At 39.6% G+C, this 144,179-nt stretch overlaps 1 protein-coding gene across 1 annotated transcript; it reads right to left on the bottom strand.

Moving 5' to 3' along the window:
- Positions 1-14,593: 14,593 nt before the first annotated feature.
- On the bottom strand, positions 14,594-79,518 carry LOC122797808 (vomeronasal type-2 receptor 26-like). The gene is made up of 4 exons (XM_044066329.1): positions 79,067-79,518; positions 74,409-74,733; positions 58,414-58,537; positions 14,594-15,513 (listed from the first exon to the last, which is right to left on the bottom strand). The coding sequence occupies exons 1-4, from the start codon at positions 79,516-79,518 to the stop codon at positions 14,594-14,596; spliced, it is 1,821 nt and encodes a 606-aa protein (XP_043922264.1).
- Between the last annotated feature and the right edge of the window lie 64,661 nt (positions 79,519-144,179).

A 144,179-nucleotide genomic window follows, 5' to 3' on the forward strand; every position in this document is an offset into this window, starting at 1 on the left:
GTAAAACAACTGGTCTGAAGCCCAAGTGCTTAATCCAAAAGACTTAGAATGATAGCTACACTTTAATCAAGTGACTACCAAGCAGTAATAAATACAATTGAATACTTTAAAGAATGCCTGGATTAGTGCTCAAGTTATACAAACAAAGCTAGATTCAGCAGGCCTGGATCTAGTCTATGCTACAGCAAACAAGGTGTACCAGTTTCAGTAAGAAGCAGTTCAAATATGCAGGCACTATAAGCCTTTAACCAGAAATTCCCAGCTCAGAAGGGCAGAGTCCAGCCTCTCCTCCCACAAGAGTGCAGACCACGAACCCTCTTAATGTAAAATAACTGGCCTGAAGCCCAAGTGCTTAAACCAAAATTAATACACTTTTAGAATAACAGACACTGAGCCCTCAATCAGCAGTTCCCAACTTAGAAGGATGTAAGCTACCTGTTCTGCCACTACAGTGCAGACCACAAACCTTCTTAATGTAAAACAACTGGTCATAAGCCCAAGTGTTTAAACTAAAAGGCTTAGAATGAGTTACACCAAGCAGTAGTAAATACAATTGAGTACTTTTAAGATGACGCAAAAGCAAAATAAAGTGGGAATAAACAAATATGCAGGCACTATAAGCCTTTAACCAGAAATTCCCAGCTCAGAAGGGCAGAGTCCAGCCTCTCCTCCCACAAGAGTGCAGACCACGAACCCTCTTAATGTAAAATAACTGGCCTGAAGCCCAAGTGCTTAAACCAGAACTAATACACTTTTAGAATAACAGACACTGAGCCCTCAATCAGCAGTTCCCAACTTAGAAGGATGTAAGCTACCTGTTCTGCCACTACAGTGCAGACCACAAACCTTCTTAATGTAAAACAACTGGTCATAAGCCCAAGTGTTTAAACTAAAAGGCTTAGAATGAGTTACACCAAGCAGTAGTAAATACAATTGAGTACTTTTAAGATGACGCAAAAGCAAAATAAAGTGGGAATAAACACAAATACATAATATATATATATATATATATATATATATATATATATATATATATATATATATATGAGACATAGAGACATTTCAATCTTCTGCAGTATACTTCCATATAGAGTTGTCACTCCTCCACCACTGTAAAGTAAAGTATGTGCACCTCAGTACACTTGTACAGGGGGTGATGACAGTAATAGACAGATAAAAAAATTGCTTATACTACGTTTGTCTTTCTTTCTCTCTAACTTTCCTCTCATTGCTAATGCTAATCAGTTTGCACTGCACATCACAATGGGTGACGTCTGTGGAATCACTCATGATTCTATGAGGCTGGTGCCATATATCCACCTTGCACAAGAGGCCACTGTATTGCCCCATCAGGTGCTCTGTAAAATATATGTGCAGCAAGATCATTTGGCTTTTCTTTGCATCATGGTAGAGGCCTGCAGTTCATATTGCCCTGGTTAGCCAATTCATCCAGTTTTGGACATCACGCGACATGTGACATAGTTCCATACTACCATGCTACTACATGTCTGTAGAACTGTACCATGGTGCTGTAGGACTACACAGGCTGCATGCAATAGCATATTGGTCACATGCTTTGCAATCACCATGCTATGCAAGGCTAGCCTGAGCCTGTGTGGATAACATATTGTGTTCTAACAGTGATTCAGAGACAGCGGCACTAAATAGCCTTAATAGCATACCTCCCACACTAAGTGGCTCATATTAGTATGATATGAAGCACAAGAGACATTTTGTGTGAGAACACATACTAACAAAAATAACTGTGGATTATAGAACTTTAAATAGTAACCCTGTAGACTTGGATATAGAAATAGTGAAGGAAAAAAACTTGGGGCCACACTTTGGGCATTAGCCACTTGAGGAATGTGCCACAGTGTACATGACAAACTCGATACATAGGTCGAGGCATGGTGACAGTGTGGAGGTGTAACAAGCCATGCACAGAAGCTAGTAGGTAGGTACAGTAATGGGTCTAGGGAGCCTGTGGTCTTGGCTGCATTCTGTACATGAGATACTATTATGCAGTGTGTGTATATGAGGAGTTGTGCACAACATTACAGGGGCCTGAGACACAGTTGGACAATGGTGGGAGGGGCACATTAACACAGATAGATGACTCACACGGCATGCCATTCACACCCTCTGACTGATATATGTAACTCACAGGTGTATAGGACTTGGTATGGACCCTTAAGAGAATTAGCAACTGGAATGGTTCACCAGCCAGAAGAATGAGTTGTTATTGCATGGTCTATGTACTCATGGCATGTATCTTTTGGGCAAAGATGCTGCAGATAAGCTGTGTCATGCCAGCCTTGTGGGGAATGATGTAGGATGGGAATGATATGGGCAGCAATACTGGGGTCTCTGCAATAGCTGTGTTAAGGGGTAATCAGCATGATATTCCATAGATAGACAACCAACACAGAAGTGTGGTCATGAAGGCCAAGCTGTTCCTAGTGTTCCTATCTTAAGAAAGGATGTTAACTGTCCTACTCGGGGTAGGCGCTAGGATGTGTGAGATGGGTTGATAATAACCTCCTGTGAGCTAGTAGTGAGCACACCAAGTTAATGGTAACAGCTACACTTCTGTATGATACAGTTCAATGCATGCTTGATGGGAGTGACTTATCAAAGACCTCTTGTATTACTGTCCTTCTGGGCACCTCTTAGCTGTCACTACAACAACTTGCATGCTATGTCTGCATCCATATGCTATACAGCTATCTTGAGTAACAATATGTATGCCACAGGGTGGCGTGTAGGCATATATGAGAGTGTTGACACTGATATCTTATTTACATGCTTTCACAGTTTCTACTGGTGTGGGTTCAACACAATCGGATGGCACATGCCTGATGTCATTAGGCCACCCATAGTGGACAATGATGGCAGTCTGAATATGGCACAAGCTGATGACATACTGGCACTGTCTGCAGCACTAGTGCATGATGGTCCTACATACTGACCGTACTAAAGGCCCCTGTGGAGGTAGATGCTGACTGCATAACCTCACCTGCATGGCGACATCCTGTAACTGTGAGCACCTCCAGAGCTCCTAAGGAGTCCCCAGACCACAAAGCACTGCCAACGATGTATGCTTACCAACCACAGATGTCTGTGGTGCTGTCGTGACTCAGGGTCTATTTCTCATATGCCTTGAACACTTGGCATGAAAATGTGGATGTGTAGGTCAGTGATCCAGGCATAGACAGCTGTCACCTACAGCACTGGCAAGATGGTCAGTGTAAACTAATGCTTGTGGAATAACATCCAGCACTCGCAGAGTGACATGGTGTCGGGGGACAGGGAATAAATGATGCTTCTGAGTTCTTAGTCAGCAAATGTTGCCCCCATGGGTGCATCCATGAGCCATATGGCAACTGTCATCTGGTCTTCTTCTGTAGTCAGTAGCTATGGGAGGGTCCAGATGTGAAGTGGTCAGGCACATGTTATCCTCACTCAGACTGCACAGACCATTGCTGAGGCAGCATCACTGTTGGCTTTGGCTATATGGCCTGCTACCCCTGGCTGTGGGCTTCACCTCCTCATACCACCTTACTAATGTATGGTAACCATAACCCTGCCCATCTCTAATGCCAACACTACACCTTGCATTAGAAAACTCCATTCTGTAACATCACCACTGCACAAGACACTGAGATACATACCATATATGATAGCACCCACACACACACAACATTAAATCTATCCCCTTCCCTAGACCTTATTTATCCTAACTACAAACACTCCTGCATATGCTCCTACCTCTAATGCTGGGTATGATTAAAGTTCATGAAATTAGTATTGCAGCACCCACCAGATGTGAAGTGGTCAGGCACATGTTATCCTCACTCAGACTGCACAGACCATTGCTGAGGCAGCATCTCTGTTGGCTTTGGCTATATGGCCTGCTACCCCTGGCTGTGGGCTTCACCTCCTCATGCCACCAAGGCACCCCTAGACCGTATTAAATTCCAGGAACTTAGAAATGAAACTAAGAAAGCCAGCACAATGGACAAAAAGAACTATTTCTGTCACCTTCAAGACAAACACCAGAACAGCCCTAAGATGTTCTGGGCAGGCTTAAATAATCTCCTCCATCCTGGGAAATCAGCCACTCCTACCCCTGAGACTCTTATTGACAAAAAGCCTGAAGTCATAGCTAACACCTTCAACTCCTTCTTTACTGAGACTATTCAATCACTAGCCAATCAACTTCCTCCCCCTTCCCCACCCCAAACTAATGTTATTGAAGCCACATTCCCATCCTTTAAATTACAGCCTATACCCACCTCCTACATCAAAACCTTACTGAAAAAACTTAAACCAACCACCCTCTCGGCAGATCAGCTCCCAGCCGAATACCTGCAAATAGCAGCTGATGCTATAGCCTACCCCATCTCCATCCTGATAAACAGAACCATTACTGAGGCCACTATCCCCAATATCTGGAAAATATCCTACGTAATACCACTCCATAAAGGTGGTCCTTCTACCGAACCATCTAACTACAGACCCATAGCAATTCTATCTCCAATACCTGCAAATAGCAGCTGATGCTATAGCCTACCCCATCTCCATCCTGATAAACAGAACCATTACTGAGGCCACTATCCCCAATATCTGGAAAATATCCTACGTAATACCACTCCATAAAGGTGGTCCTTCTACCGAACCATCTAACTACAGACCCATAGCAATTCTATCTCCAATAGCTAAGATCATGGAAAGATGTGTTCATAAACAATTTCTTAATCACCTCTCTCTAAACAATCTTTTGACCAAATCTCAACACGGCTTCAGACCCTACCATAGTACGACCACTGCCCTCCTATCCTTTACTGACTCAATTAATAAAAATCGCAACAACAAAAAAATATCTTCCGCCCTATTTCTTGACTTGTCAAAAGCCTTTGATATGGTCAATCACCAACTACTTCTACAGACGCTAAAAACCTTCCACTTTGATAATTCAGCTCTCAACTGGTTCCATGCCTATCTCTCTGGAAGGCAACAGGCAGTCCAATGGCAAAATAAGCTCTCTCAACCCTTACCTAATACCATAGGAGTTCCACAAGGCTCCATTCTAGGTCCCCTTCTCTTCTCCGTGTTTATAAATGAACTTCACTCAGTTATCCCTCAAGCCACATGCATCCAATATGCAGACGACTCCACCCTTATCTGTTCAAATGTCGCTCTCCCTGACTTACAAGTAATGACCCAACAATGCTTTGGTACAATTGAAAAATGGCTATTAGAGAGGAATCTCATCCTAAATCCTAAAAAAACTAAGCTATTACTATTCTTTCCCACCTCAGTTCCTCATCCAGTGCAATACTGCCCACCAGCTAATAATAGCACCTTCTTCGTTCAATCTAATAATGGCACCATAATTAAACCTGACACTAACACTAAACTACTAGGGGTCACTATTGACAATAAACTTAAATTTAACTTGCACATCAGTCAAACCATAAAGACTGTAAATAAGAAACTCGGATCACTGTATAGAATTAAGAACTTCCTCACCCCCATTGCCAAACTAACTATAGCACGTACCCATCTTCTCTCCACACTACTGTATGCTTCCCCTGTTTTCTCTTTCCTCAACATAGGGGACATTAATAAACTCTCCATGACTTACAATCACATTGCTAGATTCATTACAGGTGCCCCTTATAGAACACATCACTGCCTTAACCTAAAGAAACTTGACTGGTTAGAACTACCAAATATTCTCAAACTTAACCAACTCTCTGAAGCATATAAAATGATTAAGGAACCTGACAAAACCCCCTCACTAAACAATCTACTGACTCCCTATTTCAACCTAAGTAGTCTTCGCTCCTCTAGCAGATTATTGGTCCAAACCATCAAATCCAACAACATGGGAGGGGATGCTCTCTATGCCAATTCTATAGGCAAGGTTTGGAACTCCCTACCTAACAACCTAAGACTCTCCAATTCACTTTCTCAATTTAAGAAAAATCTTACCCAATTCCTTAAGGCACATTGGATATGCCCCTGCGTAAATCCAGGCTAGGTTCCTGTCAACTATAACACATCCTGTACTACTTGAACAAATTGGATATCTTCTCAATTTCTTACTCTAACCGACTATTAATCTTACCTTGCTGTAATAAAGAAAGCAGTTTCTTTATCATCCCTCAGAACTCTAGAAAAGTAATGAACTGGAAACTCTACATAGTACTTTAAAGTCCCTTGAATTGCACTAGTTTTTTACTAGTTTTTTCTTTTCAGAATTGTATTTTAACTGTAATACTGCTATCATCAGTTTTTACATGAATGTATACAATATGTTAAGTAGCATATTTTTTTTTTCATCTATGTAATGTGCAAACTTATTTGTATTTTTTCAATGTGGCGCTTTTCTCCCCGGGCCTCCGCTGAAAATGGACATGTATCCAGTCGGACGATCCCAGTCAACAAATGTAAAATAAATAAATAATAAATAAATATGCCCAGAACTAACTCCTGCAATTCATACGGCACAATATGTATTGGCAGCATATCTAAATATGACTGTAAACTCTTTTTTTATGAGACCCATTGGTTCTACTACTATTGGAACTCTCTGAGTATCTTTCTTTCATATTGTTCTCATTTTTTCCTGCAAATCTTGGTATTTTATGACTTTGTGCCTCCTTGTACATGAGACACTGTAATCACTAGGTGTAGCAGTTTCGATAATCAGTACTACTTTTGTCTTTTTTTTCATGGACAATTGGGTTTTCTTGCATCTTTTTTTTTTAATTGTTGGTAATAGGTGATCTCACATAATATACACTTCATCATTCTCTGTAATGATTTGTGGTTCATGTTTCCAGTGCTTCTCAGCTATTGTAGTGTTTGCACAATCCCCAGTGTACCAGTTTTGTCATTATTATGCTTTTTGGTGTATAGACCCTCTGCCATGAGAATATCACACTCAGCAACAAGGTGTGTGACTGTTTCCAATTATTTTTTACCGAATCTACATCTGACTGTTTCTTCCATATGTTCAATGGACTTTTTAAGACAACACATACGTAGTCCACTAACCTGTGCAGCAATTATTAGCCTTTCATCCTTTAGTTTTAACTCACCTTTCCTTAACCATTCTGGCATCAAATCCTGATCAACGTGAGGTTGTTCCAGGAGATTTCTATAACTGACACTATATTTATGTTTTTTCCCTGTCTTTTATTCTTATTTGATCCTTCTTATATTTTTCTTTTGCTTTTTGGCACATTCAGTTGCTGTCTGATTTTTGTCTACTTCTGGTCCCACAATACCTATGGTGATTCCCTCTACTCTAGCAAAATATCCAGAATCTGGAATTTATTACCTCAACACATCCTAAATAACACCAATAGCCACAAATTCAAGCAACACCTAAAAGAACTGGCTATGCTCCTGCACTATCCCATGCTAAATTTCTAGCCCAGGCTAAGTACCCCTACTCAGAGTCCTCTCACCCCCTACTTGTCCAACCTTTTTTATATCAGTTATTCTCTACCCACCAATGAATTAACTATTCCCTTATTACTCTTTCAGCTTTTCCTGGTTATGGGTCACCATAGCGGATCACCGCTACGCTAATGATTGGCAGTGTTTTTTTACGGTGTTGAGTTGCCAGCCCAATGCCCAATCTTCACGGAAGGCACACCCACATGCACACACACACACCTACCTGCATGTCTTTAACGTTTTATGCAATAAACACGATTGTCCATGTTAACATGTAAATGCATTTCTTCTGTGCAACTATTCTCCATGTAAGTCACTGTACTGTATTTTGCTGTAACTTTATTTTTGCTGTAATCTCCTTTGTTTCTGTATTTCACTTTGTAACATCTACTTTTACTTTATTTACTGTTATTTGCACTGTCTTACTATCGCAAAGTTTCTGGAGCTTTTCTCTCCATATCTCTGCTGAAAACGGGCTTCTGGCCCAGTCGGACATTACCCGATAATCAAATGTAAAATAATTAAACAAATAAATAAATAAATACATTTTCATTCCCGCTTGGCACCTGATTGCTTCTGCTAAATTAAGCAGAGAGGTCAACATAGACTTTCTTTCCTCATTTTGTAAATCTTTCATTATGTATTGATCTGACAAGGTCAGCAGATATGTATGCAGTCCCAGGATTGCAGGTCTATACATATAATCAGTTTGAAGGAGCCTCATACCTCCGTCAGAGTGAGGGAAATATAATCTTAGTATACACTGATTTTTATATATCATTTGATAATCATGAATCATTTTTCTTGTTTTTCTGTCCAACTGATTCAATACCTTCTGGGGCTAGTCAATCTCACCAAAATAGTAAATTAAAACAGGAAGATTACATTGATTTATAGTCTCTGTGGATAAGACTGGAGTTTTGTGCCATGTGGAGAGATGCTCTATCCGTATGCTAATGTTTTCATGGAAGAGATTCAAAGCCAGCTGGAATTAAAAATTGACACACCATCGCTGACATAGATAACAATATGTCACTTGCCCTTTTGGTCAGGTGGCCACTCAAGGGGAAGTACCTATGTAAGTAAGTGTGTGTGTGTGTGTGTGTGTGTGTGTGTGTGTGTGTGTGTGTGTGTGTGTGTGTGTGTGTGTGCTTGTGTGTGTGTGCGTGTATGCGCATGTGTGTGTATATCAGGGAACTGTAACTGATACCTATTAACATGTCTGGTGAATTGTGGCTCTCCTGTGCCTAGTTCCCACAACCACTAATTGCATTTTGTGTGACATGAAAATTTTACCTAATGATTCTGGTCCTTAAGCTTGAAGAAATATTGTAAAAGTTTGTTCTACAAACACATTTAACAGATATGCTGCTAATGACGTATTGCCACTTGATTTAAAGACGTGGCAGGTTTTCATAAATTACCAGTCAAATAAAATACATTATTCCATGTTCAACTTTTTCAAGATAAAGTAAAACATCTGAAATTTATTTGTTTACAATAATCTCACAAAAATACTACTTTTTTTTGCATTTTATGTTAAGCAGAAAAGAAATGTACCAGCTACTTTGCGTAAAATGTATTACCATGCTAAAATGAAGGAAAAACATCCAATATAATTGTGTTAGCAAACAGTTTTAGTAGTGAGGTTTCTAATCACACAAGACCTACATTGATCTTGAATGAATACAGATACATGACATTTATGTGTGGTTAATAAGCTGTTACTGTAGTAGAAGGTGGTAAACCCATGACAGTTACCCTAATAACCCATGACTGATTAACATTCTGATGCTGGGGAAACCTGCCTAGGAGGGCAGAAGTGAGGGGTCAGTGCTAGCTTACCCATACCGAGGGGGTAGGATAAGCCTGCCTAGAAAGGCAGGAGTGAGGGGCCACTGCTGGCCCACCCATCTCAGGGGCAGGGATGAGTCTACCTAAGTAGGGAGGAGTGAGGGGTGAGTACTGGCTCCCCCATCATGGTGACTGGGATAAGCCTACCTCAGAGGGTAGAAGTGAGAGGCCCGTACTGGCACACCCAGCCTGGGGACAGGGATGCTGCTCTTTCAAATGTGCTAGTGACATCCTGAAGAAGCTAGAAAAATGTATCAAGAAAGCAAATCCTACAAATATAGTATTTGACTACATTAAAATGGATATATTAAAAAGAAAACAATGGAACCTCTTAAATTCTTCAGAAATTTAAACAACTAGTAAAAAGTAACAAACCTGGTATTAATTATCCAGAATGATGCACAAAAACACATTAACTGATGAGCTGGAAGAAAGGAAATCAATTTAGATAATCATATAAATTTAGATAATCCACAAACCGTTGTATTCTTCCAAGAAATCGACTTCATCCGATTAGTATAAATATTCAATGTTGCCTATATTGCAATTTAGAATATTTGAAACATCAATGGTAATTTGTGTAGATGAACATTGTTCCAAGAGAATATAGTGTGAAGGAAACATTGCATCCAAATAGTAGGACAATATAATAGCCAATAGGAAAATTAACCAATGAGAAGTTAGCCAAACACTTAAGGGCCAAGCATGCTCCCATATTCCAAATCTTGTAGAGTTCAAGTGTACAGATCTTGTACGAAAATAAAGCAAACATGATCAGTTCCAGTGTACTATGGCTGTTAGCAAATCTAGAAACCTTGTTATAACAAGTGTCTAGTTTTGCCAGATCAGTTTTCTTCAGGATTTGTAATGATGGCAGAGGCATACAGGAGGGGAGACAGTAAATGAATCCTGGTGATAGATTGTCTAGTGAAGTCAGTGAGATATGGTTTGAGTCTGTACAGGGTGCCTAGTGTTATCTGTACTTTCTTTATAACAATTGACAGATGCTTATCAAATTTCATGTTGTTATCAATTGTGATGCCAAGTAGCTTGCTGTGTGGTGCTGGTTCAATCTTGGTGTTTTTAGATGAATATATTTGGAAGGGTGAGTGGTGGTCATAGGGCTTTTTATTTGAGAAGATCATTAGTTTTGTCTTATTGGGACTCAGGATTAAATGAGAGTTAGCAAGCCAAGATTCCATTGCAGAGAATGCGAGTTGTTTTTTTTTTTCTTGAAGCTTGGAGAGGGAGGGGTAGCACAGATGGCTGTGGAGTTTTCAACATATTATATGATTGTGGCCACGTTTGTAGCAGAGTGGAGCTTGTTAGTAAAGATATTGAATAGAAGTGGACCTAAAATTGAGCCCTGAGGTATACATAGTGTAACAGATAGTGTAGGGGAGAATTCATTTTGCCATTTTTACCACCTTGCCATTTTACCACTTGATGTCTATTTGATAGGTAATCATGGAACCACTAAAGGGCAGAATAGCTTAGTTTAAGGGACAGGATTTCATGTAGACATTTTTGACGGGAGGTTGTATTAAAGGCTTTGGACATATCTAGGAATACTGAGGAGACTAGTTGTTCATTATTTCTGAGATAGATGATGGTGTCTGTAAAGCTTATTAGAGCTGTAGTGGCACTGTGGTTGGGTTGAAAGCTATGTTGGGTGTTAGAAGATTATTAGAGAGTAGGTGATTCATGAGTTGGGAGTGAATGCATTTTTCTAAGATTTTGGATAGGGGTGACAAAATCACAATTGGTCTGTATGTTAGAAAGGTCAGTACAGGTTCCCCCTTTGTGTAGGGGTATTATATAGGAAGTTTTCCAGATTTTGAGAATTGATGCTCAAGTGTGATTAATCAGTATAGAGATTGGATAGGCTATGATGTCAGCAGCTAGCTTAAGATAGTCGGTGGCTAGTTTGTTGGCAGCAAGGGTAGTAGGTTTAAGTTTATGGAGCATTCTTTTTATAGTACTAATATGAATGGGCTTGAAAGAAAAATTGCTAGATGTTTCATTAGGTTCAGTGGGTATTTTTAGTGGCATAGTCTTGTTTGTTTTGGTTAAGTTTAGAATGGAATTGGTGAAGTAGGTATTGAATTGAGTGGCCATACTATCCCGTGTATTTGTGGTTGAGGGAGTTGGGGTTATAGATTGGCCTGGCAGTAAAATCTAATTTACAGCTGTCCAGAATTTGTTGGTGTTGTTTTGGTACTTTTGTTGTGTTGCTTTATAGTAGGATTTTTTAAATTTTTACCTGTTTTTTATGTATTTCTTAGTTTATTTGTTTATTTTATTTAACATTTGTTATCCAGCATAGTCTGACTGGACAACAAGTGTCCGTTTTCAGTGGAGTCCTGGGGAGAAAAGCTCCATAAACATTACAGAATAAAAACATACAATTTACATGAGCATACAATTACAATATAAATGCAAGAGAGATTAAACATGACAAAGCTTAAAAATGGTTACAAGTGAATGGTAGAAGCATTGCAGTAGTTAAAATTCCAATTTGCAGCATTGCCCATACTTGGGATGAACAAACAGATAACATTTTGTACAATATATACAATGAGCATAACTAAAGGCAGTCTGTCCAGGTATTTCCTAGCATAGTCTGTATATAACAGGAGTATATAGAAGCCTTGGTAGAACATAACACTTGTGTTGTACAGATATAGCCCAATAGTTAGATGTGGCTTTATGGAGGTCCATTGCAGTTACATAAATGGTTGGTATAGAGATAAGATTTGAGGAGGTTCTTAAAAGAGGATGTACATTTTTGAAGCCTGCAGTCAAGAAGAAGGCTGTTCCATGTTTTATCAAATTCATGGGCAAAGAGAGATTCCCCAGAGTTGTTTTTACATGAGATGGTGTCAATTAAGGATTTGTTGTTGGACCATAGTTGTCTATTAGAATTGTAGAAGTTAAGAAGGCTGATCAGAGCAGTTTTTTTTTTTCTGGATAGTACAGTATTTGGTGGGCTAGGCTGAGTTGATGGTAGCTTAGTAGGTTCATAGGTTCATAGGTTGGTACTAGGCTATCGGCCCTAGGACCTATACAAGCCTTGTCATAACAATTCCCTGGATATTTCTTCCTGCAATATTTACTTACTTGGACCCCAGTCTAGCAGGGTGACTGACATGATCCCCGGGGTGAATTTCCTATCTCCCATCCAATCGTCAAGGCTCCTTTTGAAGAGTGCCAAGGAGGCACTCTGCTTGACATGTATGGGCAGTCTATTCCAGAGTATGGGGAGTCTCTGGGTCAGGAACCTATCCCTCCAGCATGTTTTATTCATTGTGATGACAAGGTTTAGATCCCTGAAGCGTGTGGCACTGAGGGATTAGGATTTCTTTAAGTGGAGCATGTCCAACAGCTCAGGGTTTGACATGGCCTTGTATGTTAAGCAGAGATCGCCTCTGAGTAGACGATATGCCACAGAGTATAGCAAGAGTTTTTTTAGATGGTCAGAATAGGGCATCTGCTTTAGGCCTGTGATTCTTTTAGTGAGGTATTTCTGCATCCTTTCCAGCTGTTGCGGATGTCTTGTGAGGTACATACCAAACTGGGCATTGTACTCTATAATGGGTCTAATGAGGGATGAGTACAGTGGAACAATGATCTCCTTTTTTCTGGATGAAAAGCCCTTAGTGATGAGGTGTGCCACATAGAAGGATTTCCTAACTGTTGTGGCGATGTGGTTATCGAAGGTGAGACCACTGTCCACCTGTGTCCCTAAGCCTCTCATCACACTTTTGGTGTTTAGTATATTGCCAGCTACGTGGTAATTCATGGGTACATGGTTTTTCCCAAAGGGGATAACTATACATTTCTTGGCATTAAGCTTGAGCCCATGGCTCTGGCACCAAGCATCTGTTTCTGTAAGGCCCTTTTGTAGAATATGTTGAGGAATTCTAGCCAATGTAAAGTGTGTAGGGCGTGGCAATGGTGGGAACATAATTTGGCAGTGGCAGCAAATCTAGTGATTTTGTTGTAGCAGGTGGAATGATTATTCAAGTCAGTTTTATTTAGGTTTGTTAGTGTGGGGGAAGCGTATAGTAGTGTGGATAGGAGGTGGGTTCTGGCTATGGTAATACAAAATTCAGAGTCATTGGAGTTGTGTTTGGATGGAAGGTAGAATTGCTGGTATTATTAGTGGAGGTTGCAGGGCCTGGTTTGGGGTGAATATCTCCTCCTAGTAATAGCTGAGTAGTTATGGATGTAATAGTTCTGAGGTACTGCATTATTAGGGAGTGGAAGCAGAAATTTGGTTGTTTTTTTGGATGGAGTGAAATAATACATAGGAGGGGTAAGATGGATGAGGGTTTGGTTGTGGGCTACTGGGAATATGCTTGTATGACTATCCCGGATAACAAGTGTTAAATAAATAAAATAATAAAATAATAAAATGTATTTCTTAGTTGCCGGTAATAGTTTAGTGTGGCCGCTCTTTTATTGGACTGACATTGTGACCAAATTTTATCTCTGGTTCTGAGAAGAAACCTTGCTTCTTTGGTTTGCCATGGAGCATAGTTCGCCTTTATTTGAGACTTTTTACATTATAGCTTGTGGGAGAGAACTATATATATATATATATATATTTAGAGAGAGAGAGTGGCATAATACCCATTAAAATACTGTTTAGTGTATTTTTCATGAAAATGTTATTTTGAAGTGATGCTTGTACTCTGTACAGTGTGTTATAAATGTACTGCAGCATATGTACAACACATGATGGCAAGCCATGTACCAGGAAGCTTATGATATATTCAGAGGAATGCCAGAATGTAGATGCGCCTGTGTTCCAAAAGAATCAGAGACCTGTAGTTGACAAACCTGACCAGCCTGTGAAAAAACAACTGAGAATTATTATAACATTTTTAGACACTTTTTTATTATTTCCACACATTGTAACTTCATTTCAGTCTTTATAATATAATTTCAGTTTGTTTGTGTCTTTCGGCTTTTCCCGGTTAGGGGTCGCCACAGCGGAACTCCGGTCCGCTAATGATTGGCAGTAGATTTTTACGTGCTGGCTTGCCAGGCCTAATGCACAACCTTCAATGAAGGAACGCCCATTCACGCATGTCGCCACACAGAAGACGCTCTAACTGAGAATCGAACGGGCAACGTCTAACTGTAAGGCGACAAAGCTACCGCAGCACCACCACCGCAGTTATAATGTAATTTCAGTGATATATTTAAATGTTTTATGAAATCTACAGATATTCAAGCAAACTTTTGTTGTCATATTTTATTCATTTTTGCTCTCATATTTCCTTTTTCCCATAAGAACCCCTCTAGTATTTAGTTCAGGTCTCAATAGGATAATGTAACATTTTGGAAGAAAAATACAGCTGAGTAAACCAGCACTGGAAGACAGAATGGCAAATATCTCCACAGCAACCATGTACTTCCCCTTTGTGCTGAGATAGGCTGGGATAAATGACAACCAGACACTAACAAACACTAGCATGCTAAAAGTTATAAATCTAGCTTCATTAAAACTGTCAGGCAGATTTCTAGCCAGGAATGCAACTACAAAACTTACACATGACAATAAACCCATATATCCTAGCATGCACCAGAAAGCAGTAATAGACCCTTCATTACATTCAATGCTAATCTTCCCAATCTGGGACTTCATGTTTTGTTCTGAGAATGGTGGCGCCACAGTTAACCAGACAGAGCAAATAATAATCTGGAACAACATGCAGATGAACACTGTTGAAATGGGTATCTGGGGTCCAACCCATTTGCTTAAGTTGCTGTTTGGTTTTGTTGCTCTAAATGCAATGATGACAATTACTGTTTTTGAGAGCACACAAGAGACACAAAAAACAAAAACTAGTCCAAAGGCGACTTGTCGAAACTTGCACACTGCCGAAGTAGGCAGCCCAATGAATATCAGAGAACAAAGGAAACACAGCGCTAGGCCCAGAAGAAAGACATAGCTAAGTCCACGATTGTTAGCCCTTACAATGGGAGTGTCATGATACCTGGCAAATACAACCAGAACCAAGACAGAGATCAGTGCACAGATGCAAGCAATGGCAGCCAGAGTCAGACCAAGAGAGTCTTGATAGGCAAGGAATTCCATGGGCTTTGGAATGCAGGCATCTCCTTTGGAATTTGGCCAATGGTCATCTTGGCATTTTGTACAGGCAGTAGAATCTAAAACAAGACAGGAATTTTAGATATTGTACATCATATCTTTAACCAGAAAACAACATAAACAATTTAAATGTAGATTTTTGCAATCACACTCATTATGGATCCTCCTCAACATCTGCTTAAAGCACAGGCTTGTTTAAACCTAAGCCTAGGCCACGTAATGTACTCTACATCCTCTATTGGAGTTATGTTTTTACAAGGTTGTGACTTAGCCTGGTTCCCTGTGGTTTGAGCCACCTATTAAAACAAACAGAGAGGCAGACAGACAGAAAGACAAATACTTTAAAAGAGCATGGACATAGTTTTAAATAAAATCTTATACGTTCCTGTAACTGATAGCTGTCCAGAGAATTTAAGCCATTGCTGTACATCTTATCCCACATAGGTATGACATTTTTACTATGTATATGAGCTTGACAAGTCAGTTGTATTCCCTGTTGTGTACCAGCACACAAAACATACATTACTGCACACCATCTCCAGTATTAATAAAAAATGATTTACTCAGCTGTGTTTGCACACTACAAATAATTCATTGATCACTCACCTTAGTCAATTGCTTTGCCGTTTATTCTACTGACATCTATACTGATTTTATAAGATAAGGTATTGCATTTCTTAATGTTTACTGCATTGGTCTCCTGCAAAATCACTGTGTGTGTGTGTGTGTGTGTGTGTGTGTGTGTGTGTGTGTGTGTGTGTGTGTGAAACAGGCACCCTAAAGATATAATTATTTCTACACCAAGTTAATGCTTTTGTGTTGAGGCATCCCAGGATAGTTACAGTTGCCAGCTATATACCAAACTAAGTACTGTACAACAAGAAAAAATAAGAGTACTTGAAAATTAAAATACGGAGGCCTAGAGAAGTGAGAGATAAAGGGCAGACAACAGGACAAAAGTCCCATGACAGGAAAAAATAAAAGACCTACGCATGTTTTTCTTGATCTGCATAGGTTAAATTATTTTAAGTCTAAATCATTTTTTTTCAGAGATGGTGATGGGAAAGAAAATGACCCAAGTCTGACATAAAAAATCTGTAAGACTGAAAAGTGTACAATAAGCTTTGACCAGAAAACATCTAAGGTAAAAAATATTTTACACCAATGTCAAAGCTAGACTGTTTTTGCTGAAGAATACAAAATGCAAAATGGACAGTATTTAAAAACACATATTAAATCTGTTTTATGGTGAAAAATATTTCTTGTTACAGCCATCAGGCTTCCCATTGCATGTTCCTGTTAAGCCATCGGGCTTCCCAATGTAGATGCATCTGCCACCATATTTAATAAACCAGTGAAAGCTGGTTGAGAAGATTTACAAGTTTACCTCATTGAAGTTTAATTTTATCCTTATTAGATTAACATTGGGATGCTATCAAACCAGTACATAAATCTACAGAACAGCAGCCTCCATCTGAAACAGAGCATCATGGTTGTAAACAGCTGTATCTGAAATAAGCAAATTCAGTAATGAGTAATATCTTGCAAGATCAAGGTAAAAAAACAAAGCCAATGGCAATTGCTACTGTTCCTCCTGAGAAGAATCTAGAATGATGGAAATAGTGGAAATGCTTAGAATGAAGGTCTATACCTTATCCAATAACTGCTGATAGATCAGTAAATTAACTCATTCATGTTTTAGGTAGTTTGCTGCCACTCTCAAAATCTTTTGTCTTTTCCCCAGTTAGGGGTCACCACGGCGGAACAATGTTCCACAGAATGATTGGCAGTGGAGTTTTATGGTGTCAAGTTGCCAGCCCGGTGCCCAACCTTCCACAGAAGGCACTATCTGCCGCTCTCAAAATAGTGATGCAAATATAAGGGTTCGTAATGATGCACTCCACAGATAACATAGGTAGTCAGATGTTTATAGTACTGATTACACATATACAGCTAAAGGGTTTTTATCATGGCAGTCACAGTTAAAAAATACCCATACTATTATGACGTGAACATCAAAGTTAAGGGTGTCTCTGTCAACCCTGACAAAGTGTTTTGTTAGTTTACAAAAAATACCCCGTCTGACTTGAAAAGGAAAATGGTATAATCCATCAAGGAGATGTTTTAACCCTTTCCCTTTTTATCAGTACTCTGTAAATTTTCTTATAGGTTCATAGGTTCATAGGTGTGTACTAGTCTAATGGCCCTGGAGCCTTTACAAGCCTAGCCCATAAGATTACCTCGGCATCATGCCACCCAACCTTAGTTCCCAGTGCCTCTGTCGAGTAGAGCCACTGGAGTGATCCCCGGGGCGAATTTTCTATTTGCCATCCACTCATCAAGATTTCTCTTGAAGAGGGCCAGTGAGGTGCTCTGCTTGATATGCATGGGAAGTCTATTCCATAGCATGGGCAGTCTCTGGGTTATGAACCTGTCCCTCCAGCATGTACTGTTGATTGTGGCAATGAGGTTGAGGTCTCTGAAGCATGTGGCATGGAGGGACTGGGATTTCTTTAGATGTAGCATTTCTAACAGAGCTGGGTGAGACATGGCTTTGTAAGTCAAGCAGAGATCACCTCTAAGTAGGCGATATGAAACAGGGAATAGTTGGAGTTTTTTGAGTCTGTCCATATAGGACAAGTGTTTAAGGCCTAGGATCCTCTTTGTGAGGTACTTTTGCGGCCTCTCCAGTTGTTGCAGGTGTCTAGTGAGGTACATGCCAAATGGGGCATTGTACTCGATGACTGGCCTAATGATGGAAGAGCAGAGGGAGACAATGAACTCTTTCTTCCTGGATGCAAAACCCTTAGTAATGAGATGTGCCACATAGAAGGACTTTCTGACCACAGTGGCAATGTGACGATCAAAAGAGAGGTTGCTGTCAACCTGTGTTCCCAGATCTCTATAACACCTTCTGTATTCAGTGGACTACCATCAATGTGGTAATTCATGGGAACTGGGTTTTTCCCATTGGGGATGACAACACATTTTTTGGCATTGAGCTTAAAGCCATGGTTCTGACACCAGACGTTGGTCTCAGTGAGGCCTTTCTGTAGGATGTTAACATCACTTGGGGAGTTAATAATAGCTCCAAACTTGCAATCGTCTGCGAACTTTGTCAGCCAGAGTCCTTTCATGCTGGCCGGGACTTCAGAGAAGTAGATACCAAACAGGACAGGACCCAGGACTGAACCCTGTGGAGCTCCACTCGTGACTGGTCAGCAGTCAGACTTGGAGTCAGCTACTTGCACACTGTGGGTTCTACCTGTGAGCCAGTTTGCAACCCACCGAGTGATATAAGGATGGATGCCTAGCTTAGTGAGTTTTTCTATGATTCCTGAGTGGGGAATAGTATCAAAGGCCTTGGCCATATCAAGGTAGGCTGTATGAACCACCTTGCCTTTATCCACAGCTCTGGCGACTGACTCAAACAAGTCAACTAAGTTGAGCAGGCATAATCTACCCTTCACAAAACCAAATTTTGTGGGATCCAGAGTTTGTAGACTCCCTATATCCTTGTTTATTAGGTCCATGATGATGTGTTCCATAGCTTTGCATATCAGATTTGTCAGGCTAATGGGGTGGTAGTTCCTAGGGTGTGTAGTCACTCCTCCTTTGTGGAGAGGAATGACTGTAGCAGTGCACCATTCGGTAGGGAGAAAGTCTGAGGTGAGGCTGTGATTGAACAGGGCAGACAGGTGAGGTGCTAGTTCACTCTATAGTTCATGTAGAACACAGCCAGGGATACTGTCAGGTCCCATAGAAGCTGTATTCTTGGCCTTGGACAGTGCTGTTTTAACCTGTGCAGCAGTAATACTGGGTGCCTGGCAATCTACTGGTATTGTGATTGGTCTTTTGGGGGGGGGTGGGTTAAGTTGTCACTGAATCTGTCGGCCAGTATATTGGCAATATCTGTTGGCTCCGTATAGGAGGTACCATTGTGTAGTAGCAGTAGCTCAGAGCAAATCTAGGTATTGCCATGGAGATTGTTTACATAACTATTAAAGGCCTTGTGGTTGTCTTTACTATCTGCTGCAATTCTCTTTTCATAGCTAGCTTTAGAGGATTTGACGAGGGATCTCAACTTTTTGTTGAGGTTGATAAGGGAGTTTTTCCAGTCTTGGGACTTCACCTTATTCCAAATCAGTTTCCGCCTTCTGTTGTAGAGTTTGTTTATGGCAGGGGACCACCAGATTGGCTTCCTTTTTTTGGAAGAGAGCATCTTGGTTCTATTGGTTATGGCGAGATCCATGCATTTGTGTACGTGTTCATACAGTGCATTGGCGTATGATTCGGTGGTCATGCAACTATTCTCCATTTGCATGGGTGCCGTAAATTTGCCACCTCTGTTTTTGGGACCCCATAGTTAGCTCTGGAGAAGTTTTTCATGGTGGTTACCTTTGCGGGGGTGGGGGTGGGGGTGGGGGTGGGAGGGATGTGGATTTCCAAGGTGATTAGTTTGTGGTCGGATCTAACCAGAGAGGAGTTGAGTATTGGTGTATAGCAATGGTCACCCATGTTACTAATGACCAGGTCAAGGATGCTGCTACCTCTAGTGGGGGTAAGAACGAGCTGGTCCAGAGCATTGGAATTAATGAATTCCAGGAATCGGACAAGTGTATTGGTATATGAGTAGTTTTCCCAGTTAATGGAGGGGTAGTGGAAGTCTCCCAGTATGAGAGTGTTAGGTTGGACCCTAATATTCTCCAGGGTGCTTAGGAACGTGGCGTGTGAGTCTTGGGACATGGTTGGGGACCTATAGCAAGCTATGACCTGAATCGCTGTCTTACTCAATGTTAGCTGCACCTGAAGTATATCAGATGCATTATGTTGGGCTACCAGTCTGGAGGTGTGCACATCCTTTATGAATATGGACACACCACCATCTTTGGAGCTTCAGTCCAAGTTCTGGGGTCAAAAGGTGTGGAATGTGTTATAGCCTGGTAGTGCAGGGGTGCTTTCTGCTGCCTTGAATCAGGTCTCTGTTACAACATAAATGTCAATGTTCATCATTTTAAGCAATGCCTCGAGCGAGTGCATTTTGAGATTTAGACTTCTAGTGCTGAGCAGCGTGACCCTCAGATTGCATTTGTTTGTAGCCTATTACAGTGGTAATCTGGTCTTTGGAACACCGCCTAAAAAAGGCACTATAGGGGTGGCAAGAGCCTTGACCAGTATCCGAAAGCCCAGGGGTGACAGATGCAGGCCATTTCTGGCAAAGCATCGAGGTCTGTCACTCATGTCATTCCAGGTAGACAGATACTGGATCCCCTTAGAATGACACTAGAAACTTAGCCAATTGTTGAAATCAATCATTTTCTGCTTGCACTGTGGTATCATTCTGGGTGATGGTAGGATGCTGCTAAGGGCTAGGGTCATACCCGCCTGGGCTACATAATCCGAGAGCTCCTCCATGTCTCTTTTCATGTAGTCCAGGGTGGTACGTCTCAGGTCATTCACACCCACATGTACAATGAGAAAGTCATATTTGTACCTGTTGTTGAGGGAACTGAGTGCATGCATTATGTGTCGGATCCTGGCACCTGATAGGCAGCTGACTGTTACTGTTTCCTTATTCAACCTAGTGAGTGGGACATCAGTGTGCCCCACTATCGAGTCACCTATGACTAGTATGTTGGGCATGCTGTTTTGCCTTAGGGGCTTTGGCTGAGTGGCACACTGTTTAGAAGAGTTATGTGTCTCTTGATTAGTGTTGTGTTTTGGTGGTTGAGTGTGTTTCTGTCTCGGAGGTCTCTGCTGTTTGGGTAAATTATTATTGAGACCCTCCACGAAGGTGGGTGTGTGGTTTCTGTTTTTATGTGAAGACAGTGCTGGTGTGTGTTCTGGAGAGCTATGTGTTCCATGTGGTATGGTGCAAGTGCTGACTTTCTCCTCTTGACCAACTATTCCGGTCTTGGCTGGAGAGTGCATAGCTTCCAATTTGGATATATAAGTGCATCTCTTGCAAGTCTGAGTGTTAGGAGGTAAGAGGAGAGGGTTGTCAATGTACATGAGGCAGTTGCTGCATTGCCTCGGGATGCCCAAATTCACCAGGTTAATAGGAGAAACACAGGGGACTGACCTTTAGGCATGCCTGGAGGGGTGGGCATTAATAATAAGTACTAGAGCTGTGTCCTTGTAGAACATTTAGTGCTGGTAGCACTTTTGTGTGCTAAAATAATTGCTCCAAGAAGTCTGGTAAAGTGCTAGACTAATAAGCTAGTAAAAGTGCAGGAGAGGAGAGAACTAGCAGATCTAAGGGAAAATCTGAAGAGCAGAGCACAGCTCAGAAGCTTACAAACAGTCCTGGATACAGCAAATCTGTATCGGGGCTAGACTAGTTACAGGAAAGGTGAGAAACAAGCGCAGATGCAGGCTTTTAAACCAGAAAGTTGAAAGAGATGGAAAAAAATGCCCAAACAGCCAATAAGCTACAATTTCTGGGCCAGAAACCACTCATCATGTGGTAGATAGGCTACCTAGTGCTTACCACTCCCACTGATAAGCTAGAAGGCTTCCCTCCAACACAGAAAGGCTTGGGGGTGCTCAGAAACTTACAAACAGTCCTGGATACAGCAAATCTGTATTGGGACTAGACTAGTTACAGGAAAGGTGGGAAACAAGTGCAAATGTGGGCTTTTAAACCAGAAAGTTGAAAGAGAAGGAAAAACTGCCCAAGCAGCCAATAAACTACAATTTCTGGGCCAGAAACCACTCCTCTTGTGGTATATAGGCTACCAAGTGCTTATCACTCCCACTGATAAGCTAGAAGGCTTATCTCCAACACAGAAAGCCTTGGGGGGGGGTACTCAGAAGCTTACAAACAGTCCTGGATACAGCAAATCTGTATCTGGACTAGACTAGTTAGGCAGGAAGCAAGCTTAGAATTTTTTTTTTACAGAAAAGCAGCTATAACAGTACCAAAAACATTTCAAGTGCAGTGGAAGCTAGCACACTTAAGTGTGTAGCAGTAGTAAAGCAAATGCAGTTTAAGTAATTTTTATTTATTTTACATTTGTTGACCGGGATAGTCCGACTGGATACATGTCCATTTTCAGCAGAGGCCCGGGGAGAAAAGCTCCACATAGCAACACAACAGAAGTGAATATAGTACAAACATATTTTACATAGACTGACAGAGCAAGCAATTTATGACAACAATTCATCTGTAATATAGTGTACATACATTCATGTGTATTAAAGCATACTTAGATAGATAAATGCAATTTATTCAAAATATATTCTGAACTGAATTCAATTGTTTTATTCAACTCTGAACAATTAAAAAGTGCCAAAAAATATACTTATCAGCTGAGAAGTACACTCAGTCAGAACACAAGAAGATTCTAGCAAAGTTTTTTTATAGTAAAGTGGAAAGGGAGAAAGGAGGAGGAGCAGAAGATAATTCAAGGTTAAGAACCTAAGTGGGTTGGCCTTCTCAAATGTTCTCTCTGTATTAGGTAGAATGAGCTAATGACACTAGACTGGGAGGAGTGTCCCAGATCAAATTTACAGTAGGAGCGGGCAACTGCAAAGCCACCAACATGACAGCAATGGGGGGGGAGGGAGAAAACCAGTTTCAGAACAGATCAGAAAACAGAAAACAATGCCAACAAATATATACATAGATCAGTCAAGTAAAAATTAAGACAGTGCAGAACTCTGAAAAGTTAAAAAGTGCCAAAAATATACTTATCAGCGCTATATTTCCAGATTGTTTGAGAAGCATTCTTCAGTCAGAACACAAGCAGATTCTAGCAATGTTATGCAGGAATTTACAAACAGGGACTGTTTTTATATCAGCAAGCCTTGAAACAATCAGATAACACAAAAGCTGTTAGACCAGTTTTACCAACTTTAAGAACACCACAGGTTTGGGGGGGGGGGCAGTTTCAGAACAGATCATAAAACAGAAAACAATGCCAGTATATATAAATAATTCAGTCAAGCAAAAATTAAGACAGTGCAGAACTCTGAAAAGATAAAATGTGCCCAAAATATACTTATCAGCACTATATTTCCAGATTGTTTGAGAAGCACTCTTCAGTCAGAACACAAGGCGATTCTAACAATGTTATTTCTAAGAAACTTTACTGAGTAAATGTTCTTATTTCTAAGAAACCATTCTATAGAAACTATCATTAGCAAAAAAGGAAAATCCAGTCCCCCAGAATGCCTATGTGGTGATATGGGCAGGAACCAGGCAAGTCTTCAAAAGCCCTGTGCTGAGTCAGCATACCCCACTGCATCACACCTTACTAAGGGAGTATTTGTCAAGAGAATTAAACAGCTGTGACAACAACCTAAGCTAAGACACTCCTCAGATTAAGGTCTAATGAGAGAAACAAAAATTTGTTTTAACAACTCATGCCTAACATGAGGTTCCAACAGCTGACGTTTGTCATATTGATCACTGCTGTAGAAGCCTTAGCTATATGGGTTATATCCTGCCAATGATATAGAGGCTGGCCAGCTTCCAAAGCTTCAGGGTACCTTCCACATAGCTGAATTGTCAAGCAGCTAAAGCAGAGCTGACTAAAAGACAAGTTTGGGAACAAAGCCCTTCTGAGCTTTACTGCCACTGAACAGTACACTCCTCTGAGGATTTTTGAGGATCAACGGTCAGCTTGTGCTTCTTTTCCTGATAAATTGCCTTTGGGGAAAGTGACTTGCAGTTTCATAAATTCATTGATGTTTTTAATTTAAAGCTAGTAGTGTTGTATTTTAATGGACTGCCTCGAGACTGTAACATACATTTAAATGGAGCACTGTGGGCTGGCAGTTTTATCAGCATTTGTTGCTTGACTTCTCCTGGGAAGGAGGCACCATTTATGATGTGACCATGGAACAGACTACTGGACCCATGGTTGGTCCTTCTTTTAGCCACAAAAATAAAAGTTTAAGTAGCCAGACTTTGCCATCACAACAGGCTAGCTATTTGCCTCAGCTGCAGGTGGGTGACTCTACTGTGGCCATTTGTTGTGGCTCAGACCACTCATCTTTTACCCCAGATCCCTCAGGCGTAGCACCTACAGCCACTATGGACCAGAGGGTTAGCCAAGTCCTCTGAGGCTGTTGGAGTCCCCTCAGTGGGTAAGGGAGAGCCACACTTGTTGGTTCTGGGAGAGGGAACAGGGAAGGATTCCCTATTGTGCTAGAATGCTGTGTCCATCCATGGGAAAGCAGCTGTTGCCATTAATAGCATGGTTAGCCCCATTTTCCTGTCAAATGAAAGAGAAATCCAAGCATGTATCTACTCTTCAAATTTCTTTAAACAGGAGTAGTTTACTGGGTCTTGCTCAGGGTTTAATTCAGGCTATTGATCCTTCTTGTAAAGTAATTTCTGGTAAAAGAAAGAGGGATTCCTCTTTTCTTGAAGAGATTCAAGATTCTGAAGCTGAACAGGAAGATGCAGGGATGGATTTAGGGTTTTCTCAAATTTCTGATTCAGACTCAGAAGTGAGCTCAGTTTCTGATTCTTCCTGTGGGGATTTATTTTTCTCTGAGACTATAGCTAGAATGTGCCAGTGTTTCCAGTGAGAGAACATTGAGGTCTCTCAGTCACTCTGAAAATACTATTACTTGATACAAAAGGATTTTACAGAACCTACACCCATTCCTCCTGTTCTGTCATCTTTAGAAGATGTGTGTGTTACTGCCTACATTTTTCCTGTTAATCAACCAGCTGCCCCTAAAAAGGCAGATATGATGTATAAAATTCCTCAGTCTTTTACATTTTATACGCTATTCCCAAACCTGACCCAGCAACTACAGCCTTAGTTGATCTCATTGCTGCTAAGCACATAGATAAATGTGACTGTTCTCTTGGAATCCCAGCTTGTATAGGAGATCCAATATAGCTAAGACTACTTAAACAGTGATTATTCAAACATCTACTGTTATAGTAAGTTCAACTTACACAACTGCTCTTTATGACAGCTAAAAAAAAAACTAAAGGACTAACAAAGGAAATAAACAGCTGTGTTAACAGCTCATACCTATCATAAGCCAACAACAGCTGTTTTCTGATAAGGATGGGAACATTATTGATAATTATGGGAAAAAGTGTATACATCTGCAACTTTGGTTTTCAGAATTTTAAATTGTCAGGTTCATATGTTAAAGCTTGTTCTGACAAATTGTGAAAGTATGAGGGATGTTTTATCTGCACTTTCTTCTTGTGAGCAAAATCTGCTTTAAATAAGTTTCTTCTTTTGCACTGGTTACTACTCATTGTTTGCAGTGTGTGTATATTACTGTTTTTATTTTATTTAACATTTGTTTCCTGGGAAAGTCCAATTTGGAATGAGCCAATTTTCAACAGAGACCCAGGGAGAAATGTTCTAAATGCATGTCTTTGTAACATAGCAGGAAACCAGAGCACACCCACACAAATGCAGGGAGGACATGCAGACTCCATACACAAGGCAACCCAGCTGAGAATCAAACTGGAGAACTTCTTGCTGTGAGGTAACAACACAAATCACTGCACTTTCCTGTTGATACTTTTTCTAGGGCTATGTCCACTGGTACTGTTTTAAGGAGGTTTGCATGGCTCCATTTTCAGAACATTCCAGATGATGATAAAATGAGATTTTAAATTCTCCCTTGGATGTAGATTTAGTGTTTGACCCCTCTGCTGCAGAGGTGATTAAAAGATGTGACAAAAGGGGCAATGTGATCAAGGGGCTCTCTAAGATTTCTCAGCACTCTTTTTCCAAATTGCCCAAGGGCTCCTCTTCCATTTTTGGCAAAAAACAGAATAAACAGTCTCAACAGAATTCAAGTAAACAGACACCTAAGAAGGAATGGCAAAGGAGTTCCAAAAAGAAGTATCTAACCTCCCAAAACCAAGGACAGCCCAATATGTCTGAAGGACTATTCAAGACACCTTGTGACTCGCTCCCACCCTGGCCCTTTTTTCTAGAAAGTCTTAATATCCATTTTCTCTTTGTCAACAGGTAGCTTTAGATAAATGGGTTCTGAATACCATTCATCAAGGTTACAGATGGCAGTGGGAGGAAATTCCTCCTTTCCATGGTGTCATTCCTCATCCTCCAGAGAAGACTCTTGTTTTCATATGTTCTTTATCACATGCTGTTCCAAGAACTGATAGAATCAGTTCTTCCATCCCAAGTGGGGAAGAGGTTTTTTTTCTCAATAATGTTCCTAGTGCCAAAGAAAGAAAATGCTTGAAGACTAGTTCTGGATCTTTCTTTCCTAAACCTGTTTATGATAGTACCCTAATTCAAAATTATGCCACTTCACAAGCTGTTACCTCTTTTTTCCATTTCAAATTTCCTGGTAACATTAGACTTATAAGATGCTTATCATCACATTCCTGTTCATCCAGACTTCAGACATTTTTTAAGGTTTTGTATGCCTAGATCACATTATCAGTTCTCTGCCTTACCATTTGGACTATCCACTGCACCAAGAGTGTTCAGAAGTGTCTAACTCTAGTTATAGCTCATTGCAGGCTACAGGGACATTTTTCCATATTTAGATGACTTGCTTAACTTCGCAGAAACGTTTTCAAAGTGTCAGGAATCTCTTTATTGGGTGAGAGATCTCCTACACAAGCTGGGATTCCATGAGAAGAGTTGAAAGTCTTTCTTGACTCCCTCCCTTGTGCTCATTGAATGTCAACTAGACACCTCAATTCAAATAGTTTTTCTTCCACAGGAAAAGTAGATCCTTATTTAGATCTGTTTTAAGGTTTTCCACTCAGACTTCACTCACTATGAGGGAATATCTCTGAATTTTGGGGTCATGATCCAGTGGTATCTGAAATCTGTTTGGTCCCAACATCAACACCCTTTATCTTTTCAAATCCCAGTGCAGGCGGTTGTCAGGAAATAAATATTGTGGTGAAGATAACAGATATCCTTAAATCAAGGTCTCTTCTTCTCCCTCCCTGCTTCAAAGCATTCCGTCACCAAAGATGCTTCAGACTTTGTTTGGAAAGTAGTTTCATGGGGGGTAAAGTGCAGGTATGTGGGACACCATGGACAGATGCAAGTACATAAATATTTAGGAGATGTTTTCCTTGATCAAGGTACTCAACTCTCTGAACCATTTTTTGCCTCTGGGATCTCTTCAAGTGGTTTCAGACAATACCACAGTTATATGGTACATTAGGAAGCAAGGGGGAACTAAGTTGTACCCCCTTTGCAGACTTGCCATGTTAGCTTGAGATATAGCTTTACAGTACAGTCTCACTGTACAGGCATCCTACATTCTGTCAGAGCAAAAGTGTGTGAAAGACAAGCTGAACAGGACTAGGGCAGACCCTTATGAATGGAAACTAGATCAGCGGCTCTTCTAACATTTGATCCATCTGTGGGAGTTCCTCAAGAAGACCATTTTGCTTCCTGTTTGAACAAGCAACTGACACGATTCTGTTCCAGGACTCTATGCAAAAAGGCCTGGAAGACACATGCATTTTATACACTCTGATTGCAATCATTTTCAATTGACTGCCTGGATGATAAGGTCTTAATTCTTTTTAGGTACCTGCTTACTGAGGGCGTACAGCAGGTACTAATGGAGGCAAGAAAGCTTGTTACTACAAAATCATATATTAGCAAATGGAAAAGGCTTTCTATTTGGTGCAAACAACATAAGCAGCACCAATTCAGTGTTAATTGTTCTCTGGTTTTACAATATGTGTGTGAGTTAATATCTTATGGCCTTTCTTATTCTTCTACCAAGGGTCATTTGTCAGCCATTTCAGCATGTCTGCCCATAAATCCTCCTTTTTCAAGGCAGTCTCATATCAATATGTTCTTGAAAGGGGTTTTGCATAAGAGGCTGCCAAGAAAACTGGTGGCCCCTCCTGGGGATCTTAATTTTATGTTAGAGAAGCTAACACTTGCTCCATTTGAACCAGCTAATCTGGCTGACTTGAGGTTATTAAAATGGAAAACAGTTTTACTGATTCCTCTGACCTCTGCAAGAAGAGTATCAGAGTTGCAAGCTCTTATGGTGAGTCAACCTATCTGTTTTCCATAGGAACATGGTTTCTTTGAGAACTAATCCTTCCTTTATGCCTTAAGTGGTATCCAAGTTTACTTTAAGTCAAGCTATCCATCTCCTCATTTTCTTTACTGAATCTTAAAATGAGGGAGAAAGGATACTCCATACCTTGGATGTCTACAGACAACTCAGGTATTATAGAACAATATCTCTCAGATCTTTGGATCAGATGTTTATTTCTTGTGAAGTTAAGAAGGACAAACTGTGTCAAAGCAAATCTAGACAGGGTCAAGGCCCTCTCTCCCTGGGACTTGACTTCATCTACGGCTGTTGTGGAAAGGGCTGGATTCTAGATATATTCTAGAAGCTATTACTTTGCCCTCTGCACATACCTTTGTGAAACGGTATAAGCTTGATTCCTTCTCTTGGTCCAGATTAGGCTTTACTAAGACCATTCTCCAGAGGCTCCTGGACCCTTCTCCTTCCACCTCCCAGGTATAGTTAACTAAGATGATCTACCCATATAGCTAAGGCTACTGCAGCAGTGATCAAAATGATGAAGATGGTACACTTGTGCAAGTAGAACTTACCATAACAGTAGGTTCACAGGTTCATAGGTTGGTACTAGGCTATCGGCCCTAAGGCCTATGCAAGCCTAGCCATAACAATTCCCTGGAAATTTTTTCCCACAATATTTACTTCTCTGGGCCCCTGTCTAGCAGGGTGACTGACATGATCCCCGGGGTGAATTTCCTATCTCCCATCCAATCATCAAGTTCCTTTTGAAGAGGGCCAATGAGGTGCTCTGCTTGACATGTATGGGCAGTCTATTCCAGAGTATGGGGAGTTTCTGGGTCAGGAACCTATCCCTCCAGCATGTTTTGTTCAATGTGATGATAAGGTTTAGACCCCTGGAGCGTGTGGCTCTGACGGACTGGGATTTCTTTAAGTGGAGCATGTCCAACAGCTCAGGGTTTGACATGGCCTTGTATGTTAAGCAGAGATTGCCTCTGAGTAGACGATATGCCACAGAGTATAGCTGGAGTTTTTTTAGACGGTCAGCATATGGCATCTGCTTTAGGCCTGTGATTCTTTTAGTGAGGTATTTCTGTGGCCTTTCCAGCTGTTGCAGATGTCTTGTGAGGTACATACCAAAGTGGGCATTATACTCTATAATGGGTCTAATGAGGGATGAGTACAGTGGGACAATGACCTCCTTTTTTCTGGATGAAAAGCCCTTAGTGATGAGGTGTGCCACATAGAAGGATTTCCTGACTGTTTTGGCGATGTGGTTATTGAAAGTGAGACCACTGTCCACTTGTGTCCCTAAGTCTCTCATCACACTTTCAATGTTTAGTGTCCTGCCACCTATGTGGTAGTTCATGGGTACATGTTTTTTTCCAAAGGGAATGACTATACATTTCTTGACATTAAGCTTGAGCCCATGGGTCTGGCACCAGGCATCTGTTTCTGTAAGGTCCTTTTGTAGAATATCCACATCATTTGCAGATTCAATAATGGCTCTCAGTTTGCAGTCATCTGCAAACTTTGTTAGCCAGAGTCCCTTAATGTTGGCCTGTACTTTAGAGAAGTAGATGCCAAACAAGAGTGGTCCCAGGACTGAACCCTGAGGTACTCCACTTGTCACTTGTCTGGAGCTGGATTTGGAGTCGGCTACTTTTACAGTCTGGGTTCTGTCAGTAAGCCAGTTGACAACCCATCGAGTGACGTAGGGATTTATGCCCAGCTTAGTAAGTTTATCTATGATTCCAGAGTGGGGGATGGTGTCGAAGGCCTTGGCAAGGTCCAGATAGGCTGTGTGGACCTCCTTATCCTCGTCCACAGCTCTGGAGACCGATTCGAGGAAGTCAATCAGATTCAGGAGACAAACTCGGCCCTTCACAAATCCAAACTGGGTGGGGTCCAGTGTCTGGAGGTTGCCAATGTCTTTGTTTATAAGTTCCGTGATAATGTGTTCCATGACCTTGCAGATCAGGCTTGTCAGACTGATGGGACGGTAGTTCCCGGGATCCAAGGTGGAGCGGGATAACTGTAGCTGTGCACCACTCAGTGGGCAAAAAGCCTGAGGTGAGGCTATGATTAAACATGACACTTAGGTGGGGTGCCAGTTCATTTTGTAGTTCATGTAGTACACAGCCTGGGATGTCATCTGATCTCATGGATGCTGTATTCTTAGCTTTGGAGAGTGCTGTTTCTACCTGTGTGGCTGTGATTATTGGAATTTGGCAATCTTTTGGTATTGAGATGGGCCCTTTAGGGCGTGAGAGGGGAGTGAAGTTGGCACTAAATCGATCTGCCAGGATATTGGCAATATCCTTGGGATCAGTATATTTAATGCCATTCTGTTGTAGTTCAGAGCAGATCTGAGCATTGCCATTTAGATTCTTGACATAACTATAGAATGCCTTGTGGTTGTCTTTGGAATCTTTGGCAATTTTATTTTCATAACTAGCTTTTGAGGATTTTATGAGGGATCTCAGCTTCTTACTGAGCTGGTGAGGGAGTTTTTTGCATCCTGGGATTTTCCTCTTTTCTGCAACAGTTTCTTCCTTCTGTTGTATAGTTTGTTTATAGCAGGGGACAACCAGATTGTCAACCAGAAGAGCATATTGGTTCTATTTGGGATGGCACGATTCATGCATGAGTAGATGTGCTCATACAGTGCCTTAGTGTAGGATTCTGCAGTCAAACTTCCAGATCCTGTCTGCATGGGTGTTGTGAAGTTTGTCACTTCTGACTTCAATAGCATGAAGTTGGCTTTGGAGAAGTTTTTTAAGGAGGTTTCCTTACTGGGGGGTGGGGGTTGGATGTGGATGTCAAGGATGATTTGCTTATGGTCAGACCTGACCAATGAGGGGTGACCACTGGTGTGGAGCATCTGTCTCCCATGTTGGTAATGACCAGGTCTAGGATATTGGAGCCCCTGGTGGGACAATGGATTAGTTGATCCAGGGCGTTGGAATTTATGAATTCCAAGAACCGTTGGGAAAAGGAGTTGGTACCCGAGTAGTTTTCCCAATTAATGGCAGGGTAGTTGAAATCACCTAGTATTAGGGTGTTTGGTTGTATCTTAATATTTTCCAGTATATTTAGGAAGGTGTAGTGAGAATCTTGGGGTATGGTGGGGGATCTGTAGCAAGCTATAATTTGGATTGCAGTCTTACCTAGTGTTAGTTGCACCTGGAGAATTTCAGATGCATTGTGTTGAGCAACTAGCCTGGAGGTGTGAATATCCTTGGTGAATATGGGCACTCCTCCACCTTTAGTGTTTCGGTCTTGGTTTTGTGGCCAAAAGGTGTGGTAAGAATTGTAGCCTGGTATTGCAGGGCTGCTCTCTTGAGCCTTGAACCAGGTCTCAGTCACCGCACAGATATTGATGTTCTCCATTTTTAGGAGTGCCTCGAGAGAGTGCATTTTGAGGTTTAGACTTCTAGCATTGAGTAGCATTACCTTCAGATTTTGCATGCTTGTATCTGTTACGGTGGTGGTTTTATCCTTTGAACCTTGCCTAAAAAAGGCGCTATAGGGCTGGCAAGATGTTATCACTGCTGCAGTAGCTACTCTCTCCCTTCATCCTCCTTGTTTTTGGTGTGTTTTTTATGCCACAGTGAAGACCTTTATTTTTTATTGTTCCTAGCATTGTCCTTTCAGGGCTCAGCCTGCCCCTGTCTGCTGGCCAGAAGGCTCAGAAGGGCTTCTCACCCAAGCTTGTCTTTTAGTCAGCTCAGATTGAACTGCTTGACAGTTTGGGCACGTGGAAGGTGTACTGAAACTTTAGAAACTGGTCAGCTGTTATATCCTTGGCAGGATATAACCCATAGAGCTAAGGCTACTTAAGCAATGGTTATTCTAACATGTACTGTTATGCTAAGTTCAACTTACACAACTGCACTTTATGACAACTAAAGAATCTAAAGGACTAACAAAGGAAACAAACAGCTGTGTTAACAGCTCATGCCTATTCTAAGGCAGCAACAGCTGTTATAACAGCTAAAGAAAGTAATGGCTGTCTAAACCTTTCTCGACCACCACACAATATTGTTAGTGCTGAAGTGGTTCCAACTCAGGAGGCTTCAGGTTGTTGGGTATTTAATCCAATTAAGTGGTGATCTAACAAGTGTATGCCCAAATTTGGGGATCAATAAAGTTATTCATTTTAAGTGAGTAAGGTCACTAGAAACAAGTTTCCTTTTTCAGGGTCAACCAAAGAGCACCATCTGGTTAAGTGACTTGCTCTGAGTCATGTAGTAAAGTGGTGGTGAAATGAATCAAACTCTGTACCTTGAACTGTCGGAAATGTCTTATTAATAGTGCAGAGTATTAATCCTTAATCCTCTGTGCTTATTGCTAGATTTTGAAGATAAGAAAACACAATTATGTTTGTTATTAACCTGAGTGTCAGGATTAGTTCAGATACATCACCCTAACTTAATTAAATGGCTCAACAGATGACCTTGGGTCCTTGAAACAATCATGTAGTAGCATGTTAATACCATCCCAAGTCCAGGAGAAAGGCTTTTATTTCAAATGTTGTACAATACCAGAAAGCAAAGAAGCAATTATCCTATCAAACTAGTGCCCTCTTCTAGATATAATGTTGACTTCAATTCCAATTCCTTCTGTGTCTCCTGGTGAGGGTTATAGTGGCAGCACACTCTGCAGGGAAAAACAGATTTTCCTTTCCACAGCCACAGGCTTCAGCTTATCCTCTTCAGTTAACAAGCATTGCCAGGCCATCCATGCTATGCAGTCTTTCTAGTATGTCCTGAATCCACCCTGGAACTTCTTTTTGGTGGTCTATACCTGGATCACCTAAATGGCAGACATGCAGGGTCAGAAGTATAACATTTCTTTAAGCACTTCATATGGCTGCCATGACTACAGATAAGTGGTGCTTTTGAACAGAGGCACTTCTGGACCACCACGCTCCTCACCAGGTTAAAAAGACATAGCCTATTTGCTGCTTGTACTCATGATCCAGTTCTTTCAGTTACTACCCACAGCTGATGGCTGAAGTGAATACGGGGACACAGAGTGACAGGTCCACTACAAGCTTTGTCTAATTCAGTGCCTACTTCCCTACCAAAGGTCTATTTAGTACTCAGACCTGCAGCCTCTGTCCCAGACCACTTGTCAGTCTTACTATAATTCTTTCGGTTACTACCCACAGCTGATAGCTGAAGTGAACATGGGGATGCAGAGTGACAGGTCCACTGCAAGCTTTGTCTAATTCAGCGCCTACTTCCCTACCAAAGGTCTGTTTAGTGCTCAGACCTGCAGCCTCTGTCCCAGACCACTTGTCAGTCTTACTATAATTCATGAACAAGACCTGGAAGGTACTTCAGCTCCCCATTAAAGGCAACTTTCCCACACCAGAATAGAGCATTATTACACTTGCTTTTGAAAATGTAGCATGGCTTCAAATCTGGATATAATGATTTTCATCCTGGTCACTTCACACTCAGGAATGAATTGGTCAAAGGCATTTCACAATGAAGCTGAAAGGACATAATATGATAACAACAGAGACATTGCCTTCCATCATGACCACAGTCTAGACATTCTCTCAACTTCAGCTGTGTCTCGATATCCTCCTCATAGGTTCATAGGTTCATAGGTGTGTACTAGGCTAATGGCCCTGGGGCCTTTACAAGCATAGCCATAGGATTACCCTGGCATAGTGCCACCTGACCTTAGTTCCCAGTGCCTCTGTCGAGTATAGCCACTGGAGTTATCCCCCGGGGTGAATTTTCTGTTACCCATCCACTCATCGAGATTTCTATTGAAGAGGGCCAGCGACGTGCTCTGCTCGACATGTATGGGAAGTCTGTTCCATAGCATGGGTAGTCTGTGGGTTATGAACCTGTCCCTCCCTCCAGCATGTTCTGTTAATTGTGGTAATGAGGTTGAGGTCTCTGGAGTATGTGGTGTGGAGGGATTGGTATTTCTTTAGATGTAGCATTTCTAACAGAGCTTGGTCAGACATGGCTTGTAAGTCAAGCAGAGATCACCTCTAAGTAGGCGATATGAGACAGAGAATAGCTGGAGTTTTTTTGAGTCTGTCCATATAGAACAAATGTTTAAGGCCTAGGATCCTCTTTGTGAGGTACTTTTGTGGCCTCTCCAGTTGTTGCAGGTGTCTAGTGAGGTACATGCCAAATGAAGCGTTGTACTCAATGATTGGCCTAATGAGGGAAGAGTAGAGGGAGACAATGACCTCTTCTTCCTGGATGCAAAACCCTTAGTAATGAGATGTGCCACATAGAAGGACTTTCTGACCACAGTGGCAATGTGGTGATCAAAAGAGAGGTTGCTGTCAACCTGTGTTCCTAGATCTCTTATAAAGCCTTCTGTGTTCAGTGGACTACCATCAATGTGGTAATTCATGAGGACCGGGTTTTTCCCATAGGGGATGACTACACATTTTTTGGCATTGAACTTAAGGCTATGGTTCTAACACTAGTCGTTGGTCAAAGTGAGGCCATTCTGTAGGATATCAACATCACTTGGGCAGTTAACAATAGCTCCCAACTTGCAATCATCTGCGAACTTTGTCAGCCAGAGTCCCTTTATGTTGGCCTGGACTTCAACGAAGTAGATACCAAACAGGAGAGGACCCAGGACGAACCCTGTGGGACTCCACTCATGACTAATCGGCAGTCTGACTTGGAGTCACCTACTTTCACACTGTGGGTTCTATCTGTGAGCCACTTTGCAACCCACCTAGTGATATAGGGGTTTATGCCAAGCTTAGTGTGTTTTTCTATGATTCCTGAGTGGGGAATGGTATCAAAAGTTTTGGCTGGATCAAGGTAGGCTGTATGAACCACCTTGCCTTCATCCACAGCTCTGGTGACTGACTCAAACAAGGTCCATGATGATGCATTACATAGCTTTACATATCAGACTTGTCAGGCTGTGGGGCGATATTTCCCAGGGTCTGTAGTCACTCTTCCTTTGTGGAGAGGGATGACTGTAGCAGTGCATCATTTGGAAGGGACAAAGCCTGAGGTGAGGCTGTGATTAAACAGGGCACACAGGAGAGGTACCAGTTCACTTTGTAGTTCATGTAGAATACAACCAGGGATATTGTTAGGTCCCATAGAACCTGTATTCTTGCTTTGGACAGTGCTGTTTTAACCTGTGCAGCAGTAATATTGGGTACCTGGCAATCTACTGGTATTGTGATTGGTCCTTTGAGGGGGGGAGAGAGGGGTAAAGTTGGCACTGAATCTGTTGGCCAGTATACTGGCTAAATCTGTTGGCTTGGTATAGGAGGTACCATTGTGCAGTAGCTCAGACAAATCTGTGTATTGCGATGGAGATTCTTTACATAACTATAGAAGGCCTTGTGGGTGTCTTTACTATCTGCTGCAATTCTGTTTTCATAGCTAGCTTTAGAGGATTTGATGAGGGATCTCAACTTTTTGTTGAGGCAGATAAGGGAGTTTTTCCAGTCTTGGGACTTCTCCTTATTCCGCATCAGTTTCCTCCTTCTGTTGTAGAGTTTGTTTATGGCAGGGGACCACCAGATTGGCTTCTGTTTTTGGAGGAGAGTGTCTTGGCTCTATTGGTTATGGTGAGATCCATGCATTTGTGTATGTGTTCGTACAGTGCATTTTTTGTATGATTCTGTGGTCACGCAACTATTCTCCATTTGTATGGGTGCCGTGAAGTTAGCCACCTCTGTTTTTAGGATCCCAAAGTTAGTTTTAGAGAAGTTTTTCATGGTGGTTACCTTTGCTGGGGGAGTGGGAGGGATGTGGATTTCCAAGGCCAGCAGTATGTAAGGTCATATTTATATAACTCTATGCACAACCCACAATCAGACTAGATAGGCAGTGGGTTCTAATCTTATACCAGTTAACTTGTGTATATGGCTTGTGTATAGAGTCAGGTAAATATGGCCTCACTGAACTAACAGTCTGGAAAAGATTTTACACTGCAGGGTGAGTGTACATCTGTGTAAGACCCTTCTTCCAACATCATCTTCTCTGCAACACAATGCTGATTCTGTCCTCTATAAAATAAACTTTCACAGTAAAGTAGTCAGACTTCTGAAGTGGCACTGCATTAAATAGTGTCTATTAGATAGGTAGGGTGTTTTACTCTCACAGTCATCAGCTTGTGATTGTGGGTTGTGCATAGAGTTATATAAATATGACCTTACATACTGCTGGCCTCACTGAACTAGCATTTTGGAGAAACTTTTATACTGCAAGGTTAGTCCACATCAATGTCAGCCCATTCTCTGAACATCATCTTCTCTGCAACACAGCACTGAGGTCATCCTGTATAAAGTACACTTTCACAATGTAGAAGTTAGACTTCTGTAGTGGTACTTGCATTAAGTACTGTGCCCTCTAGACATACCTCTAAACTGTATCAAAATTCTCGGTAAATACCATTTTTAGGGCAAAATATTGTGGCGCCACAAATTCTCGCGTGGCTCCTTTAATTTCCGAATTTCATGGGTTTTGTTTTTATTTTAAACTCCTGATGCCATCACATGCAGGGCATGCTCGATGACATCAGAGGTGGTTAGGCAGTTGTTCTCAGCTCATCTTTTTTTCCCTGGGCTCCGGCTTCTCTTCCAGTTCCGGGTAAATACTGTAAAGTAATAGGCTTAACTATATATGTGCGAGAGAAACGTTGCACACTTATTTACTTAAAGGCTGCAGGCTTCCTCTTCCAAAACATGTAAATTAAACTTGTATTACTGAATGTAGACATTGTAGAGTCGTGACACACTTATTTACTAAACGGCTGTTACTGTGCGTGCTTTCTTTTACTATGGGTGCTTTACGAAGTAGTAAGAACTTTATTAGAACTATTTCCATCAAGGTAATACCTGCTTAAAAATGATAGGATAAATAATGACATGTGGCATGCATGCCTATGGCAAGTGGTGGCCTATAAAATATAAATTCCTGGGACTTTTACGTGATTGTTAAACAAAGTGTAAGTTGCTTGCAACTCAGTCAGAGAAGAATAAGTGTCGGGTTCATTTTAACACCAAAACAACTGCATTTATCGATAACACTAAATATCACACTGACTCGTTCAATGCATACATTATTTTATGATTTTGTGTGTATCACCCGCGCCAGTATTCTTGAGAAATGGCAGCTGCAGGCTTCCTGCAGGCCTCCTCCTAAACATATAAGCGTGTGCGACTTTCTGAGAACTGCTGCAGGTGTTTACATTTAGAGAAACTTAATTTCAGCATTTGTGTAAGCATCCTGTGCTGTTATTTCTACTAAATCAGCAATAGCAGGTCAGCAGCCTCCATATACAGATTTGAGTCATGTATGTTAGACCACTATAAATTCAAAAATGAGTGACCGCTGTAAAGAAATAGCTTCCCAGAAGTTATAGTTATGATTACTTCAGATTTCCACATGCCCAGAACATATCTGAATGTTTAAGCACCTTAACATATATGTAACATAACATCATATGGGGAAATAGTGTTGTTGGCTTGTGCCTATGTATGTTACTGCTTTAACACCTTTTCTTAACAGCATATTTCCACAACATATTAGTATATTTCCTAGAACTGATGATTTTGTTGTTTAAATAATTTTTAAGCATTCTTGTTCTTTTTGAGTGATTATGAAAAAAAGAGAAGTCCAGTTGTTCTGAAGGGCAATTAGGCTTAGCAGAGGTGAAAACATAATTTTTCTAAAGCTAGCTGCAACATGAGACCTCATTCTCAGCACAATTCATGTTGAATGGCAAGCTGCAATTCAACATACTACAATTATGACTGCTTCTATTTTTGAAGTGAACTTTTCTGTCATTAAACAGACCAGCATGATCACTTGCAAGTATGTATTTCTGCAAAAACAACTATGCCTAAACTTCGTTGAATGGTATTGAGTATGAGTAACTGGCAAAAATAAAGACAGAAAGCCTTTCCTGTGATTAAATACAATCTGCAGCTATGATTAGTTAAGAGTGCTACAAAATTATATTCACACCTACTGTTTCTTATGAGGCAAAAGATATTACTTCCAAAAGTAGTTGCATTTGAAAAAAAATAGGCAATGTTTAAGTATTAGCAAATTAGAGAATTTGGGCTAATATGCCATAACTACATACTTCAGAAATTAATATCTGAACAATTTATACATAAACTAAGTGCCCTCTTTTACATTACTATGGCCAAATAAGTAGCGTGTTAGAGAAATTACATTTTAGAGAAACCTTCATAGGTGCTGCTACTGCTTCAGGCTTTTACATTTATAGAAACAGAAGGCATTTGGTGTGATGCAGAAATGGCAGGAGAATAACCAATTAACGTGCTTTGACTTAATGGCAGACATTCTGACACTACTGCTTTATCTGTGTGTGTGTGTGTGTGTGTGTGTGTGTGTGTGTGTGTGTGTGTGTGTGTGTGAGTGTGTGTGTGATTAATGTGCTTTAATGGCAGGAGAATAACTGTGATTAACATGCTTTGATTTAATGGCAGGCATTCTGGGATTACTGCTTTAACTTAATGGCAGGCATTCTGGCATTACTGCTTTAACTGTGTGCAATTAATGTGCTTTTGACTTAATGGCAGGCATTTGTCTGTGTGTGTGTGTGTGTGTGTGTGTGTGTGTGTGTGTGTGTGTGTGTGTGTGTGTGTGTGTGTGTGTGTGTGTGTGTGTGTGTGTGTGTGTGTGTGTGTGTGTGTGTATGTGTAGCAACTTTTTGAAGATTATACAAGCAATGTTTAAAATATGTCTCTGGTACTGGGCTTTTGTCCCCCCTCCCCCAATAAATTGGCTTTTTCCAGATTTCTTGTGCTGCATAGTTCTTCAAGGGGAGAGAAGTTTTGTGCTGCTTATGCCAAGTCTGTTTGTCTTGTTAGTAGCACTACAGGTAGCATACTTGCTTTTGATGCAGAGAAGGCTGTGGGTTCTACTCCCACAGTATGTAGATGGATTGTTGTCATTGATACTGTAATGTGTTGTACTTGTATAGGGGTGGATGCTTCAGTTCTGAGAATGTCCTTTTTGGCAGAGATACCAGTAACTATGAACCTGTTACTCCGTTCCCTATTGTAATATTACTAGATTATCATTTTTTTAATGTAACATAGGCAATTTATTCCTGAAGCCAACAGGCACTTTATTTGTAGATGAAATAATGAAATATTAAGTTATTTGCTAGCAGCAACCTTCATTAGTTACAGATCTTACACAGATTTCTTTAATGTGGAATTAATTGGATGATTTCTTCTGCAGAGATTGTGCATACTTACTGATACTGGTGGATTGTAGAAGTTTGAGACTGAGTAGACTTTTATGATGGAAATGTTCTGAATTGGGGAGTTTTGTCATTATTGGTTCATGCATTTTATTTCATTGCTTACTGGAAAAATGTTCAGAACAATACACTCAAAACGCGCTCTAACAAGTGTGCTGTATTATACAAGGAATATAATAAAGTCAGGAAGGTGTATCAAAGAACATGTGTATTTTTCTTGTTTTGTATGCAAAGGGCCTATGATTTGAAAATAGCCCAAACGTAATCTTTATCCGCCACTGGACAGCTGCATTTTCTTTGGATGTGGTGTGGGTTTCAATGCTGTTTCAATGAATGTGAGTTTCAAGGGCAGAGAAGTTTTAATGCTAAGTCTGTTTTCATTGTGAGAGAGTATTGCTTTGTTTAGCAGATATCTGTTAGTGTTTGTGCATTGTGCTATAAAATGTAAACATAAAATCCACATAATCATTGTAGAAGTAAAGCAGTATGCACATTAGTGTTTATGGTAAATAGGGCAAAATAGCCAGGTAATGGAACATTGGAATGGTGTAGGGGGATGCTGGTGCCATATTTTGGTTGTCTGTTCTTCAGTTTTCATTGGAAAATTGGTATCCCTCAATTCCATTGGAGTAGGCGGGGTTATGTAATTATGTATGCAAATGTTATGTTAATCAGTGCACAGATTTGTACCTATTTTTCATGGGCCTTGTCCAGATTTTTTATGTTTCCAAGTTGAGAGGTATGCCTCTAGATGGTATAATTAGGTAAGGTGTTCTAATTTCACAGCAATCAAATTTTGTGTATAGAGTTGTATGAATGTGACCTTCCATACTGCTAGCCTCACTGAACTAGCAGTCTGGAGAAACTTTTACACTGCAGGTTGAGTCCACATCAATGTCAGACCCTTCTCCCAATGTAATCTTCTCTGCAACACAATGCTGATGTCATCCTCTATAAAATACACTCTCACACTATAGAAGTTAGACCTCTGCAGTGTTGCTTGTGTTAAGTAGTGTGTTCTCTAGATTGTGTAACTAGTTAGGTAGGGAGTTCTAATTTCATAATGGTCAACTTGTCTGTGTGTGATGATGGGGTCATAGCATCAATGGAAGATTAATTCAACAACTGTTCTCATTTGACTCTCACTCATAAGAAACATTTTTGTGGTCAGATCAATCCCACATCCCTTTTTTGCTCTGCCCATAAATACATACTGTCTGCAACACACTGATGAGGTCATCTTTTAAAAGATACATTCTCACATCATTCAAGTCAGACCTCTCCTGTGGCGCATGCATATAACACCCTTGCATGTAGATAGGTAGGGAGGTCAAATACAGCAGTGAGAACCTTCTGACTGTGTGTGTGTGAATGTAGATGGATGCAGGAGTGTCTTATACCTATTAGTACTGACAAAATTTAAAATCCCACATAGTCATAGAAGTCATTTTTATACACACATCTTCTTGGCAAGACACAACTGATGTCATCCCTTCAAAGATACACTGTGGCTCAAGTGCAGCCAGACTTCTGTGGTGCATACCTATAATATTCAGTAGATACATATGGAGCTTGAATACAGGACTGACTGTCTTCAGTGAGTGTGTGTTTCTTCCACTTACTGTGCAGAACAGGCTATAAATACATATATGAGGTATATCTATTCAGTGTGCTTGTACTGTGTGACCAGTTTTTGAAGAAACATTGAAGTAATGCACAGTGGTGATGTAATCCATTGAAATGTGCAATGTCTCAGTTGTAAAATAAATCTTAAGTGGTACTTATGTTTCAGCAAACCTTTAGCAGCTTGTGATGTTAGGTATATAGTTCAAATTTGACATTGTTACACTCTGTGTAGATGTTGTTAACAATGTCATCATCCACATGTGTTATGTTCCTCTGTAGACATTGTTTCCTATTACAAGAGTTTATTTTATATTTCCTTTTGAAATGCTGCATTGAAGACTGATGCTGTAATTTGAATAAATTGCCCTTCCACACCAGTTGTAGTAAAACACCTCCTTAGGACTGAGGACATGAGATAAAGTAATTTATGTTGTTGCCTAAGTGAGGCATGTGTTTCAGTACAAGATTATATCCATACTGTATACATAATTGCTGTTTACCATCGCAATGACAGCAGCAGGAGACCACAGGTGTGTTTGGGTATAAATAGCATTGGGCAAGGTTGTCTGACATACAGGGAGATTATTTTGCAGTAATTACAGGAACAGATATTCCTTGATTCATACACATGATGTAATGCATTCACATGACAACATATATGACAACTGGTGATGCACTTATACCACAGCACAAGCATTGATCCCATTATGGTGTTGATTTTCTCAATGCTTAGTCACGTGTTCCAAACCAGCACTGAGTGACTGTAAGCATTTGTGCCTTTAACTATTCTGTAGGCATGAACCCCCCAATTCTAATGTGTACATATAGAGGGGCAGAAGCCTCCCCCATCCGTTTTATAAGATAAAAATTATGGGCAAATAAAGTTCATCTGACTTCACATAGGTGGAGTTGAACAGCTATGATAACACTTCCACTGTGGTACATGTGATTAATAGTTATATTGTTAGTTGGAGGAGTTGTATAACTTGATGATCAATTCTAGCATAGAGAATCATTTTGTGTGAATGTACTGACATTACCCAACAACCATTACATCATATCAATATTATCCCTTGATACGCACGTGACTATAGATTTGAATTTCATCGCAGTAGACATTTGTTCTGCCAATGTCATGGTTACAGTGCTACTGTGGCACATGCATTGAGTACTACTGTGTACCACTTCTTGGCTGGTATGTATACAAAAATCAGAGAAACCTTCCTTGACCAAGGACAATTGATATAGGATTGATAACAAGTGTGTGCATGTGAGCATAGTCAATTAATTGCCATCAGTCTGACATGCTGAAGATATTCATTATCAGCGATCCTTTCTTAATTCACACATTAATTTCAGTTGTTTCTGATAATATCCATTGATGCAATACACAACTCTGGAATATATATATCATCATCATAGTGTGGTGTTTGCATCTGTTCTTATTTGTTTGCACAATAACTGCAGCAAGCAGGAGTGCCTTAGGCAAGGGTATTACATACATCATACTCTGCTCCGACATTTGTAATGCCACACACACCTACATATGGGATGCATACCCATTACAGTATTAAAGTGCATACTTCCCTTCAAGGCTGATCCTCCTCTTACATGTGTTAGGCCTATTTCTATGGCATATGCTATCAATTCACAGCTCAGTGTTAACATTGATGGCATGGGTTAAATTCTTGCAAAAGGCGATTATGACTACTGAGTCATTCATATTTTCAAGCACGTTATATCGATGGAAGGCAGGCTACACAAATATTCCCTAAAGTATGTACTGTCTTTGTTAACTGTCATCTCATCTCAGCATGTTAATGACATTTATATCTCATATAATCCTACCTGTTGCAATGTTACTTTGTGTAAATTTGACATCCTATAATATTATGCCTGGTTTTATTTACCTGTATTTGCTCAGGAAGTGTGATCACCATTAATTATTATGAAATACATATTGCCATATTGCACAATGTTATTATTACAAAATAGTCTTTGTGACATAAGCACCTTTTAATCAATTGTAGTATAATTAAAACATTTACCCTGCCGTCTTATACATTTCTGTACACATACCTTTGATTTCTATACACATTGTCTTCAGTACACTTTCCCTGCATGGTAACCTGTCTATTGTAGTTGTCCTTGTTGTTTACCCTTCCCTCTTCCTTTTTTCTGTATTCATATCTTTAATTTATGTGCACATATGGATTGCATTATTTGCCTTATGTAGCTCTTCTTGCTGTCTGCTCAAGCATGCTTAACAGGTTTGCCCATAGGTAAGCCACTTTGTTTACTGTGTGCGCTCATGCTGCTCAACACATTTTTGTGGTTTGCAAACACATTTTCGTGTTTCGTGGTTTTTAAATACTGTTGCTGACCATGAAAACGTGCTTGTATTTTTGCATGCATGATAAGCAGCATTCATATGAGATTATCTCTGCTGTTTATCGCACTAACATGTAAACATTATGTGGGCTTTATGGTTGTGCCAGAAAATTAGTGACCAGATCTTTGCAATGAAACTATTCATCATGGCTGGTGAATAATGGCTCTGTGCTGACAGAAAGTGCTAGATAACATGAATCATTACAATAAAGACAAATAGGTATCACTTCTTTATGTGTTAAAATATTCAAATTATGTACAATGGTGAGTGCTACTTTATAAAATACTGGGGTGTTCAGTTTTATTCTCCTAGAAGCTGCAAGTGTAAATAGATTATTAACAAACAGTCCTTGCAATTTACTCAGGAGGCTCAATGAAAGCATATCAAATGCCAAAACTGGCAATGCAGCTAGCGAAAAGTGTAATTTTTGTTAATATATCAAAATGGCAGTTCACTTATACTCTCCCACACCCACTGTAGTCTGCACAGGTTTTATCATCTTTCATGTTGTAGTTAAATGCATTATTTATCTATTTGCCGCTGTCATTCCCATCACACAATGGAAGTATTAGACAGTATGTTAGCCAATATATCTGAGTTGTGAACAACATGACTATATGCAATCCTTTGGCTAAACACAGAAAGGGATGTACAGAGAACATTATTTAAACTTCAGGTTGTATGCATTTTATTGAGCACTTGGGCAGGAGGTAAGAGTTTCTAGGTTTAATCAGGCAGTCTTGCATAGTGCCTTTACCAGTTACATTGGTTTAATAGAGGATATTGTTTAACCAGATGCTTATTATTTGTTTCTGTTACTTGAATGGTGATAAGTTCATCCTCCCTTCTATACTAATTTGTCATTTGTCCTTCAACAGATTTACACATACATTGCCAACACATTCAGTGATGCTTTTGACAGGTATTTAGAACATGACCCAGGTTCCCTGTCTATTACAGTTTGGATATCAATGCTGACTTAACACTGGTGAAAAGTTGCTGTCTTTGATGCTTAAACCAGCTGAGTATACAAAAAATCCATGTGGTTGGCAAAATACAAACCAAGATTCACATTTGCATTGCCTTTACAGTCTGTGAGGAGACAATGATGTGAATTGCTGATGTAGAGGTTTTGCAGTCTAGCTGGAAGACGTTTTCTTTATGATCACTTCATTAACCTGTTCCAAAGGTATCCATGTTCTTATTAACTAGCATAAAGCTTAATTTGTACAAGTTGTTAAGAAATGTTGAGCTCTATTTTCAGATTGATAGCGTGTTAACCAAAGTCATTCCAAATCCCAAAGAGGGATACTGAGGCATTTATTTTACATATTTTCCATCCAAAAAGGCACTGAAACTGAAAATTAATAACAATGACTCTTTCTGTTTTAAGAGCAACAATGTAAAATCTGGAGTTTGTTCTAATCTCCCAGGAGATTTGTGATGCTTTAGGTGTGGAGATTAGTATTTTAGTTACAATTTTATCATTTGGTTTAGCAACAATTCCAGGAGTACGTCTCATATATTTTGGCTCTTGAAATAGCAGCACTAAAGATGGAGTAGATACACCTTTTTTACCTGTATGACCATTTAAGTCAAGTGAATTCCTATCAGCAGCTGATAAACAATCTCAATTTGCTGATTTAGTTTGCCATTTCACTGTGGTTACAAATCACTGCAAAGAAAATCCAAACCAATCTAAGTGCAGAGAAAGAATGTTTTAAGATTAGCTGTGGATTCTGCACTTGTGAAAGTATTTCTGATTTAGCAGATTCTAATCTGTCCGTGAGAAGAACCTTTCTAATATTATTGGTTCATATGCCACCCAACATTATGATGGTTCAGCTTGTGAGAGCTCATGTGAGGACATTCTAGAATTATCTAGAAAATCTCAGGGATAAGATAACAGATCTCATGAAAGAAGTGATTCCACTAATCCCAGTCTTAACAAAGAATGTAAAGTGGATGGTGTATGCAGTAATACCAAAACTTAAGCAGTTTGTCCTGACCCCATAATCAATCCATATCTTGACTAAACATTGTTTAGGGCTGCAAACAAAGTGCGTATATGGTGTGTTTAAAATTTAATGGAAGTATTTTTCTACTGCAAATGGAAATGCAAATCAATCTAAAATAAATATCAGCAGTTCTGCTAGCATTAAGGACATTGAAAAATGTCTCAGGTGTCATGCAATCGAACATGGGCAACTCAACAGTAATCTGGTACGCAAGCAAAATGGCACAGGGTCATATCACCTATGTTCGTTAGCCTTGCAGATGTGAAACCTGACATTGCCAATAGATCTTTAGCAATTCAACTTCTAGTCACTCACAGTCTTCTGGGCCAGTTTCAGATTAAGTGTTCATGTGGATCAAAAGTGGGATCTCTGTCCACACATCTTCCAAGAACTGATACCCACTTGGAGACAATCACAGATGGACCTTTTAGAATACTCAAAAATTGCCCAACTGCCTTCATTTTGAACCAAAGCCCATAGTACTCTGTCAAAAACTTGGGGAAACAAACTGATTGCATATTTCTTTCAATCAGTCTAGTTCAGTTCAAAATGTGCCAATATAAAGTGTCAAGATAAAATTATTGGGTAATTGTTTTTGTACTGTTTTGGTTACAGTTGGCTTTGAGTCTGCCCCCCCCCCCCCCCCAAGGGAGTGATGAGCACTTGAATTTCCTTTAAGGGAAGATCTGACTTATTCAGCAGCAAGACAGAATTCTACATCTCAGACTAGAATCATCTCCCTTAACAGAATGAATGCTGGGGTTCAGATTCCAAACAGAATTAATTGCTTCACGTGTATGATACTTTCTGCAAGATGCTAGAAAAATGAAAGACATTTTCTTATTTGTGTGATGTGTGTGGTTTAGTATCTTTTCAACTGCAGCTCCCTAATTTCCTAAATTATGTCTAATCTGTTTTCTAAGGATGTGGATTACTTGCCTAGAGTCATTGTTTAATCTTGTCAACAATCCTTCCCTTAGATCTGACCTGAGCTTTCATGCTTCTAGTTATGAATGTTGCATTTGAAGCCTACAAAGAAACATTTGATTCGCAAATGGGACCTGAATTCTGGTGAGGAAATCTTGACTAAACTTCTTTTGCCTGTTCCTTTTTTGTGTATAATTTCTCCCTTGCCTTCTCAGCAGCCCTTCTTTATTTGGGAGCTGCCATGCAGGCAGCCATCAGGGATTTTGGGTTTAGGTTGCTAATGCTCCCTGGTGGTTGATGTAGGTACCTGTGCCACTGTGTGGATATTCTATACCTTTCCCTGGTGTATGAGTGCAGCTGCATAGATGTTTTCAAGGACTATCTTCATTGTGTAGGAATGCTGTCCATATCCTCTTGTATTGTAGCCATTGTAGTCACGCAAGCAAGTTTGGTCAGCCAGGGCCACCATTTCCCTCTCCCACAATGGGTGAGTCAACACAAGACTCTGACTCTTATATACTTATGCCTGTCTGTTCCAAAACAAGAGCTGTTAGTCCATCTCAGATCATCTACATGAAGCTTCATCCCTCTACATCACATAAACAGTCAAAATCATCTTTTGAACCATTGTTTTCAGTTCTGCTAAAATTTATTTCACTGGAGATATTTCTTCATCTGTAATTAGTTTAGCCAGAAGAGTATCAGATCTTTAAGCCATTATGCGAGTGAAGGCTTATACAGTTTTATGCAAAGATAGAGTAGCTTTCTGACCATTCTTTTCTTGCATGAATACATGTTAGATATTGCTTTGAACCACAAAATTCAACTACTTTCCTTTTATTCTGATATATGGAATGCAGGGATGTGTATTCCTCATAGGAAGAAATATAAAAAGATAATTGCATAGACTATTAGAATCAAAGCTTCAAAAAGCTGAAACGACCTGCAAAAAAAAAAAAAAAAAAACTATCCTGGCTAAGCAGACTGTTTCTGATTCTTAGTGTAAAGCAATACAAAAGTCAGCCAGGGCCCATTCTATAAGTGTGATAGCAGTGCCAAAGCCTTTTATTAAGGGGGGAATCCCTTCGGTTTGAGAAGCAGCTGTGTGACCTGCAGCCCAATCCTTTTCAAATCACTATAAGATGGATCATGTTTCTTCACCTAGAAGTGTTTTTACTCCTGCAGTCATCTAATAGATACTTACTAGATCCCGTACCCAGCTTCTGGATACATAGTTTGATATTTTACTCAAATATCATGAAGACATGGACAATGACATATTATAAAACAGACAAGTGAGTAATCCTCGTAAAAGCAGATGACCAAGTTGTCTAAGTTTTTACGGTGGGTTCTCTTACTCCATCCAGCATAGTTGCCTTTTATTCTTAATTGTTTTATGTGGTTAGTTGTGGTGCTAAGTTTGGGAGAGAATGTGTTGTATTTGAGACAATCAACCATATTTGCCCTGTGTTTAGTCACAGGAAGTCAGCCTATGATAGATGAACTGGTTGTTTTGGGAATGAAATCCTTACAGTCTTGTTTACACAGTAGCCAGATACTTCAATAATATTTTGCTGTACCTTTTTGCCTAGAAATTACCCCAATGTCAAGAAAGTAGGCTGGCTGTATTTTTTTATTTATTTTAGTTTGTTTACCAGTGTAGTACACTGAGCACTATAGATTGTTTGCAGGCTGTGAAGTTATATCACTATATACCTTGATCAGTACCCAAAATGAAAACAATTCAGATGGCAATATTATTGGAACCTGGCATGACCAGCACAATAGTATGGTGACTTTCTGGTGAGAAAGGCAGTTCCTGTATGTAGTATATAGAAAAGAGGTTGGTGGTGGCAGAGGTTCCACACTTTGGATGACTGCATGCTTAATGAGATCACATATGGTTTGTGTCCTTCAGTGGAAACTTACAGGAGTACAAATTTGTGCCTGGCTTTTGAGTTTGATGTTCTTTCTGTTATTAGGGGTGAAATCAAACTGCATGTGGAGTGAGCTGTTTAACCTAACCAGATACTGTGAAAACAGTATCAATTTAATTGTTCAGTCTTGTGATGAGTACCTTACATAGCTGTACCTTCCCTAGTGAGTTTGGGTGCATGGACCTCAATCATTTTTCTGTTAAGAAAAGGGATAACAGATTAACTATACTAAATATTTTCATCAAAAACAAATTTTAGGCCACACTCTTATGACTGCACTGGCAGAGTGGAATATGTAGCTCCAGCAACTGTTCTAAAGGCAGGATGAAAATCCTTATTATTCTTTATATGTGTGGGACTTTCTGTTCACTGAACCCCTAGTCATTTTCACCCCTAAATATGGTGAGGAATAGTTAGCTTATGAAAGATCAGGAAAGCAGCCTTGGAAAGAGAGGCTTTGGCCTTAACCACCTGAACAATGGTAAATATGAAAAATAAAAACACAAGGGACATGTTGATATGATTAATATGGACCAACCAAGCATAACTCAGGAGTATTCAAAAAGAATAAAAAAGATCCAGCAATGAATACAACAGTCGTTGATTTATTATTATTATGCAAAAGGATAATAGTTGCATGACTGCCATATCATATATCAATGCACTGTATGAACCCCTACACAAATGCATGGATCTTGCCATACTCAATAGAACCCAGATGCTCTCTTCCAAAAACAGGAAGCCAATCTGGGGGTCCCCTGCCATAAACAAACTCTACAACAGAAGGAGGAAATTGATGCAGAATAAGGTGAAGTCCCAAGACTGGAAAAACTCCCTTAACAGCCTCAACAAAATGTTGAGATCCCTCATCAAATCCTCTAAAGCTATCTATGAAAATAGAATTGCAGTAGATAGTAAAGACAACCACAAGGCCTACTATAGTTATGTAAAGAATCTCCACGGCACTACCCAGATTTGCTCTGAGCTACTGCACAATGGTACCTCCTATACTGAGCCAACAGATATTGTCAATATACTGGCCGACAGATTCAGTGCCAACTTTACCCCTCTCTGCCCCCCCAAAGGACCAATCACAATACCAGTAGATTGCCAGGTACCCAGTATTACTGCTGCACAGGTTAAAATAGCACTGTCCAAGGCTACAAATACAGCTACTATGGGACCTGACACTATCCCTGGCTGTGTTCTACATGAACTACAGAGTGAACTGGCACCTTACTTGTGTGCCCTGTTCAACCACAGCCTCACCTCAGGCTTTGTCCCTACCGAATGGCACACTGCTACGGTCATCCCTTTCCACAAAGGAGGAGCGACTACAGACCCTGGGAACTATCGCCCCATTAGCCTGATGAGTCTGATATGCAAAGCTATGAAATGCATCATCATGGACCTAATAAACAAGGATATAGGGAATCTCTAAACTCTGGATCCCACACAGTTTGGTTTTGAGAAGGGTAGCTCATGCCTGTTTAACTTGGTCAACTTCTTTGAGTCAGTCACCAGAGGTGTGGATGAAGGCAAGGTGGTTCATACAGCCTACCTTGATATGGCCAAGGCCTTTGATACCATTCCCCACTCAGGAATCATAGAAAAACTCACTAAGCTAGGCATCAAACCCTATATCACTAGGTGGGTTGTAAACTGGCTCATAGATAGAACCCACAGTGTGAAAGAAGCTGACTCCAAGTCCGACTGCCAACCGGTCACAAGTGGAGTCGCACAGGGTTCGCTCCTGGGTCCTCTCCTGTTTGGTATCTACTTCTCTGAAGTCCAGGCCAACATGAAGGGACTCTGGCTGACAAAGTTCACAGATGATTGCAAAGGAGCTATTATTAACTCCCCAAGCAATGTTGACATCCTACAGAAAGGCCTCACTGAGACCAATGACTGGTGTCAGAACCATGGCCTTAAGCTCAATGCCAAAAAATGTATCATCATTTCCTTTGGAAAAAACACAGTTCCCATGAATTACCACATCGATGGTAGTCCACTGAACACAGAAGGGGTTATAAAAGATCTGGGAACACAGGTTGATAGCAACTTCTGTTTTGACCACCATATTGCCACTGTGGTCAGAAAGTTATTCTATGTGGCACATCTCATTACTAAGGGTTTTGCATCCAGGAAGAAAGAAGTCATTGTCTCCCTCTACTCTTCCCTCATTAGGCCAGTCATCGAGTACAATGCCCCATTTGGCATGTACCTCACTAAACACCTGTAACAACTGGAGAGGCTGCAAAAGTACCTCACAGAGAGGATCATAGGCCTTAAACATTTGCTCTATATGGACAGACTCAAAAAACTCCAAATATTCTCTGTCTCATATCGCCTACTTAGAGGAGATCTCTGCTTGACTTACAAAGCCATGTCTGACCCATTTCTGTTAGAAATGCTACATCTAAAGATATCCCAATCCATCCGCACCACATGCTCCAGAGACCTCAACCTCATTACCACCATCAACAAAACATGCTGGAGGGACAGGTTCATAACCCAGAGACTTCCCATGCTATGGAATAGACTTCCCATACATGTCAAGCAGAGCATCTCACTGGCCCTCTTCAAGAGAAATCTTGATGAGTGGATGGGAAATAGAAAATTCACCCCAGGAATCACTCCAGTGGCTTTAGTCGACAGAGGCACTGGGAACTAAGGTTGGGTGGCACAATGCCAGGGTAATCCTATGGGATAGGCTTGTAAAGGCTCCAGGGCCATTAGCCTAGTACACACCTATGAACCTATGTAAGAAAGAGCACATGTGGTTCCCTTCATGTGTGTTCACAGATCTGCGAGTTTGTTACAAACCCATCAGCAAATGTTCTTCTGCTGTAGCTGATGGGTTGAAAATTGTTTTCACAGGATGTTGACTGCTTTTCTCTTGGTTTGACTAGTAATAAGGTAATACAGTTGCTGAAGATTACAGAGATCATCAAACCCCCCATGCAGGTGGTTTTACAATCTCCTTACATAATATATAACATCCAAGACTGCAGCAGATATATAGTAATTCTATCAAGTGATTCAAGTAAAAAATACACAATGTTAGTTATTACAAAAAATAAATGAAGGATATTTGCTTTATTTAAAATTTGTTTACCTGATTAGGTTTAACTGAATCCAATGTTAATAATAGGATATTAAGAATAAGCTAAGTGAATTGTAGGAAAGTTTCCATTTACCCTCAAGATTGTGCAGCCTTGGAGTTAAGAGATGCACAGGTAGGGAAGTGGAGTGGGACATGAACTCCAAGAAGAGCTAAACCCAAACATAAAACTACTGTTCAATCTCAACCTTGCTACAGGATATGTACCCAAAGAGTGGCGTACAGCAACAGTGGTCCCTCTCCACAAAGGTGGTGCCTCAACGGACCCTGGAAACTATCGCCCCATAAGCCTGACTAGCTTGGTCTGCAAAGCTATGGAAAGGATCATCATGGACTTCATAAATAAAGATATTGGGGACCTACAGACACTGGATCCTACCCAGTTTGGCTTTGTTAAGGGCAGATCCTGCCTCTTAAACCTGGTTGACTTCTTTGAAACAGTCACCAAGGCCATTGACGAAGGGAAGGTGGTCCACACAGCCTACCTGGACCTCGCAAAAGCCTTGATACAATACCCCACTCGGGCATTATAGATAAGCTCACCAGCTTAAATATAAACCCTATGTCACTAGATGGGTTGCAAACTGGCTCAAGGACAGAACCCACATGGTTAGAATTGCTGGAGCCATGTCAGACTCCAAACCAGTTACAAGTGGCGTCCCACAAGGCTCAGTCCTGGGACCTCTCTTGCTTGGTATATATTTCGGAGGTCGGTACAGGCCAACACGGAAGGACTGTGGCTGACCAAGTTCGCAGATGACTGCAAACTCGACTCTCCAGCCGACACAAGCATCCTCCAACCTCATAGAAACAGACAACTGGTGCCAGAGCCATGGCCTCAAGCTAAATGCCAAAAGTGTATAGTCATCCCTTTGGCAAAAACAAAGTGCCCACAAATTACCACATAGGTGGTAATCCATTAAGTACAGAAGAAGTAATTAGGGACCTGGGGACCCAAGTTGATAGCAATCTCTCATTTGACAACCACATGGCCAAAGTGGTTAGAAAAACATTTTATATAGCCCACCTAATCATGAAGGGATTCACATCTAGATTAGGGGAGGTCATCGTGCCTCTTTACTCATCCCTCATCAGGCCCAGTACAATGCCCCTTTTGAGATGTACCTTACCAAACATTTGCAGCAACTGGAAAGACCCCAAAAGTACCTCACCAAGAGGATCAAAGGGCTCAAACAGATGCCATATGCTGCCGGTTAAAGAAACTCCAGCTCTACTCAGTGGCATACCGCCTGCTCAGAGGTGACCTGTGCCTATAAGGCCATGTCCAACCCGGAATTAAGGGACATGCTGCACCTCAAAAATCCAAATCCATCGAGCTACTGCTTCGAGAGACTTGAACCTCAGCACTGAAATAAATAGGACATGCAGGAGGGACAGATTCATAACCAGAGGCTCCCTTCACTCTGGAATAAAATCCCAGTCCAGGTTAGGCAGAGTCCCTCATTGACTCTTTTCAAGAGGAATCTTGATGAGTGGATGGGAGATCGTAGGTTTACAGGTATCACTTCTGTGTCACTGTTAGACAGAGGCACAGTATACTAACCTCGAAAAAGGGCATAGCAAAATTAATTTAAAATGGGTGGCGAAAGCCAAACATACTCTGGCTAGGCTTATAAATGCCCTAGGGCAGATAGCCTGGTATGAACCTATGAACCTATGAACCTATAAGATGGTGTAGTTAAGTATCTTGGGAAAAAGTTGTTTGAGGATGGAGGCTATGGTATTTTGTGGTAGGTTTATCATTCTGGGTAATGTATTATGTAATACCAATGTCAGTGACACAGCAGGTACTGGCAACGGCATGCCAATTAACTTACTTGCTTTATAACTAAAAGATTAGAGTTCTGTTTGTTCTATTTCCATGTCAAACACTTGGGTTCCTCCCTCCCTCCCTCCTGTAATACTGACACTCCACTGCTACACGGGGGGGCAGAGTGATGTACTTCTGTTGTGCTTCCTTTTATATGAGACTCTAAACCAAGGTTTTATTTGATTGGTCTTGCATACTAATTTTATCAATTGTGTTAGCTTGATGAAGAGTAGGAGAATATTTTTTATAGGAAAAAAATAAAATAAAATAAATGCACATCAGTACAGTAATCATTTCATTTTCCAGTAACCCATTTTATTCTCTACAGGTTCATGGACATGCCAAATCTTATCCTGGCTGACTGGAGACAAGACACTGAAACCTGTTTCAGACAAAGAGCCAGTCAATTACTGAACACACACTCTCACTTAATCATGTACTAAACACACACACACACACACACACACACACACACACACACACACACACACACACACACACACACACACACACACACACACACACCTGAGCAATTCGGAGAATGCCAATTCATCTACTGCATGGATGAAAGTGGATCACTCAGAGAAAACCCATGATGGAGCAGTGAAAGAGATGCAGGCTGTAAAGAAAACACTCCAGCTGAGCATCAGACCAGAGAATGTCTTGTTGTGTGGCAGCAGCTTCACACACTGTGTCATCTCACATCAATACAGTAAAAGAAGAACTAAGTATGGCAGTTACTCACCACAGTCACAAATTAAAATAAAAAGAGACAGAAGTTACAGAAGGATATAATTCCAACAGAAAGACTTAATAATACATGATTCAGCACAACAGTGAAAAGCAGTAAGCAGATCCCAATACTTCACTTACATTATTTATAGCCATCTTTTTTGGTGTAGAGTAACAAAGCCCTAATTACTGTCCAGATAAAGTGAGTTTGATTAGTGGCCCAGGTGTTCATTAGAGCTGGCACAGGGACAGTGGTTGCACTAATCTTGGGAGGGATAAGGTGGACCAGAGCTTTCCATTGCCACACTCTCTCTGGGGAGTGGTGGCATTGCAGCTGATGGCCCTGTAGCTGGATTTCAGTCACCAAATGGCTTTGGTGATGATTTTTATGAGTGTATGGGGCAATGCACTCACATTGTGGAGAGAATTGTGGCTGCCATGATCATATAGGTAACTTATTCCTCTTATTTGAGGGAAAGGTTAGGGAAATCTAATATGCCAGTGAAGGCACAAGCAACCCTCATGACTGCTTGTGGGACAGCCCACCAGATGTCTCTCGCCCTTATAGTCAGGATAACTCATACGGGGAAACATACAGGCAGACTCCAACTGGGAGGGCCTGAAGGTCTGGGTTGGGAGGGTGGCCTTATGGTTAAGGTGTTTGCCTTACGTACACAAGGTACAGGGTTTGAATCTCACAACGGATAATTGGCTAGGCTTAAAATGGCTCGCAAGGGCAGTTAGCCTAGTACTAACCTATGAACCTATGAGCTTATGAAGGCATAAGGACAAAAAGCATATAAAAAGTTCATTCTGTTAAGTGAATTATTTGGTTTCTGTGTTATGCTATCACTCTGCTATAGTACCCATTGCCTTCCAGATTTGCCAGTTGAAAATAATAAACTCTAAATATAAATTCACTTTTACCTGAAGTATTTTAAATAAGACTAGCAAGAGTAAGAAAGATGCACTTCTCTTCCATACATCCAGTACATGCATTTAATTTTATTTAAACGTATTTATTGTTATCTGTGGTGTTCCTGTATATAAAGAAGGAACATAAACTTTCAAACAACAATTTATAAAAAAAGATTTCATGTTATACCATCAAATGAATGCAATTTATAGATGCAGTGCACACACAGAAGAAAACTGTAGGATTAGTCATAGATTCATAGATTTGCTTGTCAAGCTTACAACATACTAGTCTTCATCAAACTTGACTGGCATTACCCCATGTTCATATTTTTAATTCCATTAGATACTTCAAGATTGCTCTTGAGTTACGTCTTCATAGTAAGGGGAAACTTATTCTGTAATTTTGGGAGACGTTTATTTCATAATTTTGTTTTATTATGCATTTGTTAAGCATTTTGTATTATTCATATTTCATTTTTAGTATTAGGATTCCCAAACCTAGTATCAACTACCTGAGCAGTGCATTCCAAACACAGATTTTCAAATAGAATGGGATCAAATATTACATTGTACAATAAGTAACCAGTAAAAAGTAATGTAAGGATAATTCCAAAGACTTTCTGAATGATCTAAATTTTCCAACTCTATAATGCTTCTAGTAAGAAATCATTGCACCTTTTCAAGTTCCTTAAATATAATGGGAGAAAATAAAATTTAGAATGATTTTATGCTATCATATCATCATTCTTGTTTATTGGTTCATAGCATCTTTACTAATCTTATGGCCAAAAAGACCATCAAGAAGCTGAGCCATATCATCCAATACTGGTGGGAAACTAGCAGTGGCCTCTGTTAAATAGATGTTCTCCACACATTCCTGGTAAAGACTTTGACTAAAAAAAGATCTTTGGACCAGGTCGCCAATCTGGTTATCAAATGATTAAATAAATGTGTGAATAAAAATTGTTAAACTCATTCAGCAGACAAAACTAAGAATCAGAGGGGGGTCTTCAAATATTTATTGACCAGGATTTTAAAACAAAGGTACAGAACAGTTAACATTAAGCTAGAATGTTTAAACGATCATTAAATTAATCTTTTAAGGTGTTGTAGCCTTTAGTATTTCAGTCTGTGTTTTGTCAACAGCTTGATGTTACTGGAGTTAATGAGGCCAGGCTGAAAGCAAGAGTAAGTCTCTGTCCGTTCCTGAGCCAGTACTTCCAATCCTTCCACTCTTATAGATAAGGGATTAAATAAAGCTTAACTGCTTGCTGGTAAGCACAACCCCAGTTCTGTCCAGCCATAATACCATCTGGTACCATTTCCTCTTATTAGTTTCATTTCACCTTGCTCTCATCTACTGTGTTGCAGCAGAGTTTGCATTTTATTTATTGCTGCTTATTTACTTATGCATAAACTGAACCTTAATACCTCGATGTTTTTATTTTTGTGTGTCTTATTTTTATGATTTCTTTTATTGTTTTTACTTATTCATTTTTATATTATTTTTTGTATTTATGTTTACTGTTTTTAATTTGTGCCTGGCGTTTTGTGATAAAACATCTTAATGAAGTAGATGCTGAAGCCAAGGTTGAAATTAACTCACTTGTGAATGTCTAATCAGTGGTCACCATGAATTTAAAGTTGTTTCTATAGCCTATATATTTGCATAAACCTTCCACTTTTATAAAGTGGTCTGAAAATGGCTTGGAGTACATGAAACTGCAGCTTTGATGTTTGAGAGTAATTCTACAATGCTGATTTTCTTCTTCTCTTTCAGCTGTTCCTGTTAGGGGTCACCACAGTGGATCATCTGTTTCCATTTCTTCCTGTCCTCTGCATCTTGCTCTGTCACACCAACTACCTGCATGTCCTCTCTCACCACATCCATAAACTTTATCTTAGGCCTTCCTCTTTTTCTCTTACCTGGCAGCTCCATCCTTAGCATCCTTTTCCCAATATACCCAGCATCCCTCTTCAGCACATGCCCAAACCAATGCAATCTCACCTCCCTGGCTTTGTCTCCAAACAGTCCAACCTGAGCTGACCCTCTAATATACTGGTTCCTAATCCTGTCCATCCTCATCACACCCATTGTAAATTGTAACATCTTTGACTCTGCCACATTCAGCTCTGCCTCCTGCCTTTTTTCAATGCCACTATCTCCAGCCCATACTATGCTGATTCTGATGATTTTAACACAAACGTGTTACTAAGAAATCAGCAAATGCTCGCCTTAAGGATAATTTTTTTCTGTATGCTTTTTATACTATACTTATTGACCAACATTCCTCCCTCTGTCACCTATAACTATTTGTTTCCCTTTCCTGGATGCCCTCAGTGACGGTGAAAGCTGGCCAGGATAGGTCATCATACAATCAGCTTCAGAGGTAGCTGTGTCCTTGCCTGCATCCTGTCAATAAGGGCATCTTTAGTATGACTCTAACCTCTCCTCCATATGGAAGACAAGCAGCCAACAGCACTCTGGGAGTCAGTATACCCCTTCAAGGGAATGCATGCTCCTGTATACCTAAGATGAGGGTTACTTTATTAATAGTTTGGTGTATGAAAGCCCACCCCTAACCACCCTTTTCTCATCACCTTTCCTTTGAGAGATTTGAGAAACGGATAGTCTGAATCCACAACCTGCTCTCAAACATAGGCATTCCCTTCCCCCTCTAGGTCCAGCAGATGCCTCGGCCACTCATTTCACTTGGGCCCCATGCACCATCCATCTATGACAATGGACCTGGCCCTTCAACCAGTTTTAAAGGCTACCATTTAACTCTAAGTGTGGAAATCACACTATTATAGGATGGGTATTCACCAACAAGTCTGAAACACTCACTAACACATTTGTTCTTCCTGTTGCATTCAGTGATCACTGTCTATTTTAACAAATTTCTTTGCTAAAAAGCCTAAATCTTCAAATGCATCACTGTGTTTTAGTATGTTTACTAATAATTTTTACTATCATCTTCTTCTTGAACTTGGCCAATTTAAGAGGAAGAAAGTCATGTATGTCATATGGCATTGAAATATTTCTTCAATGACAGTTTCTAACATTGCTTTCTATTATATTAAGATTTCTAGCTAAAATATTTAATAAATAAAAAGTAAATCATATTACAATACAATGTTAATGAAAGGTGAAAACAAAATTCATAAACAGAAACTTTGGTTGATGTAATTCACTGACCGGTATGGTTAGAGATCTCTCCCTCAGAACATGGGATGCAGTCAAAGCAACAAATTGGATGTCCTGGCCTTATAGCTTTCTGGAACCCCACAAGACAGGTTTCACTACAGAGAGACTGTGGTACCTAAGAACAAACACCAACAATGAAGACAGAAGATATTTATGGAAACTATACATTGTATGTTTCTATAAAATACTTCCACAGGTTGAAAATAAATTCAGTATGCATGATGAGTGATTTCAGGGTATTAAAATCATACATTGGCTCTTCTTTTACATGCAATATGCTTTCTCTGTTTTACCTAGCTTTCAAATGGTGCATTGAGTGTGAGGATGGTACAATGGTTTTGCTACACATGTTAAAGGTTTTTGGAATTATAGAGTAATGCAAGGTTCTTGTGCTTTACTGCTACCACAAGACAATATAGAGGATTAGGATCTGGTCTCCAGTCGTAATGTAAATATTATGTTTTCAAGAAATGGATGCCAAGAAATTCACCTCGAGGGTGAAGCTGTTTGACAAATTATTTTATAAAAGACAGCATTTGCCAGTAAAAGGGACTTTTTAATTATTATTTTGTGGTGTCTATCAAGGCACCCAGTGTGCATGTCTTCACAAGTTTAATGGTTTTGTCACTGCTAAGACTCTGCTGTTTCTTCAACATAAAATTATAATACGCATTTTTTGCAGTTCCTCTTTAGTACAGCCCTGATTTTAGTTTCACAAGTAGATTGAAATGTTTCCAAAAGATCATGCAATGGGGGGCTGAATATGCTTGGGATTTGTAATTCTGTATTTACAGAAACATTTTTAACTTACCTTGATTTAATAATGCTGCCACATTCAATTTTATAACATATATATTATCAGAGAAGTAATTATATTGCTGATGTCTTCCCATCTTGTAGGTACAAAACCCGGACCTTTATTAATATATTTTTCTCTGTATTAGTAAACAAGATGTGACATTAACACTGTTGAATGTTGACTAGATGTTTTCTTCTAAAAGCTTTGATTGAATGGTGATGGATGTAGCCGAAGACTCTTTTGAGGTCTGGGTATAGGGCATGATGGATAAGACTCCCTGACTGGTTGATTGCAGTTGCTACTAGAGGTTGCTTTACCCAGATCATCTTCTGTTGCTTTGTGAATTTCTGATTCCTTTTGCTAGTAGTTATTATCATATCCCCTTAGGAACTTCTGTTTTCATTTCATTTGTACTTCATCTTCATTTTTATAAAATGTTGTCATACAAGTCTTTAGTTAAGGAAGTCAACAGTGATTCAGTGGTACTCACTTTTATTTGATTGTAATACTTAGTTCTGGCTGACAATTCCTTCATAGTTTCCTAGTCATTTTAATCGAGGGCCTTATAATGAAGTCCCGCAGTTTATTTGATAGCTTGCCATTCGATCATTAGTTATTTAAAATTCAGTTGTAACATTAATGGCCAATTTTATCTGTACACACGTATAAAACTTTCTTTGATAGTATTGTTGTACCATTTGCAACTCCCGTTCTTAAAGACTTCTTTTTCAGTCTTCTCAGTTACCCATTTCAAATGAAATTCAGAATTCTCTGTGTTTCCAATACCATTGTATAAGAGGTACATAAAGGAAGGCTGAATAAATCCGTAATAGTAAAAGCTTTGCTATGCTTATTTTAAGAGTTGTTTTTCATAGTCGTAATGCTTAGGTGTAACAGCAATCTGCACTAATCGTGACTAAGCCCAGCCTTGGGGAAATTCATAGAGGTCAATTGCACTTACAGGCAGTATGAACTTATGCAAATGAAGTAATAATGAGATTAAAATGAGAAATGCTGTAGAACTTGTTATGCTAATTACTCCTCTTCCTGCCTGTTTGCAGTTCATAGTAATTTTTGACATATTTCTATGCCATGCACAGAGGCATTATAAAGGCAAAATTGTGTATTTTCTACCAACTTTGCAATTGGCAAAGATATTTGCTGTTACAGCCAGGCTAGCTATTTCCCAGTGTGAGGTACTTGTCTTGGCTGTGCCAAAACTGCTTGTCCTCAGTAGTGCTCGCCTCCCAGGCAAAGATGCAGTCAAAGAACTACCCATAATAACTTGGATAGCCAAGCAATTACTTGATAGATTTAAAATGAAAAGGGATATTTTAAGGGCTTTAGTGAGTCAGTATGGCTCACAGACTGTAACTTGGGGGATGCATGGCCTTCCTATACGTATGGATACTAAGGTATGTATAGCCTTCACTAAACCCGCCACAAAGACCTTCCAGAGACAGCCTGGGGACACATTGGGCATATCTCAGGCTTCTGTATTTAGGATATTTCATACTCTTGGCATGTGTGAATCAGTATATTCAGGTTATTTATATGACTACACCTTTTAGATATGCTTCAGTCTTGTGTGTCTAAGGTTGAGGCAGGGTGTATTTGCTGTCATTTTGCTGACATCATGTTTTTTGTGAAATGGACCAATAGTATTGAAAGGAGGGAATTTCAAATGGTTTTAACAGAAGGAAGTGATGTTTCTTATTGTCAGAAGAAGTTTGTCAGTGTGACAAACGAAAGCTCTTACCTTGATTATTGCTTTTTACTTATTGTACTTTGGATTAACCTAGCCACTGGGGATGCACAAGCCTGTGCATTTCTTTGTGCCGGTCCCAAGCCCGGATAAATGGGGAGGGTTGCGTCAGGAAGGGCATCCGGTGTAAAACTTCGCCAAATCATTTCACGCAATCACCAGTAAATATTTCCATACCGGATCGGTTGAGGCCCGGGTTAACAACGACCGCCACCAGTACTGTTAGCCAACAGGGTGCTGGCGGAAATTGGGCTACTGTTGGTCGAAGGAGGAGAAGAGGCGGAAGGCATGGCCAAAGGCAGGAAGAGAGGAGAAAGGCTAGGAATGTGGTAGTGAGGGTCGGAACTTTGAATGTTGGCAGTATGACTGGTATAGGGAGAGAACTAGCTGATATGATGGACAGAAGGAAGGTGGATATATTGTGTGTGCAAGAGACCAGATGGAAGGAGACTAAGGCTAGGTTGTTTTATCATGGTGTGGATGGGAGGAGAAATGGCGTAGGAGTTATTCTGAAGGAACAGTATGCAAAGAGTGTTTTGGAAGTGAAAAGAGTGTCGGGTAGAGTGATGTTTATGAAGCTGGAAATTGATGGTGTAATGATGAATGTTGTTAGTGCATATGCTCCACAAGTTAGGTGTGCAGTGGATGAGAAAGAGAAATTTTGGAGTGAATTGGATGAAGTGGTGATGACTGTACCCAAGGGTGAGAGAGTGGTGATTGGAGCAGATTTCAATGGGCACATTGATGAAGGGAACAGAGGGGATGAGGAAGTGATGGGTAGGTATGGTGTTAAACAAAGGAATGCAGAAGGTCAGATGGTAGAGGATTTTGCTAAAAGGATGGACAAGGCTGTGGTGAATACGTATTTTAACAAGAGGGAGAAGCATAGGGTGACATACAAGAGTGGAGGAAGATGCACACAGGTGGATTATATTTTATGTAGGAGGGCCAGTTTGAAGGAGATTGGAGACTGTAAAGTGGTGACCGGAGAAAGTGTAGTTAGGCAGCATAGGATGGTGGTTTGTAGGATGACGTTGGTGATCAAGAAGAGGAGGAGGAGTGTGAGGGCAGCACCAAGGATCAAATGGTGGAAATTGAAAAAGGGTAATTGTGAGATGGAGTTCAGGGATGAGTTAAGACAGGCACTGGGTGGCAGTGAAGAGTTACCAAATAGCTGGGTAACTACAGCAGATCTAGTAAGGGAGATGGCTAGAAAGGTGCTTGGTATCACATCGGGACAGAGGAAGGACGACAAGGAGACATGGTGGTGAAATGAGGAAGTACAGAAGAGTATACAGGCAAAGAGGGTGGCAAAGAAGAAGTGGGATTGTCAGAGAGATGAAGAATGTAGGCAGGAGTATAAGGAGATGAGGTGCATGGCAAAGAGAGAGGTGGCGAAGGCTAAGGATAAGGCATATGAAGAGTTGTATGAAAGGTTGGACACTAAGGAGGGAGAAAAGGACCTGTACCGATTCGCTAGACAGAGGGACCGAGCTAGGAAAGATGTGCAGCAGGTAAAGGTGATAAAGGATAATGAGGGGAAACATACTCACAAGTGAGGAGAGTGTGTTGAGGAGATGGAAAGAGTACTTTGAGGGGTTAATGAATGAAGAGAATGAGAGGGAGAGAAGGTTGGATGATGTAGGGATAGTGAATCATGAAGTACAATGGATTAGCAAGGAGGAAGTAAGGATAGCTATGAAGAGAATGAAGAATGGAAAGGCTGTTGGCCCAGATGACATACCTGTGGAAGCATGGAGGTGTTTAGGTGAAATGGCAGTGGAGTTTTTAACCAGATTGTTTAATGAAATCTTAGAAAGTGAGAGGATGCCTGAGGAATGGAGAAAAAGTGTTTTGGTACTGATTTTTAAGAATAAGGGTGATGTGCAGAGCTGTAGTAACTACAGAGGGATTAAATTGATCAGTCACAGCATGAAGTTATGGGAAAGAGTAGTGGAAGCTAGGTTAAGAAGGGACGTGATGATTAGTGAACAGCAATATGGTTTCATACCGGGAAAGAGCACTGCAGATGCGATGTTTGCTCTGAGAGTGTTGATGGAGAAGTACAGAGAATGTCAGAATGAGTTGCATTGTGTTTTTGTAGACTTAGAGAAAGCATATGACAGGGTGCCTAGAGAGGAGTTGTGGTATTGTATGAGGAAGTCAGGAGTGTCAGAGAAGTATGTAAGAGTGGTACAGGATATGTACGAGGGTAGTGTGACAGCGGTGAGGTCTGCAGTGGGAGTGATGGATGCATTTAAGGTGGAGGTGGGGTTACATCAAGGATCAGCTCTGAGCCCTTTCTTATTTGCAATGATGATGGACAGGTTGACAGACGAGATCAGACAGGAGTCCCCATGGACTATGATGTTTGCAGATGACATTGTGATCTGTAGTGAGAGTATAGAACAGGTGGGGGACACCCTGGAGAGATGGAGATATGCTCTAGAGAGAAGAGGAATGAAGGTCAGCAGGACTAAGACAGAATATATGTGTGTGAATGAGAGGGAGGATAGAGGAATGGTGAGGATGCAAGGAATAGAGGTGGCGAAGGTGGATGAGTTTAAATACTTGGGGTCAATAGTTCAGAGTAACGGTGAGTGTGGAAGAGAGGTGAAGAAGAGAGTACAGGCAGGATGGAGTGGGTGGAGAAGAGTGTCAGGAGTGATTTGTGACAGACGAGTACCTGTAAGAGTGAAAGGGAAGGTCTACAAGAGGGTAGTGAGACCAGCTATGTTATATGGATTGGAGACAGTGGCATTGGCAAAAAGGCAGGAGTTTGAGCTGGATGTGGCAGAGTTAAAGATGTTAAGATATGCACTGGGTGTGACGAGGGTGGACAGGATTAGGAATAAGTATATTAGAGGGTCAGCCCAGGTTGGAAGGTTTGGAGACAAAGCCAGAGAGGCAAGATTACGTTGGTTTCGACATGTGCTGAGGAGGGATGCTGAGTATATTGGGAAAAAGATGCTAAGGATGAAGCTACCAGGTAACAGGAAAAGAGGAAGGCCTAAGATAAGGTTTATGGATGTGGTGAGAGAGGACATGCAGGTGGTTGGTGTGACAGAGCAAGATGCAGAGGACAGGAAGAAATGGAAACAGGTGATCCGCTGTGGCGACCCCTAATGGGAACAGCCGAAAGAAGATTATGACTTATTGTACTTTGGATTATTTTAATTAAAAGGTTTTCTTTTGCTGCCAGACCGGATTCTACTTTTTCATTTTACTTGGTTTTGTGTGGCTTATTATAACTTCCTATATGTACTATTGGGACACTCACGCCTTTTTATGTTGCTATTTTTGTGCATGTGTATGTGTATATGTATGTATCTATGTATATGTGTATATATATATTTGCTCAGTCTCTCTCTCTCTCGCTCTGTCTCTGCATGTTTGTGTGTGTGTGTGTGTGTGTGTGTGTGTGTGTGTGTGTGTGTGTGTGTGTGTGTGTGTGTGTATAGGTATGTGTATATGTGGTCTACTATATTTGATTGAAAGTTCATTTAGTTGAAAATAAAATCACTAGGGCTACTTCACTGAAAGTGCACTTCACTGAAAACTCATTTAACTGAAACACATTTCTTTGAAAGTTATATATGGCCTTTTTCCCACTGTAGTGCGATCCTGGGGTTAGTATATATTTATAAATATATATATAGTAAGGGGGTTGTGGGGGGCACAGCCCCCCACATTGGGGGTTGTGGGGGCAAAGCCCGCCACATACTTTGGTTATATATTGTATTCTGCAAACAGTTATTCATTACACTTGTAAGTTTCCATGTATATAGTTTAATATGTTTATAATATGTGGGGGGCTGTGCCCCCCACACCTCCATTACTATATATACTAACTCCAGGATCACACTACAGTGGAGAAAAGGCCATATATAACTTTCAACATAGTGAGTTTCAGTCAAATGAGTTTTCAGTGAAATGAAGTTTCAGTGAAGTGGCCCAAGTGATTTCATTTTCAACTAAATTAACCTTCAGTCAAATATAGTAGACCCATATATGTATAGATATGTACACAGAAGCATAGCTGGCTCAACCAGCACCCTGGGCCAGTACTATGAAACAGTACCCCACCCCTCAGCTCTTCAAGTGAAGAGCAAAAACAAAACAAAAAAATCAGCTTATTACGGTTAGATCTAGCCCCCCCCCCCCATCCACCAGCATTCCTTCTACAAGTACACCAACCAGATGGCCAGATGCACAACATGCCCCTCCATTTCAGCCATTCAGGTTCCAACCCTTCTTTAAACTTGTGTATTTTAAACTATAGCAACCTGTTAGCAACAAATATAGCAAACAGCTGCTACAGTTTATAACTTGCCTGCATGGACCACTACAGCACTCATGCTTTAGTCTAAAAAAAATTCTCCTTTTTAAGCTGTAGCAAACTACCTACTACAAATGTAGCAAACAGTTGCTACAGTTTATACCCTACCTGCCTGCTTTAGTTTAAAAAAAAAAATCTCCTTTTTAAAATGTAGCAAACTGCGTGCTACAAATATAGCAAAGAGTTACTACGGTTTTTAACCAGCCAGCAAAAGTGCTACAGCACTCAGGTTTTTGAGTTTTTGTTAAAAAAATAAATAAATAAATAAATAAAAAAAAGATTTTTTTCTTTCTTTTCAACTGTACCAAATTACAGTTTACACCATAGAGACAACTACAGCATTCAAGTTTTACTGCAATGTAGTACTGGCTTCTAAAGGCCAGTATTGCATTAAAAAACATCCATATCAGCTGATTGCACCCCCTCCACCCTGACATAACTACACTACTGTTTGTATATATTTATGTGTGTGTGTGTGTGTGTGTGTGTGTGTGTGTGTGTGTGTATATATATATATATATATATATATATATATATATATATATATATATATATATATATATATATATATAAAAAATCAAAACTAAGTGGCCCCTAACTATATATATTATATTAACAGGGGGTCTACAGTGGGGGAAAAAGGACATATTCCAAAGCATGCATCTGGAGCATTTCTCCCCGGCCTCCGCTTGATAAATAAATAAATAAAATTTCTTTTCTTACACCTTACAGTGCTCACACCACTGCCAAAGTTAACTGTCCAGTCAATGAAGTGTCAGGGGAATGAAGTTTTCAGTCATTTGGTCCGATAAAAAAAGGTTTGTCAGAAATGAAGGTAACCTATATATATATATATATATATATATATATATATATATATATATATATATATATATATATATATATATATATATATATATATATATATATATATATATATATATATATATATATATATATATATATATATATATATATATATATATATATATATATATATATATATATATATATATATATATATATATATATATATATATATTTATATATATATATATATATATATATATATATATATATATATATAGTTTCCCTTCATATGATCGAATTTCTCTAAACTCGAAAGTCATAAACTCAAAAGCAGAATCTCGAATTTAGAGAAACTTGAACATATGAAAGGGACAAAAAAAAAAAATGAACACCTATATATATAATATGGATCTACTTCATCACATCAAATTACCAGATTATTGAGTGTTAAAACATCGCAACCACAATGTTGAAGGATCAAAACACTGAAAAGTCAGAACACTGACCCTCATAAAATTGAATCCCATAACATTGAACTTCTCAATGCATAAGTTACGTTGCACTCCCTCCAGCTAAACATAACATAAACTAAATATATACTGCAATAAATGTTTATGCAGGGGCAAGCCCCTCTGCACCCCCATGTTGGGGACTGCACCCCCCCTGCAACTTAAATATACCATCTCTGAGGTTACACTGCAGTGAATGAAAGGTAAATTTCCCGATCCCCACTGTACCTCAATCTCCATACAGCATATCCGCATAATTTATAAAATACACAACTGTGCCTTCGTAAAACACCTACACACTGCCAATACAAACACATCCACTCTTAGTCACTCTTCCCAGCACCACAAAGAACATTCACACCATCACCTTTCAAAAAATAAATCCTACCATCAAGAAATAAATCTCTCTTACCCTTCTCTTCAACACTAGAACCACACAAGCTGACAAATTCCCTGCACAATTGCAAGTAACATCTGCCATGTCTCTTTATAACAATTAACAAATACTGTACTACTCCAACGCAACCAAAAAATCCCATTTTCAATGTTACTGGACTCAGTCTTATCTTTCAGTGTTTTCATCTTTCAAAGTTGTGGTCTTGACGTTTTAGCACTCAATAATCTGGTAACTCGATGTAATGAAGTAGATCCATACACACACACACACACACACACACACACACACACACACACATACATATATATATGATTCTGTTACTAGGCATCTACACCTATATAGCTAAGCTATCTCGTCATAAAACATAGATCGACAATGATCACAAATACGAACCATATAATTTGCATTTCCAATCAACACCAAGATAATTTATTTATTTATTTTACATTTGTTGACTGGGAAAGTCCGACTGGGTATATGCCCATTTTCAGCGGAGGCCCGGGGAGAAAAGCTCTATACACTGCTATCCCAAACATACACAGGGCTCAAATTACAAAAAAAAGTACATTAGTGTTTTATATGGTAGGCTCCCCCCACACTCCCGATAATTGGGATCCACCCCCCATACCCACTTACTTTTACATAATGGCTCCACATTTGCACAGCTATGACCACTGTGAATCATTAACAGTTGTGCTATAATCGACTATCTGCAAGTAGACTATAGCATAAGATGACTAAATCAACCACTGACAAAATGTAAAGCAAGTAAAATTCTGCACTCGACCAATTCATTGTTTGACCAATTCATAGGTTCATAGGAGGTTACTAGGCTAATGGCCCTAGAGCCTAGCCATGTAATACCCATGTTCCATAACTGAGCATTGTTAGATGGTTCCCTAATTGAACATTGTCAGATGGTTAGATTGTTTGCAGAGTGAATGTATGATCAGCACTGGCTGCCCCTGTCCATGAGGGACATAGGTAATTTACTGTCTCCCTTCCAGTTGTCCAGGTTGCGCTTAAATAGGGTTATTGAGCAGCTCTGCTTAATATGAATTAGGAGTTTATTCCAGAGTAGCAGCAGTATCTTGGCGATATATCTGTCTCTACACCATGTTTTATTTAAGGCACAGGCTAGTATGTCCTTAAGGGCTTATTTGGGCCCCTTTCTTTCTCTCTTTCTCTCTCTCTCTCTGTATAAACATATATATATATATATATATATATATATATATATATATATATATATATATATATATATATATATATATATATATATATAAAATGGTAAAAGAGTCACAAACCATTCAGTAAAAACTGCAAGAAATACCCAGTCATACTAGAATCTTCACAGTGCAATACCATAAACCTCCTGTATTGAAGGCCCATGGGATATATACAAATTACCTCCTGAGAACATATCAGTGTTTCAGCCACATGGCTTCTGAATGCACATGAATTTTTACTTTTTAAACACCAAAAGGCACTAAGCAGATCTGGGGATCCCAAAAAGTACGCTATAAATCCAGGTCCGTAGAAAAGCTTTATTCAATACACTTTTTTTGTTTTAAATAAAAAAAAGTGTATTGAATAAAGCTTTTCTATGGACCTGGCTTTATAGCGTACTTTTTGGGATCCCCAGCTCTGCTTAGTGCCTTTTGGTGTTTATTGGTTGTGACTGTGTGCATTCTTATGGAATTTTTACTTTTTACATTGTTATGGGTGTCTTCAAGGCAATAAAACTAAACTCAACAAGCTGTAGATATGATTTCTTTTAGTCTTTTTCTGGCTTTGTCAACACAGCATAAGTGGATTGTTTGGATATACTTTAGAAACTCAGAGCTTAAAATCAGTCCTGATGTCCATAAACATTAAAGTGCTTGCAAAATACCCCAAACAACTTACAAACCAAAGGGTAAAAAACATCACACAGACAAGCCATTCAATAAAAACTGCAAGAAAGACCCTGTCAAGCACAAGTCCAGTAGTGGAGGCCCATTGTATGTAGGCAAATGACCTCTTAATGACATACTAGTGTTTTAGCTACATTGCTTCTGAATGACTATGCCTTTCTACTTTCTAAGTCTTTATGGGTACATTCAGGTCAGTAAAACCAAATCCTGCTAGCTGTTGACATGCCATGTTTCAGTTTTTTTTCTGACCTCATCAGTACAGCGTAAGTGGTTTGCTTGGCTATAGTTTAGAAACAGACCACTTAAAATCAAGCCTGATGTCCATAAACATTAGGATGTTTGTAAAATATCCCAAACAACATCCATGCCAAAGAACACAAAGGTCACAAAGACAAACCATTCAGTAAAAACTGCAAGAAAGACCCAGTCACAATAGAATTTTCACTGTGTAAGACATACACCCCCTGAAGTGAAGGCCCATGGGATATTGGCAAATGACTCCTTAAAGAAAAACTAGTGTTTCAGATACATGTCTTTTGAATGTCCATGACTTTTTTATCATCTTTATGGGTTCATTCATGACAGTAAAGCCAACCCGCTCTTGCTGTTGGCATGCCATGTTATTATGGTCTTTTTCTGAGCTGATCAGTATAGCATAAGTGGATTATTTGGCTATACTTTAGAAAGACAGAGCTTAAAATCAAGCCTGATGTCCATAAATATTAGGGTCTTGTGCAATTTTGCAAACAACATACAAATCAAACAGTACAAATTTCAAACAGATGAGCTATTCATTAAAAACTGCAAAAAAGGCTCAGTCAAGGTAGAGTTCACTAGTTAATGCCTTTATATAATAAATATTCTGGATCTATGCAACGCAAACTGGAGGGTGAATTACCTTAGTTAGTGTAAGGGGTTTTACTTGAAAAATGCAAATGAAAGAGGAGTAGATGGGAATTTTGTTCTGAAATTAATATAAGGGGTAGACAGCTCCATGCTATGTGAGTGGGAAAACATTCTGATGTACTCATCTGTTCTAAGCAAAGGCAGTTCAATTGATCTTTCTCAGCAAAACCTTTGAATATTTAGAAATAAAAATACTAGTTTCTAGCTCATTTGACAGTTCACGGGTAACTAATTTCTTCAAGTTCTTACAAATCACCAAGGGGCACAATCTTTGTTTTCTCTCTTAACCCAAACTTTTAGTATTGAAGGGAATAGGACTTTAAATAACATACTGCAATCAAACAAGAAAACACTATGCGCTATACAAACCAAGAAATATGATTTTCATGCTCAGTAAAGGCACTTCAGATGGGCTTTCTCAGCCACACATTGCAATGTCTATAAATAAGCACTAGTGGTAGTGGAGCAGGGGGTCAACTCTGTCTCTTTATGGATATCACAAGAGTCATGGAAGTTGAAAATACTACAATATGGGGTTCCAAGGTCATCACTTTTCACCATTTCCCTCTATATTAATTGAGCACAACTTGTGTCTATATTCTTAGCATTAAGACAAAAATATTCAGGATGGACACATGACTCCACCAAGGGTGTGGCATGTTACCCGTCCTGTTCCTGATTTTCATGGCTAGGATATCATAGTGCAGCTAAATTGTGGACAGTATTCATTTTGGGGGCATGAAGGAAGCTATATTATTGTTGGCAGAGGATGCTATTTTGTTGAGCTCAACTGAGTATGATCTCATGAATGCATTGAAGTGTGTATGTGCAGTTTATTGCTCATTGTAAATGGACCAGAATGAACATCAGCAGGTTACAAATCAAAATTCAAGTTTTTTTTCCCAGAAAAAAAAGACTGTTTGGATTCCTGCAGATGGATGGGGAGCAGCTACTCAAAGTGGAGAAGTTTAAGTACTTCGGGGGTCTTATTCATAACTGAGGGAAGAAGGAATTAGGGGACTGGCTTGATGGGTACAGCAGCAGCATTTCTGCAGGATTTATACCAGACTGTGGTGCCAGTGGTGAATTGAGAACTGTGTCTCTATCTTAACGTATGGTCATAAGTATAATGAAGTAATTGAAAGGAGATCATTGACGGAGACATGAAATTCATTAATGGGATTTTAGGTCCAATTTCTTTGTGAGATTTATGAGCTCCATAATCCATCTGGACTGAGATGAAACAAATGAGATGTTTTACGAATCTTATAAGGATGCTTCTCTGGTTACCATATTTGGGAGGTGGACCAAGCACAGCCAATGTGAAGACCCTGAGAATGACCAAAGACAGAGAGGATATATTGCTCAGGTTTGTTGTGAATCAAGCCCTCATAGAACATACTCTCAGAGATCCAGCTTCCAGCATAAAAATCAATGAGCCCTCCTTCTACACACACACACACACACACACACACACACACACACACACACACACACACACACACACACACACACACACACACACACACACACACACACACACACACACACACACACACACACACACACACACACATGAGCACACACACATGAGCACACACACACACACACACACACACACACACACACACACACACACACACACACACACACACACACACACACACACACACACACACACACACACACACACACACACACACACACACACACACACACACACACACTATAGATCTGCACAGCTCATCCAAGAGTCACAAAGAAAGCAGACCCAAGCCCATAAGTCTGCTTTTGCACAGGGAGTGTTTTAGTCACTGATGAGTATATCATTAGGCAAACAGACTTCCCACTCACCAGACTGAGCAAGAATAGGGTGACTATGAGATGTTTGCCTGGTACCAGGATTTGTGATGTCACAAGGGCCATAAAGTCTGTTAAAGCAGACTGTGACCTTGTGATAACTCATGATGAATCTTAGATTGTGAAAATTATTGGTACCTTCTTGGAGAGTAAAATTATAACTTGTGCGGTACCACAGGGATCAGTGCTGAGCCCTCTCCTGTTTGGCATTTATTTTGCAGACATCCAGTCCAATATCCTAGAAGTGTAGTTGACCAAGTTTACTGATGACTAGAAGCAGGGTACTGTTATCTTTTCATCCCTTGACAGAATATACACAAACTTGGAGTACTGAAAATGGTCTCAAGTTAAATGCAAAAAAGTACAGTGTAGTAGCATTCAGCAAAAAAAGCCGTTTCCAATTCATGTGTATAAATACTCCACTTCAGATGGATATGGTCATAAAAGACTTAGGTGCTAAATGTGGGAGATTCTCTCTCATTTAATCATCGTGTTTCCATCCTAGTCAGGAAATTCTCCTACATGGCCCAGGTCCAAGGGAATATCTTCAAGATCCAAGAAAGTCAACCTGCCACTGTACTCTTCCCTTCTCAGAGCCATCACTGAACACAGCGCCCCTATGGTGTGTATAAATTAAAGCATTTTGCTCTACTAGAAAGTCTCCAAAATGTCTCACCTAGAAAATCCTGTAGCCATCCTGATAGATTTTCATAACTCTAATTATACTCAGTAACCTATAGGCTGCTCTGAGGTGACCAGCCTGTCACTTTTTCAGCCATGAAAGACCAAGTTCTATTTGACCTCCTGCTTCTTTACAAACTAGTGATTCTACAAACACCTGCAATAATGACCAAAATCTGCATCAATAAATCAAGACTCATTGGCAAGATTGAGTTCTAATTCAGTGTTGTCCCAGTGTACAGATTATATTACCACTACAGGTCAAACAAAGTATTGTGCAGATTTGTAGTGTGTGTGTGTGTGTGTGTGTGTGTGTGTGTGTGTGTGTGTGTGTGTGTGGATGTGAGTCAGTACAAGTATGTTCATATTCTGTTCTGGCTACCTTTAAGGCTAGTCTTGATAACTGGATGAGTAGACACAAATTTACATCAAGGTTGTCATGTACTGCATGATTTGGGAGATGTGCATTACTAAGTGCTTGAAAAGGGAGGCACAAACTTTTAAGAGTGTTTACTTAAAGGTGTATATGCCAAGGAATCTTATGACCCTCCTGATAGCCTATCTAGTATTGCTCCTCTGTTACTATGATATGGGGCTGCTGCTGGTAACAAGAAGTGTGTCATGCTTAGTTTGTTATCATTGCAAATATTACCAGGGAAAGAGGTCTATAAAATGGATGGATGAATGAATGGATGGATGGATGGATGGATGGATGGATGGACAGATGGACGAATGACTGATGAATGACTAGAGGGATGAATGCGTGAATACATATCATGGAAGGATACTAAGGTAGATAGCAGTACATGGCTGTAGAGCTGAAGCACATCTAATCTTTCAGAAAATATATGTTTGATATAAAAAATATTTTTAGTTTAATTTTCCTGGCTGTAATATAATTTCTTTATTTTTGCACTCAGTCAGTCAGCTTCTATAATGATATGTGTGTTTGAGAAAAAGAGCTGAGGAAAAGAAGGGTGACTATTTTTAATAAGTCCACTGAAAAACATACTACCTCTCTTGAGATTCAGTCTGTTGAACATGCTATCTCTTCCTCCTGCAACAGTGTTATGAATGAAAATGACATTGCAGCCATTAAAAGAAAAAAAATGTTTGTTCTAAGTCAAAGTCAAAGAAAGCTTTATTATCATTCAGAACTACAGAGCAGTGTAGCTGAACAAAATTACAATGCTTCTTTCTCAATGCACATATACAGAAAGAAAAATCAATAAAATATCACAGTAGAAATGTAATAAGTAGCAATTAGTAAGTAAAGTAGGACAGCAGTGGCCCACACCCATCCCAGAACAGGAGACAAGGAAGACAAGGTACAATAAAGGTAATATTGTTACAATAAAATTGAAACAATGGCAGCATATCTATGATTAGAATGAATTATTGCACAGTTTATATATTGCACTTTACAGTCTTTCAGTGTGTAGGTGAGCTACTTTAGTATTGCACTTAGTTATTGCACATCCATAAAATAATCCCCCTGATAGGCTAGTTATGTAACAGACATCATGGTTCATTTTTTACAAGAGTTGAACAGGGTAATGGAAAGCGGAAATAAAGTGTTTTTAGTCTGGTGGTCTTACAATGCAGGCTTCTTTATCTCCTGCCTGCTGGACACACTGCAATTCGCATACAGGACAAATCACAGTACAAGGGATGCCATCCCACTAGCTCTCCATGAACCTTTTGAGACCTTTCAGTAAGGAAGCTCAGAATCCAATTGCATAAATGAGACTCTATGCTTAGTTGAAGTAGCTTCGATATCAGATTCTGGGGGATGACAGTGTTGAAGGCAGAACTGAAATCAATGAATAGCAGTTTTGCATAGCAGTTTTTGCCTTCTAAGTGGGTCAGTGTTTCATGGAGAGCTAGTGGGATGGCATCCTCTGTATTGTGGTTTGTCCTGTATGTGAACTGCAGTGTGTCCAGCATCACAGGTAATATTGAGGCTATATGATCTTTGACCAGCCTCTCCAGGAACTTCATTACCGTCGAGGTTAAAGCAACTGGTCGGTAGTCATTCAAAGTTGTTGGCTGTGGTTTCTTGGGTAGAGGAATGATCGTCATCTCCTCAAAGCATTTTGGAACACTGGCTAGATGGAGTGAAGTGTTGATGATGTCACTGAGTACTGGAGCCAGTTGGATCACACATTCCCTTAGTACCCTGCCCGTGATGTTGTCAGGGCCAGCTGCTTTCTTCAGGTTGACACATTTTAGGGTTCTAGTAGCATCGATCGTATTGAAGCTCAGCACTGCTACATCCTTGTCTTCAGGGATTCTGCATGCTGTTGTTTTGTTGTCAGCATCAAAGCCACTGAAGAATTTATACAGTTGGTTCAGAAACTTGACTGTTTCTAGCTGTTATATATGACACTGTAGCCATTAAAAGAAAAAAAATGTTTGTTTTTGCTGTTATGTGAATGCATTGTCATGGTGATTAGTGATGAGATGTTACCTGACAATGTATATTGGTATAAATTTGACATAAGAGGCAAATGTTATTATAAAATATGGGATGGATATATTTTATATTGACATGAGTAGTTGTGAGAGTTTTGCACACTTTCTTCATACCTTTCATGCTGGTTATTTTCTCTTTGTTGGGTATATACACCACAACATGTAAGAAGGTGTTGTTGAGATCTGTTGGCAATTTATGTTAGTAAACTTAACTGCTGACATGGAAAACAGACATTGTTTTTATAAAAACAGTCTTTTATCTTTTTTTTTTTCTTGACCTCCAGTTGTAGCTAAGTATTTATGGCCCTCGTGATTGTAGCTGACCATTAGTTGTCCCCAGAAGCATCTCCTTGTTCATTGGGTCTGCCTAACCTGACAAGCCTCCCCTGGACTTTGTCCAACCATGTTTTGGGATAGTGAAGAGGCTGAAGCACCTTGGGCCAGCATTATATATGCTGCTGAGGAGGTTTTTTGTTGTGTCCTAAGCTAGTTCCCTCCCCACCCACAAGTACTGATTCAGGAAATACATACAATGGGCATGTTAGATTATGTCCCTCCCCTGTGGTTACTTAGCCAACTCCCTACCTCCATGGAGACATTAACTACTTGTACATCTTTGACACCCCTAGAGATCATCTGTGATATGTGGCTGCATGTATACCCTCCCCTCCAGGATGGACACACCCTTCCTTGCCAATGTCTAAGATGCCCGAGCTGCTAACCGAACCAGAGTCACCTGGGAAATCCCACTTTTCTAATGTAACTGTTTGTTCAGTTTACTCTTACGTCAGATAATAACTGCCCTTCATAAGCAAAATGAGTCACGGTCAAGTAATATTTTTTTAGTTTCTTTCTGCACTGGGTTTTTGTGGTGCTACAGCAATTATTTGGCTGTAATGGGGCTGGGGGTGACGTAAATCAATAAAAACAGACTGCCTGTTGAAGTAGAACTTTAGAAAGCCCTTTCTTTTTAAATTATTTTAGTATAAATGAAAAAGCAGTGCCTTTCAAATTTTGCTATATGACATGTCAGGTGTTATCTCTGAATATATTGGTTGAAACATTTAGAGATGGTATATGTGAGCACATGCATCTTTTTTGATTGAGACAAGCCAGCAAGTTAAATAATACAGTAACTCACCTAATGCTTTTATTGATATTTGACCATTTGGAAATTATATGAAATTGGTGGGCATCTAATGTGATCAACACACATATAAAAGGATGGGAAATCACTAGTGAGAACAAAAACTACAATGATCCCAAAACTGCAAAACACAACTTTTTTGCAAGGAACAGGCCACCCCTGCAACCTCTCAAGGTTGGTAGTTGGTCAAGCCCTCACATTCATGAATTATCTATATCTATCTATATTTATACATGTATGGGTGTCGTACCTTTCATTGAACAGACACTACATGCACACACACACACATACAGACACACACACACACACACACACACACACACACACACACACACACACACACACACACACATACTATATATGTATATATGTGTATATATATATATATATATATATATATATATATATATATATATATATATATATGTATGTATATACATTGTATGTGTCCTCAGAGAAGTGGAAGAAAGTGATGAAAATATAACACTGACTTCATTCCTCTATGAGTCTAGCTGCAATGGCAGGGCACTATGGATCTTTTAGGTTGGATTATTTAAGCATTGATTGATTAAACACTCAATGACAAACAGCAGTGCTTCCAAAATTAGGAAAGGAAACTTATTTGCCACAAACAATGCTCCTAGATGAATATTGTATACAGGTGAACTTTAAAGCAGAAGGTTCTTTATAGCAGTCTGTATATTCAGAATCAATAATTATATGTTCAGGTATCTTCATGTGTATATGTAGTCCTTAGATATCCTTCCATCTCTTACGCTATTGTTATAGCCCTTGACAATTGTTATTTCAGAATGGCTTTTTGCAAGCACCGTTTAAACTGAATTACCACACTAGTAGTACTTTGATTTTCTTCAGGTATTAATAGCTACTGTTAAAGTTTAACACAGTGCTAAAGGAATGATTACTTTGGTTATTCAATTAGAGAAAAGTAGATGCTATTTAAATTAAACCGCTGATGATGCATTATAGTAAAATCTCAGTTAGCCGGCACCCATGGGGATTGGTAGATGCTGGATAACTCTAGTTTCTGGTTGTTTGAGTGTTACTATAAAAATAATAAAAGATGAATGGATGGTGCAAAAAATGAACTGATAAACAAAGTACAAGCACCAAATTCAATTAGGGCTGCAAGATGTATATATAATTGTAGTCAGACACAAGGAATATTCCAAATAGCAGCACTTTAATCCAACACAGCAGCAACAGTACGTAGGAACAAATACACCACACGTTTCGTCCACAACTTCTTCAGAATGACTACACAGCCTAGGAATAACATTTAAATACACTAATTAAATTCAAACTGACCTATGAGAACCATTTACTTTGAATAAATTAATTAATTACAAAGTGTATATATTAAAAACCAAAGTCATTTTAAAAATATTAAAAACTTTAGAAACATTGTTACTTTATTTATACAATACAGAATAAACTCATAAATACATGAAAAATTGATGAAAAATTATTTGATTATGTTAATGAAAATTTTATGTGCATAATAGTGAATTTTTCTGATGTTAACAAGTCATATAATGCCCTCTAGTGGTTAATGTAAATGATGGACTATTACAAATTAATGACTTTTATAAAAAGTTTTAAAACCACTTATTATAAATATTTTAAAACAATTTTGCTACTGAATGTACATTTAAAATTAAAGTTTGATCTCATTTTCAACACAGGTGCCAAAGTGATCATATCATTTATACCTGGGAATTTATTTGACTCTAAAACAATTTGCCAATATAATTCCCTGTATGCAACCAAAGTCTCCCAACAACCTCCCCTAGGATCTAATGGTACAACTTCTAAAACAAAGAAATTAAAATAAGCCCCATCACAGACCAAGGTATGCTTAAATAAAGAATTTGTGTCTCGCTTGGTCCTGATATCATACAGGTGCTCATAGATTCTCTGTTTCATTTTTCTTTCACTTTAACATAAAGCAGCATGCAGATTTTCCACATAATGCAATATATATAATACCTTTTGTGTTACAGTTAGCAAAGGAGTGTAGAGGAGTGTCTTCTACTAAAAATGTGTGTTACCAGTCTTCAAATTCTTACAGTATCTACAAGCGCCACACTTAAAAACACCATGTTTTTTCTTTTTATTTTCATCACATCCCTTTGCATAACTAGCCCTTTCAAGGATTCCTTTTATATTGCATCCTCTTTTGTAAGTGTACTTGATTTCATTGTCAAAAATATAACCTAAATCAGATACTTTTGCGAAATTGTTCCATTCACTATCTACAATTTTTCTAACCTTTTTAGTCTGTCCGTCATAGGTTAGAATAAGGCGCGAGGCATATCCATGCCTAGGGATGTTATTTTTATTGTTCTTACCATTAGTTTCACTTAAAACTTTACCTAATATAGGTGCAAATCTCCCCTCTCTTCCTTCTAGTACCTCATGCAGTGTTTGATCAATCAATTCTATAGGATAAGCCCTATCCAAAAACATAGACTTCAGATTTTCACATTCTTTTGAAAACAGAAGATCATCAGAAGTCATTCTACATATTCTCACTGCTTGTCCTTTTAAAACACTTCTTTTCTGAAAAAATGGGTGAGAACTTGAGAAATGTAAGTAGGTACTGGAAAAAGTTTTCTTCCTATACACACTTGATACAAAACACTGACCATTTTTCTCCAAAAATACATCTAAATAATTCACATTAGTATTGGAAAAATAACTAGTGAATTTTAGAAAGTTTGTGGTACTGTTTACATAATTTGCAAAAAGTTCAAACTCATCAGAAGTGCCCTTCCACAAAAAGCATAAATCATCAAGGAACCTAACATATAGTGTCCACTTGTTTTCAAACCTTGGTATCAAAATGTATTTATTCTCCCAATAAGCCATAATAATGATCGCCACCCCCTTGGTTTGCCTGTAATATTCTCCTTCAAAAAATAAAAAAATATTTTTCAATACTATTTCCATTAAGATTAAAATAGTTCTAAATTCATTTTGGGAGATTCTTTTGAGGGGTAATAACATTTCTTCAAACCAGGCTAAACCCGTGTCATGAGGTATATTGGTGAATAAGTCTACAACATCTAATGTACCAAAGCCAGTGGTCTCATCATACAAATGGGGTTTTATTTTACTAAGAAAATGCCAAGAATCCTTTAAGATGTTTTCATTCTCATCAATTATATGCTTAATTTTAAGATCTATATACTTGGCAAGAGGGGCTGTAACTGATCCATTTGCAGCGACAATAAGTCTAAGGGGAGGGTCCATTTGGTCTTTGTGCACCTTAGGGATTCCAAAAACTGTTGGAATCCTAGGCTTCTCCACATGTAAAAATTTGTAAATCTTTAGGTCTATCAAACCATCGAACAATAGATCATTCAGTACAACATATATTCTTTTGTACGCAACATTAATCTCATTAATTGAAGTAACACTATACTTTTCTACATCATGTAATAGGTTCAACATCTTTCCTGCATACATGTTACGATCCATAAAAACCACCCCACCCCCCTTATCAGGTTTCATAATACGAACTTCTTTGTCAATACTTAAGGTTAATAAAATGTCTTCTTCACTTTTAGTAAGGTTTGGACATATATATTCCTTTCTTAAACCATTTCTTAATTCTTTTTCTAATGATAATTCGAAGTTTTTAGTTGAGGATGTAGGGGTGGGTTAAAATTACTTAATTCACTTGGACCCATTGTCAAATGTTGTCCTTTAAAGAATAGTTCCAAATTTTTCTTCCTAATAAACATTTTAATATCTACAAGCAACCTAAACATATTTGTTTTACACTGTGGAATGAAGCCAAAACCTTTTGAAAATAAGTCAAAATAAACCTTATTAAGTGTAATGTGTGAATAATTGAAAATGTTAAAATTTCCATAAGTAAATTTATGTCCATCATTTAAAATATGTTCTAAAGGTCCACTTAATTGTCCCTCCAAGAGGGGTAACCCCCTTCCCCCTGTAGTTTTTTGAGTTGTAATTTACAGGGTTTTTATACATCAGTCTCTCCGACCTACATAGTGGGGGAAATTCTTCATTATCCAGCACATTTTCATTATGCACATCTATTTCCTCCATAGGTAAACCATCATTGACTCTATCTGAATGATTTACCTTCTGTTTACCCCAAGACCTAGGCTTGGGGTAATGAGTATCTGTTTTGTATTCATGTATGTCTCTGTCTATTTTAGATAGTTTTCTGTTATGAACTTCTGTACAATGTTTTTCAACATCTTTTAATAAATTTCTATAATGACCTCTCTGTTCAGATATAGAAAACATAAGATCATTAACAATAAGTTTGTTTGTTTCATCTATTATACTGTAAAGTTTTTCCATCTCATGTTCATTGTTTACTATAATAGCACGCATAATGGAGAAACCACAGTCATCAAAAATTTGAATCAAACTTTTATGAAAATCAGTCCCTTCATACACATTGTTTGGATATTTAGTAATTCTTAACCCTTTTGGTACAATCTTTAGACCAATACAGTGCTTTAAATAAGCATTATCCATCTCTAACATCTTGTACTTTTTGAGATAAAAGTACAAATCATCCAAAGCCTGTTTGTATGAACCACCAAGTTTTTTTGATGATTTCCCATTAACAAATTCAAATTTAGTATTTACAATATCTTTGAATAACTGTTCAGTACCTTGTGAAACTCTATGTGCTTGAGTGGAAACATTTAATCCAGTATCAGCACGAAGTGGTAATCTTGTGCGTCTCTCTCTACTGTCGTTGAATGAAAAATGCGGTACTTTGGTTGCATACAGGGAATTATATTGGCAAATTGTTTTAGAGTCAAATAAATTCCCAGGTATAAATGATATGATCACTTTGGCACCTGTGTTGAAAATGAGATCGGCAAAACTTTAATTTTAAATGTACATTCAGTAGCAAAATTGTTTTAAAATATTTATAATAAGTGGTTTTAAAACTTTTTATAAAAGTCATTAATTTGTAATAGTCCATCATTTATTTTACACACATTAACCACTAGAGGGCATTATATGACTTGTTAACATCAGAAAAATTCACTATTATGCACATAAAATTTTCATTAACATAATCAAATAATTTTTCATCAATTTTTCATGTATTTATGAGTTTACTCTGTATTGTATAAATAAAGTAACAATGTTTCTAAAGTTTTTAATATTTTTAAAATGACTTTGGTTTTTAATATATACACTTTGTAATTAATTAATTTATTCAAAGTAAATGGTTCTCATAGGTCAGTTTGAATTTAATTAGTGTATTTAAATGTTATTCCTAGGCTGTGTAGTCATTCTGAGTGGTGTATTTGTTCCTACGTACTGTTGCTGCTGTGTTGGATTAAAGTGCTGCTATTTGGAATATTCCTTGTGTCTGACTACAATTATATATACATCTTGCAGCCCTAATTGAGGTACTGTGCGCTGGGAATTTGGTGCTTGTACTTTGTTTACTATAAAAATAAGCCTGACTAATACTGTACCCTATACTATTTGTTTGGTTTCACTTGTTCTCAGGTTGGGGAGTGAGGGAATTTATTCCTATCTTCCTTTTTAAAACTCTAAAACTCTCAGGGGGGGGGACAGAAAGTGCAACACATAAATATTGTACTGTTGTATTGAATTGTATTGAAATACTATTGTATTTCTTTGATATTTTTTTGCCAGTTGCTTGAGTTACAGTTAACTGAGAGTTTACTGTATTATTTTCTACTGTAAACCGTAAATGTAATGATCTTAACTATATAAAACATAAGTGTAAATGAAGCAACAGCCCTCAGAATAGGTCCAGTTCAAGAAGTCATTTATTAAGGAAAGTGGCTAAACGCTAACTTGAGATTGTGCTGATTTCATGAAAATTGTTACCTTTTTCTGGTTCTATCTCTAACAATTTCACCCTAACATAGTTCAACAACTGAGGTAATCATTGCAGAATATTCATTACTACTGAACAAAGGTAAATAGTTGCATCCCCATAGCCGAAAAGCTCCTTTAAGGGGAAAAACACCTTAAAAGACACTATTAATGTATAAATTATATGGGAACTTGTGCTGTAAACATTTCTTTATAACTTCCAAAATTAAGTTTGAAATGATCAAAATCAGCCCACCATAAACTATAAGAGAAACAACATTAGGTATTTTGCATTCCCCAACAATCTTTCAGAAAACTAAAGAACAAATCCAAAAAAAGAACTAAATGCAATAAAAACTTTTTAGACCAGGCAAAATAAATAAAGCAGAACTTGTGTAGAGCACTTTCATTCTTTATTCGTACCAAGAACTTCTTCAGAAAAACAAATAGTGAGAAAAACAGCAGTGTAGGTCTCAATAAATATTGTTTTGGAACAAAAAAGCAAAAAAAAAAAAAAAAAAAATAGAAAAAAAACTGTTGCAACAAAAGAAAACACGTTGCTACAGGTAAATTAAGTTTATCTAAGGTAATAAAACATCGAAGCAAATCAAAAGGTGGTTAAAACAAATTCAAAATAACACACAGAAACTCTAAAAAGCAGAGATTAAAGGTAGGAATGCATCTCCGAGGTTATGTGTTTCATTAACCTGGGAAAGACTCTGCATTTAAAAGTAACTGCCATTTCAGTTCCCGTACTTCAATAAGAGTATCAGTGTCTCCATAAAAAACATCCACCTGCTCTAACACTAGAAACTTAAACTGGAGAAACCCTGTGCAGTACAAACTGTGTTTCCCTAATGCATTCTTCAAGTCCTTTTTTTGTATAGCCGCACAATGCTCCTTAATTCTACTCAAATGTTTCTGATAAGTTTTTCCTATGTAAAAACCATTGCAAGTGTCACAAACCCCTACATACATCATATTAGCAGTACTGAAATCAAACTATCTGGGGAAAACAACTTTAAGGTCGCAGTAGTGAAAAACTAATTCTGAGCCTGTGTAACTGTAATGGCATGCTATACATGAGCTGCAGGTTAACATGCCTGGTGTTTTGTCAGCACTGATGACTCGATCCAGTAGGAACAGAACATCAGTGTTCAAATGAAAGTCGTAAGGACTTAGTCCTTTTGTGCGAAAAGCCGGTGCATCCCCCAAAATGAAACAATGCCTTTGTTACTCCTTAAAATGTCCCCATTCCTGGTGATAATTTCACATATAGGTTTGAGATCCAAACAGATTGGGAGAGGGAAACTAAGGGTCTGGTTCAAGCAAGAACTCTGATTAGAGGAGTGAGGGGTTCAGTCCAGGGCAGTGGCTTGGTTGGACCTCTCCTGAAATCCGTGTTTAAGTATTGGCTGGAATTTAGAATTCCTTGTTTCACAAACTTCGCTGAGAATTTCATCAATCAGACTCTTGGGGTAATGTCTGTGTACGTATAAGGTGCTCAAAAAGCAGCATTCTCTAAGAAATTTGTTATAATTGCTGATAATATGGGAATACCTAATAGGTTCATAGGCTCATAGGTTGGTACTAGGCTATCGGCCCTAGGGCCTATACAAGCCTAGCCATAACAATTCCCTGGCTATTTCTTCCCACAATATCTACTTCCCTAGACCCCTGTCTAGCAGGGCAACTGACATGATCCTCATGGTGAATTTCCTATCTCCTATCCAGTCATCAAGGTTCCTTTTGAAGAAGGCCAAAGAGGTGCTCTGCTTGACATGTATGGCCAGTCTATTCCAGAGTCTGGGGAGTCCCTGGGTCAGGAACCTATCCCTCCAGCATGTTTTGTTCATTGTGATGACAAGGTTTAGATCCCTGGAGCATGTGGCTCTGAGGGATTGGAATTTCTTTAAGTGTAGCATGTCCAACAGCTCTGGGTTTGACTTGGCCTTGTATATTAAGTAGAGATCACCTCTGAGGAGACGATATGTGACAGAGTATAGCTGGAGTTTTTTTAGATGGTCAGCATAGGGCATCTGCTTTAGGCCTGTGATTCTTTTAGTGAGGTATTTCTGCGGCCTTTCCAGTTGTTGCAGATGTCTTGAGAGGTACATACCAAATGAGGTGTTGTATTTTATAATAGTTCTAATGAGGGATGAGTACAGTGGGACAATGACCTCCTTTTTTCTGGATGAAAATCCCTTAGTGATGAGGTGTGCCACATAGAAGGATTTCCTGACTGTTGTGATGATGTGGTTATCGAAGGTGAGACCACTGTCCACCTGTGTCCCTAAGTCTCTTATCACACGTTTGGTGTTTAGTGTACTGCCACCTATGTGGTAATTCATGGGTACATGTTTTTTCCCAAAGGGGATAACTATACACTTCTTGGGTCTATATTAGAACATCGAAGTTTCAGAAATTCGAATGTTCTAATATCGACCCCTAGTAACCGAAAACTGATAACATCGAAAATTCAGAACAGCAAATTTTTTCCTAGGGAAAAAATTTGCGTTCCAAAACACATACACAAAACACAAGCACACCAAACAAACAGCAATCCACACACATACACCTAAAATCTTACATCTAACCCTACACTAAACTGTATATACACCACTATCTACCCACTTACCTTAACCCAAACCCTAACCCTAAAGTCCGGCACTATCGCACACACACCTCATCCGCGCCCTACCACTAATTCACCTACCCCGCCCTAACCCTCACGTCCACACATTCGCACACTTACCTGAACCGTGCCCTAACCCTAACTCACCTAACCTGCCCTAACCCTCACGTCCACACAATTGCACACTTACCTGAACCCCACCCATAACTTTCCACCACAGTGCTGAAAATAGCAAAGCGACAGGAACGGACAACCAAATTCTTTCCCTAAGAAAGAATTCGGTTTTCTGAAACTTTGCTATTTTCAGCTTTTGCTTATTAGGGATCAATATTAGAACATTCAAAGTTCTGAAACTTTGATGTTCTAATATAGACCCCATTTCTTGGCATTGAGCTTGAATCCCATGGCTCTGGCACCAAGCATCTGTTTCTGTAAGGCCCTTTTGTAGAATATCCACATCATTTGGGAATTCAATAATGACTTCCAGTTTGCAGTCATCTGCGAACTTTGTTTGCCAGAGTCCCTTAGTGTTGGCTTGTACTTCAGAGAAGTAGATGCCAAACAAGACCGGTCCCAGGACTGAACCCTGAGATACTCCAGTTGTCACTTGTCTGGAGCTGGATTTAGAGTCGGCTACTTTTACAGTGTGGGTTCTGTCAGTAAGCCAGTTGGCAAACCATTGAGTGACCTAGGGATTAATGCCCAGCTTAGTAAGTTTATCTATGATTCCAGAGTGGGGTATGGTGTTGAAGGCCTTGGTGAGGTCCAGATAGGCTGTGTGGATTGCCTTACCCTTGTCCACAGCTCTGACAACTGATTCAAAGAAGTTAATCAGGTTCAGGAGACAAGATTGACTCTTCACAAACCCAACTGAGTGGGGTCCAGTGTTTGAAGGTTGCCAATGTCTTTATTTATATGATCCATGGCCTTGCAGATCAGGCTCATCAGACTGATGAGGCAGTAGTTCCCAGGATCCAAGGTGGATCCCCCCATGTGGAGTGGGATAAATGTAGCTGTGTACCACTCAGTGGACATGAAGCCTGAGGTGAGGCTATGATTAAACATGACACTTAGGTGAGATGCCAGTTCATTTTCTAGTTCATATAGTACACAACCCAGGATGATGTCTGGTCCCATGGATGCTGTATTCTTAGCTTTGGAGAGTGCAGTTTTTACCTGTGTGGCCGTTATTACCGGAATATGGCAATCGTTTGGTATTCAGATGGGCCCTTTAGGGGGTGAGAGGGGGTGAAATTGGCACTGAAACGATCTGCCAGGATATTGGCAATATCCTTGGGATCAGTATATTTAATGAAATTCTGTTGTAGCTGAAAGCAGATCTGAGCATTGCCATTCATATTCTTGACATAGTTATAGAATGCCTTGTGGCTGTCTTTGGAATCTTTGGCAATTTTATTTTTTGTAACTAGCTTTGGAAGATTTTATGAGGGATCTCAGCTTCTTACTGAGGCTGGTAATGGAGTTTTTTGCATCCTGGGATTTTCTTCTTTTCTGCAACAGTTTCTTCCTTTTCTTGTAAACTTTGTTTATGGCAGTGGGCAACCAGATTGGCTTCCTTTTTTTGGAGGAGTGCATCTTGGTTCTGTTTGGGATGGCACAATTCATGCATGAGTGGATGTGCTCGCACAGTGCCTTAGTGTAGGATTCAGCAATCAAAATTTCAGTTCCTGTCTGCATGGGTGTCATTAAGTTTGTCACTTCTGACTTGAGGACCATGCAGTTCTCTTTGGAGAGGTTTTGTATGGAGGTTTCCTTACTGGGGGGTGGGGGAGTGATGGGGATGTCATGGGTGATTAGCTTATGGTCAGACCTGACCAACGAGGGGTTGACCATAGGTGTTGAGCATTGATTTCCCATGTTGGGAATGACCAGGTCTAGGATATTGTAGCCCCTGGTAGGACTATGGATTAGTTGATCCAAGGCATTGGAATTTATGAATTCCAAGAACCAAATGGGCAAAGGTGTTGGTACACGAGTAGTTTTCACAGTTAATGGCAGGGTAGTTGAAATCACCCAGTATTAGGATGTTTGGTTGTAACTTAATATTTTCCAGTATGTTTAGAAATGTGTAGTGAAAATCTTGGGGCATGGTGGAGGATCTGTAGCAAGCTACAATTTGGATTGCAGTCTTACCTAGTGTTAGTTGCACCTGGAGAATTTCAGACGTATTGTGTTGGGCAAATAGCCTGGTGGTGTGAATATCCTTGGTGACTATGGACACTCCTCCACCTTTAGTGTTTTGGTCCTGGTTTGGTGGCCAAAAAGTGTGTTAAGAGTTGTAGCCTGGTATTGCAGGGGTGCTCTCTGGATCCTTCAACCAGGTCTCAGTTACTGCACAGATATCGATGTTCTGCATTTTTAGGAGTGCCTCGAGAGAGTGCATTTTGAAGTTTAGACTTCTAGCATTGAATAGCATTACCTTCAGATTTTGCATGCTTGTACCTATTATGGTGGTGGTTTTGTCCTTTGAACTTTGCCTAAAAAAGGCACTATAGGGGTGGCAAGAACCTTAGCCAGTAACCTGAATCCCAGGGGTGACAGGTGCAGACCATCTCTGGCAAAGCATCATCATCTGTCGATCATGTCGTCCTAGGCAGACAGATACTGGATCCCCTTTCAATGACAACAGAAGCTTAGCCAATTGTCGAAGTCAATCAATTTGTCCTTATACTGTGGTATCATTCTGGGCGAAGGCAGGATGCTTCTCAGAGCTAGGGTCATACCTGCCTGGGCCACATGATCTGAGAGCTCTTCCATGTCTCTTTTCATGTAGTCCAGGGAGGTAAATCTCAAGTCATTCATGCCAGCATAGACAATGACAGAGTCATATTTGTACTTGCTGTGGAGTGACTTGAGTGCATCCATTATCTGGCAGATCCTGGCACCCGACAGGCAGCTGACTATAATTTTCTCCTTGTTCAGCCTGGTGAGTGGGACATCAGTGTGCCTGACTATAGAGTCACCTATGACTAAAGTGTTTGGTACGTTGTCTTGCCTTAGGGGCTGTTGATTGGTGGCACCCACTGGTGTTGTGATCAATGTGACACTTTGGTTGTGATTGGTGTTTGTTTGCATTTCAGCTTTGGAGGTCCTTGTTGCTTGAGCAGTTTACTGTTAAGGGCCTCCGCATATGAGGGTTTAGCGTTCCTATGTGAGAGTGTTGTTGGTGTGGGTTTAGAAGGGCTATGTGTTGCTTGAGGTGCAGTGTGGGTGTTAACATTCTCCTCTTGACTATCTAGCACAATCTTGGGTGGAGAGAGCTTTGCTTCCAGTTTGGCTATGTAAGTGCATCTCTCGCAGATTGTAGTATTGCGTGGTAGGAGGAGAGGTTTGTCTGTGTACACGAGGCAATTGCTGCATTGCCCCAGTATGCCCAGATTCACCAGATCGACAGGAGAAATCACCGGAAGCTTACTCTTGGACATGCCTGGTTTGGTGCTTTTTTTGTAATACACAAGAGCTGTTTTCCCTTACCTTAGCAAGGTACTTTGCAGTTATTGGCTGTTTAGTGCATACGATTAATTTCTCCTTATTAACAAGGAGAGTTGAGTGCTTGTATCAGTTTAAGGCTTCCTAGTGCTTTCCAGCAGGTTTTAGAGCAAGTGCTATTCACAGGGATGCTTAAAGGTAAGATGAAAAAAAATGGTTTATCCTAAGCACTGCAGTGTGCACTAGAGGAGTTAGATGAGAAAGTAGGTAACTTACATTTTACCTGTCTAAAAAGATAAGTTTTAGTGGAGAGTCACTATTTTTAAAACAGCAAGATAGATTGAAAGATGGTGGTCACTTTTGTATTCTGGTACTATGGAATACAGTAGGATGGCCAATAAATTTAAATAGTTGAAGGGGAGTGATTTCACAAAATGATAATTTTGTGCTTACTCACACAAGTCAGTAAAAGCAGAGAGGAAATGAGATATATGGTCAAATTAACATAAGGGGCAGGCAACTAGAAAGACTGTGGTGTTTAAGAACACAACAGTAACTGGGTGGGAGGCTGGGTAAAAATTCTGCCTGACTCACAAGAGACAGAGCTGTGGTCTCTTTTCAAGTTTTAATATGCAGTTAAAAGCAGAATACAAGTAAAACACAAGGCAAAGAAAACAAATCACAGTATTCAAAATAGAAAAAGGAAATAAAGTAATACAAAATATAACAAATAAAAAGCAAACTGACCTTTCCCTCACAGCAAAGTGTAGCAGAGTCTGAGTGAGCTTTTCTAGTAAAGCTCTGAAATATTTTATTTTACCCCTTAAATAGAAGGTTTAGTTCCTAGCTCCACCCCTCAGTTCGCAGATGATTAACCTTAACTAACCTGTTCTATCATATGTGCAAGTCCTTAATTGATCTGTTCTGATTTCTGCCTGACTCACAAGAGATAGAGCTGTGATCTCTTTTCAAGTTTTAATATGCAGTTAAAAGCAGAATACAAGTAAAACACAAGGTAAAGAAAACAAATCACAGTATTCAAAATAGAAAAAGGCAATAAAGTAATACAAAATACAACAAATAAATAGTAAAGTAACCTTTCCCTCACAGCAAAGTGTAGCAGAGTCTGGGGTGAGCCTTTCTAGTAAAGCTAGAGCTGTCCGTGAGCAATATTCTTCTTCATGAAAAAAGGATGCTGTAAGTAGGCTTATGAAAAATAGTGGAATCCCAACAAAGCGAAGCAGTGTCAAGAGTAATTTAAATTGTACTGTAGAGCCACAGCCTGAGACCTTAAAATTAAGAAATAGAATGCTGTTAGAAAGTGAGTGTATAAAAGAGTCGCGATCCTGCTCAGAACTCTGCCACACAAAAACATAGTCAATAAAATGTCTGTATAATCTGGTATATTGAAAATCAGGCAGGTGGATGAGTGTGCTTGTTTCCCAGGCATATGCAGGGGCCATTTTAGAGCCCATCGCTACTCCCTTAATTTTCTGATAATGACACTATTGAGGTGGAAAAAGTTTCCCTGTAATACCATGGAAATAAGGGTGCATATAGTGTCAATCTTGTCATCAGAAAACACAGACTGGTTATGTAAAAATTAATGTAGGTATTGTAGTTCTTCAGTATGCAGAATGTTCATGTGAAGGGATTCAATATTCAGTGTTACAAGCATCCGATCCGATGTAGATGGTTGATGAAGAAACAGATTGTTTAAAAATGCCCAAGAGTCTTTTAAAAAATAGTGTGGACTGGACTATTGGGTTTAACTGTGGATCAATAAATTCTGAGATTTTTTTTCAGTCTTAGTTCTTTTATTAGACACTATGTATCTAAAAGGTGGATCGTAGGCATCCTTATGCATTTTAGGGATTCCAAAATATTTCCCCAGACTAGGGAAAGGTACATGCATGTCATGAAATTCTTCAAACAAAATTAAATTGCTTTTTCCAGTGTTTTAAGTAGCTTGTCAATGTTTGCAAAATTAAGCAAAACAGTTTTAAGGTCCACAACCTTATAGTAGTAATTATTCACCAGATCCGCTTCTATCTTGTTTATGTAGTGTGTCTGCTCCATTAGAACAATACCAGTACCCTTATCAGTCCTCATAATATGAAAAGTTGTGTCCCTTTCTAGCTCTCAAAGAGCTATGTGTTCTTTAGGTGTGAGGTTAAACCACTTTTCATTCTTATTACTTTGTAGTAAACCTCTCAGGTCCCGTTCACATAAAAATCTGAAGTGTGTTATTTAGGGGAGGGTTGAATGCACTTTTTCTCCTCAGGGTCAAATTATTAAGGGTATTGTTTGTTTTTGTAGGATCCTCCGCTATGTCATTTAAAAAAATTTCCAAATTGCACTTTCATAGAAACAGGCACAGGTCAAGCAAAACACTGGGTAAATTTGCACACTCTGCTGGGATAAAAGTAAAACCTTTGTTAAGAACACTTCATGATTCTATCAAAATCACTCTGCCTGTTAAATTAAACACTACTGAATCTGTAACTGTAGCAACTGCTGTTATATCAAGGACTAGTGCTGTTGAACAATTCCCTTTGGTCTTTCCCATGTCCGACCTATGTCTCTGAGTTTGTCCTGGTGCCATTTTACTTTTTACAAACTTAAGCCAGTCAAAGTTAGATGCAAATTGCACCTTTTTGCCTTATCCTTGAAGGTAACCTATATCTGTCCAATATCAAAAATTTGGTTTCTTAATTACTCAGAATTCATTCACACTTCAGCCCCCCCTGCCCACCCCCCTAAATTTTGTCTATACCAACTCAGAGATTGCACTACAGTATGGAAGATGGAAATATTTCCATTCCAGACTGTACAGAGATGCCCGTTCCGCATGGTCGATATTTGAAAATTCGATCATATGGTCTCGGCCATATGGTCTTCGGCTTTATGAAATTTCAACCATGTGTAGGGGACCCATATATATATATATATATATATATATATATATATATATATCTGTATATATATATATATATATATATATATATATATATATATATATATATAAACATACGGGTCTAGGACTCTTGCATGAACGCACTTTTTACTGAATCGTGAATGGGCGGGCATACTTACACAAAAATGCTTTTCACCGAAGCAACATTTTTAAGTATGCCTGTCGTGCCAGTTGTACTACAGTGTGGTTAAGGGAAAATTCCTTTTTCCCCACTGTAGTGCGATCTCGGAGTGAGAATATTAAATTGGGGGTGTGTGGGGGCACAGCCTCCCACATGAGGGGTGCAGGGAGGCTTGCCCCCTGTGTAAAAGTAGATTTATTTTTTTTTAATTTTTTTAACTCACTTTAGTGAAAGCGCTTATTCTGTGAAAGTGCTTTCGTTAAAGTGTGTTCTGTGATAGTGGATTTGGAATGTTAAACTTTCGTTCAACAGTCCTAGATCCAAACATACATACTGTTTATACAAATATACTATATACATATACAACTGTACTATTTCATAAGCCAGTTTTTCGTTTATAACAAGTTCCTGCAGTACAAACTAATTTGGTAGCAGTTTGCCTGTAAAATATTTTTAGATTGTGGGAATGGTCTGGCATGTTCTGTGAACTGTTCTTGTTAAAGATATCTTTCAGATGGAATCATTTGCACAGGGGTATTCAAAATGCACCAAGATTTTTGTTGTCCTGGTAAGAGATATTTTGTTCTACGGAGAGCAAACCCACTGTTATCGTGATACTGACCTTCACATTCCCCTCACTCCAGGCAATGTCAGACTCATTAACGATCAAATTTTGGCCTGATGAGGCTAATGAATCATAACGTCCAATAGTTTTGTATCTGGCAGTCCCATCTTGGGTTGTTCGGCAGTTTAAAATGTCATACTGAGCTGGTGGGTTGCCATTAACATCAAAGAACACATCATCTGTGCCACTAATTTTAAACCGCACATTTCTGACATAACTGAATACCTATGTAATTCAAAGAAAACAGTGCATTTATTTCTGAGAAAATAATCAAAGACAAGACTGATCTAGTACAGTGGTCATGAATAACAGTGAAGCAAACGAAACAACTACCAGAGATAAAATTACATTCTCTTCATTCACCTTTTTGAATGCAAATCTTTACCATCAAGCCTGCTAAATTGTGTTAAGGGCTTCTGCAAGTGGATCGTGATCCTACCTTGGAGAATGGGGTGGGGGTGGAGGCATTACTTCTGGTACATCACTGAACTGTGGAGTGGCATACAGTTCAAACCGATGTAATATCTGAACTCCCAGAACCAGGGGAAATAGTAGAAATGCATTGTTTTATAGGTATCTGTGAGAATAAACTGCTGGTTGCCGGCTTTAGAATAAAAGATGTGATTTCACAGAAACACAATTTCTCAGGTATTATGCACATTATGTTAGGCAGAGCTCTCAGACAAGGAATATTATACCTTACAAAGGAAACATTTACCAGTGGAGATAGAATCAAGGAAGAAATTGTAGACCTGTCTCTGAGATCGTTAAGATCCGATTTTGTTAGCACAATGAGATTTAGGTATGAGCAGAATTGTACAAACGTGGCAATAATTTCAGAGATGCATAATTTATATAGATGGAGAGTTGTCTCAAACATATTCTTTCAAAACAAAATCAAATTGATGAAGAGGAGCAGGTGAATAACCAAACATTGTATAAAGCTTGACATTTCTATGCTATTTACTAAAAAATTAAGCTACAGCAAACTATAATGCAAATATAGCATTTAATTGAATTGTTCCAATGCCTTTCACCTTGGCAAAAGGTGAGATTGTCTACAGATAAAATGTAATTAGAAAACAAATAGTCAACTTTACCTAAGGAAATCATTTTTCCTTATGTTATAGTCAACTTACACTACAAACTTCACTTCTCAATGTAAAAAAAAAAAAAAAGCATAACTTACAAATGTTAAATGAGTCAAAAACACCCCTTGCACCTCATGTGAAGGGTGCTTGGCTTCCATACTCTATACTTATAGATAGCACCTCCAGATACACACAGCAACAAAGAAAACTGAAAGACAGCACTGCAGTGCACTTCTTATTCACACAACATGTCAATATATTGTTTTTTTAAAAGATAGTCAAAGAAAATCTCAGAGAAAAGCAAATGTTTGTCGAGTCCTGCAACAACACTGAGACAGTCAGTACCAAGGTTATTTTTACTGCATGTTGAGTTAAGGGAACATTAGCACTGAGTTGGCCAGTCATTAAATGCTGTGTTATAATCAAAGAAGAAAGAAAATGAGTTTTGTGTTTCTTTTCAACCTTTTCTTATTCTCTCAACCAGCACAACTTCAAAGTCGGTATCTTTAAAGACTGGGGGTGTTGGAAGTTTGCCCTGATATTGGGGGACACAGGGGAACTTGCTTTCTGAAAAAGAAGAATTTTGTGTGGTTCTACTATGAAATGCCAAGAAATGCCAATCTTCCAAATACTGAGCCACTGAAATGTTAAAAAATAATACCTGAAACACTGAAGAGGCTTCAGAAGAGAGTGAAGGATGCCATCAGAATTAGTGATAGACTCATGGCAAGGAATGGATAGGACACTCTTCAGCATATGCCCTACCACAGGGCTGTAATAGTGACAAAAAGAGGACATTCAGGCAGCAGCTGCAGGACCTACTAGAAAAAGCAGGACATCATGAACTGGTACTAATAGTGGGTGACCTAAATGCACATGTCAGGACAGACAGAAAAGGATATGAGGACTGCCTAGGTCTACATGAGTTGGGCAACAGGGATAAAGGAAGAGGAGCCATTTTAGACTTCTGTCTGGCAAATGGCTTGATGGTAGCCAACACGTAGCTCAACAAGAGAGAGTAACAAGATCTCATACAAGAGTAGGCAACGTGGAACTCAGATTGATTTCCTTCTAATAAGGAAAAGACATTGAGATAGAATTAGTAAACGCAAAGTCATCACTAGGGAAACAATTGGCCCATAGCATAAACCACTGTATGCCACAATTAGCTGCAAGCAGTTGTCAGAGATGGCTCTAAGGTCAACAAGAGACTTGGCTGAAGAAGTGGAAACTGACTGGAAAAAAAGCGCAAAAGTTCACAAAAATACTCAGGACTCTAGTACCTCAGGAAGAATGCTAATTGGTGGAGTTGAATAAGAAGAATGGCAGTGCTTCAAAACAGCATGTGTGAGGACTGTGGAACAGGTATGTGGCTGAGCCAGTTATGGAAGCAAAGTACATAAGGAAAGCTGATGGTGCAACACAGAAGTCCAGGAAGTCATTAAAAGAAAGGAGTGTAGGAAAAAGTGGGAGATAGAAAAGACAGACCAGGCTAAGATGGAATACCTGTGGCTAACAAAGAGGCTAAGTGAAGAGTTGCAATAGCAAAGAACAAGGTGTCAGAGGCCCTCTACCACCTTCTGGAAAGTGACTCCATAGATGACACAAATAAACTCTTAGGTTGAAAAGCAAAGACCGAACGATAAAGGAGATAGTCAGACACCCTTCATAAGGGCTGCCAGCAACAATCTGCTCACCAGTCCACAGAAATCCAAGGCAGATGGAAGGAATATGTCTAGCAGCTTCTGAATGAAGAAAACCACACAGAAGCTGTACTGCCCCAGATACAGCCTAACATGAAAGATGAAGAAGAGCCCAGACTAGAATAAGTAAGAACAACACTAAGGAAAATGAAGTCAGGGAAAGCACTCGACTCAGTTGAGGTCACAGCAGATATGATCAAGATGTTAGGTTAGACAGGGAAGAAATGGCTTCTAAGGGTACTCATGGAAGCATGGAGAGAAAGGCATATCTGAGATGAACAGAAAATAAGCTCACTAGTGCCAGTGTACAAGAACAAAGGGGACATCCACACCTGTTGGCAGTAAAGAGATATAAAAACTCCTGTCGTATTGCATGAAAGTTCTGGAGAGGGTAATTGATAATGAATACACAAAGTAGTAGAAAGTAGGATGAGAGATGAGTAGCTCTGATTCAGATCAGGATGCAGCACAACTAACCCAATGTTTGCAATAAGACAGATAGTTGAGAAGAAGCTAGAAATGAGGAAAAATCAGTTGGGCATTTCTAGACATGGTGAAAGCATATGACAAGATCCCAAGAAAGTTGCTTTGGGCAGTTCTGTGCTGGTGCAAAGTCCCAGAAACATTGGTAGAATTAGTGCAGACTATGTGCAAAGGACCCAATGACTCAAGTATAAATAGTGTTTGTGCTCTCAGAGGGGTTCCCAGTGGGAGTGGGTGTGCATCAGGACTCAGTTCTTTTGTTGACACTGGTGATGGAATAATTAGCAAACAGGTCAGAGAGAACAGATCAAAAAAGTTGCTGCATGCAGACAATATGGTATTACAGGCAGACTCTGAGCAAGAATTCAGCAAAGGATAGGGGAATGGAATGCAAAACTGAAGGCATATGGGATGAAACTGAGTACAGATAAGACAGCTGTTATGGAAGCAAATGCAAGACAACAGAAGAAGCTAGGAATTGAGATAGAAGGGAAGACAGTGAAACAGGTTCAGAGCTTCAAGTACCTGGGAGGTTGGGTTGAAAAGAAGAGAAGTCTGAATGACGAGGTCAAAGCTAGAATTAGAAGGGCTGCAGCCAACTGGCATACAGTTTCAGGTATAGTGTATGACAGAAGAATGCCAAAGAAGATGAAAAGTAAGGTGTACAAAACAGTTGTGCAACCAGTACTTCTTTATGGTATAGAAACCTGGGCAGTGAGGGCTGATCTTTTGAGGAAATCAGAGGTGATGGAAATGAAGTACCTGAGAGGTGCAGTAAGATGCAAACTGTGGGACAGATGAAGAAATGAGGACATCAGAGCAGAAGCGAAAGTAGCTCCAATTGTAGAGGAAGTCAAAGAGAACAGATTAAGGTGGTTTGGGCACATGTGCAGAAACACAGGAGACAAGGAGGTGAAGAAGATTTGGGACGGACAGGAAGAAGACAAGAGGAAATGAGAGTATACAGCAAAGAGATGGATGAATTGTGTAACAGATGACCTGTGACAGTCAGGCATAAATATCGAAGAATGTAGGAGAGTGGAATTCAATTGTAGTCTCGATGCTACCAGCACAGTCCTATCAAATTAACACATTCCCTTCCCTAATAAAACATGCAATAAGAGCCTGCTATCATTGGTGGGCAGTTTCCCATCATCTCTCTGACCAGCCTGATAGACAAGAGCATCTTGAGGCAATTTAGCAATCATGTCATTGACCTTCACATTCCCCTAGCTCCAGGCAATGTCAGACTCATTAACGATCAAATTTTGGCCTGATGAGGCTAATGAATCATAACGTCCGATAGTCCTGTATCTGGCAGTCCCATCTTGGGTTGTTCGGCAGTTTAAAATGTCATACTGAGCTGGTGGGTTGCCATTAGCATCAAAGAACACATCATCTCTGCCACTAATTTTAAACCGCACATTTCTGACATAACTGAATACCTATGTAATTCAAAGAAAACAGTGCATTTATTTCTGAGAAAATAATCAAAGACAAGACTGATCTAGTACAGTGGTCATGAATAACAGTGAAGCAAATGAAACAACTACCAGAGATAAAATTACATTCTCTTCATTCACCTTTTTGAATGCAAATCTTTACTCTTGAAACAAACAAATACTTTATGTGAGAGATGTAGTTACACTATGAAATTGGAGGCAAGTCTCTCACATAAGGAAAAGTCAAATGCCAAACAGCTTGTCAGCACACAAACACTTTCCACACTAAGTAAGGGCATGACACATAAACCCATATATGTGGAGGTACTCACTTGTAACTTACCAAAAGATCAGAGGCCTCCAAAACGGAAACCGCTTACACACATAACAATGCAAAAAACAACCACAACACATAACACACACACACCAGTGTCTCAACAAATAAACCCAGAAGGTGTAATACCATAAAACCTAATGTACTGGTCATAGGTGACTCCATTGTGAGACACATGGATGTTCCCCTCACCAGGCTGGATAAGGAGGGTTTATGGAAAGCTGAGTTCATTTGCCAAGATCTGTCAAGTCACTCAAGCACTCAAGTCACTCAGCCACAAGTACCAGTAAGACTCCATCATAGTCCATGTGGGGGTGAATGACTTGAAATGTACCTCACTGGTCTATATGAAGAGAGACATGACTGAGCTTTTATGTGTCACAGGGAAGTATAAGCTTAGCCTTAAGCAGCATTTTACCTTCTCCAAGCATAATGCCACAATGGAAACAAAAAATGATTGGCTTTAACAATTGGCTTAGCTTCTGGTGTCAGTCCAAGGGGATCCAGTATCTGTCAGGCCTGGGAAGACATGGTTGACAGACCACGCTGCTTTGCCAGAGATGGTCTGCACCTGTCTCCTCTATGCTTTTGGATACTGACAAACACATTAGCCACACATATTGTACCTTTTTTAGGAAGTGCCAAAATAACCAACCTCCCAACATGACAAAAATCCTCTCTAGATAAACTCAAGGTGCTGCTGCCTAATGCTAGGAGTTTAAACAAGAAACTGTACTCCATGGAAGCACTCCTGACTTTTGAAGATGCTGATGTCTGTGCAGTCACTGAGACATGGTTCAAAAGCACAGAAAGCACCCGAGCCATGCAGGTCTACAATTTCTTCCATATGTTTAGACCATAAACTGAGTGTGAAAGAACCAAAGGAGGAGGTGTATCTGTCTTCATTAAGGATAAGTACACCTCAAGACAGGTCAAGCAGTATGACTCTCTTGAGCTACTGCATATCCAATTAACTATAGGCAACCCCCCCACCGCATCACAGCTAGCTATAGGTCCCCCACCATAAAACAGAAAAAGCATACCACATACCTGGACTTACTGGAGTCACTTGCTATAGAGCCCACCACCTTACTAATAGGTGATTTTAATTATCCTACCATTGACTGGGAAACATACGCAACCACAAACATGCTTGCTCAGAGGTTCTTGGACTTTGTCAATGCAAATGCTCTGGAACAGCTAGTCAGCACACCCACAAGAGGCTCAAATGTCCTGGACATAGTACTCACTAACATGGAAGAGCATTGCATCCCTCCCTCCATGGTAAGATTGGACCATAAATCAGTCTCACTTAGTGTAATTATAAGTTCAGGTACCCCATCAAGCTCAAAAATGCTTAATAATTTTTTAAAGACAACCTACCTTTAAACTAAGTGATGGTATAAGAAGTTTCAAAGCCCCCTTGAATGCAAACAACATGGACTCCACATAGACTCCTATGTAGAGGTGTATACCAATCCCCTGTATAACCACATAAGCAATTGTATAGAATTGGCTGTACCTGACTGGATTAAAACCTAACCTTGCCAAGAAAAAAAAGCCACCCTTGTGGACCCCCAGTACAAACAGGCTATACAACAAGAGAAATAAATTAATGTTCAAGAACAAGAGGGAGCTAGCTCAGGAGAGGAAGAAATTCCTCTCTAACTTAAACAAACAAATTATAGATCTTGCCAAATCCTTCAAAGCTAATTATGAAGCAAAAATAGCCTCCCTAGCTAAGAATAATTACAAGGCATTCTTTAACTACAACCAAAATCTAAAAGGGAATATCCAGCTATGCTGAACTGGTAGTGGATGGCACCAGCCATACTCAACTGGAGGTAATAGCTAACCTGCTAGCTGACAGATTTGGAGCAAACTTTACCCACCCATCCCCTCCAATCATCCCCAAAATATACCTGTCACCATTCCTTAGCCTTTTATCTCAAGATCAGGTCATCTAGTCTCTTTCGAAAGCCAAAACATGGCATCATTGGGACCAGACAGCATCCAATGTTGCCTTTTAAACAACTTAAATCATGACCTAGCATACCTACTTGGATCCCTATTTAACCACAGCCTGTGAACTGGCTATGTTCCAGCAGAATGGAGGACAGCAACAATAATCATTCTGTGCCCATCAACTGACCCTAGAAATTATAGGCCCATAAGCTTAATTAGCCTCATCTGCAAGACCATGGAAAGAATCATTATGGACCTCATTAACAAGGACATAAGTAATCTCCAAACTCTGGCAACCCATTTCAGATTCATTAAACGTAGATCATGCTTGTTAAACATGGTTGACTTCCTCAAGAAATTCACCAAGGCCCTGGACTACAGAAAGACAGTGCATACCACCTATCTTCACCTGCCTAAGGCATTTGACACAATCCCCCACTCAGGTATTATAGATAAAGTCTCCCAGTTGGGAATTAACCCATGCATGTTTTGCTAGTTTCACTGTGTGAAAGGTATTAATTGGAAATTTTCTCCATTTGTTAAGCATCTGTTTGTTCTGATTTCCTGCCAAGGAGTGTATCATATAACTGATTTGTTTGCAGTTAAAAGCATTCTCCAGAGTCTCCTTTCTCCTTTATCTGTCTAAAACTTTCATTTAGTGGCTCACTGCTGTTTTTCTGCTGTGATAAACATTTCTGTAGTGTTTTCTGCCTAAAACAGTGTAGCTAGTAGCTGTAGCACAGCCCAGTTCAGGTTTGCTGTCTCTGTGGCCTGGCTGTTTGTTTGCAGTATTTGTTTGTTCTGAGCACATGTTCCAGGACATTTTGGCTTAGAAGAAGCCTTTTTTCATTTTAGTGAAAGTTCTGTTGGTGATTGGCTGCTGGCTGTTAAAAGTTGGCTGGTCTAGGGCTTGGAGTAAGCACTCACTGGTTCTTTTGACCTTTTTTATAAGTTGTTTCAGGTTGTACCTTCTGGTATTTAAGCCTTAACATTGAGATATTTCTGTCTATACACACTGAGCTGAGTGGAGGAGGGGCACTGACCACAACTCTGATCTGTGATATATAACAATAAGTATCATGTTTTTTTTCTTATTATTTTTACTAGATGTTGCTTATTCTAGCCATTTATAGCACTTTTTATTGTCTGTTGCATACTTTTTACTGTATTTTATTGCTAAAATCTGCATGGTTGTACTAAAATTGTCTGCCTTACAGGGCCTGATAAATAAGGTTTTTACTGTCACACTGTTTGTAAAGCTTTTTAGCTAGTTTCTCTGTGTGAAAGGTATTAACTGGAAATGTTCTCCATTTGTTAAGCATCTGTTTGTTTGTTCTGATTTCCTGCCAAGGAGTGTATCATATAACTGATTTGTTTGCAGTTAAAATCATTCTCTAGAGTCTCCTTGCTCCTTTATCTGTTTAAAACTTTCATTTAATGGCTCACTGCTGTTTTTCTGCTGTGATAAACATTCCTGTAGTGTTTTCTGACTAAAATAGTGTAGCTAGAAGCTGTAGTATAGTTTCCCACTGTCCGTCCCTATTGGTGTCTTGTTCTTATACTTGGTGGCTTTGCAGTTGCCCGCCCCTACTGTAAATTTGATCTGGGACACTCCTCCCAATATAGTGTCATTAGCTCATTCTACATAATACAGAGAGAACATTTGAGAAGGCCAACCCACTTAGTTTCTTAACCTTGAATTATCTTCTGTTCCTCCTTTCTCCCTTTCCACTTTACTAAAAAACAAACAAAAAAAAAACACTTGGCTAAGATCTACCATTGCTAGAATCTCCTTGTGTTCTGACTGAGTGTGCTTCTCAAACAATCTGGACATATAGAGCTAATAAGTATATTTTTGGCACTTTTTAACTGTTTAGAGGTCTGCACTGTCTTAATTTTTGCTTGCCTGAATTATTTATATATTTGCTGGCATTGTTTTCTGATACTCTAAGTGCCTCTATCTCGATTATTTCCTAATTTACTGCTTTCTGCACTTGTTTTTAGGCATTTTTTTAATTTAATTGCATTTATTTAAGCTGTATTTAGTTTAATATTGCTACACACTCAAGTGTGCTAGCTTGCACTTCATTAGAATTGTTTTTACTGCTGTTTTAGCTACCTTTCTGTAAAAAAGAAGTTCTTAGCTAACTAGTCTAGTCCAGATACAGATTTGCTGTATCCAGGACTGTTTGTAAGCTTCTGAGCCCCCCAAGTATTTTTGTGTTAGAGGGAAGCCTTCTAACTTTTCAGTTGGAGTGGTAAGCACTGGGTAGCCTATCTACAAGAAGAAGAGTGGTTTCTGGCTAAGAAATTGTAGTTTACCGGCCTTTTGGGCAGTTTTTCCATCCCTTTCATCTTTCTGGTTTAAAAGCCCGCATTTGTGTGGGTTTATGCTTGTTTAAGCTCTGTGCAGCAGCGCTGAGCTGAGGTAAACTATTAGTGGTGCCAGAAAGTCTGCTCTTCATTTTTCCCTTATATCTTGCTAGTTCTTTCTCTCTTGCACTTCAAATAGCCTAATCGGTTTGCACTTCAACAGGTTTTTGTAGCAATTACCATCAGCACTAGTTATTGTTCATGGAAATAGCTCCAGTACTTAGTAGTTATGACCACCCCTCCTGGCATGATTAAAGGACAGTTCCATATGCTTTCTCCTATTAACCTGGTGCACATGGGCATTCTGAGGCAGTGCAGCAACTGCCTCATATACACAGACAACCCTCTCTGATTACTTCCCAACACTGAGAGATGCACTTATATCAACAAATTGGAAGCTATGCACTCTCCAGCCAAGACCAGAACTAGCTGGTCAGAAGGAGAAGGTCAACATCTGCACCCCACCACATGGAACACACAGCCCTCCAGAACACCCACTATCACAGCTCTCACATAAAAACACAAACCACATACACACCTTCATGAAGGCTCTCAATAGAAATGTACCCAAACAGCAGAGACCTCTAAGACAGAAATGCACTAAACCACCACAACACAGCACAAACCATAGGACACATCGCTCACCTCCACAGTGTGCCCCTCAACCTAAGCCCCTAAGGCTAAGCACCTTGCCCAATACACTAATCATAGGTGACTCAATAGTGAGGCTCACAGATGTCCCACTCACTAGGTTGAATAAGGAGAAGGTAACAGTCAGCTGTCTATCAGGTGCCAGAATCTGACACAGGGTCCATATCAGCATCTTGAATGCTGACAATATCGAATTTGATATTGTTGCATCGAGAATGCCAAAAGGGCAGAACGTTGAGGTTGTAAATGGAAATCTCTGTAAGGGGAGATTTCTGTTTACCTCAATGCAGTGTGGTCCCAGAGTTGGTATATTTAAGAAGGGGGGATGTGGGGGTGCAGGTGGGCTTGCCCCACTGCCTACACCCTTTACTTTTTTTTTTGTTGTTTATTTATTTTTCTTGGCATTCGAAAATTGGATAGTTTGATCATGTCAGATCAACATTTAGTGATTCGAACTATTCAGTTTTTGAAATGCTGATATAGACGCTCCGACACATAACACACACACTCAGGTCACTCCACAACAAGTACAAATATGACTCTGTCATTGTCCATGTGGGTGTGAATGACCTGAGATGCACCTCCCTGGACTACATGAAAAGAGACATGGTGGAGCTATCGGATTATGTGGCCCAGGCAGGTATGAAACTAGCCCTGAGCAGTACCCTACCATCACCCAGAATAATACTGCAGTATATATAAAAAATGACTGACTTCAACAATTGGCTAAGTTTCTGGTGTCATTCTAAGGGGATCCAATATCTGTCTGCTTGGGATGACATGATTGACAGACCTCGATGATTTGCCAGAGATGGCCTGCATCTGTCACCCCTGGGTTTCCGTGTACTGGCTAAGGCTCTTGCCACCTCTATAGTGCCTTTTTTAGGTGGTGTTTCAAAGACCAGATTACTACTTTAACAGCTATAAAGAAATGCAATCTGAGGGTCATGCTAGAAGTCTATATCTCAAGATGCATTCGCAAGAACTCCTCAAAATGGAGAACGTCGACATTTGTGCTGTAATGGAGACCAGGTTTAAAGTGGCAGAAAGTACCCCTGTGCTACCAGGCTATAACTCATCCCACACCTTTTGGCCCCAAAACATGGACCGATGCTCCAAAGGTGCACCTCCAGACTAGTAGCCCAAAATAACGCAGCTGAGATACTTCAGGTACAAGTAACATTGGGTAAGATGCCAGTCCAGGTCATAGCCTGCTATAGGTCCCCGATCATGTCCCTAGACTCTCACTCCACATTCCTAAGCACCATGGAATCTATCAAGGTCCAATCCAACACTCTCTTACTAGGAGACTTCAACTATCCCTCCATCAACTGGAAAAACTACTCAAGCACCAATACACTGGCCCAACGTTTCCTGTAATTCATCAATTCCAATGCCCAGGACCAGCTAATTCTGACTGCCACTAGAGGAAGCAACATCCTTGACATGGTTATTACTAACATGGGTGACCATTGCTCTACACCAATAGTCAATCTCTCCTTCGTCAGAAACGACCATAAACTAATCACCATGGAAATCCACATCTCACCCCCGCAAAGGTAATCACCTTGAAAAGCTTCTCCAAAGCTGACTTTGTACTCCTAAAAACAGAGGTGGCTAACTTCACAGCACCCATGCTGATGTAAAATAGCTGCATGACTGCCGAATCATACTCCAATGCACTGTACGAACATGTGCATAAATGCATGGAACTAGCCATACCCAACAGAACCAAGATGCTCTCCTCCAAAAAATGAAAGCCAATCTGGTGGTCCCCTGCTATTAATAAACTCTACAACAGAAGTAACAAACTGTTGCAGAAAAAGGTGAAGTCTCAAGACTGGAAAAACCTCTTTATTAGCCTCAACAAAAAGCTGAGATCCCTCATCAAATCTTCTAAAGCCAGCTATGAAGGCAGAATTGCGGCAAACACTAAAAACAATCACAAAGCCTTCTATAGCTACATCAAGAATCTTCATGGCAATACCCAGATTTGTTCTGAGTTACTGCACAATGGTACCTCCTATACTGAGCCAACAGATATTTCCAACATACTGGCCAACAGATTCCGTGCCAACTTTACCCCACCCCAAAAGACCAATCACAATACCGGAAGAATGCCAGGCACCCAGCATTACTGCAGCACAGGTTAAAGCTGCATTATCTAATGCCAAGAATACAGCTTCCATGGGACCCAATACTATCCCTGGCTGTTCTACACGAACTAAAAAGCAAACTGGCACCACATCTGTGTGCCCTGTTCAGTCACAGCCTTATCTCAGGCTTTGTCCCTGCTGAATGGCACACTGCTACAATCATTCCTCTCCATAAAGGGGGAGCAGCTACAGACCCTGGGAATTATCACCCCATTAGCCTGATGAGTCTGATATGTAAAGCTATGGAGTGCATCATCATGGACCTGATTAACAAAGATATAGGAAATCTCCAAACTGTAGACCACACACAATCTGGCTTTGTGAAAGGGAGGTCATGTTTGCTCAACCTGGTTGACTTCTTTGAGTCAGTCACCAGAGCTGTGGATGAAGGTAAGGCAGTTCATACAGCCTGCATACTACCTACCTCAATCTAGTCAAGGCCTTTGATACCACTCCTCACTCAGAAATTATTGATAAACTCAACAAACTAGGCATCGACACCTATATCACTAGGTGGGTTGCAAATGGGCTCACAGATAGAACACACAGTGTGAAGGTAGCAGACTCCATATCAGACTGCTGACCAGTCATGAGTGGAGTCCCTCAGGGATCGGTCCTGGGTCCTTTCCTGTTCAGCATCTACTTCTCAGAACTCCAGGCCAACACAAAAGGAATCTGGCTGACCAAGTTTGCAGAAGACTGCAAGCTGGGAGCCATTATTAACTCCCCAAGTGATGCAGACATCCTACAGAAAGGCCTCAATGAGACCGATGGTGGGTGTCAAAACCATGACCTTAAGCTTAATGCCAAAAAATGTGTTATCATCCCCTTTGGTAAAAACTGAGTTCCCACTAATTACCACATCGATGGGAGCCTGGGAGCCCACTGAACACTGAAGGTGTTATAAGAAATCTGGGGACGCAGGTTGACAGCAACATTTCCTTTGACCACCACATTGCCACTGTGGTCAGAAAGTCCTTCTATGTGGCACATCTCACTACCAAGAGTTTTGCATCCAGGAAGAAAGAGGTCATCATCTCTCTCTACTCTTCCCTCATTAGACCAATCATCGAGTATAATGCCCCATTTAGCATGTACCTCACTAGACACCTGCAACAGCTGGAGAGGCCACAGAAGTACCTCATGAAGAGGATCCTAGGCATTAAACACATGTCTTACATGGACAGATTCAAAGACGACTCCTATTCTCTGTCGCATATTGCCTACTTACAGGCAATCTCTTCTTGACTTACAAAGCTATGTCTGACTCAGCTCTGTTAGAAATGCTACATCTAAAGAAATCTCAATCCCTCTGAACCACACACTTCAGAGACCTTAACCTCATTACCACAATCAACAGAACATGCTGGAGGGACAGGTTCCTCACCCAGAGACTGCCCATGCTCTGCAATAGATTTCCCATACATGTCAAGCAGAGCACCTCACTGTCCCTCTTCAAGAGAAATCTTGATGAGTGGATGGGTAATAGAAAGTTCACCCGGGGATCACTGCAGTAGATCTACTTGATAGAGGCACTGGGAACTAACATTGGGTGGCACGATGCCAGGGCACTTCTATAGGCTAGGCTTGTAAAGGCTCCAGGTCCATTAGCTTAGTACACACCTATGAGCATTGCCATATGGATAGTCAACTGACTCATCGACATGAAAACATACTGTCAAAGTGGGTGACTTCACCTCTAGAAAAAGATCAGTCACCAGAGGTGTACCATAGGGTTCTGTGCTGAACCCCTTACTGCTTAGAATTTAGTGCTCAGAAGTTCACACAAACTTGGACGACCTGTGGATAACCAAGTTTGCTGACAATTGCAAATTGGGAGCAATTACTGAGTCCTCCAATGATGTTAATAAACTGCAGACAGGGTTAACTCAGACAAATGATTGGTGCCAAAGCCACGGATAAAAGCTAAATGCAAAAAAATGCATTATTATGCCCTTTGGGAAAGCTGACATCCCTGCTAATTACATTATAGACAGTACTCCTGTAAGTATAGACCCAATGGCATGGGAACTGGGTATTCAGGTTGATAGCAACCTGAACTTTGGCCACTACGTGTCCACAGTAGTACGAAAATCCTTCCATGTGGCACATCCATCACATCCTGATCTAAAAATTTTATAATTCTATTAAAATCAGCCCTCATCAAACTAATAATTGAGTATAATGTTCCCTTTTGCATGTTCCTCTCCAGGCACCTGCAGCAATTGGAGAGACCATAGAGGGTTCTCACCAAGAAATTACAGGGCACACAAACAAGTCTTAAGCAGAAAGACTGAAAGCCTTGTCATTGTATTCTGTCTCCTACAGGTTGCTAAGGGGTGACCTGTGCCTGGCTTACAGGGCAGTCTCTGACCTGAACCTGATGGAAATGTTACACATTCATAAATCAAACTGCACAAGGGTCATTTGCTCCAGGGATCTTAACCTAGCCTCTGACATGAACAGGTCAAGCTGTAGAGATAGATGCATCCCCCAGAGACTGCCACATCTCTGGAACAAGCTTCCAAATCATGTGAAACAGATCCCCTCACTGACCCTCTTCAAATGCAATCTAGATCAATGGATGAGTGACCACAAATTCGCTCCTGGGATAGTGTCCATGTCCCTCCTGGACAGAAGAATTCATTATTAACTACCATAGACCCTTACCTCTCTGAACTTCACTTATCTAATAACCAACAACTGGGGCAACTTGGAATAAATATGGCTAGACTTGTAAGGGCTCTAGGTCCGTTAGCATAGTAACCTTCTATGAACCTAGGAATCTATCAGATGGCAACTGTTGACACAACACCCTGACCCCATGCAGAAAATGGGAAGAAGGTGATTGATGATGATGATGATGATGATGAATGCTTGAAACACAAATGAGTAAAAAAATAATTGACTTCAAGCATTTTTCATATGGGAGGAAAGCCCCTCCTCAAGCTTACATAAAAAAACTCTGTGGCCATACCAACTTGGAAAAGGGAGAATTCTCCCAAAAGAAGTCGATCATTGATGATTGTTGTTGTTGTTGTTGTGTCTTTCGGCTTTTCCTGGTTAGGGGTTGCCACAGCGGAACTCCAAGTCGATCATTGACGATGTACAGTTAGAAATAACACTGAGATTTTTTTTTTCAGTGAAAACAATGATCTGATGCTTGAGAGATTTTACCTCAGCTGACTGTAGAAGAGCCATTTTGTGTAATTTGCAACCATTTGTGTGTTATTTGAGTTTGTATTTTCTTTTACGTTTAGTAGTTATGGAATTAGCTTTGTGTTTGTTGACACTGTGGGAGGTAATCTTTCTAACAAACCCAAATCTCTGAAAAAAAAGTGTTTTGCACAAAGTACACTCAATGACATGTAAGATAACCAAGGAAAACAAAAAGTTTCTTTGAAAATGTAGTCACTTACTATGATGCACATGCACAATCCTGTGTTATTTCACTTTAAAAACTCCAAGCTTTTAGCTAACACTAAGTAAATAGAACATGCACTCTGAATGAGAGGTGTGTCCATACACCAAAACTTTATTGGTTGATTGAATGAATGAGCTGCAGGAAGCTCTTTTTAAATGAAAGGAAGCTGCTTTTTTCTTTAAGATTTGATACAGGTTCAACAACCGAAAGCGCTTATCCAGACAGCAGCAGCAGGATTACGTTTTATTTTGTTAATAAAGGAACTGATTTTAACAATTTCAACCATTTTACTTCAGCTTGGGTGGCAGTAGCAGGTTTGCTTTCTACTATTTATTGTTGTGGTGCAACTATGCATCCTACGCCTTGACTGACCTCATAAATAAAGCATGTCTGAGTTACTAAAATGCAACTTTAGCAAATACAAGCAAAAAGAAAAAATAGTTAGTCATTTTGTTCCTATAAAAAGGAACTGCTTTAGACAGTCTATTATAAGCCAACACCTGACTGACTAGCCTGAGCTGAGAATTATCTGACTTCAACACAGAACCTGAAAGGCCAATAGAAATTATTCTAGAATATTAAATATTAATAAAAATTACACCATCTTAAAAGCACATAAATATTATTCTGTATAAAGAAATATCAATATCTTGAAGATCTAGCCTTTAAAAACATTTAATATTATAGAGGGCCTTATAACACATTTATCAGCCTGGGTATTTAGTGTGAGGTCTAATGTCGATAGCAACAGTACGCCTATTATTATTATAAATAACAGGCATTGAGAAGGGGGATCAGCCTGGACAACAAGCACTGCAGTGCATTTATTATTATCAAGGCAGGGTGGTATGAATTGGTTACTCTGGTTAATGAACATATTAGCTGTGTGTATGCGTGTGTGTTCATAGGTGATATAGGCAATGTGAACTCTGTGTATGGATATATGCGTGTGTTTTTATGGGTGATGTGAACTGTATGATTGTGTGCGTGCGCACGTGTGTGTGCATATATGTGATGTTATGTTGGGGAAGTGATTCAATACACAAACACTCTGTATGACTTATAAGGGAGTTAGGTACTGGTGATATACACTTGATACTTGAACAACACTATCAGGCAGATTCAATAAAGCCTACACAGTCCATTTATACCACACGGTAGGGCAAAGTTTTGGTTTCAGTAAGCGGCACTCACCACCGAGCAAACAAGGTAAACACTGTGACATGCTAATTATAGAGTTGGGAGGGTGGCTTAATGGCTAAGGTGTTTGCCTTACAAACACAAGGTGCAAGGTGTGAGTCTCACAAGGGATAATTGGCTAGGCTTAAAATGGCCCGCAAGGGCAGTTAGCTTAGTACTAAACTATGAACCTATGAACTATGAACCTATAGCATAAGCAGCTGAACTGTATGTTAATCAACCAATCCACAATAGAGGAGCTATTCAACAAGCTATAAAGCAGCGGTGCAGACTCAGTGCTGGTTTCCTCTGCAAATTCAAGCCTATTGGAATGCAGCCATGGAAAGGAGTCTGCACAGAAACGATGTTGGGGGCTGCTGTTGCTTAAATTCATGTGTATGTGCAACAGATTGAAGTCTATGCTGCTGCTGCTGATAGACCAAGGCCAAGAAAGAGGAGAGTTTTCAGACCCCATTTAACTTATCATAACCTACATGATGTGGAAATTCTAGAGCACTACAGGGTGGATAGAGACACACTACAGGAAGTCTGAAACCTCTGCCATCCTCAACCAGTGGAGACAAAGGTATGTGTAGCACTTAGAATCTTAACTACAGATACATACCTTTTAGAGACCAACAGGGGACATGCTGGGGGTGTCACAGGTATCATCATCCAGGATCCTTCATCAATTCCTGAATGCTATGCGCCAACATGCCAGTGACCACATACATTTTCCCCATACTCCTGAGGACAGAGCCAGAAATATGCAGGAATTCTACCCTGTAGCACAATATCATGAAGTACTGGGTGCTATAGATTGCCCACATGTAGAAATTAAGGCACCATCTGAGGAACAGGGAAGGCTTTACATAAATAGAAAGCACTGCCACTCTATTAACTGCCAAGTCATCTGTAATACCATGGAAATTATCTTGAATGTGTGTGCTGCCAACCCAGGCAGCTACCATGACTCACATATCTGACACACCTCACAACTGTATCAGATGTTTGCTAGGGGGTATCCTACAGGGTCATTTACTGGGAATGCAAGTTATACACTTGAACCGTGGCTGATGACACTCTTTAGATATGCACACACATCTGCTGAAGAGCACCATAATGAGGCACATGCTCAAACCAGACATATCATAGAACATGTGTTTGGGCTGCTGAAGTCACGGTTCCAGGGCCTAGATACATCTGTGGAGCCCTACAGTACAATACATAGACAAGTACTGAAATGTTCACTGTATGTGCCATACTACACAATATCATCTTGAGAAAACAGCTTTAGCAGGAACAACAACAGGAAGGTGCACACATCTCACCACCAATGCCAAGGTTACCACAGCCACAAACAGATGAGGTGTCAGAGGGGGAACCAGCAGCTGCTGTAGGTGTAGGCAGACTTAGGTGTTCTCAATATCCCCTTACATTGGCTAAGAGACAATGCATAGCACACTCACTCACCACATAAGGGCCTAAAACTTTCCTCCTATGCACATACTGTACATATACTAACACTGATGCCAGGCAACTCTCACAGCCTTTACCTACCCATGTATTGACTGTGTACTGCTTGCATCAGACAGAGTCATCCCTGAACTAAAACTGCTGCAACTGCTGCATTTACAAGGTAAGTATTGAATCTGGAGTGTATTATGTAATAATATGAATGACTGGCATATTCTTGGATTTCATTACTTGGTAGTGTAAGCAAGTAAATAGTGGGAGATTTCTACAGAAATGACCTTAACATGTGACAGCAGAGACTTACTTGGCTTAAATGTGTCCATTATTAAGTAGTAGGCTTCAAGCATCAAAGATTCACACAGTCATACCTCTCAAAAGTACTGATGGTCACTGCATGCCCTCAGTTTAGCACCATACATTTGTACTGGAAAATCATTAAAGAGAGAAGTTAGAAAGTAATGATACACATTGAAGTTTCAGACTTCACAACCCTCACAAGATCATTCACAATAAAGCTGGGAAATGTTGATGCTATCAACTGTCTAACTTTCTAAGACCAATATAAGTCAAATGTACAATTACCAGTTCGACATCTCAAATGTAGATATATTAAGTACTAAGTCAGTTAAGCACCCTGAGCATCAGGCACAAAGCTTATGTATCCCTGAGTCCAAAAGATACAAAACAGGGATATGGCACAGTTGTCATCACTTGCACAGGGTGTTGGGGGGGGGGGGGCAGGAAGTCCAGGCTGACACAAAAGGTTGGTGAGTGTGTGTAAGATAAAAAAGCAGGCAGACATTTAGATAAACCAACAAATGGCCAGTGAGACAAAATGAGTGTTTAAGCTGCACAGTTGAACAATGTAACTGGTGTGTGTGTGTGTGTGTGTGTGTGTGTGTGTGTGTGTGTGTGTGTGTGTGTGTCTGTATGGGTCCTCCAGGTGAAATTGGTGTGTGAGTGTCTAAGTGAACACAGCCAAGCTCTGTGCTAGCCCTACATCTAGGCATGTCAGACAGGTGTGAGCCATGGATTGTATATGTGGCAGTTCATCTTTGTCATCCCTGACCATGAGAACTGGCTCTACCAGGAGTTGCACTGGCATACCCACACTCACAGTCAGATGCACTGCTGCTACCCACATGTGACTGATATCTGCTGGACAAGCTCCCTTCACAAGGACACCCAGGAACAAAACCCATGGCCTGCCACATCTGGGTGTGGACAGATCACCCACTGACAGAGCAGTGGAAGTACTGCCACTAAGGGAGCATGATTGAGCATGGTCACATTGGCTAACAGCAGATGATGTGGCTGACCTATGCCCCCCTCCCAGCAGATGTTCCATCACAGACACCACTCGTCCCATCACAGACATCCCTTGTTCCAAAATGTCATTCATTTGATCCATTGAAGGCAGTTATGCATGTCAGCCTGTGTCACATCTACAACCTTAAGCATTTCTCTGGAACACTTATGGGACTGTGACTATGGCTCCATGATGGCCCTAAACATACGCTGAGTGACACAGGAAGAGACATCTGGATCAGGTGGAGGATGGACAGCAGGCATCCTCCAAGCACCCCAGCAGCCTTCCTGCATGGCATCTTGCCCACACTTTGGCTATGGCCAGAGTCAACAGACACTGAAGCCACAGTAACCACACCTCCCTGATCAATTGCCTCACTCTCCACCTGTCCAATATCTGAGAGATCACTGGAACGGGTAGGCATAAGCCTACTGGCTGTGTCCGACAGAATTACAGGGGATAACTATATGTCAGCCTCAGTGTCAGATTCAACCTCTGCACCCCCCAACTGTGCCTCTGTTTGGCCACCATCATTATCAGAGTCTGTTGATACACTGACATCAGGGGGTGGAAGTCCCGCACTTCCACTGTCAGGATCACCTATGATAAAAGCAACAAATACAGGAACAATTAATACCTAAATTACTATACTACAATATACACTAAAAAAAAACAGTGCTGCCACTATTAGAAAGTACAGCAATACACACAACAGTTCTGACATCAACATCACACACTAAAATATTTCTTTAAATTGCTCTTCAATACTGACATAAAAATGTTTGGCTTACCATCTGCAGATGATGGTATCCTCTGTAAGCCAGATGGTCCTGGAAGACGTTAAATAAAAGGTAAGGGCTACATCATCACAATTAACAGTAATGCAGGGGATAATAATTTTACCCTTTATATGTCTATTAACTATACTTTCAAAACAAAGTTGGATGACAACTCTAACCTAAGCTAATCAATCAGAATGTGTTGCTAACTGTAGCAATCTTCAATTCCCCCCAAAAAATAAATTCTTGTGAAACACAAATAATGTCTTGATTTCAATTGTTTTACTATACAACAGTATTCAACAACTGAGATAACAACGCCTACCTGGAAGCTCTTTCTGGGACATGCTTGCTGTCCCTAAAACTGTCACATCTATGTCAAGGACATGCTGTTATGCACTTTCTTGGGAGCTGTCTGGGTCTCTGACAGTGGACAGGAACTCTTCATTTGGTGTTAGTAGTGGCTCTATAGCAGGCCCCCCTGACACCCATCCTATCATGGCCCCCTGCAGTTGCTTTCCTCTGTGCAGATGTGGTCATGTCATTGGCCTATGGCACACTTGCTCATATGTTTTGCCATGGCCACCCACAGCATTAATATTATTAACAATCTGCCACCAAATCTGCATTCTGCGAGACATATCTCCCTGTCCCCTTTCAAGCAGGAAGGCACCATGTTGCCTAAAAGTGTCAATGATAACTTGTTTTTCAGCATCAGTGAGGGGTGGTCTTTGAAGATTGAGATGTCTGGGTGTCACAGTCCTACATGTCCTAAAAGACAACAGAAGGATAATATACATAAATATCACATATCTACAAAATAATTGTTCCCAGATAAAACAGAAATAGTAACATATCAGTATCACCCACTAGAGAAACATAAAACAGTCTAGAGATGTGAAATATGAACAAAAGACTGGATGCAAAAAAAGAGAGTAACAATAGCAACATATCCTTGTTTGTGTCATAACAGAAATGCAGCTTTGCTCCCCCCCCAAAAAAAAACAGGCAAATCACACATTTTGCTAACAAACCATCTTTGAAATGCTAACAGTGCTATCAAATGAACAGTCCCTGAAAAATGTGTATAGAGATTTATCACAGAACATTCTATTTTAAGGTATTGCCATTCATGTATACCTGTGAAATGCCTTGCAAACATGCCCATGGCATCAGTACACTTCTAACTAATGCATACAGATAAAAGTATAAAAGTCTTTGCTTCAGATTATTCTTGATTACATTCCAGCATATGCAGTATGTAGCTGCCAAAATGCAAGCATACCTTCTCAAATTCAGTAATCCTCTGTGTAGATATTTCCCAAAGTAATAGCCTCTGTTTGTGTTCTCCACATAAACAAGTACCCTCACCATCAGTGTTCCTAGCTACATGGTTGTCGCTGCTTGTTGTCTGTGCTTGTTATCTATGTTGGTTGTCTAGCTACATGGTGTAGATTCAGGGCTGTTTGCATGGAGAAGATGCAAATGAGGTGTGAACTGATTAGAATTGCTGAATCCCAAATACTTGGCTCCAGTGTAGGAGATGTGAACATAGTGTAGGAACTCCCTCAGTGTTTGTTTTTAATGGATTGCAACTGGGAATGATTACTGGTTAGGAGAAGGAAAACACAGCAGCACTGCAGGATGCCCTACATCCAGTGGGTGTGTCAGGTTAGACTTACAAAGTGTTAGATGTAAGTTTGAAAATGTAAGTAAGCATCACACAATTTACAGGTTCTGTTCCTTAACATCCAAAGTCCCCATCATTTGTTGTCAAATGCATATATTATTTCCATTTAATATCCTCACACATTTTAAGGCCAATTTTATAGAATTGCTTACAGACTGCATGTGTCAGATTACTGGTCAGATAAGAGAAGACTGACCAACAAAACAGAGAGGTAAGACAGAGCTGTATATTTGCAAACAGTAATCATAACTGGTTATGTGATCGCTTAGTGCACTATATCCAAAAATAAATAATAAATGTACAAATAACAGTTGTATGGTTTCATATTATAGTAGATGATGTTGCAGTTGGTTGTCTGCAGAATGATTTCAGTTTCTTGCTGCAAAGCTGCTTGTGTGTTCTGAAGGCTCATTGGAGTATGAGTTTAAATCCATATCTATGTAGAAATATCTCATGTGAACCAACATTTTCTAGTGTATATGTCACAGATTGATTTTCCTCATTTTGACTACTTGTCCCTTTTTCATTTTTTCTTTTCTTTCTTGTTTTTTTTTTTTTAATTTCTTTGGGGGCACAGTTTTTGCATGATGTGGCACTTAGTGCAATCATGGAAAATGGAGGAAATGAATGCCAGGTTTGGCTCATGCTTATCTCATTTGCATGAAGCGTGGCGGTGTGCAAATTGGACAACTGGATGACCCAGGAAGCAGACAGAACACCTGAAGGCAGGACCCAGACAGCCAAAAGTAGAAACCGGATGCATTCAATTAATTCTGTTGGGCACCATACAAACCTGCTAAGTGGTTAACACAGAGACCTTAAGAATGACTACTAAATTAGGGAATGTCATGTAACTAGTCCTGTGGCAGCAGGTGTAAGTGTAGGGCTGGAGTACAGATGGTTGTGGGCTCTACTACAGGGTGTGCAACCTTTTTTCTTACTGTTGTGACAGTGCAGTTTAGAGTAATCAACTGAAAAATAGACAAGTCTTATTTCAGCATTCTTGTGGCAAAAGGTGTAAGTGCAGGACTGCCATACCTGTGATCCTGGGTTCTAATACAGGATATTCCATACACTTTAATTGTTGTTCCACTTTAAATTATATTTACTCTCACTTAGAACACTTTAGATAGTGGAGCTGATGTGAATTATATGTATGAGGGATGAAACATGATTATTGTGTTTTCAGATGTATTACTGAGGGTATACTGTGTACTATCATTCTGTAAGTATAATTCTGCTATCTGGACTTGCATGGGCTTCATGTTTGCCTAAGGCACATACACAACTGGATCTATATACAATAACCCTGTCAGGTCACACACATACATAACAGCTCATACTGTCAACTGTATTTATGTATGATTCCTGCCTATGTCTGAGCAGCACTTCTTCTGTAGAAATGATGGAAAATCAGTGCTGTGGAAGACAATGTTTTGTCCCTTATGCCTAGGTTTGAATCCTACAGTGCAAAAATCATTTTCTCAGTGTATTAAAATAAAACAAATGGATTAGGTCATTACATTTATGTCCTCAGTGCATGTCTACAAACCTAACTCACCTAACAGTTACCGTCCAATTTTCAATATATATTTCCAGGCTACGTCAGTAGATACCCCTAAAACTAAGGCCAGGTTTCAGAGTAACCTTCCAATTTCAATTATTTAATTCCTCACTGCTTGGCACTGCTGCTCCCCATTTAACATTATGCAAACTCTTTGTTTGGGTTTGTGCGCTAACAGTAAATACGATAACTGGAATTGGCAGGAAAGCATCAGTCTCCATTGGTGTAGTTCAGCTGGTAGACATGGCTGGCATTTGTGGGGAAGGTGCCAGGTTTATGGAACAGAGGTGGAATGTCCAGGAGTCAATGATATTTACTGGACTCCTGGTAAAACACCACAGCCAAAGACTTCTGCAGGGCGACTATTCTGCTCCCAGTACAAGTCTGAAGTGTGGAATAGTTTGCTCCTGGTGGTGTTCAGTGCCACTGGTATCCTGCACAATGGGGAGCAATGTAACCATCATTTTAATGACTTACAGAGGAGAAAAATGGATACTGTCAACCATTGGCTCGAGGAATATGAGACTGCAGACATCCCACAGCTGTGTTAGTATGAAATAAAGAGAGTACTTGTAAGACTTAGAAAGCTTAATTTATGCAAGACTGATATGCATAATGCTCTTCTGTTCTTTTCTGTTCTTTCCCTAGTTGCCAGGGAGTGTGAGTTTAATGTCCTGGCCCATATTGCTCAATTGTGAGACTGAGGGAAGCAAGTGGTATGTATGCTGCAGAATAGAAGAGTCATTGTAACATTAAAAGTTAAAGTTACCTTTTTTGGTATTTTATAGAATTGTATCAAATTGAGCATGCATATCCCAACTGTAAAAGCAAGTATGCGTGCATTAGTCTGTAGCACAAACCGATTGTAAAAGTCCAATATTAGACTATAGTCAGAGGTTGTGGGTTCAAATACCACAATTTCAACCTGGCAGCACTGCCTCTGCTGCCCCTGCACTACCTGCACCCTCAGGTAGTCCTGCAACAGAAGCTGGAGCAGTGGTACCCTCCGGGAGCATTGGTGGAGATGGTGACATCACCCAGAGCCAGTTGCCAGGGATGGTGCATAGGTTGTGCATCACACCATTGGTGTATTCCTAAACCAGATGGAGAGGCTGCTGTCCCATATGGTTCATACCAGGAGGAGGAGACATACAGCACTCCAGCCACCAGTGGAGTAAGGTGACAGTGATGAAAGCCAGTGGGTAAGGACTTAATTTTCACTGTCTCCAAGTTTGCTGGGCATGGGTCTGATTTGTCACCTCCCTCACCCCATTCATGGTGTCCCCTAACCTTTTGTGTCCATCACTGTCAATATCTCTTGTCTTGTTTGCCTTATATGTTTGCAATTGCTTCCTCACCTACCCAACTTACCTGACTCAGACATACCTATGTCCTTTCCTCAACATTCCTGTCTTACTGAAATAAAAAAAATGGGCACCTGTGCCACAAAATAAAATTGCCCCATACAACACTCTCCATTTTGCACATGTGTCTTCCTGACACTTTTCGTGTGGTCCAATTGGCTATATAACATGATTGCATTGTGGTCACCCCTCTTTCTGGAAGTGACAGTCCAAATTCAGTTAATATTCTGCACATATTTTCAGTTTATACTGTTAAAGAAATTGATAGCTATGATTCTTTCCTAGCACCCTCATGCACATTCCTGCACTGCTTTCCCTTTTTTCTTACCCCTGCTTGCTCCCCATTTCACTAGTTTCCTATCTACTCAATTTTAACACCTTTAATCTGGTCAAAAAATAGAATCGCACACAACGCACATAAGTAGAAGAAAAAGCAATAGATCCCTTCAGTTTTTGTGTTCCAAGTTTGTGTGGAGTTTCGCATCTCGCACCAATGTGCAGAGAATATGAGTGGTGACAAAATGCTGAGGTTATCTCTGTGCAATGCTGCTTAACCTCTCTGCTCTATGCCAACAGACAGCAACACATGTACTATAAAGAATTCATCTCATTACACTATCAATGTTTATTTAAAAATGTTTAAAAGTATTAGATACACCTGGATTTGAACCCAAGATCACCTGCACTCAAAAAGAAATGTGTCAATGCATTCACACCTTCTGCCACCGTGTCAATTAAGTAGTAGATGTGTTTCATAGACTCAGTACTAACTCTCAGACTTTAGCAATGCGGCTCAAATTTGCACAGTGCTTAGCTATGTGGAAACATGAATACTATTAGAAATGTGTATTTTCCATGCAGAGACACTTTGCCAACTGTTGCTCAAACCTGCTGCTCGCTGCACTATGGAAGAGTAAATATTATTATGTATTACTGCTGTTTACTGTCCATGACGTGAAATTATATATGGAAACATAACAAACTGAAGACCATATCTAACAATATGTCAAATATTTACAATACAGCCATGTGTTGCCTCCCCCCAAGCACTGCAACACTGGCGTCTCAGTACTTTTTCCACACATATGTCACTTACACTACAGAAATTAATATCAAATGTTGTGTGATATGCAATAAACATCAATCTGGGAACATGCAGAAGTGGAACTATTGACCCATAAGCCTGAAAAGCTTTATCTGCAAGGCTAGGGAAGGAATCAGCATGGACCTTATCCATAGGGACATAGGTGACCTTCAGCACACTTGACCCAACCCATTTTGGTTTTATCAAGGATAGATCTTGCTTTTTAAACCTAGTTGGCTTCTTTGATACTGACCCCAAAGACCTGGATGAGGGATAACAGGTTATACCATCTATGATGAGTTGTCCAAGGCCTTTGACACTATCCCCCATTCATGTATCATGGAGAAAATCTCTCATCTGGGAATTAACCCATATGTTACTAGATGTATAGCCAACTGTCTATACAAGAACCTTGTTAGGTGACACACATACTTGCGTAAGACCTCAAACTGTCATTAGCTGGGGAAAGCAAAGAAAAGAACAAAAGAGCATTATGCATAAAAGTCTTGCCTATATTTAACTTTCTCTGTATTAAAAATACTCTCATATTATCATACTTACACAGCTTTGGGATGTCAGCAGTCTTAAATGCAGTCAACCACTGGTTGATGGTATCCATTTTGTGCCTCTGTAGGTCATTAAACAATGCCTACAATGTTCTCCAGTGTGTGGGATGCCATAGCATTGGATACAGCATGAGACAAACTATTCCAAACATCAGACTTGTACTGGGAGCCAGAATAGTTCCCCGGCAGAAGCCTTTGTCTGTGGTGCTTTACCTCTCTCTCATGTCCACACAGTGCTATTCAGCACATCTGGTAGTGAGTGCTTTCCAGCACTCATTGCTTCTGTAGTGGTTACGAGTTTTACTGGATCAGGTTGCTAGCCTGAAGCTCAGCCCTGCTTGGATGGTGTACTACACACTTCCATACACATTCACTCCTAGTGCCGATTTAGAGTGTCCAGTCCATCTACTGCATATCTTTGGATTGTGGGGGAAACTGGTGAACCTGAAAGAAACCCACGTGAACAGAGGGAGGACCTACAGACTCCACACAGAAGGCACCCCAGTCGAGAATTTACCAAGAGTCCAATATATTTCCTGGACTCCTGGACACCCCACCTCTGTGCCCTATACTAGACAGCTTCTCTACTAACTCCCGACATATCCAATACCTGAACTAGAGCAATGGCAAGTAATGATTTCCTGCCAATTCCTGTTATCATGTTTACTGGTAGTGTGCAAACCCGAGCAAAGATGCCAACACATTTGCATGATGTTAACAGGGAGTAGCTGTGCCAAGCAGCGAGGAAATAAATATTTTAAATTGAAAGGTTATTCTGACACTTGACCTTAGTTTGATGGGTGTTTGCTATTGTAGCTGGGAAAGGAAGGTAACTGTTAGTTGAGTTAAGTTTGCAGACATGCACTTGGGGCATAAATGTCATGACCTGGCACATTTGTTTTTGGCTTTATACATTGGTAAAATAGATTTTTAAAGTGTGGATTTCAAACCTAGGCATAAGGGACAAAACATTTTTATCCACAGTGGTGACTTTCCATCTTTGCCATAGAAGAAGTGCTACTCACACATAATCAAAAATCATTCATGAATACAGATGACGGTTTGAGGTCTTACACGTGAATGTGTGTGACCTGACAAGGTTCTTGTATATAGTTCCAGTTGTGTATGTGTCTTATTTAATTGTGAAGGCCATCCAACTCCAGATTGCAGAATCATTCTTACGGAAATATAGTAGACAGTATACCCTCAGTCAAACATCTGAAAACACAATAAGGGTGCCTTATCCCTCATACATATAATTTATATCAGCTCTACTATCTAAAATGTTATAAATGAGAGTGAATATACTGGGAAATGAAACACCAGTAAAAATGTCTAGAATATCCTGTATTAGAATATAGGACCATGTGTATGGCAGTCCTACACTTACACCTGTTGCCACAAGAATGTTGGAACAATATTTGCATATTTTTCACTTCATTGCTATAAACTGCACTGTCACAACAGTAAAAATAGGTTGAATACCCTATACCAGAACCCAGGACAATCTGTATTCCAGCCCTATACTTATACCTCCTGCCACAACACTAGTTACATGACAATTCCATAATACTCTCTGTGTTAACCGCTGCACAATGATGCTTAGTATGTTTGTGCAATGCCGAACAGGATTAATCAAATGTATCCATTTTCATTTATTGACTATCTTCATCCTGTCTCTAGATACTCGATGGCTGCAGGTGTTAGGGAACCCTGTTAACCACTGCACAACACTACAAACACTATTGGCGTGAAGGCAACAAATAACAAATCCAAACAGGTAAAACACTCAAAAAATGACGGACTCCACTGACAAAAAGAATGCAACCTCTCAAAAAATTATAACTTCTTTATTCCACCATACAAATGATTAAGCGCTTTCATCCACAAGAATGTGGACTTCATCAAAATAATTGCTACTAATTAATTACACCTTATATATGCTTTTTTGGTGCCAAAATTTCACTATTAAAAAAACAACAAACTCTACTATTGAATAAACACGCACATCAATTAAAATATATAAATATGAAATGTATCTTTAAGCATCCACAATGTATATATATATATATATATATATATATATATATATATATATATATATATATATATATATATATATATATATATATATATACATATTCAATGTTTTAAATGTAAAACATAATTAGTATAAAAAGATTTAAATATTTTAATATATTAATGAATAATAATATCTTGGTTGAATAAATATAAAATTTACATGCATGCATTTTTGCAATAAATTCAGTACAACACACCATAGCAGAATATAATGTGCCCCATTCCTTTTTAAGCACACTTTTTCCACCTATAATCACATTTGTAAAATAGGCTTGATTGTTATGTAGTCATTAAGACCAGGAGAATTTAAAGCATCTGTTCACAGCTGCCACTTAGTCTCCTTATACCCCAACAAAGCCTTGAAGTTACCCCATCTTGGACCCATTTTGATCTGTTCAAGAATTGCAAATTTAAATATGTGTCCTTCCCCTTTCACCTCTGTATTCCTGTATAGAGCATTAATCCTGTCTTTCTTTGTAATTTTGTATAAATGATCGTATACCCTATTCTTAAGGCGTCTCTCTGTTTTGCCAATATAGTAACAAAAAATGGTGCCAATCCCACCACATTCTTTATATCATTGTCTGCTAATAAAATATTCCAGTTGTTTACCATTATCTGCTTTACCTTATTAACATACGGTGAATATTCCACAATACATGCTCTTTGATAATTTGTTTCGTTATTTTCCTTTTCTCTAGATATAGTTTCTGATAAAGGTTTCCCCAATATTGGTGGATATTTTTTACTAGGATGTACCTCTTAACGTCATCTAACATGTGTATAGGGTACTCCCTCTTCTTAAATAGGGTCCATATAAATTCCATTTCCTTAATCATGTCTGAATGTTGGGAGGTCATCCAGGCAACTTGTACACATTGCCCCTTAAAAATATTCTTCATTAACTTTCTGGGGTGGTTGCTTGTGTATTCAAGATAACTATTGGAAAGGGTATCCTTTCTATGTATATTGGACTTAAACCCACAGTTAGTATTAGATATAAATGTATCCAAATATGCTGTACCTCTAGTGTTACATGTATTAGTGAATCATAAAAATGTGGTTGAATTGTTGATGTAATTCATAAATTCCTCAAATATTTCATAAGGGCCTTCCCACAACAAGAAAATGTCATCCAAAAACTTGGAGTAGTGTTGGATGTGCTTGTGGAATCTACTCTGAAAAACATGTTAATAAGATAAAGCAGATAATGGTAAACAACTGGAATATTTTATTAGCAGGCAATGATATAAAGAATGTGGTGGGGTCGGCATCATTTTTTGTTTACAAAATGGGTAGTAATTTAAAAAGGAATTTGGAATAATATAATTGGGTTAGTACACTTCATGATAACAGACACACAAGAAAATGTGGATGTTGTAGGCAATGTTTTGCCATACTTGAAGATGAAGGTGTTGTTTTAGAAAATGCAAACAAAACCAAGGTCACCTTCATCAAGGGGAATTGTAATTCCAAATGTGTTGTATACATGGCCAAATGCATGGCCTGTCCATGTCACTATATTGGCAAAACAAAGAGAAGCCTTAAAAATAGGATATACGATCATTTATACAATATTACAAAGGAAGACAAGACTAATGCTCTATACAGGGATATAGAGGTGAAAGGGGAAGGACACATATTTAAATTTGCAATTCTTGAACAGATCTAAATGGGTCTGAGAGGGGGATAACTTCAAGGCTTTGTTGGGGTATAAGGAGACTAAGTGGCAGCTGTTAACAGATGAACCTATGAACCTTTAAATTCTCCTGGTCTTAATGACTACGTAATCAAACCTATTTTACAAATGCGATTATAGGTGGAAAAAGTGTGTTTCAAAAAGGAATGGGCCACATTATATTCTAGTATGGCGTGTTGCATTGAATTTATTGCAAACATGCATGTATGTTAATTTTATATTTATTCCACCAAGATATTATTATTCATTAATATATTAAAATATTAAAATATTTTTATATTAATTATGTTTTACGTTTATAACAATTTATATGATTTTATATATACATTGTGGATGCTTAAAGATGAATTTAATATTTATATATTTTAATTGATGTGTATGTTTATTCAATAGTAGGGTTTTTTTTTTAATAGTGAAATTTTGGCACCAAAAAGCATATATAAGGTCTAATTAATTAGTAGCAATTATTCTGATGAAGTCCACATTCTTGTGGATGAAAGCACTTAATCATTTGCATGTTGGAATAAAGAAGTTATAATTCTTTGAGAGGGTGCGTTCTTTTTGTCAGTGGAGTCCGTCATTTTTGACATGTTTTACCTGTTTGGATTTGTTATTCACTGCACAACACTGCAATGGTAAGCAAAAACATTGCAACAATGTATCTTTTTAGACCTTTACACTTTTACAGATGATCTGCCTACAGTTTTTCTGTCTGCTTTCTGTGTGGACCACTAATCTGCGATGGCACACTGCTAAGCACTGCATAAACAAGATAAGCACAGTCAAACCCGACACTGATTTTCTTCATTTCCCTTGTTTGCGTTAAGTCATGTACCATGCAAACACTGGTAAAAAATAAATAAATAAATACAAATACAATGGAAAAGTAGTTGAAATGAAGAAAAGCAATCTATGAAATAAACCCTACAATATAATTGTTAGTACACATGAAATATTTCTACATATGTCTGGATTTGAACTCTCACTCCAAAGAGCCTTCAGAACACTGTAAGGATGCCTTGTCCCTCTTTGCCACACAAGCAGCTTCGCAGTAGGGGACTGAAATCTTTCTGCATACAACTAACAGCAACATCATCCACAGTAATAGGAAAACATATAACAGTTATTTGTATATGTATAAATTTCAGATATAGTGCACGGAGTGATCACACAACCATTTTTGACTATTGCTTGCAAAAACTGCAGCTCTGTCTTACATCTCTGTGTCTGTTGCTCATGCTTGTCTCATCTGACCAGTAATCTGAGACACGCAGTCTGTAACTCATTCTATATCATTGTTCTTAAAATGTGTGAGGATATTAAATGCCAATAATATACAGTTGTCCACAAATGAAGGGGAAGTTGGATGTTAATGAACAAAACCTGTGAATTGTGTGCTGCTTACTTACATTTCCAATCTTGATAAAATTACATCTACACTTTGTAAGTCTAACCTGACACACTCACTGGAGGTAGGGCAGTCTGTAATGCTGTTGTGTTTTCCTTCTCCCTACCAGCAATTATTCACAGTTGCAATCCATTAGCAACCAACACTAAGGGAGTGCCTACATTATGTTTTCTTCTGCTATACAGAGCCAGGTATTTGGATTCAGCAATTCTAATGAGTTCACACCTGATTTGCATCTTTACCATACTCACAGGCCTGAATCTACACCATAAAAAGGCAACTGTGTAGCTAAGGAACCTGAAGGTGAGGAGGCTTGTTTATGTGGAAAATACAGAAGAGGGTAATACTTTAGGATATATCTGCACAGAAGACTACTGACCTTGAGAAGGCATGCTTACATATTTCAGCTATATACTGCATATGCTGAAATGTCATTAAGAAATATATACATCTATATATCTATATCTATATCTATATATTGATTAGGAAATGCTACTTTTATCTGCATGCATTACCTAGAAGTGTACTGATGGCATGGACATGTTTGTCAGGACATTTCACATGTATACATGATTGGAAATAGCTTAAAATGGAAATTCTGTGTTAAATCTGTAGCCATGTTTCAGGGACAGTTCATTTGATATAATTTTTAGCATTTCATTAATGTTTTGTTAGTAAAATGTGTCATTTGCCTGTTCTTTTGGGGGTGGGGGAGCACACCTGCATTTCTGTTTTGGCACAAGGAATGATATGTTGCTATAGTTACTCTCCTTGTTTTGCATCCAGCCTTGCTTTGTGTGTGAATGTAATATGTTACAACCACACAATTCCTATTGTTCATATTTCAAATATCCGGACTGTTTTATGTTTCTCTGGTGGGTAATAGTGAAATGCTACCTTTTCTGTTTTATCTGGAAACAGGATTTTTTTTAGTTATGTGATACTTATGTGTATCATCCTTCTGTTGTGTTTAGGTCACCTAGGAGCATGGCACCCTGGCATCTCAATCCCCGAAACCCCCCCTTCAGTGACCCTGAGAATCAGGTAATTGTGGAAGCTTTTAGGTGACATGGTGCCTTTCTGCTTGAGAGGGGATGTGCAGATATGTCAGGCAGAATGTAAATTTGGCAGCCGACAGTTGAAGATGTGAATGCAGTAGGCGGCCACAGCAGGACATATGATCAGGCACATCAGAGGGCCACTGACATGATCTCATCTGCACGGAGACCAGCTGCAGTGTCCTGTGATTGGATGGGTACTGGGGGGGGGGGGCTGCTGCAGAGCAATCACTAACAGTAAATGAAGAGTTCCTGTCCACTGCTGGGGATCCAGACAGCTCACAGTAAAGTGCAGAACAGCATGTCCTTGACATTGGTGCTACTGTTTCAGGGACAGCAAATATGTCCCAGTAGGAGCTTCTAGGTAGACTTATGTATCTCAATTATTAGATACTCTTGTTTATTAAGTATTTACTACAATATATTAGCTCTGTTTAACAAGAAATTGGTTTTGGGGGGATTGTAGATTGCTACAGTTAGCAACACATTCCAATTGATTGCACATGGGCTTAGGCTGGATTTGTCATCCAGCTTCTTGTTGAAAGAATGGACATATAAAGGGCAAAGAGGTTTACCCCTGTGTTACTGATCATTCTGATGATGGTGTCCTTACCTTTTCCTTAACTTCTTCCTGGACAGTCCAGCATAGGGAGCCTACAATCATCTGCATATGGTAAGACAAATATTTTTATGTCAGTGCTGATGAGCAGTTCAAAGAAATATTTAGTTTGTGATGTTGATATTGGGACTGTTGTGTGTATTGCTGTACTGTCTGTAATAGTGGCACCACTGTTATTTTGTTAGCATATATTTGACTATAGTGATATAGGTATTATTTTTTTTCTGTGTTTGTTGCTTATAATCACAGGTGATCTTGACAGTGGAAGTGTGGGACTCCTACCCCATGATGTCAATGTATCAGCAGACTCTGATGATGATGGTGACCAAACAGAGGCATAGTCAGGGGGTGCAGAGGTTGAATCTGACACTGAGGTTGACATACAGCCATCTCCTGCAATTCCATCGGACACAGCCAGTAGGCCTATGCCTACCCATTCCAGTCAGCCCTCAAATATTGGACAGGTGGAGGGTGAGGCAATTGATCAGGGAAGTGTGGTTACTGTGGCTTCAGTGCCTGTTGACTCTGGCCATATCCAAAGTGTGGACGAGGTGCTATGCAGGAGGGTTGTTAGTGGTGCTTGGAGGAGACCTGCTGTCCATCCTCCACCTGATCCAAGTGTGTCTTCTTGTGCCACTCAACATATGTTTAGAGCTATCATGGAGACACAGGCAGGTTCCCATAGGTCCTCCAGATAAATGCTAAGGGTTGTAGATGTGGCACAGGCTGACATCCATGACTGCCTCCACTGTGTTGCTGATTCAATGGATCAGATGAATGATACATTGGAACAGGTGGTGTCTGTTCTGTGACAGAACGTCTGCTGGGAGGGGGATGGTAACCTCATGGGTGTAAATCAGCCAAATCATCTGCTGCTAGCTGATTTGGCTATGCCTGATCACAGTCCCATAGTGGCAATACATCCACTGTTCCGTCAGTGGTTGAGATTGGGGTGTCCACACCCAGACATAACAGGCCATGGGGGTCAGGGTCTTGGGCATCCTCATGAGGGGAGCTCATCCAGCAGACATCAGTCACATTTGGTTAGCAGCAGTGCATCTGACCTTGGGCATGGACATGCCAGTGCAACTCCTGGCAGAGCCAGTTCTCATGGTCATGTACAACAATAATGAACTGCCAGCTGTACTATGCATGGCTCACATCTGTCTGACATACCAAGATGTAGAGCCATCACAGAGCTTAGCTGTGCTCATGCAGACACTCACACACCAATTTCACCTGGAGGACCAATGCAGACACACACTACAGTTACATGGGGTCACCTGTGAGGATTACAGGTCATTTTTTCTCACTGGCCATTTGTTACTTTATCCAAATGTCCACTTGCTTCTCGTTCTTCCTCACACACACTCACTGACCTTTTCTGTAAGGCTAGGCTTCTTGCCCCCACACACACACACACACAACACCCTGTGCAAGTGATAATAACTGTGTCATATCCTTGTTTTCTATCTTTTGAATTCAGGGATTCATTTGTGTCTTTTGCTTAGGCTGCATAGCTGACTTAATACTTAGTATATTTGCATTTATGATGTTGAATTGGTAATTGTACCTTTGACTTTTATTGTTCTTAGAAAGTTAGACACTTGATAGTATCAGACATTTTGTGCATCAATATTGTTAATGATCTTGTGAAGGTTGTGTAGTCTGAAACTTAAATGTGTATCTCTTTAGTGATTTTCCGGGGCAAAAGTATGGTGCTAAACTGAGGACATTCAGTGACCATCAATATTTTTGTGAGGTATGACTGTGTGAATGTTTGAGGCCTGAGTCCTGCTACTTGATAATGGACACATATAAGTCACATAAGTCTCTGCTGTCACGTTAAAGTAATTTCTGTAGAAATCACCCACCTTTTACTTGCTTACACTACCAAGTAACAACATGCAAGGCTATGCCTTCATTCATATTATTACACGATACACTCTAGGTTCAACACTTACCTTGTAAATCAAGCAGTTGCTACAGTTTTAGTTCAGGGCTGACTCTGTCTGATGCTAGCAGTACACAGCCATTACATGGGTAGATAAGGGTTGTGAGTGTTGCCTGGCATCAGTGTTACTATATATATATGTGTGTAGGAGGAAGGTTTTAGTCCCTTAGTTGGTGAGTGAGTGTGCTATGCATTGTGTCTTAGCCAATGTGAGGGCATATTGAGCGCCTATGAATGCCTACACCCACAGCAGCTGCTGGTTCCCCTCTGAATCCTTACCTGCATGTGGCTATGGTGACCTTGTCATTGCTGGTGGGATGTGTACCACTTCATTTTGTTGATCCAGCTGAAGCTGTTTTCTCAGGACGATGTTGTGTAGCATGACACATACAGTGAACATTTCAGTACATGTCCGTGGATTGTACTACAGGTCTCCCCCAGGTGTATCTAGGCACTGGTACCGCTACTTCAGCAGCCCAAACATATGCTCTGATATTTCTGGTTTGACCATGTGCCTCATTATGGTGTTCTTCAGTGGGTGCATGTTCATTTGTGATGGGTGCCATCAGCCATGGTTGCAGAGTTCCTGTAGTGTGTGTCTCTATCCACCCTGTAGTTCTCTACCATTTCCATGTCATGTAGATTGTGATAAGTTAAACAGGGTCTGAAAACTCTTCTCCTTCTTGGCCATGGTCTATTAGCAGCAGCACATTGACTTCAGCCTGTTGCAAGTACACGTGAATTAAAGAAACAGCAGCCCCCTAACATTGTTTCTGTGTAGACTCCTTTCAGTAGCTGCATTCCAATAGGTTTTGGAATTTGCAGGGAAAACCAGCACTGAGTTTACATGGTTGCTTTATAAGTTGTTTAATAGCTCCTCCTCTTCCATCTTGGATTTGTTGATCAGCATACAATTCAGCTGCTTATGCTGTAATTAGCATGCTACCACATGTACCTTGTTTTTGCATCTCTACACACTTATAGAGCCGCTTACTGAATCTGAAACAGTGCGCTCCATGGTGTAAGCAGACTGTGTATTGTTTATTGAATCTGGCTGTTATGAGTAGTTTTGTACAGTATGTGCAAGAAATGTTTAAAGAAAAAAAGGTAGTAAAAAAACATGGAAAGAAAAAAGTTAACAGAAAAAGAGTTGGAAAAGGAGTTTTCTTTAAATGAGCTAGATAAAGTAATAGGAGAAGTAAATATAGATTCAGCTGTAAGACCAGATGGAGTAGGGTATGAAATATATAAAAATGTAAGGGATTGGTAAAAAATATTTTTAAAGATTTTGAATGAATGGTTAAATGAAGGTTTTATGTACAAAGAATTATGTAATGGAATACTTCTATTCATATGGAAGAAAGAGGATAGAAGACCATTAAAAAACAGAGACCAATAGTACTGAATAATAATAATTTTAAGATCTTTATGAAAATAATACAAAAGAGATTTAAAACTAAAATGGGAAATATTATGGAAGATGGTATATATATATATATATATATATAAATGGGTCCCCTTCAGTCGATCGAACGTTTATAAGTTCGAACCACATGTGGCCGAGACCATATGTTCGAACTTATAAAAGTCCGATCTGACTGAATGGAGATCTCTGTACAGAGCGGAAAGGGAAGATCTTCCATTTCCGCAATGTAGTGCGATCTCGGAGTTGGTGTATTTAAGTAAGGGGGGTGTGGGGGTGTGCAGGGGGGCGTTACATTAGTTTTCAAACTTTTACAAGTTTGAACGTATGGTCTCGGCCATTTGTGGTTCGAACTTGTAGAAGTTCGATCGACTGAAGTAGACCTATATATATATATATATATATAGAGAGAGAGAGAGAAACTGTGGATAATAGTATGAATAGAAAAGAAGAAGCAAAAATCATGATAGGAGACCTTAACAAGGCATTTGATACAACTGAACAGGAAATCTTATGTGTAATAATGAAACAATATAAGTGAGAAAGTTAGGGAAATGTGTATGTCAACATACAGTAATAAAAAAGTAAAAATATTTGTAAATGGCTGGTTAAGCCAAGAGGTACATATGACGTGTGGTGAGTTGTATACTCTTTCTAATAATTATGAATTTGATAGTATATGAATTAAATCTCAAAATGAAGGAGGCGGGGTATATAACATCTGAAGAGTAAAGAATTACAGTTCTGTTAACATAAGCAGATGCCATTGTAATAATTACAATAAACAAAATATGGATAAAAGAAACAATAATTTGCACAAATGAGTGTTTAGAGGTGATAGGGATGATTTTAAATAAAGAGAAAAGTAAAGGTTTAGTTGATGTAGTAAAGATAGTGAGTATAGATTTTACAATGAATGAAATGTCTGTTAGGTATAAAGTTTGAGAATGAATATGTAAATAGAATTTAGTGGGGAAAAACAATAGAAGAAACAAAACAAATCTGTCTTTTCTGGAGAACATATACATTATCATTCAGAAAAAAAGGTTTATATGAAAAATTTAGCACTGATGAGAAAGCTAGCATACTTAGCAACTATATGTATGTTGCCAAAATTATTTGGAAGGGAATTATCATAGCTATATATATTTTTTCATTTATAATGGGTTCTAGATTAAACCCAGTAAAAATAGGAGTTTTGTATGTAAATAAAGAGGAAGGAGATTTAGGGTTAGTTATCCCAGTGGTATATGCTGCATCATTAAATTTACTGAACGTGCTAAAGTGGATAAATAAATCAATTGTTGGTTATGAAAAAAGGAGTGGGGGGGTCTAATAGGTTTGAACATTTAGTATGATTCTAAAGGAAATTATGAATATGTGGAATAGATTTGTATATCTATATATTTGTACATTTGTATATTTATTGTAAATAAGAGTTAATTTTGTATATAAATAAATGACCCCTATTCTTTTTGAGAGTTGCCTTGGGAATTTTTTTGGTTCCATTTGAGTTACTGTCAACTCAAGCAGATGGGGCCTTGGTTTAATGTGTCATCCGATGGACAACACACTCCAAAATGCATTACCTTTTATACTATACTGCAGTGTCAGCAATCCAAATACCTGGCATAGGAATAGAACCCACATCCTTCTGCACCAAAAGTAAATGTGCTACGGTGCCGATGCCACTGACATAAAAATAATCATGGGATTTTTAAAACCATAATGGGAGTCATTTCACCCTCCTACTTCTGTTTGATATGTAATATTCTATTTAATCATATATACCTATTTGCTACTAACAAATTTGCAATAGAGGTCTTGTTTACTCAATTTTAATTCCAAATCCTGATCTGCATTGCCTATTGATACTTTTTCCAGCACATGGAAGAGATGAGGAGAGAGTGCCCTGCAGCATGGTTTTGCATTACCATCCTATTATTTTCCCAGACATTACCATGAGCCATAATCATTCGCTAGATTAAAGTATCTACCTAAATGGTAGTACTTTAAAGAATAAAAAGGCTACTTCATAGGTAAACATTCTGTTTCTCATGCTGAATAATTTTTCAGCATTATTTAACATACAATGTTAACACATGGGGTGCTCCTCATTTAAATACCCTGGGATAATACAGCTCCAAAACCTACTTTTGATGCATCCGTAAACAAAGTAAAAGAAAAATCAGGAGTCACTAACAATAGTTCATAAATAATAGTCTTTTCAGTTCATTAAATCTTCTACCTGCCTCAAGAGACCATTGCACCTTGATAAGTGCTTTATCTATTGTGAGATTTATTAAAGGACAAACAATGCTTGCAAAATTAGGTACAACTCTTCTGTAACACTCAACTAGTCTATGGAAGCCTTCATCTTCCTTTCAGTTGAGAATATAGACCAATTTGTTATAGCCACTATTCTTTCTAGTTGTAATTGTACTACCCATCATCTTCATTGACCTTTCAGTGGAGGCTATAAGACAGTTTTATCATAGCCTCTGTTTTTCGCTAGTTGTGGTTATACCACCTGTCTTCATATACTTTATCACAGATACTGGGCTTCCACCATAACCAGTTTATTTTTTCTTAGCATTAACACTCAAGCCTGCCTGTATTATAGATTTTAAAAAAAGTTGTACTTTTGGTAAGGAAGACTGCTAGCCCTCTGAGTGGATGATCATGCCCATGTCATCTTTATATGCAGCAGCATATGTACCTGTCATCTATATATAAAGCAACATATCTTGGGTGGTGTCTGGAGCTCCATGTAGGCCAAATAGAAGCACTGTGTAATGAAATAAAACTGTCAAGGTTTGCAAAAGCTGTTTTCTACTTCCTGGGTTGGGGGGGTGGTACTGGCCAGTACCCCTCTGGCAAGTCTAATGTTGTTAAGTACCTTTTTTCCAAAGTTCAATGTCGGTTTGTCAGTTCTTAACATGAGATAGCTATCAAACTTTGAAAGGCTGTTCAGTTTTCTAACGTTGTTGCAGAATTTGACAATTTTTCAGGTTTGAGAACTTACATTATTGGCCCACTCCATTCACTACACGAGTTTTCTATTAAAACTATCTGCACATTTTTAACTTCTTTTACTAAATGACCCTGACTTTTTGTGAGTGATAATCTGTAAGGTCTCAGTATTACCTCCACTATGGGTGTTGTCTCTGCTATGTTTTATAAATTTAGTTTTCTCAGACATTTCTGAGTATGCTCATTGTTTTTTCTTAATAGAAATTGTTTTATTTCTACTTTCATACTTTTGACAAACATTCCTCAAACTGTACTTTAGATAGAGATTATCTGGGCTTAGCTATATGAACTTCAGCTTGCAAATGAACAACAGAATTTTCTACTTATTTCCATTGCTTTAATGCAGTGATGTCATAGATTTGATTTGTCTTGCTATTTCCTGGTTGTCTAACCTTGTTGTTCTCTACATTTAGCATATCAGTTAACTAAGAGGAACTTAGCCTATAAACTTGTTCTGCATGGTAGGTGCTAATGTTAAAACACGATCCCCAGGAAACTCAGCATTTTTATTATGGACTTGTTGCATCTTGTGGGCCTTCTGCATGTTCTCATTTACTATGGGTGCGACCTGTTTTAGTCTATTGTGTAAACTAAGTTACAATTCTAGCATGCTTTTAAATTATGTCATATCCCTTTCTCCCACATCTCTTTAGCAATGTCAAGCAGTCCTCTGGGGTAACTGACAAAAGTTCAAATAGGGTAAACTCATCTGAAGCTTGTGGTACCTGTGTTATCACAAACAGAAGATAAATTCATAGGTTTGTTGGCTCTTACTAAGTTTGCAGCTAAAGAAGCCATTGATAAGCTCAGCCATATCACTCAGTCCTGGTGGGAGACTAACAATGTCTACCATTAAACAGACATTCTTCAGATATGTCTGGCAGTTGGTGTAGAGGACCATGGAGGACTAAATTCTGACTTGCTATTTGTGCCAGTGGTGCAGGGTTTGATCCCTTCCACTTTCATTTGCCTGCCATGTGATCCTGAGCAAGCCATTTAACCAGACAATGGACCCAAGTTGCCCCTGAAAATGGACAGTTTGTCCAGTGAGTTTACTCGATCAACAAATAGGTAAAATAAAAAAATTAAAACATTGCTCTCACTCATCCAGAGTGGTTTTAAAGATTGCTAGGGAAGTACTCTACTTAATAGGCAAAGGTAAGTAAACGTAGGAGAATAACTGTTTCCAATGTTCCCAGTCTGTGTCAATTAGTTTTTATTATACAGATTTAACAATGTATTGATCCTTTTCACTGTCTGCAGATGGTATTCCAACATTTGTAACTACTTAACTTTAAAGCATCGGCAAAACTGATACCCTTGACATAAATGAAGTACCTTGGAATGTATATCTTTGAGGATACCTGCTGTAGAGAATAACACCAGTTTCCTGACAATAACCTCAGCATTAGACTTGCATAATGGTACAGCTTCTGGAAATGTGGTAGGATAGTTTGTTATTACTAGTATGTACTGATATTCATTGCTAGATTTAACAGGTGAGCCTACAATGTCTATAGCAATGTCTCAAACGGCCCCTATATAATAAACATTTGAATTAATCGACTCTTAATACAAGATCGGGTGCTTATGTCTGACAGTCTGGACAGGATACACAAACATTTTCTGTTTCTTTCATTACACATCCCCAGATGACCTCCTAGCACATGACTATGGGTCAACATCATTATCAATGTTCTAGACTATTTTCAAACTTATTAAGTGGTCTAGAACCCGCTGTAGTGGTGCTGCGGTAGCGTTGTCACCTCACAGCAAGATGTTGTCCCGTTCGATTCTCAGCTAGACCGTCTTCTGTGTGGAGGCATGTATGAATGGGCGTGCCTTCATTGAAGGTTGTGCGTCAGGGCTGGTAATTCGGCATGTAAAAATCCACTATCAAACATTAGCGGACCAGAGTTCCTCTGTGGCGACCCCTAACCAAGATAAGCCGAAAGACACAACAACAACATTAAGTGGTCTAGAAGTTCCCCTCTGTCTTTGCTTACTCTGTATAAAAATTTATTTTATTTATTTTTATTTTACATTTGTTAACCGGGACATTCCAACTGGACCATGTCCATTTACAGCGGAGGCCCGGGGAGAAAAGCTCCGAAACATTGTTATAAAAAAAAAAAAACAAGAGAAGCAAATTTATACAGTGTTATACTTTAGCTGGCTGCCCACTAACTTTCCTCAAGAAACCATTGTGCTAGGTGACTTTAATATCGACAGAAATACCTGCAATTCTGATAACCCTACTAACCACACAAACCTACATGGCTTCTCTCAAACTATCACCTTACTACTAGAATTCATAAGCCCACCAACAAAGAATCCACCCTAGATTGGATCCTTATAAATACTCACTCCCCAATCTACATGGCAGGCATCCTCCCTGATGACATTAGTGATCACTCACTAACCTATTTAATTCGACAAAAGACCTACACACCAAGCCCTACAACCTTCAGAACTACTCGCTCCAATAAACATTTTAACCCTGAACACTTCCAAAATGAACTGAGAGTTTGCAACTGGTCACCCTTAAAACATCTCCAACTAGAGGAAGCAGTGGCATACTTCAGTTCTAAGTTCCTTGCAATCCTAGACTACCATGCCCCTTCTTGTACCCTTAGCAATAGCACCAAAACTGCACCATGGCTTTCAAAGGAAACTAAACAAAACATTTTGCTAAGAAACAAGCTTTGGGCCAAATGTCACTCTTCCAGAGACCCATCTGAGCGCTTAAAATTTCAACAGCTCAGAAACTCTACTAAAACTTCTATACTATTAGACAAAAAAAACTTCTTCTTTCAACTTCAACAAGCCAACCAACAAAATCATCAGAAAATTTGGTCAAGAATCAATAGACTCCTTCAATCAGGCTGCTCTAAGACACCTACCCCATCTGGAATTACCCAACATACTCCCAAACATATTGCTGACTCCTTTAATAACTTCTTTACTGAAGCTATCCAGTCACTTGCTAACTCACTACCTCTGGCATCCTCTACTTCACCCCCACCTTCCTATACCTCTCCACCCACCTTCCAACTCCAACCCATCCCTACATCCCTCATCTGTACCCTCCTTCAGAAAATCAAACCCTCTATCCCTTCAGCTGACCTCTTACCTGCTAAGTATCTTCAAATAGCAGTCAAAGTTATTGCTTATCCTATCTCAATCCTTAATAAACAGAACCATTAAAGAACGTACCATCCCATCTATCTGGAGAGTCTCACACATTGTCCCCCTACATAAGGGTGGCAACTCAACTGAACTTTCCAAATATCGTCCTATTGCCCTACTCTCACCCATAGCTAAAATCATGGAAAAATGCATCCACTGCCAACTACTAGACCGCCTTCTCCTAAATGGCCTACTAGCCAACTCTCAGCATGGCTTTTGACCCTTCCATAGTACCACTACTGCCCTCCTGTCATTTTCTGACCACATTAACAAAAACCGTAACAACTACACACTGTCCTCTGCTATCTTTATTGATCTTTCAAAAGCATTCAACATGGTTAACCATCAACTACTTTTGAATCTTCTCAAGCCCCTCTCACTCAAGTCCTACTTAGAGAACAGGCAACAAGCAGTGCTTTGGGAAAACACTCTATCTGCCCCTCTTCCTGTCACCCATGGCATACCCCAAGGATCTATTTTAGGCCCTCTTCTATTCTCCATCTTTATAAACGATCTATCTATTAGTATCCCTCAAGCTGTAACTATACAATACGCTGATGACTCCACATTAATATCCTCAGCTACACGGCCTTCTGAACTGCAGTCCCTTACCCAAAATGTCTTTGAGCTTGTAGAAGAATGTTTTTTACAACGCAGTCTCCTCCTCAACCCAAAAAAGACTAAACTACTAAAATTTACTCCTACACAAAAATCTACCCCATTTCACTTCTCGTTCAAATCCAAAAATGGCACAGTCATATCTCCTGACACTTCTACTAAACTCTTAGGAGTTACTATTGATCACAGCCTTAACTATGATACTCATATCAACTCCACAATAAAATCAGTTAACCGTAAACTAGGCTCCCTCTGCAAAATGAAACCCTTCCTTATTCCCTCAGCCAGAACTACTATTGCCCACACCCACCTGATCTCTACTCTCTTTTATGCCTCTCCTATATACACCAATCTATCTAAAACTAACCTCAACAAGCTTGCAATCTCCTATAATAGTATAGCCAGATTTGCTACTGGCACCCCCTTTAGAACCCACCACTGCCAAAATCTGAAGCAACTGGGTTGGCTTGAATTGCACAATCAGATTTTATTTCAACAACTAATTATTACCCATAAAACCCTTTATTATCCAGGTAAAACACCAATTCTCACAAATCGTATCAGCCCATATAACAATCTTACAAATCTACACTCAGCCAACAAACTACTGGTATCTATACATAAACCCTACAATAAAGCAGGTGATTCCCTCTTCTCTAATGCAGTGGGTAAAAGTTGGAACCTACTTCCTTCTGAACTTACCTCTCTCTCCTCCACCACACTTTTCAAAAAGAAACTTAAATGATATCTAACTAGCCACTGGCTATGTCTGTGTACTAACCCAGACTAAGATTTTCTCATCCTGTTATCATTATCATCTATTTCTTCCTTTGCTTTTCCACCTCTACTCAGTTTTCACTTTAAAGTCCACTACCTCTGTGTTGGACTTATTCTACCCAAGATATACATAATGAACTTCTTCCCTATCGCTTTGAGTCTCTACCCCTCAACTAATTTTCTCCCAACTCTGTTCTCCTTAAACTAGTCTCTCCTGCTGCTCCTTACATAAAACTTTGTTCTGGAATCTCCTCATCCTTCTGCAAACTTCCTTCCCACAGTGACTGGGTGGGGGGAGACAAAAAAATTAAAAAAATAAGGAGGTGTCTTATTTTGTTCTGCTTTGTTATATCACATATTCTTATCTACTTTGTAACACATGCTTTGTATGACCAGTATCTTTAATTGAAGTTTAATGTCTTGAAACTGAATTTTTAATGTGCTGTTTGTTTTATGTGGAGCTTTTCTCCCCGGGCCTCTACTGAAAATGGACATATATCCAGTTAGACTAGCCCGGTCAACAAACGTAAAATAAATAAATAAAATAAATAAATAAATATACAAAGGTCATTTAAATAATACAACATGGAGTTAGACATTTTGCCAAACACTGAAAATATATAAAATAAACTGGAAAAAGGCATTTTCCAGGAGAAACCGTCAGGAATTCCGTTTAATGTGCAGGTGTATAATGATTGTGACAAAAAAAGGAGCAATTGCACACTATGAGTAGTAACAACTAATAGCCAGAGTTATTGGCTGGGTTTAATACTGTAGAGGGTTAAAGTGAGTAGCTTGGAAGTTGGAAAAAGAAGGGGGGGGATGGGACAGTAAAGGTTAAGTGATACAAGGACATAACCAGGTGTTTAGTAGATGTGATTTGAGGGAGTTTTTGAATTGTGGGGTGGTAGAGGTAGTGGTCAGAGAATGGGGGAGGGAATTCCAGTTTTTAGCAATGGTGTGGGAAAAGAGCCCTTTAACTGCAGTATTGTTTGCCCTGGAGATGCAGAGGAGCGATTTTTCACTAGATCGGAGATGCCGATTTGCAGTGTAATGGGTAAGAAGACTGGATACAGATGGGTTTTTTCAGGGTACTTAAGGATGTTATATGCAGTAACTAGCTGGTGGTTGTTAAGTAGTTGTGGTAACTCTAGCCATTTTAGTTCTTTTAGTGCAACACAGCTATGTGTTGTGTAACTGGAGTTTGTAGCACAATTGGCTATCGTATTGCAACAGGATTCTAGCTTTTTTAGGTCAGTTTTTCTAATATGGGTGAAAATAGGTGCTGCGTACAGTAGTGTGGACAGAAGGTAACTCTTGCTTGGTGTGAGAGAAAGTTTTTGTGTCTATATAGTGCACACATTTTTTTTGTGATGGTTTGTGAGATGTGGATATCAAAGTGAAGATTGTTGTCAATTTCAATACCAAGAAGTTTGGTGTGGTCAGAAGGGGAGATGGTAGTGCCATTTTTAGAGGTGATTGGAAAGGAGAGGAGAGCTTTTGATTTGTTAGGGGAAAATAGTAGCAGTTTTGTCTTATTTGGGTTTAGGATTAATTGGATACCTGAGATCCATTTTTCTACAGAGTTAAAGGTTTCCTGGGCAAGTTGCTGTAGAATGGTGGGAGATGAAGCAGTGCAGATCAGGGTTGAGTCATCTGCATATTGAATAAGTGTGCCATGCTGGGTAGAGCTATTCAGGTTGTTTGTGAAAATAGAAAAGAGAAGTGGACCCATTATAGAGCCTTATGGGACTCCTATGGTAGTTGGAAGTTGGGGGGATAGTGCTCCTTGTCATTGGACAGATTGTTGCCTGTCAGATAGGTAGCTTCTGAACCAGGCTATGGTAGATGGGGTGAAAGATAGTGAGGCTAGAGAATCTAGCAGAATGGAGTGAGAGACCATGTCAAATGCCTTTTTGAGGTCCAAGAAAATGGCAGATGTATATTTGTTGTCGTTCTTGTGAAGGTTAACTAGATTAGAGAATGAAAGAAGAGCAGTAATTGTGCTGTTATGAGGGCGGAAGCCATGTTGTGTGGTAGAGAGGAGCTGATGTGTGTTCAGGAATTTCATGACTTGCAAATGGATGCATTTCTCTAGAATTTTAGATAGGGGGCATAAGATGGCAGTGGGTCGGTAGTTTGAGAAGTCATAGGAGTTACCCCCTTTATGAAGAGGAATACTATAAGATACTTTCTAGAGTTTTGGAATATAGGATTCCTGTATGGAGCGATTGATTAGGATGGAGATGGGGTAAGATAGAGAGTCAGAGGTAATTTTTATGAAGGTAGCAGGTAAAATTATCGGCTGCAAGGGTGGTGGGTTTAAGTTTTAGAAGGAGTTTCTTAATTGTAGAGGTGAGGACAGGTGATAGAGTAAAAGAGAGAGCCTTTTCTAGTTGATTGGTTTGGGTATGTGATGGACTATGATTGGTTAGCTGGCTGGATAGAGCCAGGATTGATTTTGTGAAGTAGTGGTTAAATTGAGTGGCTATGTCTAAATTACTATCTGTAGAGTTTGGAGCTGGAGTAGTGGTTTTGCCTGGTTTTAGTAAATTTTAGTTAATAGAATGCAAACATTTTTGTGGATTTTTTGAATATTTGTTTTGGGCACTGAGGAAGTAGTTTTGTTGATTTTGTTTAGTTTGAGCCTTGGCCTGATTTCTAAGCTGTTGTTAGTTTTGCTTGGAACTGGTGGTGTTTTTAATTCAAAGTAAGGATAAGAAGCAATTTGAACATTTGCTCGCTGTCTTTCCCTGCAGCCTTGGTTATATTCTCTTTTCTTCTTCTTAAAGAATAATCTTCCTATTTTGCTTTTATATATTTATGTGGTCTACCTGTAAGCTTTCTGGTCTAGGATTTCTTCTTAGCTTGGCTTGAGGTGTATGGTATTGCTTCTTCTCCCAGAAACACTGGCACTGCAGCTATTTCTATGTCTTCCCCTATAAAGGATAGTTCTGGAAAAATAGTATTTTTCTGATACTTTTCCACTATTAGAGCAAGTCTCTTGAAAGTGCACTTTTTCTATAGGTTTCTGTTCCACTTGGGCCAAAATGGTTTTAGAACTTTGCATTTTCTTATCTAGTTCACTTGTATTACCTGACCACCATGTCTTTGCTCCAAGAGTCTTCACTTAAGAGCACTTCTGGAAACTACAGACCCATGAGTCTCACTAGTCTTATATGTAAAGCCATGGAAAGAATTATCATGGAAATGATCAGTAGAGATATAGTAAAACTCCATACACTGGACCCAACTCAGTCTGGTTTCATCCAGGGCAGATCATGCCCACTCAACCTGGTGGACTTCTTTGAGAAGGTAATCAAAGAAATGGATGAGGGAAAATGGTTCACACTGCCTACCTTGACCTGACAAAGGCATTTGACACCATACCCCACTTGGGCATTGTTGACAAACTCAATAGGTTATATATATATCCATTTCAGGACACTTTGATTATGTTCAAAATGTGGTATACCTGGCAAAGTGCCAGGTGTGCCCAGTTTTTTATGTGGGAAAAACAAGTAGGTATTTTAGAGAGAGAATTAGGCAACATATGTTAGACATCAGGCATCTTAAGCCTACTAATGCTTTAGCAAGGCACATTGCTGGTAACACTGATCATTGTTTTAAGTTTTGTGTACTGCAACAAATTAAGGGAGATCAACAAGGTAGGATTTTGGACGTACATTTAGATATATGCGAATTAAAATGGCAAATAAGATTGGATGCACAAAATTATCCTGGCATTAATGATTACATTACTATTATGCCTTTACTTAAGCTTAAACATATTTTGGGTAAACGGTAAAGGCATAATATGTATAAACATAATTTTAACAATTTTAATTTTTTCAACACATTATTATTTAGATCATATTTTGTTATTATGTTATTATGTATTGGTATAACATTGACGTGTTTAGTTTAGTGTATGAGTGTTTAGTGCATGAGTTTTTGCATGTTTATTCTTTAGTTCTTCTTATCTATGTAATTGTATTATTGATTAAGTGTTTTATTGATTAATATGAGAGGGGTGTGTACACATAAATATAGTGTGGTTGCCTGTATACATTATTATTCTGAAGATGTCCAGTTGATGGGACGAAACCTAGGTCAATTTGTTTGTACGTTTGTACATTGTTTTACAGTTCATGGTTTTAATAAATTCCATATTGGCGCTTGAACTTCATTCTTCTTATCTTTTCAATAGGTTAGGTACAAACTTGTATGTCACCTGGTGGATAGCCAAGGGGCTCACAGACAGGACCCAGGAAGTTAGAAGTGAGGAATCCACTCCTACAAAGAGGCCAGTCACAAGTGGAGTCCATCAGGGATCAGTCCTTGGTCTGCTCCTTTTTGGCATTTACTGCTCTGAAGTCAAGGCCAATGTCAGTGGTCTCTGGCTGACTAAATTTGCAGATGATTGCGAATTAGGAGCTGTCATTGAATCCCACGCTGACACAACTGTTCTCCAGGAGGGGTTGACACAGACAAACAACTGGCATCAGAGCCATGGTATAAAACCATATGCCAAGAAATGCATAATGGTATCCTTTAGGAAATCATCCACCCCTGGTAACTATCATATTGACAACACACCCCTTAGAGTTAACCCAGTAGTCATGGACTTAAGGACACACATAGATAGCAATCTAGCCTTTGACCATCACGTGTCTACAGTAGTGAGGAAATCATTCTATGTTGCGCAACTTATAAACAAAGGTATGGCATCTAAGTCCAAGGAAGTCATTATTCCATTGTATTCGGCATTCATCAGATCTATTATTGTGTATAATGCCTCCTTTGGTATGTACCTAACCAGGCATATCCAACAAATGGAACGTCCACAGAGGTTCTTCACTAAAAGAATATGCAGGCTGCCTCAAGGCCCTATCCCTGTGTTCTGTCTCCTACAGGCTTTTGAGGGTAGATCTATGCCTGACATATAGGGCATTGTCAGATCCCACTCTGATGGACCTCCTGCATATCCACAAAATAGCACCAGAATTACCATTCTAAAGACTTAAACCTTGCCTGTGATATAAACAGGACCTGCTAAACAGACAGGTATGTATCCCAGAGACTACCCTTTCTATGGAACAGGCTCCCCAGCCATGTGAAGCAGAGTTCCTCCCTAACCCAATTCAAGTGCAACAGGGACAATTGGATGGGGAACAAGAAATTCATCCCTGGTTTGGCACCTATGTCTCTAATATACACAGGCAACCTGTAAATGGTTCATCTCCTGGGTCTCTGCTTGTAAATGTTTAACCTCCCAAACCCCTGCTTGCACTTATCCAGGGTATCAGAACTCATTAGAGATTTGAGATTCATGGCTAGGCTTAAAAAGGCTCTTGTGTTCATAAGCCTAGTAAGCACCTATGAACCTGTGAACCTATGAACTCCTTCTTCTTCTGTGTCTGTACTAACACTTTTTTAGGGTTCTGTGCAGACATCCATCTTGCACTGATTTTTAACACGTTCACCTACAGTTTCTTATTGACATATCTTATAATATTAGATTTTTATTTTATCATCATTGGAGACAGGTTTATTGGTAACACATAAGATCTTTTTTACTGTCTAACCATAACTAGAGTCAAGCTTTATTTGTAGTTTCCATTTAATTTGTTTCTCCTAGGCTTGATTCTGCATCTCTGCAAGTATGCCACTGTCCACCTCTCTCACCATTCTTATTTTATCTTGAATTGGCATGCCAGACTGTTGCTTTTCCTCCTTCTTTTGAGGTGTACTTCCCTACCAAGCAGTGTCTATAAATGCTCCCCCTCATACAGCACCTTTAAGATAGGGGAATCATTCCCTTTCATGACATCATACGATCAGAGGATCACAGGATCATAGGAAGTTACTAGCATACCTCTCAACTGTAGAGATTTTTGCAGACTGTCCAGATTTTTGCTTCAGATATTTTGTCTGTTCCTCATAAAATCTGTGTTTTTTTGGCAACTCATGGAGGATTGAAGTCACTAAATAATGACAAAATAATGACACATATTTGAATTTCAGACTTCATATCCTTCTGAAAATGCATGCTAACATAAATCCTGTTATTCTAGCATCTTTCTAAATTTATAAGAGCAATATTCAAAATCTGTCCCTATTTTTGGGCCTTTGTCCTCCCATTGTTTTAGGCTTTGTCCAGATTTCTTGCATTAAGAGGTTGAGAGGTATGGTTACTAGGCTATTGGCACTGAGGCCCTTGCAAACCTAGCCAAGAATTTAGCCCATGTCCCACCAAGTCAGCACCTGATGCCCCTGTCCAGCAGGGACACAGGTGGAATCTTAGGGGTGTATTTTCTGTTCCCCATCCAGTTATCCAGGTTGCGCTTAAAAAAGGATAATGAGGTACTCTGCTTGACGTGGAGAGGGAGTCTATTCCACAGAAGGGGGAGTCTCTGGGACACAAATCTGTCCTGCCAGCAAGTCCTATTAATGTCACAGACCAGGTTGAGGTCGTGCATGTGGGTTACTCGAATGGAGTTTGACTTGTGGATATGCAGCAGTCCTATCAAGGCAGGGTCTGAGATTGCTTTGTATGCCAGACAGAGGCCACCTCTTAGGAGTCTGTATGACACTAAGTAGAGGGACAGGGCTTTTAGCCTATCTGTGTAGGGTAGATATTTGAGGCCCTGGATTCTTCTGGTGAGGAACCTCTGTGGTCTCTCCAGCTGCTGCATGTGCTTTGTGATGTACATGCCAAAAGGGGCATTGTACTCAGTAATGGGTCTTATAAGGGAAGAATACAATGATGTTATGACTTCCTTGTCCCTGGATGAGATACCCTTCCTAATGAGGTGGGCCATGTAGAAAGCCTTCTGTATAATGGAGGCAATATGGTGGTCAAAACCAGGTTGCTGTCCACCTGGGTGCCAAAGTCCCTCATAGCTGATTGCGTGCTTAGGACCTTGTTATCAATGTGATCATTTGTGGGGATGTTACTTTCCCCAAAGTGGATGATGATGCATTTCTGGCATTCAATTTTAGGCCATGTTTCTGGCACCAGTCTTCCTGAATCAAGTTAGGAGCCGTTGCTACAGGATGCAAAAATTTTATTAGAATTGTCTGACTTTTTACATGTTTGACAGGTATATTCTTTTTTATCATCTCAGACACATAAAACTCCAAATTTTCTTTTTAATAGTTTTATGCTTACATGCACAAATTTGAGAAAGGTAATTATGCTTCCAGAATACAGTCAATTTTGAGTTTTCACCCTTCCAAAAACAGGAATGTGTCAGGTCATCAAAGGTAGTTTTGGTGAATGTGAAATGATAACAGTACATTGACTGAAACTATTTTCATCTACAGTGCAGGTTGCTCCGTTCTCCACTGTTGTGTGACCTCAGAATTGGCATATATAAGTTTGGATGTGTGTGTGGGCTTGCCCCATGCAAAAAAAAATTCCTCAATTGTTTGCTAAACGTAGTAAGTGAACATTTTTTTTTTTTTTTTTTTACATTCACTGAAACTACCTTTAGTGAGTCTATATACATTTTGTAAAAATATAGGGCACTTCATTAGATTTGTTACAACACTGTGACAGAATGGTGACTCAATAATCCTTCGGTCTTATCACATTCTGTAGGACTACTTTCATTTTTGGCATTCATATCAGTTTTCAAATTTCTGATAACATTCTATACAGCATTAGTGGAACAGACACTAGCTATGTGACCTCTCATTCCACATCTGAAACAAGAAAAGACATTACTTCCTAATGTTTGTTTCACAAAAGGCTGCACATACCTTAGTGCAACTTTACATTTAGACTCATATAATTCAGTTTTAAACATGTCACTAATTAAGAAGCGTTCAGCCAAAGTTACTACCATGTCAGAGTTCTTGGGACCATTTGCAATACCCACTTTCACATAGTACTAGGTAATGCTTTTTTAAAATCTGTCCACTACAAGAATTTTTAACATTTTATTACACTGTTTCTATCAGGCTCTAA

Source organism: Protopterus annectens, chromosome 3.part1 (assembly GCF_019279795.1).
Source record: "Protopterus annectens isolate FY-2018-M chromosome 3.part1, PAN1.0, whole genome shotgun sequence".
NCBI lineage: Eukaryota > Metazoa > Chordata > Ceratodontiformes > Protopteridae > Protopterus > Protopterus annectens.

Coding starts and splice junctions, on each gene's coding strand:
- LOC122797808 (XM_044066329.1), bottom strand. CDS start 79,518: ATGTATGCAGGAAAGATGTTGAACCTATTACATGATGTAGAAAAGTAT. Junction 74,734..79,066: donor CATGACACGGGTTTAGCCTG/GTTTGAAGAAAT, acceptor TAAATTCTTCAG/TGGCTTTGATGCTGACAACA. Junction 58,538..74,408: donor CAGTTGCTTTAACCTCGACG/GTAATGAAGTTC, acceptor GTTTGTTCTTAG/GTACCACAGTCTCTCTGTAG.